This window comes from Lemur catta, chromosome 20 (genome assembly GCF_020740605.2).
Source record: "Lemur catta isolate mLemCat1 chromosome 20, mLemCat1.pri, whole genome shotgun sequence".
NCBI classification, from domain to species: Eukaryota; Metazoa; Chordata; class Mammalia; order Primates; family Lemuridae; genus Lemur; species Lemur catta.
In genome coordinates, this window is record NC_059147.1 from 31,535,175 (window position 1) to 31,642,516 (window position 107,342).

Here is a 107,342-nt window from a genome sequence, read left to right on the forward strand (position 1 = left end):
CGAACTCCTGACCTCGAGCGATCCACCCGCCTCGGCCTCCCAGAGTGCCAGGATTACAGGCGTGAGCCACCGCGCCCGGCCCCTCCTGTTCTCTTTTATTTTGTTTCACTTAAAATGCTGGTCGAGGCCGGACGCGATGGCTCACGCCTGTAATCCTGGCACTCTGGGAGGCTGAGACGGGAGGATCGCTTGAGGCCAGGAGTAGGAGGTGGCCGTGAGCTGTGATCGCACCACTGCACTCCAGCCTGGACAACTGAGGGAGACCCCATCTCAGAATAAAATAAAATAAAACGCTGGTCGGGCCCCCCTGGACTGGTCCCAGCTCTGAGCAGGTGTGCTCCTTGTCCCTGACATGCCTTCTCCGTCACAGGTGTACCGCTGGGCCGACCACTCGAGCACGGTGCTGCAGCGGCTCAACGAGCAGCGTCTCCGTGGCCTCTTCTGCGACATCGTCCTGGTGGCCGACGAGCAGCGGGTGCCGGCCCACCGCAACCTGCTGGCCGTGTGCAGCGACTACTTCAACTCCATGTTCACCATCGGCATGCGGGAGGCCTTCCAGAAGGAGGTGGAGCTGATCGGCGCCTCCTACATCGGGCTCAAGGCCGTGGTGGACTTCCTGTACGGCGGCGAGCTGGCGCTGGACGGCGGCAACATCGACTACGTGCTGGAGACGGCGCACCTGCTGCAGATCTGGACGGTGGTGGACTTCTGCTGCGACTACCTGGAGCAGGAGGTGAGCGAGGACAACTACCTGTACCTGCAGGAGCTGGCCTCCATCTACAGCCTCAAGCGGCTGGACGCCTTCATCGACGGCTTCGTCCTGAGCCACTTCGGCACGCTGTCCTTCACGCCCGACTTCCTGCAGAACATCTCCATGCAGAAGCTGTGCGTGTACCTGAGCAGCAGCCAGGTGCAGCGGGAGTGCGAGCACGACCTGCTGCAGGCCGCCCTGCAGTGGCTCACGCAGCAGCCCGAGCGCGAGGCCCACGCCCACCAGGTGCTGGAGAACATCCACTTCCCGCTCATCCCCAAGAACGACCTGCTGCACCGCGTCAAGCCGGCCGTGTGCTCGCTGCTGCCCAAGGAGGCGGGCTGCGAGGGCTTCATCGAGGAGGCCGTGCGCTACCACAACAGCCTGGCGGCCCAGCCTGTCATGCAGACCAAGCGCACGGCGCTGCGCACCAACGAGGAGCGCCTGCTGTTCGTGGGCGGCGAGGTCTCCGAGCGGTGTCTGGAGCTCAGTGACGACACCTGCTACCTGGACACCAAGAGCGAGCAGTGGGTCAAGGAGACGCCCCTGCCGGCCCGGCGAAGCCACCACTGCGTCGCCGTGCTGGGCGGCTTCATCTTCATCGCCGGCGGCAGCTTCTCACGGGACAACGGAGGGGATGCGGCCTCCAATCTTCTTTATAGGTATGACCCCCGCTGTAAACAGTGGATCAAGGTGAGATTAAAGCCGGATTATTTCTTTACTCTTGAGGCCTCTCTTGCTGTCCTGAACCTAGCCTTGACCTCCCCTTCCTGCCCTCGGGTCTTGACTATCCTTCTGAACGGGGTGTGACGATAAAGGGATGAGGACATTACTCCCGCCCTCCCCCGGGACACACCTGGTCGGGGTTGGGGGGCCAAGCGCCCACCCCCTGACAGGTCGGTCCCAGTGGAGCTTTCTGCACGGATGGGAGCGGTCTGCATCTGCTGTCTGGTGACGTAGCCACCAGCCACGTGTGGCCATGGAGCACATGAAGTGTGGCCAGTGCTACTGAAGAACTGACTTTTCAATTTTATTTCATTTTAACTGATTCACACGTAAATGGCCACACACAGTTCGTGACTACCACATTGGACAGCACCGATCCAAAGGTTTGATCCATTGTTCAAACAATGTCCCCTGTGTCTCGGAGTCTCTACCGGGCTCCTCTTCTGGAGAGGTTTTGGGAGCTAGAATAGTTTAAAGAGGCTGCAGAGGCTCACAGCTGGCCCGTGGGCAGGTTCGCGGCCTGATTCTGGGAAGAGTGGGGACCTTGCCCTCAGACCTGGGGTCGCATCGCAGCTTGACTGAGCCGGAGCCAGGGGATCCAGGTCCTTGCCCTCCAGATTTCAGACTCCTCCTCTGGGAATACGTGTGGGACCCTGGCCTTCTAGAGTCCGGGGTGGGTGTGGCTCACGCGCACTGGCAGGGCCCTGGCTGGGGAAGGCCTCTCCGTTCTCCAGGATGCCTCGGCCGACCGCCACCCTGAGAATCCGTCTCAGTCTTTATACTCACACCTCAGCAGTTTTTACTTAATCCGTGTTCTTGTGAGCTCAAAACTCAGTCGGAACGGACTCCAGGTGACCTTTCGATTTTATTCTCAAAATCTAAAACCTCCCTCTGAGGTCTGAGTCTCAGCACCAGAAAGAGCCTGTCCTCCCAGGCTCTGCAGCGGCGGCTGCCGCGTGCCGGGCCTCCCGCGGGACCGTGTTCATTGTGTGTTCTGCTTGGATTCATTTAAAAAAAAAAAAAAAAAAAAGCTGGGTCTGCTACTTTTTAATTTCTTGTGAGTGCCACTTTCTGCGCTGTTGACACGAGTAGCGATCAGCATTAACTTTCTAAAATATCTGGTGGGGGGAGGGGAAATATGAATTTTTATTTCAGCAAAACCACCAGGTCAGCAATTCTGAACCGCGTCGTATCCTGTGGAATTCTAGTCCACGGGGTCAGCCGTGTGGCCAAGCAAGTTCGGGGAGCCGTGTGTCTCCCTCCCCCTCCTGGGGGTTCACGGTGTCTCAGGGAAACCTCAGGGGCTCTGAGAAGTCCCGCCTGAAGGACCCCTGTTTCCTCCAGTGTCACTGCCGCCTCCCTCACTGGCTTGGCCACCGTCCCGCCCTCCTGGGCTGCGTGTTCAGCAGACACACGTGGAGAACGCGGTGCCAGGCGCTGCCTGGGTCGGGGAAGGGAAGGCACAGGTGTCTCGTCTCCGCAGGTGGCCTCCATGAACCAGCGCCGCGTGGATTTCTACCTCGCCTCCATCGAAGACATGCTGGTGGCCGTCGGGGGCCGGAATGAGAACGGAGCACTCTCGTCAGTAGAGACGTACAGTCCCAAGACCGACTCCTGGTCCTATGTGGCCGGCCTGCCAAGGTGACCAGGGGCTTTGTGACAGGCTGTTCAAACGGGACATTTTTATGGGATGTGGTTCAGTACACTGCACTCTCTGGGCATTTTGGCCTGCGATTCCAGGGAAAAAGTCTCCTGGCTCGTCGACAACAGAGGGTTGGCGGTGAGGGGCGAGGGTGGGGGGCGCGGTGGTGAAGAGCCGGCTCTGCCGCCAGGGCGCACCCACAGCTGCCCGGTCTGCTCCGTTCCCGAGTTCCAGAGGGCGCGTACTGAGCTCAGATGGGGGATCTCCCCGAGTTTGGGCAGGAGGCGTCCAAAGAGGTGGGGCGTGTCTGTCCTAGATCTAAGACATGGCGAGTGTCTTCACCCCCACACGCTTTGCTTCCTCCTCTGTAGAGTGGGGCAATAGGGATTCCCGCCCCAGAGCACCGCCGTGAAGCCCTGGTGTGGCACCTCGCACACAGGGCGTGCTCTGGGCTCAGTGGCTCTTGTTCTTCCCAGTCCTCCCAGTATCCCGGTGTACGTTTATTGAGCATTTATTACCAGCACGGGAGTAGCAGAAGGTGCACACCATTTATTTTATGGGTTCCCTGTTGCTGCACCCGAAAGCACACTTCCTAACCACTCATGCTGTGGAACACGTGCAGGTGTCTTGGGGACGTTGTCCCCAAGAGTTAAAAGAGTGTATGGGGTAAGCACCCATGTTTTAAAGTCATGGCTGAGGTGCAAATCCCAGCTCCTCCAATTCCCAGACGGCTACCTTCATGGAGAGGTTCCAGGAAGCCCGTGAATTGATACCACGATACCTGTTATTAGATGATTTGACAGTCTTCATAGTAGCCGTGGATTGCTGTGTGACCCCAGGCCAGGTGCTTTATGTACTATCCCTTGGTAGCCATGGTAACCTACTGGGGCAGAGGTGGGCCCCTGTGTAACTTCCTGTCTGACCCGGGAGGACATGGAGGGGGCGGGGCAGTGGTGTCAATTCTGGCCATGTCCCAGGCCACCCGGGACCCGTGATCTCCCTGCACTCAGGGGCTCTGTCATCCCGTCTCACAGATGGGAAGTGAAGCTTCATGATAGCAGTAAGGACGTCTGCTGTCGTCCCTTTCTCTGGGCCAGCCCTGTGATCCATGTGCCTTAAACACCACAACAACCCTGTTATTATTTTTTCTTTCTAAAAGGACTTTAGGAGTTGGAGTAAACACAATCCATGATGCCGTCATCCTTAGTGCGTGCATGTCCCACATTTGCTTAATTTACTTACTCGTATCTTTTTCCATTTATTGGCTTGTTTGTATAATGGGGCCTCCATGACCCCACAGCCCAGCCCCGGAGCCTGGACATTGAAGGGTCACTGTCTGCCCTGGGAATGTGCTTCTGTGACTATTGCTCCAAATGCTTTGCCCTCCTGTCCCCTGCCTCCCGGCTAAGGAACCACTATCCTGAATTCCATGACAATGTTCTATTGGCTTTTTTAAAGCCTTTGTTTGGACTTTTTTTCCCTTTTCAATAGACTTCAGTTTTTAGAGCAGTTTGGGGTTTGCAGAAAATTGAGCAGGAAGTACAGAGCGTTCCTGCACACCCTCTCCTGGCGCACACGCAGTTCAAGGCGTTGCCCTGCGTTGCTGCGCTGCAAGTGATGCTGCAGGTCGTTACAAGTGATGAACCAATATTGACACATTGTTATTAACTAAAGTCCCTGGTTTACATTGGGGTCCACTCTGCTGCATGGTTCTGTGGCTTTTGGCAAATGCATAATGACACGTGCCCACCGTTAACAGTATCATACAGAATAGTTTTGTGGCCCTAAAAAATCCCTCTTGCTGTCGCTGTTCATCCCGCATCCTCCGTCCACCAGCCCCTGGCATCCACTGATTTTGCTGTCTATGTAGTTTTCCCTTTTCCAGAACATCATCACAGTTAGAATTGCATTTTATGTTCTGTTCCCTCTTTGATATGTAATTTGATCGGGCCCACGTGTATGCCTAAAATAGCATATCTTTTTAGTTGTTTTCAGCCATTATGAGAAGGGTGACAGCCCTGTGATTATACCCATTTCCCAGATGGGACAGTGCAGATTCAGAGAAGGGCAGAGCTGGGATTCCAGCCCAGGTGGCCTGACTGCAAAGCTGCCCCTTTACTTGCCTGGCCACTTCTTGTCTAATGACACCTGCCATCTCCGAAGTGTTTGTGGGATGCCTGTTGCCTGTATTATCTCCTGAAACCCTACAACCCCCAAGAGGTCAGGTTGCTCCCATTTTGCAGAAGAGGCAACTGAGGCCCCGGCACAGCACTGAGCTCCCTCTGTGTCCGTCGGTCTCTCTGCAGGTTCACGTACGGCCACGCGGGCACCATCTACAAAGACTTTGTGTACATCTCGGGGGGCCACGACTACCAGATCGGCCCTTACCGCAAGAACCTGCTGTGCTACGACCACCGGACGGACGTGTGGGAGGAGCGGCGGCCCATGACCACGGCCCGCGGCTGGCACAGCATGTGCAGCCTGGGCGACAGCATCTACTCCATCGGGGGCAGCGACGACAACATCGAGTCCATGGAGCGCTTCGACGTGCTGGGCGTGGAGGCCTACAGCCCGCAGTGCAACCAGTGGACCCGCGTGGCGCCGCTGCTGCACGCCAACAGCGAGTCGGGCGTGGCCGTGTGGGAGGGCCGCATCTACATCCTGGGCGGGTACAGCTGGGAGAACACCGCCTTCTCCAAGACCGTGCAGGTGTACGACCGCGAGGCCAACAAGTGGAGCAAAGGCATCGACCTGCCCAAGGCCATTGCCGGCGTGTCGGCCTGCGTCTGTGCCCTGAAGCCGCGGCTGGAGGACAAGAAGAAGAAGGGCAAGGGCAAGAGGCACCAGGACCGGGGCCAGTGACCCGCCGGGGCCTCGGCCGCTGCCGGCTCCCGAGCGTCTGCAGACCAGCGGCGGCCGCTCCGATCCTGGCGACATCATGTGCTACTTAGCAGCTTTTTTTACTTTTCTGATTCCTGGTATTTCTATGATATCACAGTAACCGATTAAATATTGTATGTAACTTTACATAACTTGCTTGAATAATTAAACCTGGGCCCAGGCAGTGAAGAACTTTTATCTGTGCAGGTCTCCGTCCCCCTGGGTCCCCCTCACCGTCCCCCGACAGTCGCCAGCACACGGGTTACATAAAGATGTTTGTAATGAAACCCAGAGCCTTGACGCCTAGTCCAAGCCGCCCCAAACCTGGCTGAGCTTTTAAAAATACAGGTCCCTGGGCCCCACCTCAGAATTGTCACATCCAGAACTAGCAGGATAAGCGAGGGAGGCTGCTCGGAAACTGTGCTTTAGCCAGTTCTTGGGGTTCAGAGCATCAGCCACATTTGGGAATCGCTGGTGAGCTCAAGTGTGTTTACAAATGAGGGCACAGAGACCCCCCAAGAGGGTGAGTGAATGGCCGAGGGTCACGCCGCCCCCTACGCTGGCAGGTGAGACTTGGGGACTCCCTGCCAGGACGCTGTGCTGAGATTTTCGTGTCAGGTGAATGCTGTTTCTGAATAATCCCAGTTTTCCGGGTTGGTAATCTTCCTGAGTTCTAAAGGTGATAGGTAACCAAGAAAGAAAGGAAAAAGGCGTGAAGCTCGTTATAAACATTCTGTAATTTATGCTTTTTTTCCCCTTCTTTTTTTCTTTTTCTCAACACACTGTCTGTGTAGTGCGGACGTAGTGAGCTCCCAAATCTCCGTTTACTTCTCAGGAAAGGAGAAGTGAGCACCGTAGAATCTGCGGTGGTTTTCTGCCAGTCTTTCTCTGAGATGCCGTTGAAAGCTCCCACACAGATGAGGCCCTGCTGATCCCTAAGAAGGTCGCTGGCCGTCTCCCCCGACGCCAGCAATGGGTCCTGGTCCCAGTTACCTGCTACTAAGTAGTTTTGTGCTGCCAGGCAAATTCTTTAACAGGTCTCCATCTGTTGCCTCCACTCCTTGAGCAGCAGGGTGGGAGTGCGGTGAGACCATCTCTGGGCTCCTGTCAGGGGAGAAGTGCTCTTTATATAAGCTGTGAATACGTGTTAGGCGCCTCCTTTTGAGACGGTTAACTGCCCTGTACTGACTCCTGCAGGAGTTTCTAGAACAGGTATCGATAGTGCATGACCTTGGAGAGCTCTCAGGCGGCTGTCCGCACCGAGGTGCAATGCAGAGTCCCCCGGGAGGGTAGGATTGGGATCAGTTTCGATCTTGAGCCAAGGAAGGCGTTTATGGTCTGTACCTCAGCAAAGATCTGACTGCAGAGATGAGAAGGCGGCAGGATGTCTTGTTAACGCTGATACTGGAGTGAGAAAATCTTGGTTAACATTTATTTCCATTTCTTTTGTGTCTTTGCTGCACATCCTTTCTGTTTCTTTCAAGGCTGACTGTGATTTCCATGGGTCTGTGTTTGCCGTCATCCAGGAGAGGAGAGAGGCAGTGTGGGGGTTGAAAGCTTCAATGCCCAAGTTACTGCCTTCTTGTTGCTAGTTAGGTGCGCAGTCTACATATTTAGCTAGTTACTTGCATGTGGGAGCCTCTGGAGGCTTGCAGAATGTTGAGAGGTTCTGCAAAGCATACAAACAAACCAAAAAGCTGTAAACTGTTCTTGGAGCCCTGCAACACTCCAGCGTATTAAAGGCTCTGAGAAGTCCTGCATTCATTGTTAACCTTCCATCAACCTGGCATTTCCAAACTTCTTTGAGCCCGAAACTCTTCTTTTGTCTCATATCTAGTCCCAGACCTCCACAACACATGTTTTGCAGAACTTCTGGCAACTTGGGGATTGCTCACCCCCATCTTACTCCGGGAAAGGTTTTGTTACTTGAAGAGCCTTCAGAAGGCACAGCATGGTGTGGCACGTGTGGGCTGTTCTCCCTAACTCAGCCCAGATCATGGACAAACGGGTGGTTCTTCAACCAGCATCTAGGGGCAGGCTGGGGAGAGCAGATAAAGTCTGAATGATTTGGGGAGCAGAATGGCTTTGACCTTGGAGAGAGGAGACCCATTGGTTTCTAGCCTAAGCCAGCTCTTGTTATGTTCTGCTGCTGGGACTTGTCCCTAGATACACGTGAGGTGCTGGCCTCTATTCTGATTTTCTTGTACCTTGTGAGTTACATGCGATGCCCTGCACCTTATGTTTTGTGATCTTTCCTGACACTATTAATTTGCAGTTTGTAATTTACATGGCTTCGAATCTAATATTAATAAGGATGAAAACGTTCCTTTAAAGGGAAGATTGATGAGTAAGTTCTGTCTCGTGGACCAACTCCTAACAGTGGGTGGTAGCCACACAGAAAAGTGTTTGAGCTTGCTGGAGTCCCCGGACAGGCTCCAGAGAGCCTCGGGGTGGCACCTGGGCCAGGGTTTCGTGACCCGTGTTTTTAAGTTGAAAACGCACTCTGCTGTGCAGCCCAGCTAAAAATGGAAGAAAGTGGTTTTTATCTCAGATGGGCGGAGCCTGGGGCTGTGCTCACGCAGGTGGCTGTTCGCACTGCACACTCGCGGCCGTGCGGTTTCACGCGGGACCGAGTTCGTGCGCTCCCGTCGGAGATGAAAACGGCTACTTTGCCGTTGTGTTGTTAAACCATCAGAGCTCCAAGCTGTTCCCTTGAACTTCGAGAACACCTGGATTGTTTGTGTTAATCTTTCAGAATAAGTATGGCAGGCTTTTATTTAGGTTTGGATTTTTCTGATTTTTAAAGAATTAGAGTTTTAACTTCATAGTAGTTGTAGGTTTGGGGTTTGATCCTCACCCAAGTTGGAATCCTGTTTGCTTAAGACGTACGTGTGATGACAGCAGGGAAGGAGAGTAGAAAGCTGAATAATCCTTGTCACTTGTAGGGGTCTTTCTGCTATTTGAAATATACACGGATTTTCTTTTCAACTTACCTATACTTAGCAACTCAGCTGGTATTTTTAACATTCTGCCATTTTCGGAAGACGACCAGGTAGGACTTCTAGACCTTGATCTGAGCAGAGCCACATGTGAATTCTGAATGTCCCTCCCTCAACCCCTTCGTGATAAGCTGAGCACATGGTGACTTAGTAGAGACCCAGAAGCTAACCCTACGGGGTGTTCAGTTTGGGGGCGGGAACCCAAATGACAAGGCGAAGTGGAGTCCCCTTCTGGAGTCCAGGGTCCTACTCTATGAGTTTGGGTGTATTAACTTGAGGTTCAAAGTACTTCGTCCCCTAAGCCAAGAGTGACCTTTCAGTGATTTGTAGCAATGTGGAAAGTGAAAGAGGACCCCCTACGGCCCCCACAACCCCGTGTAGAATTACTGACCTTCATGCTTTGCCCTGGGCCTCCGCAGGGTAGCAGCACCCCACGGACCTGTGGCTCTCAGAGCTAGTGGGTAGACTCAGCCCACTGGTCCCCATCCTGGAGGGACAGCTGGAGCTGAGGTTTGGGCCTCCTGGTGTCCCCATGGATTCTGAGTGCCCCCCAAGGGGAGAAGAAGTGGGGGTGTCACCCCGGCCTCCAGGATAAACCCTAGCGTGTCGGGCAGCTCCCGCCCAGGCACCTGGAGACTGACCTGTGCATCTGCCGAGCCTGGCAGTTTTTAGAGTTTTTTGAAATGTTTTGATACTTTTTGATACAATTTGCTAATAGCCATTTTGTAGAATGCCTGCTCGGTTTTCCACCTTATCCCCTGCCTCCAGCACCTTGATCTGTGCTGGACAACAAACGTCCTGTGGTCAGCGTCAGGACCTCGGCTCACGTGGCTTTGTCTTGGATCTTGCCCTTCTCTGCGGCGGATCTGATAGAACTCTGGAATCGTGCAAGGTCACACGGCCCGTGAGTATGACCATCTTAGGCCCCCAACTGATTTGCCAAGAGGACACTTTAACTCCCCTAAGAGGTTCTGCGTTTCTTCCAAAGCTCCTACCTCAGCAGTGTGCGCAGACTTGGAGAGACACCTGAGGGCCGGTCCACATCCCACCTTTCTCATACGGGTCATTTCTCCATCAGATACACGGCTGGGGGCCCGGGGTCCTGGTCTACGCCCATCTGTTCTTTCTTTTAAATAAATCTTAACATGAAATCCTTAAAAGCAGAGACAGCAAACCATTCTTGCACTTTATAGAATCATTGTCTATAGACGTTGTTAATTTCTTCGTCTTTTTTTTTTTTTAACATGAACAGAATTTGTGGCTTCTGAGGTTGTCTGGGGGTCTTGAGAAATTGTGCATTGGTTGCCTTAGTTAAAAGAGTTGAGTGAATGTACAAATTTCAGTGGCGGAGGGGACAAACCCTTCCATGTGTCTGTTTTCTTTGAGAAAAGTGACTCCACCTTTTCAAAGCTGCTTGAAGCCATCTTGACAGGTTGCTTGTAACGTAAGGAAGAGTAACGTCCTTCGGGTCAGACGAGGGTGGCCCCTTTTCAAAATCAGTGAGATATTTGAGGATTAAGTAATTCACTGGGTACGTTCTGGCTACTAATGTTACTGAAATCTGTAATTGTGTTTCTTTTAATTTGTTGCTTTTGTATTTGTAATTTTATGACATTCAAAATTTTTCTGTCTTACCTCTTTTTAATTAATTTTCTGCATGTTGCTTTTTTTCCCCCTTTGTTTTTAATTCTATACAGAGTATTCAATTCTTAAAACACATTAAAATAATTTGCCTGCAAAGGTATGGTTTATAATTATATTCCTAGTCTGGTGTGGTTATTGTAACGATCTCTGGTCCAATTTTCTCTGCCCGTGCGAAAAAGAACCCCTTGCATGTCGAGGCCAAATATAATTTGGAAATTAACCAGGCTTCCTCTTAGGCAGGCTGCGACATTTTGACTCTGCTTTCGTCGTGCTTCTAATTACTATATTTTGCCAGGAAATTCATTCAGATCCTTGATGGCTACACTAAGTCCTCTTGACCTGAAATGAAACTGTTTGCTTAAATTTGTGTCAATTGGGGTAATTCGATTAGAAACGAAACATAGAAACCAAGGAAAACATAGCTTATAACAAGCAATGTGTTATCTTTTATCAGAAAACCGCTAATGGCATTTCCATGAGACCTGAGGAGAGGGGAGTGGCTCCCCTGCCTGGCTGGGGGTTTGCAAGGCCACCAGCCGACAGGAGCCCAGTCACAGTTGTGTACCTTTCCCCGATTCCTCTTTGGGAGGATAGAGGCAGGTACCTGTGCACCCCTCACACCTGGAACCTTGATTAGAAGTTGCCTCTGCACCAGTGAGCCCCCACACAGGACCCTGGCTGCTGGTCCTCGATTCCTCACCCGGGTCATTGCAGCTTCAGAAGACTCTTGGGTTAGAAATGACACTCTCCCATTTTCCAGATGAAGAATGCAAAGCTCAGGTTAATCATCACGGAATTACCTTGCCTGCCCAGCTAGTCCATCGTCTGGTCTGAGTTTTCCTGAATGCAGAACCTTAGACAAGGACTTGGATGCAGGTAGTTTTGGGGGGAGGTGGTCCCCAGGAAGCCAGAATGGGACAGAAGGGAGGAAATGCTGGTAAGAAGGTGCTTTACTGCTGAGTAACAAATCACCCCCCAGCAGTGGCTTAAAACAGTAATAATCATTTATTATGCTGATGAATCTGAGGGTTGACCTGGCTCAGGTAAGCAGCTGTCACCTGAGTCTCCCACTGTCTGTCACAGACGGGGGGGCGGGGAGGGGGTCTCCTATAGGCCTGAGTGGGAAACCCCAAGACAACTGGGCCTTGTCCCGCATCTCCGGTCCCCTCCCCTTCTCTTTCTCTCTCGCTCTTCCCGTCCCCTTCCTCCCCTCACCCCTTTGGTCTCTCCTGCTCTGGTCTCTCCACTTGGTGGCCTTGCCCAGACTTCCTACATGGCAGCCAGAGGCTCCCAAAGCAAATGTCCTCAGTGTCATTAGCAGAGGCCATGTGACTTTTTCCAGCCCAGCCCGGGAAGTCAGGGACCATTACTTTGCTGCCCCTTGAGGCTGCCACAGAAGCCCCCCCAGGGTCACAGGAGGGGATGCAGTGGGTGCCTCTTGCTGGGGGGAGAGTTCGTGAATTGGCAGCCCTGTCTCAAAACCGCAGCAGCAGCTGCCTGCCTGAGGCCCTGGGGCTTGCTGCTGCTGGGCGTGGCTGGCCCCGTGTCACCTGCTGCAGTTCCTCAGTGAGGGCTGCTCCCAGAGGCCTCAGTGCCCCTCCACGAGCTGGCCACACAGGGGCTGAGAGGCCGTGGGGCAAAAAGAAGTGCATTGTGTGACAGAGGGGATGCTGTCGGCCTGCAGCCGGCCAGAGCCCGCACTGGATGTCCACTGCCACTGCACTAGAATCAGAGGAGGGCCGAGGCCTGTGCTGGGACTCCAGGGACACCTGCTACAGGGGCAGAGGCAGACGCTAATCCAGCTCTGCCAGCTCAGACCACACTTTTCAACAACTCTAACACAGCCACCATTGGAAGTTACTATGTGGGTTTCAGTACTGTGTCCCCAAACAGGGGACAGAAATGGACCAAGAAATACGTAAGGTCAAGTCCGGGCGTGGTGGCTCATGCCTGTATTCCTAGCATACTGGGAGGCCGAGGCGGGAGGATCACTCAAGGTCAGGAGTTCGAGATCAGCCTGAGCAAGAGTGAGACCCTGTCTCTACTAAAAATAGAAAGAAATTATATGGACAACTAAAAATATATATAGAAAAATTAGCTGGGCATGGTGGCACATGCCTGTAGTCCCAGCTACTTGGGAGGCTGAGGAAGGAGGATCGCTTGAGCCCAGGAGTCTGAGGTTGCCGTGAGCTAGGCTGACGCCATGGCACTGTAGCCTGGGCAACAGAGTGAGACTCTGTCTCAAAAAAAAAAAAAAAAAAATTTTTGTTTTGTAGAGATGGGGTCTCACTATGTTGCCCAGCCTGACTTATTTTCAAAGGAAAAATTTGGCTGGGGTATGTGTGTGTGTGTGTACAGTTTTACGAATTTTAACAAATAACCAATCAATTGTTCACCGTAAAACCTAAAGCCCGGGAATGGATGCACAGATAAACAAAACTTGGTCTGTCCACGGAAAGGAGTATTATCCAGCCATAAAAAGGAATGAAATTCTGATCCATGCTACACACACGGATGAAGCTTGAAAACATGGTGCTCAGGGAAAGCAGCCAGACCCAGAAGGCCACATCATGTATGATTCCATTTCTATGACATGTCCAGGATTTGCCAGAACAGGCAACTTTATAGAGACAGAAAGTAGATCAGTGGTTGCTTAGGGCTGCGGTAGGGATGAGTGAGGATAAGGGAGCAATAGCTAAAAGGCACCGTGTTTGACCTCGTGACAAGGACAATGCTCTAAGATTGTGAGATGGTCGCACGTATCTGTGGCTATCCGAAAAATCATTGAATTGTACCCTCTGAATGGGCGAATTGTGTAGTAAGTGAATTATAACTTGATGAAGTTATTCAAAATGTTAAAGCAACATTTCCTTCTTTCTCTGAGGTTTTTTTTTCGTTTTTTCTTTGTTGGTTTTGGTTGTTTTGTTTTTTGAGCGCAGAGCCCAGGGCATCCTCCAGGCGGAGCACTGGAGCAGCATGGCTGGGAACTCAGAGATGCAAACTCTTGGGGCCACCCAGACCCCCTGAATCAACCACTCCCTGGGCGGGGTAGGGCCCAGAGGTGTGTTTAAAAAGCCCTCCCAGAGATTCTGCTGCACGCTGGAGTTTGAGAACCACCGCTCTCTGGAGCAATCTGCCTCCTTTCCCTGCCCACAGGCCTGCCTGGGCTGTGAGTGCCCACCAGTTGCCCCCAGCTGTGCCCAGGTTGCTCTGGAGGAAAGCTGAGCTGCGGGATTCTCTCAGGTCAAGCACAGCCTGGCTGGGGTAGCTGAAGGAAAGGAAGGCTAGGGAAGGCCCTGGAGCCAGCCTCTGCAGGGGCACGCATCGCTGCATCCCCGGGAAAGCATGCCTCCTCTGCACCCTTCCTGTTGACGGCAGCAGGGGGCCCCGGGCACGGCCCAGCCCCGTGACAGGTGTCCTGCCAGCTCTGTGCTCCACGCAGGCTCAGAGCGTGGTCTCCTGCTCTGCTCGGTGGGATCACCTTACCAAGCGCACTGCAGTCGTGATTCCTCCCCAGGGGCCACGGCCCCACTCTCGCAGGCGTCCAAAGGTGCTAAAAATACGTATAACTCCCAGATGCAGCTCTGTGTTTCTAAGCGCACCAGCGCTGCAGGCCTTTGTCGTTCCAGGTTAAAATTCAGGAGACTTGGATCCCAATCCAGTACGCATTGCAAAGTGGCCTCCAGCAAGCCTCTCTCGGCATGGCTTGTTTTTGGAATGAGGACTAGATCACGCCTCTGTGGACGGAACACAGGCCTGGGGGTCAGGGGACGCGGGTTTTAGCGTTGGCTCCGTCACAGGGCCCTGGGCAAGGCACTCCACCCTTCACATTTCAGTTCCTCACGTCATGGGAAGCGATGGCTGGAGATCAGGGCTCCTCGGGGCACGGTCCGCGGAGCCCTTGCCACTAAGGAGCTGCCTAAAGGAGATCGTGGTCAGAATATGTTTGGGGGACTCTTGGCAATGTCCCCCTCTTGGAGACTCACACTGGGGTGCACATCGATATTTTACAGCCTCCGAAAATCCCACAGGACACCTGTTTAACTTTGCTTAAACCAGGATTTCCCAAGCTTGCTTGGCTCTATTAATAAGTAGAGAGATTGTGTGTCGACACGACACACATTGGAAAACGAGATGCTAAGGGATTTCTGTGTCCCATCCACGCTGACGGTGAAAGATTCAGTGACTGTCCTGTCACCCGCATAGAAGAACGCCACAAAGATATCAAAGAGGATGGCCAGCTGGATTTCAGGATATACACCCCCCCAGAGGACAGCGGCTGGACATGGTTGCTACATTCCAAGTCTGGCTTTCAAGAGTTTGCAGACCTAGAATCTTGGTCTGGTTAATGTATCTGTGATGGTTCATTTTATGGGTCAACCTGGCTGGGCCACGGTGCTCAGCTTTGTGGTCAAACATTATTCTAGATCTTTCCGTGAAAGTGTTTTTGAATGAGATTAACATTTAAATTGGTGGACTTTGAATAAAGCAGATTGCCCTCCGTAACGTGGGTGGACCTCATCCAGCCAGCGGGAGGCCCTGAGAGAGCAAAGACTGGGCTTCCTGCACAGGAGGGAATGCTGCCAGCAGGCAGCTGTGTCACCAAACCGCAGCGCCCGCTCTTCCTGGTCCCCAGCCTGCCGGCCTCCCCTGCAGACTTTGGACTCACCAGCCTCCGTAATCACAGGAACAAATCACTTAAAGTCAGTTTCTCTCTCTCTCTCTCTCTCTCTCTCTATACACACACACACACACACACACACACACACACACACGCACGCACACACACACGCCCTGTTGGTTCTGTTTCTCTGGAGAACTCTGACTAGCGCATCTACGACATCCACAAGGGAACAGACCACTCAGGGAATGCACCATGCGAACTGAACCAAACCCTAGAAGACAGAGGTGAGGGGACTCCTTCTCGGGGCAGGGCTTTTCCTGGAGCACCTTCTCATCCACTGCATGTGGAAAGAGAAGTTGGCCGAGATAAGACTATACATATACACACACATGTATATGCACACGTACATATATGTACACGTAGATTCATGGGCAGTGGCAAATGGCTTATCAGGTTGGTCAGGAACCTGGAAGAAAAAGGTAGAAGCCTGGGGACAGGGAGGACTGGCGACGAGACACGGGAGGGGCTTGCACACGTGGGCCCAGGGAAGACGCCCGTGGTATCCCAGGGTAGTGTTCACTAGAGAGCGTGTGCCAGCTGCCTTTGGTTTCACTAACTGTCCTCTTGCAAGCTTCCCAGCCAGAATCCTGGAGGAACTGTGTATTCGTATGCTAGGGCTGCCATGACAAAGTCCCACCGACTGGGCAGCTTAAACAACAGAAATCCACTTCCTCACACCTCTGGAGGCTGGAAGTCTGGGGTCAAGGTTGACAGGGTTGGTTTCTCTCCGTGGCTTGCAGACGGCCACCTTCTCCCTGTGTCCTCACATGGTCCTCCCTCTGTGCATGTCCGTGTCCTAATCTCCTCTTCTTACAAGGATGTCAGTTCTACTGGATCAGGCTCATACGATCTCATTTAACTTTATCACCTCTTTAAAGACCCTATGTCCAAATACAGGCACATTCGAGGTCCTAAGGTCCTAGAACTTCAACATATGAAATTTGAGGTGGGGGGACATGATTAAGCCCAGATAGGGTGCACTTAGCACATAAACCCAGTGGATCTGACAGTGCGAGGCGTTGGTGGCAGCAGCAGCCATGGGACATCTCCCTCCCTTGAGGACTGCAGTGCTCATTCATCCTCCCGCTGCTGGGAATGTCGCCACTGACAGTGTGAGTCCCTCACTGGGCATTGCCCTCAGCCAAAGCAGCTGCCAAGAGGTACAGAGCCCGCCCCCTTCCTCCAATGTGGGACGTCTCTGGAGGGCACCCCAGGATCAGGGCTGCCCATAGCATCGGTCTCTGCCAAGACTGCGTCACAGTTCATGGTCTCCTTCTGCTCAGTCCTGTTCCCCACACCCCCAGCAGGTGTTTGTTCTCAGGGCACACCCCCAACAAACTCCTTGCATCATAATCTGTTTCTTGGGAGACCCAACTGCTAGGGTCTAAAAGTTCGTGTCCTCCCCCTGCTTCAAATTCGTATGTTGAAATCTTAACCCCCAAGGTGATGGTATTAGGAGGTAGGGCCTTCGAGAGGTGATTAAGTCACGAGAGTGGTGCCCTCATGAGTGGGATTAGTGCCCTTTGAAAAAAGGCCCAAGGGAGACCCCTTGCCCCTCCTACAACGTGACGTCATAGCCAGAAGGCGCCATCTATGCACCAGAAAGCCCTCCCCAGACAATGAACCTGCTGGCACCTTGACCTTGGACTGTCTTGGGTGTTTTCTATGCATCATTGAACTAAATGAAATTCTCACCATTATGTTAAAAATGTCAAGAAAAAAGACTTGGGGGTTACCTCCAGAAAAACCAAGAGTGTTTTTCTTTGGAGAGAAATGATTTTTTGTCTTCTTTCTACTTTGCTCCACCCTCTTCCCCACATTGAGCTTGCACTGCTTTTATATTTGGACAGAATTAAAACAAACTGGATTTTTAAACTAAGATGGAGCCTCAGTCCACTGCCTCTGACCCTTCATCCAATTTGCCCGAGATCATGATACTAATGGAGGTAGCCAATGACGGGTGGGGGGGGCGCCCCTCCCCTCCCAGGAGGCTGCCATGCCCAGAATCTGCCCACAAAGTTAAATTCAAAATTATTGTATAACTAATGTATCAATAGTGCTAACAGCAGCAACATTATCTTATGTGCAAATCAGCTTTATTTAATCGTGGAGCAAGTGCAGCATGGTAATTACCTATGAAATGGTAATTACACTTTTATTATTTTTTTTAACTTTCATTAAAAAAAAGCATTTTAAATTGGAAAGAAACAATCCATGTCACAAGCCAGTTAGTCAAAAAATGTTTGTCTGTTTGGAGGTCCCAGAACAACCAACACAACACCCGCCTCTGATTAAACACTTACCATGTACCAGGCATCCTGCAAAGCACTTTGCACTTGGTGCTGCGTGTGTATTCCTCACCACCAGGATAGGAGGTTCGACTTGTTATCACAAGATTACAGATGAAGAAACAGAGACTTGGAGAAATTAGTTTGTTGAGGGGGCAGAGCTAGAATTTAAGCCTACGAGTATTTAATGCAGAAGCCAGGGGATCCTACCCAGCTGGCTGCGTTGCCAGTGGAGGTGTATACATACCGCCCTGCTGTGTTCTTACAGAGGTGCAAGTTTGGGAAGGAAAGAGGACAAGTTTCACTCTGTTTCCACAGAAGAGCAGTCCTTCCCTTGCCTGGAGGTTGCTTACACATGTCTCTCTCTCCTGTCGGATTGAGAGCAATCAGAAACAACGCTCTCCGTGGAGTTAGGCACTTCCTCATGGACTGCCCCCACCTACCCATCCAACAAAGCAGGAATGTGCCATTGGGACAACATTTCCTATCTCTCACTGCTCACATCAGTTGGCAGATTCCATGACCTGAATATCTTTCAATTCCTTGCCCTGGTGTCCATGTCCACTGCAGTAGCCTATTCAGGATGCTTAATTGGGAAGTCTATGCTTTTCCTCTCGCTTCAGGTATGGCTGTATCCAGGAGTCACCAAGTGTCTCCAGCCTGGGATTCAGGTATAGACTCTCAACTGGCCATAAGCCTTCATCCCTTTGTGCTCCTCCCACCTCACCACCTTCCCACCCCTCCCCTCTAATTGTTCACAGACCAATGTCACAGAGGTCTTTCTGAAATGAAAATCTGATCACTATTCTTGTGCCCAAAGCTCTTGTTGGCAGGATAACAGCATAACTTCCTGCCTTGGCATGATCTGCCATCTATCTAGCTCCTCAATCTCACCTCCTGCTATTTTCCCCACGTGCCATATCACGAAAAATTATTCTGCAGTCAGGATGCTGAATGCCCCTTGAGTGTCATACCAGACTACTAGAGCATTGTCCCCAAGTAAGCCCTAAGGTCATCTGGCTCTACCTTGAGTGCACATGACCCCTTGGAGGGGGTGTTAAAACACAGGTTGCTGGCCTGCTCCTGGAGTTTCTGACTCAGTAGGTCTGGGGTTAGCCAGAGTATTTACATTTCTAACAAAGGGGCTGACGCTGCTACTCCAGAGACCACACTTTAACAATCACTGCTCTAGGTCAAGGGTCAGAACTCTTCCTGGAAAGGGCCGGATAGTAAAAATTTCAGACTTTGTGGTCCAGATGGTCTCTGTAGCCATTACTCCACTCTGCTGTTACAGTAGGAAAGCAGCCATAGACAATATGTAAACAAGTATGTATGGCTGTGTTCTAATAAAACTTTATTTACAAAAACAATTGGAGGGCCAGATTTGGCCCATAGGCCATAGTAGTCTGCTACTCTAGGAAAATGTAATTTTTTTCACTTCCTATTTACTATTAGGGCCTGAACTCTGCAAAGTTAAATGTTAATTTGTAGGATATTAGTAAGTTACAAATGACTTTTGTTCCATAGAGATGGAAATTATTTCTGTCTAGAAAAAAGATAAACCCACATGTTGCCATTTTATTGCTTTGTAGGACATTAACCTTCTTATATTGGACTTTATGATTTTATTCCAGCATTCTTTCTTTCATTAACTATACAGATGACCCCTGATTTACAATGGTTTGACTTATGATTTTCTACTTTATGATGGTTTATTAAGGTATTAAATGCATTTTCAACTTATGACATTTTTGACTTACCGTGGGCTTATTGAGATATAACCCCATCATGAGTCGAGGAGCATTTGTATATATTTCAGTCTCTTGTATCTTCCTTTGAAACGACTTGACTGCCCTGTTGGGTCCGTTATAAATAACTTAAGTGGATTTCTGTCTTGTGTTCACCATATATTTGTATGAGATCATGTTTTTAACTTTTTCAAGATGACATTGCACAACAACAAGAATGTATTTATGACACTCATTTGGTTACAAGTGACAAAACCCCAATTCAGAGTAGAATAAATCTAAAAGGGGGTGGTGGTGGTGGTGGTAGTGATGGTAATTGTCTCAGTTCAAGTGGAAGTTTACGTGACCCCACATGGCAGCAGGCACGCTCACATGACCACACGTGGCCCACTGGAAGCCCCTGCCATTTAGCGTGTGGTCCCATCACAGCAACCATCTTTCTCAATGGTTCTGGGACATCCTGGGTGTGACCTAACGTGGGTCAGGTGTCCTCCCTGAGCCATGCACTCAGCCCAGCTGACAAGCTTTACCCTCTGATTAGCTGCGTCCCGATCCCGGCCTGCCTCTGAAGGGAGAAGCAGGAGCAACCCCTCTGGGAAGAGCAAGATTATTCTGGAAGGGACTGGGGTGCAGGTGGATCAACATATGTCTTTTGCTAGCACAGGCTGTTGCCACGACCGCCACAGTAGTAGCCACTTCTGCTGTGACTGCAACAACTAATAATAACAACAGCGTCCTGTGCTCACTGGGCTCATGCTGCGAACCCAGCACTGTGCCTGAACGCTCAGCCATCGCAGACAGGGCGCAGGACACGCGCTGGCGTTAGGTCTATTTCACAGATGACATGGAGGCTCAGCAAAGCTAAGCACCTCGCCCCGGTTCACACAGCTAGGAAGTGGCAGAGAGGGGCTAGCGACCCAAGTCCCTCCAAATCCAAAGCTCGTGTTGTTTCCAAGAATGCTGCGCTCTGTTCTGAGGCAAGCGGGTCTATGTAGACCAGACCACCACGACCCAAGAAGGTGAGAGGCCAAAGAAAGAGGCTGACAAATCCACTGTGCCAGAAAGAAACATGTAATAGGGACTTTTTTTTTTTTTTTTGGAGACAGAGTCTTGCTCTGTCGCCCCAGGTAGAGTGAGTGCTGTGGCGTCAGCCTAGCTCACAGCAACCTCAAACTCCTGGGCTCAAGTGATCCTCCTGCCTCAGCCTCCCGAGTAGCTGGGACTACAGTCGTGGGCCACCATGCCTAGCAAATTTTTTTCTTTTTTTTTTGTAGAGACAAGGATTTGCTGTTGCTCAGGCTAGTCTCGAACTCCTGGCCTCAAGCGATTTCTCCCACCTTGGCCTCCCAGAGTGCTAGGATTTATAAGCGTGAGCCACCGTGCCTGGCCAGAAGGGACTACTGTTTTTAAAAAAAAAGGAATAAGGAAAACCATAAGAAGCACCACCGGTCTAGGTTTCATTTTTAATTCAGCCCCGGACTCACTCTAAGCCTTGGAGAAGTCGCTGATTTTCTGTGAGGAGGGAAGTCCAGTTTGCCTTGCCTGCCTCGTGGGGTAGATACTGAGAGCGACTGAGATGACGCATGTGACGGCACCTACAGTCACGCAAGACGGTACGGTAACTGCCCCGCGTCCGTGCTGTTAATGAGTTGAAGTGGCGACATTGCTATGTAATGCTCTTTCATTTTTCTTGATGCAGTCACCCCTACAAGCCCTTTTTTTCCCCATTCATCCAAGAATTTCTATTTTCCATCCATTTTGATCTGGCATAGGTTTTTTCTTTTCTGCCAGGCAGATAGCCCAGGGGAAAAAAGCTTTCTTTCAATCTCCTTGAGCCTACAAAAATACGTGTCTTTTTGTACTCTAAAGGCAAGATTGGGTATGACAACAAAATCATGAAATTCTGAAGCAAAAATAACCCATGACCCCAGCACTCTAGCACAAACCGAGTGCTTGATTTTTTTTCTTTTAAGCCTGTTGTTACGTGGATGCTGTGGGAATCTACAAAGGGGACCTTGGAGTCCGCGGGTCCAAGCTCAGTCCCCAGCTCTCCCACTTAGCAGCAGGTGGGCAAGTCCACTCCTGGAAGCCTCGGTTTCCTCATTTGCAACATGGGGGTAAGGATGCCTTGCTCACAAGGTCGTCATCAGGATTAAGCGAGATCTGGCTTAAGTGCCAGCTGAGGAGCACAGAGAAGCAGCAGCAGAGGCATCCTTACTCATGTATTTATTCGTTTGACAAACGCATAGCGAGCTCCTCTTGTGTGCAAGTATGGATCTAGATGCTGGAGATATAAGGGTAAGTAGAAGAGAACGTATCTGCAGAATGTATACAGTGGGCACACTCATACACAGACTGCAATGCACACGCGCACACACGTGCCCTCAGCACGTACTATCAGACATGTAGGCTACTGCTAACGTTGAACCGTCATTGTGAACACTGCCATGAAGTGTTTATTTCTGAACTCATCTTGTCCTGACTTTATTATTTTATCATTGAGTAAGTAAGCAAAGACTTGGTGGATGGCGAGCACATTTTAGCTGGGGCATCCCCCCCACCCCCACCAACAGTTTCCCAATAGCTCCAACTCCTCCTAAAGGAGGCCACTTAATGCTGGTGAAATTGAACAGGAGAAGGAATGATTTTTTTTGTCACACTGGTCAGTCAAAGCCACAAGGTTTCCTGGTCTTCCCTAACAATCATATTGCCCAGTCCCCGTATTTACTGAAAATAGAAAAAATTAGCCAGGGGTGGTGGTGTGTGCCTGTAGTCCCAGCTACTCAGGAGGCTGAGGCAGGAGGATCGCTTGAGCTCAGGAGTTTAAGGTTGCAGTGAGCTATGATGAAGCCACGGCACTCTAGCCTGGGCAACAGAGTGAGAAAAAAAAAAAAAGACTAATCCCTTTCTTTGGTAGATTTTCTCCTGGCCAAAGTTCTTTAAGACGTTGGTGTCCAAATTTGGTCTAAATTTGGTCCACTGTCCGGAGAGGGGCAGAGACAAGGGCAGTAAGCACAGCACGTAAGCAATGGCACCACATTATAGGAATCGCTTACTTAAAAAAGGACTTCAGCTACATGAGAGAGCAAGAGAAGGAGATTAAAAAATAACAGTAAGGGGTGCGCTGGTCTATTCAACCTGCCTGGGATGAGCGAATGGATGGAAGTGAGACGCAGCTGAGACTGTGTCCCCTCCACCTGTGCCCCTCCCTCCAGGGGCAGTTGCCAAGCTGGGTTGGGTGTGGACGTTTAAAGATACACACATTTCAGATAACACGTCCCTGCAGGGCGAGCCGTACTTTGGGGCTAACATGGACAACTTGGAAATCTGATTCACCTCCGGAGGGAAAATTGCCTGTGTTGATTTTATTAAGCAAGCGACACGGTGACAGAGCCAAACAGGGAAGAAGGCATGTGACAATGGTGGCAGAGGTTAGAGCAATGACGCTCCAAGCCGAGGAATGCCAAGGTCGCCAGCAGCGCCAAAAGCCGGGATGGCGGCCCAGAGCGCGTCTCCCTCAGAGCGTCCAAGGGAGCCCCGTGTGCCAACGCCTGCAGTTTGGACTTTGGCCTCCAGAACTGCGAGCAAATAAACTTTAGTTATTTGAAGCCACCCAGTCTGGGGTTATTTGTTACCGCAGCCACAGGAAACAGCTACTAGGCTGGTGCTTTTCTGAGACACATGGGACTTCTCTTAGGCACAATCGTGGCTCGAGGACTCCTTGGTGGCTTTGCTGAAATCTTTTGAAGAGTGCTCTGCTGCCCGAGCCTCCTCCCCCCCCCACAGGGGCCAGCCCTACACCTGTCCCATGCTCGCCCACCCCTGCCAGCTCCCTCCTCGCTTCCCTCAAGGGCAGTTTCCTTCTTGTACCTCGGCTTCTCAGAGGACCTGGACTAACACAGCATATCTCAGACTCAACAGCTACCAAAAGTTTGCCATATTTGCTCAGTCGATTCCTTTTTTCTTCTGTTTTGTCTTCAAGTGTTTTAAAGTAAATCCCCTACATCACATCATTTCATTCTCTGAATCTGTTTCTGCATTCGATCTGCTGCGATATGTTGTTTTGGCTCAAGTAGATGAAGAAAGTCCAGCCTTACACAGATAATGTGCTTGGGAAAGAGAGGAAGGAGTATTTTCCTAAAAAGTGTATTCCTAAAAGGGAATAGCCTTTTCAGATAATTGTGGATATTTTGTCATCATTGTTGCCAAAAGCAGACACATTTCTTACATGCAAATTGCAAAGTGGAATGTGAAATCACATCAATGAGCTTTTTTGTACTCTGTTACATTAAAACCCATTGGCCCATCTTGTTCTTAGAATGGATCTTTTACTCATACATGATTTTATAACATCACACATCAGTCACTTAGAAAATACTGTTATGTAGATCCCCCAAATGTTGAAACATTCTATTATTCTTTTTTAAAAGTCACATTTATTATTATCACCACCAATCTCATCAGAAAAGTCTTAAAGTATTGGGAAGCTTTCCAGCTTACAACGGTGGATACTAGTTTCCCCAAATTCTAACTTTTGTTTGCACTGAGCCCTTCCTCTGCAAATATCCCCTGCCTTTCTGAGGACTCTGGGAATAATGATGATAATCTCTTCCATTTATTAAGCTCATGCTGTGTGCTTACAATTTACATATGTTATCTTGTTACCACATTCATTTTCTTTTTCTTTTTTTTGAGACAGGGTCTCACTCTGTCACCTGGACTAGAGTGCAGTGGAGTCATCACAGCTCACTGCAACCTCAAACTCCCGGGCTCAAGTGATCCTCCTGCCTCAGCCTCCCGAGTAGTTGGGACTATAGGTGTGTGCCATGACGCCTGGCTAATTTTTTCTATTTTTAGTAGAGACAGGGTTTCGCTGTTGCTCAGGCTGGTCTCAAACTCCTGAGCTCAAGGGATCCTCCCGCCTGGGCCTCCCAGAGTGCTGGGATTACAGGCATGAGCCACCTCGCCCAGTGTTTAGGCCTGTCTTACTCCAAAGTCCTCCACTGCCCTAGACTCACTGGAGGTACCCTAGTTGAGAACTGCAGGGCCCCCTAAACATTGCAGGCCCCTGGTGTTTATCCCCATCTTCCTTATAACATTCATGTCCTTCTACTAAAGTCATGAGTTAATATCTCTATGGATTGTTTGAAAATTAAGACTGGGTCTTATTTGTTTATTATGACTTTTATTTTCTGTTCAAGCAACATTATGATAAAAATGTCGACTTGGACTACCATAAATCACCAACAAATTTTATATTCCTCCCAGTCTCTATCCATGTGCAGATATAATTTTTCTGTGGTTGTAATCATAGCATAGATACAATGATATATTTTGCTTTTCCCAATTTTTTGTTCTAAAAATTTTCTTTTTTTTCCCCCCACCAGGACAGTGAAAAAATGAAAAATTTTCAAACAGAGAGAAAAGTTGAAACATAGCACCACTTAGAGACAATTGTTAACATTTTGCTGTATTTGCTTTTTCTCTGTGTGTATGATTTTACTTTTTATTGAACGGTTAAAAAATAGTTTGCAGTCATTATGATCCTCTTCCCTAAATTCCTCAGAATGCATCTCCTAACAATAAGACATTCTGTCAATGAGCACAATGTCATTATTACACTATAAAAATTACCAACAATTCACTAAAATCATCTATATCCAATCCATATTCAAATTTTCTCCAACAGTTGAAAAATAAATAGTAAAACTAACATAAAAACAGACCAGGACCTAATCACGATTGACACATTGTGTTTGGTTATGTGTTTTTAGCTCTCTTATTTTGGAACGATTCCTCCCTGTCACTTATGTTTTTCATGACATCCTGGTTTTGGAGTGACCAGGCCTGCTGTTTTATGGGATATGGGAATGTATCGATTGTCCCTCTCTTTTGCTCAGCACAGGGGTCTGGCAATAGCAGGCTATTTGTTGAACAAGTGAAACCAAACGATAATGGTTACGAATAGTAATCACAGCAGCTAATTCTTATCGAGGGCTCTCTTGGCTGGTATTCGCACCATCATCTAGCTTGCTCCTCACAAGCATCTTACGGGTTAAGACTTTTTATTATCTCATTCACAGGTGAGGAAACCGAGGCTTAGCAAAGTGGAGTCAGGGGCCTGACATCACACAGGTAGAAAAGGGGCCAGACCGGACGGTCCACCCGCCGGCTGGCACACGGTGCGGCCAGGTACGACGCCCACTAGTTCCCGAATAAATGAATGAACCAGTGATGCGAAAGCTGGCCTGTGCACACGCACGCGTGTGACAGGTAGCACCTACCGAGGGCTCACCACTTGGCAGGCCCCACCTAGGGCACTTTCCCTGGACTTTCGTGCTTTACGTTTGTTTTTGCCGTTTCCAGCGCCTGGCAAAAGGGGTGGCGCGGAGTTGGCGCCCAGAGACGTTTGCGCAGCGAATGAAGAATGAATAAATACGAATGGAAGGACGGAAAGGTGATCTCCATAAACCAGGGATTCCTCGGGCATCTCAGGCGATCACTGGGGCGGCCCCAGCCCAGGGAGGCCCGGGACGTTCGCTCGCGGGCCCTGGGCCGACCTCGGCTGCGGCTCCCGCCCCGACGCGCGGGCTCCCGTCGCCTGGCACCAGGTGGGCCCCGGCCCTGCTCAGCAGGTGAGAAAGCCCGGGCCCGCCGGCGCTTCGGCGTTTTCCCTCCATCTGCAGCACTTTACCCTCCCGGCCCCGCAGCAGGCCCCGGGCCGGTGGTCCGCCGACCCGCCCGAGGGGCGCGGGGCCCGGAGCGCCCCCTCCCTGTCCCCGCGGCGGCCGAGAGGCTGGCGGCCCCGCGGCGCACGCCCACCTGCCGGGCGCGCAGGCGCAGCAGCGCGCCGGCCTCCCCGCGCCCCGCGGCGCGCGGCCAGTGCGCAGGCGCGGCGGCCGATGCGAGTGTGGATGTGCGGGCGAGAAGATGGCGGCGGCGGGGGAAGCGGCGTGAGGAGCCGGGGGAGCGCCGCCTCATTGAAACGGGCCGCCATGGCCCTCCACAGCCCGCAGGTAGCCGCCGGCCCGCGCCCTCGGCCGGAAGGGGCCCCGAGCCCTCGGCGGGCGGGCGGGCGGGCGCACCCTGCCCGGAGCGAGCGTGTGGGAGTGGGGGAGGGCGCCGGGACACGCCGCCCGGGCCTAGGCCGGAGCCGCCCGCCGCCTCCGCGCCCCCCGGGCCCCGGGCCCTCCATCCCGGGCGGGCCGAGGGCCGGGCGCGCCGGGCCCTGCCTTGGGGAGGGCGTGGGGGGCGCCGAAGGGGTTAACCGCCCTGGGCTGGACCGCAGGGCGGGCCGGGGCGTGGAAGTGGGGCCCTCCCCGCCGCGCCGGCCGGGACAGGCGGCCTGGGGGCCCCGAGCGTCCTTCGGGGCCGCAGATCCCCCGGAGCAGCTCAGGTTGCTGTCTCCGCCCGGAGCGTGCCTCAGAGATTTGGGGGCGCCTCGTTGCCCCCGGGCCCCCAAAGCTTGTCTTCTCAGCTTGATTGATGGCGCGGGGGTTGCTGATTTTCTGGTTTTAGACCCAAGTCACTGAGGAGCAGCCTTAGGCTACTGTTGGAAAGAAAGCTCGAAATAAGTCGCCAGGACCGTACTTTTACTTGCATTTGAGTGACATCTTTTGCACGAATCCATCCCAGCCAGTGTCACACTAACGCACCCTGTCAGAACAGTATTTAAAGCTTAGGGCCCTTTAAAATAATCCCACAGTGGAAAGAAAGAGTAAAATGAACCTTTCTCTTTGGGGGAGATGTGTGTGTAGAGTTAAGCTCTTGTTTCCTCTCTCCCACCCATTCTGTCCCCTCTCCCCCCAAATTGCAATTACTCTGAATAAAAATCGGCATGTGGTATTATTTGTCAAGGTTGCTTTAGACCGCTGATTCGTTGACATCTAATCCCTAGAAATTGTTGCACACTTTTATACCGTCTCAGTGTGCTTTTGTATTCAATGTGGGAAAGTGAAACAAAGTAGCTGTTCGGAAAATTGGTGGCCAGTAAAATCGTAATCCTTCATAAGCAATTGGTTTTTGTTGCCTTCTTGTAGATAAAGTCGATCTGATTAGAACTCTTTTTTAAAAATGATTTTAATAACTTGCAGTTAATGCGTGTTGGGGAATTTAAAACGTGAAAAGCCTTTTTTTTTTTAAAAAATAGATCTTACAGGAAGCTTCAATTTTGCTAAATTTGTAGTACTTTAGTTTGCATCAGAACTTCCCCCGTTTGTTCTCTCGTACGTTTACTTTTGTATTTAGTATAGTTCTTTGCACAAAAAAAGGGACGTAGTTGTTGAATGATTTTTACAAACCTGTAATTCAAAGATTTGTTATTTGCTTTTTTCAACTTAAGTGCTAATTAGCTTATTTTATTGTTAAAATTACTATGAACATGTATAAGGTTCATTACGAACTAATGTGTAATATGTTCATTATGATTTTGAATTGAAGAAAGCATGTTTAGACGTAATTCACACCTTTAGTTAATAAGCACCAATTGCTATGCAAAATTGATTGAAATGTTAATTAGTGGTGATAATATGTAAACCTAATTGCAATTTCATTTACATTCGTTATCACGGTATTTGTTTTATACCCCAATATTGCTTATATTCATCTTTAGAAAAATAGAATGGCAAAAGTTAGCTGAGCATAAATGTTAGCAACACTTTGAGTTTATTCTTTTAAAGTATGATTTAAATGCTTTTAAGTTCTAGCATGGAGAAGGTAGCAAAGGAAATAGTTTGATATTTCGTAATTTTCATTTAAAAAAATAGTAATGGAATCATATGTGACAGGATTTAATTACTGGATCCTGCTTGAGTCAGTCTGAGCATTTTAAGTTGTATTATTCCAGTTCTTCCTTTGCTATGGGTCTTGTAGCCTTAATGGTCATTCATTCATTAATTCAGAAAATATTGATCCTTTTCCGTGTGCTAAGCAACATGATATGCATATTACTTGTTTATTGTTGGGAATAACCACAAATTAATGGTAAAGTCTTATTTTAAAATTGAATTGTTAAGGTTACAATTAAAAGTTTTTATAGAGATTATAGCCTATTTTTGTGTTATTGGAAAGTATTGGTTGAACACAATCCTTTATTGAAGTGCAATAGTGAAAAACTTGGAAACATTTCGAATGCTAGTACTGTCAGCATTTTAACAAAAACAAGTGTTAGATTTTAATAGTTGAAGTGTAAGTTGAAGCAAATTTTGTTGTCACCAAGAGAACCAATTAAATGATTTGGGATCATTAATTTGAAGCTACCAGTTCTGCCTTATACCTGAAGAGATTTTTGTGATCATTGAAATTTCCACAGTAATGCTTCCTACACCCCATTTGGATGTCATGCAGTTGGTTCCTGTCCTCGTCCTCTGCATAGATGCACCCCAGTCTTTCTATTACTTTGTGGTAGTGGGGCTCCCACATTTAACATGATGGAATTTCTTGGATCCAACTACAGCATATGGCAAAGTGTTACTGTATTGCTGAATATTTGTTTATAACTGACAGCTGGATTAGTGTTAATTCTTGAAAGAGGTACATTTTTATTGGCGTCTCACATAGTGAGCAGCTGAAATAAATACAATTATTTGAAATGCTGACAGGATATTTGGAGATAACAATTTTCCTTTGCATAGTAGCAGCAAAATATTTGAACATGTCCCAAGACTAGATAGAATATTAAAAGTTTGTGAATTGAAGGTCACCTGAGTGGTTTCTACAGATGCACTGTGCAGATGCACTTTATCCAGGGCCTCACCTTCCTGCTCTGGAGCCCTTGTTAGGACCTCATTGTACGGGAGTTACCTTGCATAATAAGTGAGTAAGAAGTGGACCCACCACATTCTAAACTCCTCTTTAGAGCAAAAGTTAGGACATACATTCCAGTGTTCTGTTATGTGAAACTGACAGGATTTAAACAGTGGTTCACATAGGAAAACTTAAAGGAGAAAAGGATTACAGAACTTAATGATTGTTTTTTAATGATCGTGCCTAAGTAGCACATTTACTTTGTGCAACACTCAGAATATGATATTACATAATTGAGAAAAGTGGTATCATCTCCACTTGAATTAGTTAAATCAAAGTTTTTGTTTGGTTTTATGTGTGTATGTGTTTTAACAAATTTCAGACATATAAAGTACTTCCTATTAATTGATCTGGGTTTCCGAGTGGCACATTAAACGTGGTTGCTGAGGACACTTCTTACTGATAATATACTAAAGTATGAAAAATAGTAGGAAGAGCTTGCTTTTGAATTTGTAATTCGGCGGTTACATTTCTATATTTGCTGCCACACATGCAAGAATCACTGTTGTACAAAACAGATAAATCTGTTTGCAATGGAATTTGCTGGCCTTGGGCCATTGGATTACTGTCATTTGTCACTTTAGTGCTGCTTCAGCAGTGTAGGTGTTCATTTCCAAAGACTTACATGTGCTCGGACTGCAGTTTTACTGTGTATTGAAGTGATCTCCCTAAAGATCTTTTTGTGACCATTTCTGTCAGTACAGGCTAGATTAAGAACTAGTGTTGAAAACATAAAGGTAGCCCATGGGGTGTGTTTATAGTATTTGTTTCAAGGATCAGAAAATTTAGAATTTATCATAAACCTAGATGTGGAATCTTCAGATCATAGACTTTTCATGAGCAGGCTGTTTTCTGACCGAAAGCTCTCCGGCTATGACCCACCCCATTTTCGTCAGAAGACCTGAGAAACCAGATGGTTTACCCAATGCCTCCATTCTGTCCCTTTCATAAAACATGTCATGCTCTGGTTGTCCTCTCCTGGAATAGGGTAGGTAAAGTATTCAGATAGAAGTGAGGTTTGGGGCTGGGAGAGAAGGTAATGTCAGGATTAAATCCTGTCTTCCTTGAGTTTTCCTTTCTGGCTTACACGAGAATTGTTAGAGGAAAGTGTGTGTAGTGAGCCCCGTGCCCTGCACTGAGTATCTGCACAGCAGTCTCGGCTTCTCTTAGGATCCTCAGGCCACTCTTGGGCTTGTGTCTGCTGCCTTACTGGTTGTCATTCTTCAGATCATTTCTCAGTTTTTCTGGTATCAGCTTGAGGGCCGTCTCCTAAGCTTATACGCTGTGTGTGATTCAAGAGTCTCCAGCTAATGCATCTGAAACGAGTACTTCCTAATTAAAAGGCAGGTGTCCCTGCTGTTGTGTCTTCAGTACCTGATTTTTACATCTAGCTGCCTCCGTTCGTTCATTTGTTCCTTCCTTCTCTCTTTCTCTCTTTGATGGTGGTAGATTTTTGTTTCCCCATTTGTCCTTGTTTTAGGAAGAAATGCTCCTTTTCATCTGTGTGTATTGGGTATGGACATACTGGTATGCTCTTGACTTTTTTTTTTTTTCTGCATAGTCTTAAAAGTAGCAATAGTCACTGTGACAGCTCCAGACTTATATTCTCATTGGAGCTACTGTGAAAAAATATGTGTATGTATAAATGCTAATTGCATGATATTAGATGTATCAGGTGTGCCCTGTTGTAAGAAACTGAAGACAGAGAAAAACATACATTGAAACTGCACAAAATGGGGGGGGGGGGTTGTGTTACAGACTCGTTATTGTGGACATGCTGTCTGGGGTGGGAAAGGCATGGTCCAGTGAACAGGACACATCCTAAAAGTCCTTAGCTGAGATCTGCTGGCTGGGCGGGACGTGGTGGGGACAACTTTGTGTCCACAAAAATGGAAGTTTACCGTTATTGTATGTGTCAAAAATGCTTGTTTTGATGTTTTAAAATACATGAAATAAAGCCAAATTTCTTTATAAATTACATTTTGCAAGCCATGGACCTTATGAACTAGAACTACCCAAAACATTTAATATAAGATTCTATGTATTTAATGAGTTACAGTCTGCCTTGTTTAATTGTTTTCGAATAAACATGATAGTATCTTTTGCTGTGGATATAAGCAATACATTTTAATTTTATTACATTCATTTAAATTTCATCAGGACCAATTATGAATTTGTGAATTTATTTGATATTCTAATAACTGTCAAGAGGCTTCATGGCATTCCTTTTTTTCCCTTTTTCTTTTCTCCTATTTTAGACAGTTTTCAACTCAGAAGAGCAGTGAAGTAAGGCCTCTCTTGAGAGAGACTTTCATTTTATATCATTACAGTATCTACTCTCCCTATTCATTCTGCAATTATCAACCTTTTTCCTTTTGATAGGACATGTTGGGGTAAATAGAAGATAATATGAAAATGGAGTTTAATTCTAGAGTTTTTGGACATTCCTGCCCAGTGTAAAAAGCTTCTCTTGATATATTAAAAAAATTTTTTTTGACTTTTTTTTTTTTTAAAGAGCAGTTTTAGGTTCACAGCAAAATTGAGAGGAAGGCACAGAGATTTCCCATATACCCCTTTTCTTGATATTTTAAGTAATAATTTCCCTTAGGTGGCTGCTAAGACCTTCTGTATTTATTTAAGACTTGAAGTAGGCCTTCCGAGTAGATCTGGTCGTTGAACAAGGAGGAACGTGTTTGTTACAAAGCACTAAGCTTTGTGGTAGTCGCCGTTTGAAGACTGTTGTGCAGTGTGTAAACTGCATGATTCACGGAGTGTCTTAACTTACTTGCTCCTTGGGGCAACTCTGTCCTGTACTGTTATCACCACCATTTCACCTCCGTTTCACCGGTGAGTAAAGAAAGACCCAGAGAGGTGATGACTTGAGGTGACATGGCTGATGGTGATCAGGTTCTTAAAAGCAGGTCTTTTGACTTCTAAATCCTTTGCTTTTTCTACTTTGCCAAACTCCTTTTCTGGAAGAGACTGATGAAAGCATAATGTTTCACATCATGATTTCCCCCTAGTAGTTCCTCAGTGAAAGTTTGTTGAATGAATGAATAAGCAAAATAAATGTTTAAAGACTTAAATAGGTCACTGATTACTACGTATGTTACCAGTATGTTACTAAATTTTGTGTGGGGTGCATTTTGATAAAAGCCCTCATTGATTTTATTTTGAATTACAAAATAAAAACATGCTATTTTTAAAACATGCAAACAAAAGTATTTAAAGTATAAGTCATTTCTTTTCCCTCTGATCCTTAATCCTCAGTTTGATGTGTATTATGCTTTTTCCTGTTAGGGCTTTTTTTTCTTCCATAGTTTTCCTAATACAGTCTATTCTAACCAGGTAGTCCCTCACCTGAACTTTTTAGAGCAAATCTTGTTTTCAAAATTATTGAAAGCATCCACTCAAGTCAGGTTTCTTGTTTTTACCAGATTTTCCCAGAGAATGGAGCAAATATCCTGGAAGTTAAAGTGGCTCATCAGGAACTAGGATGCTGAGGATGTGGAAGTGTTGTAGAGATTCCTAGTAATGTTGTCCAAACAATTAAAAAAAAATACTTTGAAGACATTCAAACCCTTCATTTATAACAGCTATACTGTTTGGTTTTTATATTGTAAAAAGAGGTCTTTTTTTTTTGAGACAGAGTCTCACTCTGTTGCCCAGGTTAGAGTGCAATGGTATCAGCCTTGCTCACAGCAACCTCAGACTCCTGGGCTTAAGCGATCCTCCTGCCTCAGCCTCCCGCCTCAGCCTCCAAGTAGCTGGGACTACAGGCCAGGGGCCACCATGCCCAGCTGATTTTTTCGATTTTTAGTAGTGATGGGGTCTCACTCTTGCTCAGACTGATCTTGAACTCCTGAGCTGAAGTGATCCTCCCGCCTCAGCCTCTCTACTGCGCCAGGCCTAAAAAGAGGTCTGATTCAGATTCTCGTTGGTCTGTTGCCTTTGCACTAGAGATTACCAAGGGGACAAACATTTCATTAGCAGGAGAAATGGGTATGTCACCTGTGCTAGTGAATAATGAGGAATTGAGTGATGGACCTGAAGTTTTCTCCATCTTTTCCTCCTCTCACTTTGTTTTATCAAAGTACTGCAGTGGCAAAAAATAAAACAATCTCCCAGACACAACCACATTTGACTACTTCCTATTCTAATAAAATGCAAAATCAGGCCTTCCATGGGTAGTATACTATTTTGTTTGGAATTAATTTGTAGGATATTAGACACTTTTATTCAGAACCACATATGCAGGGCTGTGTGATTGTCTTTTGTGATTGTTCAGAGATTTTTGGTGGCTGGACATTAGGAATATAGAGCTGGAGAGAGAGTCCCTGTGCTCTAGCAGTTCACAGAGAAGTAGGCTAATTGGTTGGTGAATTCAGTTTTAGGGTGATAATTCCTGTACAGAAGTGTGAATGACTTAGGAACATTCATTCATTCATTCATTCATTTGTGTTCGTTCATTGAGTAAATAGTTACTGAGTGGCTGCTGTGCCCCAGGCGCTGAGGATGAGTGATTAGCAGAACAGGCACCACCAGGGAGCTTCCGGTTTAGTGAGGAGGACAGTTTGCTAATCAGATAATCACAAGAATGTGTGAGTTGTCCCAAAGGAAGGGAACAGTCTGGGGGTGTCAAAGAAGTCCCCAGACTGTCCCGGTGGCCATAAGGAGAGTTCTTCGACTTTCTGACTAGGAGAGTGCAGTAGAGGTGGACACAAGTCACATGATCCAAGAGATTGTTCGTTGTAAGATGGATTGAAAAAGGAATAGAGTGTGACTGAGTGTCAGGGGAGGCTGGGAAGATACTCTCCTAGAATAGTGACATTTGAGCTGGAGTTCCCAGCAGAGAAGCATGAGGACAAGGGCATGTGGAGGAGAAAGTGCAGAGGACCACAGTCTCAGAGTCTGTGGCATGTTTGGGGAACGTGGGTTTGTGGCTGAACTGATGTGCAGGGTAAAGTGTTTAGACAGGAGTCTGGGGAAGAGAGGGAAAGGACTTGAGAGCCCAAGCCAAAGACTGAGCTTTATCTTACAAGCAGGTGGGTATCTGGGAAAACACAGGTTTGGGGCGGTAAAGTTGGTAGCACCACTCTGTATTAGTATTGCTAGTTGAGGTGATTGTGCAGGGCTCTGATTTGGATCCATCAAGAGTTGTCAGAGCTTTGATTCTTGGGGCGCTCTTCCAGATCTGAATATCTGCTCTGCCCACCTTAGTATCCCGAGCGTCTTAATCCACAACTTTGAGGGGAAAAAAGCAGGACATTTCTTTTGGGGTCATCTGAGATAGACCAATGCAAGGCAAATAGCCTTTGAATGTCCTCAGAGATAATTGGATAGAGTAGTTAGGGAAGGTCATTTAGGGACATTATTCCCTTTATGGGGGGGGTGCGGCACCTTTAGAAACAAGCATTTGTCCCCTGATTATACTCCTAGAAAATAAAGAAAATATTAAGGAAAACATACCACTCATAATATTGCTTGACTCTGAGATAACTTCTATTAATATTTTTAAATGTTTCCTTTAGTATTTTTGGTATTAACTTTTCTTTTTTCTTTTTCTTTTTTTTTTTTTTTTTTTTGAGAGACAGTCTCACTCTGTTGCCCTGGCTAGAGTGCAGTGGCATCATCATAGCTCATGGCAACCTCAAACTCCTGAGCTCAAACGATCCGCCCGCCTCAGCCTCCCAGAGTGCTAGGATTCCAGGGTTGAGCCACCGAGCCTGGCCAAAATTTTAGAAATTTGGAATCATTATAATAGTATTTTGAAATTTGTGATCCTTGAGCACTCTCTTCTAATGTCAGAATCACCTGGCATCCCGAGCGCCATCTAGACATACTGAGAAACGATCCCTATGAGCAGGTCCTTGAATCTGTTGTAACAACTTCTCCAGGTTATCTCAGCCAGGCTGAAGTTTCCGAGCCTCTGTGTGCTTCTGGGTACAGTTTTCTTTTTTTCTTTCTATTTAACTTTTGAGCACTTTCCCCTGAATAGCAATAACTAAATCATGCTTTGGTCAGAATAAATGTTTTAACAACTCTGGTCTAGGTTAGATGTGACCAACAACAAAAATACGGGTTGTGCCACTCTGAGCGTGATGTTAACTTATTTTAGCACTGAGTGGAATTGTGGAACAGTTGTGAGTAAATAGACCCAACATGAGAAACCTGAAAATTTGCTGCTTGGAAGATCTGTTATGTTGGGTCTTAAGAGTTGAGATTTCAGGCTGGGCCAAGTGGCTCACACCTATAACTAGCATTGTGGGAGGCCGAGGCAGGAGGATCATTGAGGCCAGGAGTCTGAGACCAGCCTGAACAAGAGTGAGACCAGATCTCTACAAACTATAGAAAAATTAGCCCGGCATGGTGGTCTGCACCTGTAGTTCCGGCTACTTGGGAGGCTGAGGCAGGAGGATCGCTTGAGCCCAGTAGTTTGAGGTTGCTGTGCTGTGCTGACACCACAGCACTCTAGCCTGGGAAACAGAGCCAGACCCTGTCTCAAAAAAAAAAAAAAAAAAAGAAAAGAAAAATTCAGTTTCGTTTGAATTCATTAGTAACTGATTAATTCCTTTTCAACAAGCATTTATCTGGCACTAGCTGTGTGCCAAGTCCTGTGTTGGGGTTTATAAGTTGCAGAACACTTTTTAACATTTTTTAAAAAATGGAAGTACAAATGCATTCCCCCAAGCCATGAGAGGTGATCTGGCTGGTGACTGTCTGTACTCCATGTTTTGAAATAAGACCCTTGTGAACAGTAAGGGAGCAGCAGAGAGTCTGCCACAGCTCATTGTAACTGTGGCCATGCGATGTTCCGGAGAGTTGCAAGTAACTTTCTAATTCATCCCGAAGCCTTAGTTGATATCAAAATCTCTGAGGGTGCGTGTGCAGCATTAGGCCAGTTTGCCGCCAGAAATTTTGCTCCCTTGTTTTGTTGCTGGTTGTGGATTTATCAGCTAAGGAAATTCTTCTCTCCAGTTTTTCACAAACTGATGCTAAAATATTACTCTTGGTTCCATCTTGCTTCTTATCTAACACTTGGCTCTTCCATGCCACAACAGAGCACTGTAAGTTAGGTGCCAAGAGCACCAATTTCTCTCTTTCATATGTAACTACAGTTCCAGTCAGTGAGAAAGAGCTAGGCTTTTTTTTTTTTTTTAAATCTTAAACATTCTCTTCACTTTTGACTGGAAGCTTAGTTGAATATAATTTGAACTTTACACACAATGATACTGTAGCAATATCCTAGCAATGACTAGTTTTAGATACAGTTACCGGAGCTGTGTTTGTCTCTCATCCCATGGAACATGTTAAACAATTGTTTCTTCTTCTTTTTAAGGAGGATGGAAAGTAGAGTTCATTGCCATTATGTTTCTTTGCCCTTGCTGCTTTTTGGATGGAAACATAAATTTGAGTTAGCCCTGTTAATTGTCGATCACTTTTCTATGAAAAAGGAAACAAATCCCATGTATTTCGTGTGCACAGCAATCTTTGAGGGCCCTGTGGACTTTGATTTTCTAGATGCCCTTTCTTTCCTTCTGCTGGCAGGTAGGCAGCCATTTATGGAGGCCTGTGCGGGCCCTGTGCTGAGAGGAGGGGAAGGAAGAGACGGCCCTCCCTGGCGGAGGCTGTGCTATATGCAGAGGCCAACACTACACGTCTGAGCTGGGAGCAGTGACCCGCCTGACTGATCTGGTCGGGGGTCAGGAACACTTGCTTGAGTCCGGCGTGGTCTAGCTTTTCCACAGCCCCACTGTCCAGCACAGTGGCACTGAAGTGTTTGTTGGGTGGATGAGTTAATTGACAGAGGGACCAGTCGAAGAAAATAACAGAGAACAGCTGGTTGTCATTCACTGATTTAAAGATTGCATGTGGGTTTGTTTCGGTGTTTCTAGTTCTGGGAATGAAGCTCAGGACCACAGCCTGCAAAACCATGAGGGACAGATTTGCCTTCTATAGAAATACCTTTTTAATAATGAGAACTGATTAAGAAGAGATGGCTGCTTTAAAGCATTCAGATTGATTATAATTTTTGCATGAAGAATGTGTGAGTGACCTCTCAGCTGCTTTTAAGGTTTTTCAGTGCTCTATTTCTTTCTGTTGTGTAGTTTCTTGAATCTAGGTGACTGATGTGTGCATCACATACAGGTTATTTTGTTTCATTCCTTGGGCTGTTTCTCAACAAATGTAGTCCTGAGATCAAAGGATAGTTACCAATGCAAATATAATAAAACGCCTTCACCATAGTTACTAGTAAGTGCTCAGTGTGAGGGCCTGTGTACTAAGGAAAGTTCTTCCATGCTCAGTTAGTGGGCGTGCAGTGATCTTTGCAGGCCTGGTCAGAGCAAACGCAAGTGTGCCCCCAAATTTGGAACCCAATTGTGTGTCAGTGGTAATATGGAAAGAAAAGTTTTCAGGTGGCTTGTAGCAGTTGTTTTTTATTTCCCCCACCTTTGCCACCCTTTGTGCCCAGCCAAAGTCATCATTCATCCATTAGTTATTGAGCTTAGCTGGGTGCCAAGCATGGTGGGTGCAAAAATAAGGGAGAACAAGTCGTCTCTGCCCAAGACCCTTTGTTTGTATAGACTCACTCCTCCCCTCTGTCCTTGTGACCTGCTCCCTTGCTGGCAGTGAGTCTCTGTGCCCGTGCCGCCTTCTCAGAGGCCCATCTCACCACCCTTTTGAAATCATTCTCCTTCATGCTGGCCACCCTCTCTCCAAAGCATTTACCACCTTCTAATACCCTCTGTATCTAATACCCTAACACAGTTATTTCTTTCATTTTCTGTCTCCCTCCTATGTAAGTTCATTGAGGGCAGGGATTTTTGTTTTGTTCACGGCAATGTCCCCAGGTCCTAGAACATGATAAGTACTCAATAAATATTTATTGGTGAGTGATATAACACAGTTGATATATTTGGAAGTCCACAGTTAAGTGTGGGAAGTTGGCCAGATAAATGAGCTGTTCAGATCCAGGGTTAGGTTAGAAATGTTGTCACAGGAGATTCCCACTTTAACTCAGAAGATCTGTTAGGAAAATAGTTCACAAAGTTGAGCCTCTGGGACTGAATTCTACAATGTGCAAAGTTAGCCAGGCCAGTGTGGGCCCAAGAGAAGGGTACCCAAAGCAGAGCTACCCGGCACGTGCAGGGTGTGGAAGTGGAAGTGCATTTGAAGTGTGGAGTGTTGTGGGGGGCTTCGGTGTGGAGGTGGAGTGGGGGGACACGGATGTGTTAGATGAGCCTGGGAAGGTGGTTGAGTGCTAAGTTCTGTGAGCTCTTGTAGATGAGAATTACCATGAGATGGGAACAATGCTTTGACAGAAACAGTGTTTGGGAGCACTTCTGAGGAGGTGATGCCTGTGCTGCCTGTAAGTCAGAATCATGCAGGAGGCATATAACATGCCGAATGAGGCCTGGACTCAACCCCAGAGCACTGAACCCAGAATTGTTGCCTGTGTGGCCTGAGGATGCCATGATTGTAAGTTGTCACCAGGGTTGGGGACTGTTGTCTTAGGCCTTTGTCCTGCACTGTCTTGCATGGCTGATCCTGCTTCCCCTGCTAGGTAAGTATCACTAGGGGTTGGTTTTCTACTTCTGTATGGAAAATAGAGTATGAGGAGCTGATTGGGTGAAAACATTTCTCTTCTGGGATGCTGAAGTCCTGAGCTCCACATATTTACTGTAAGGGGGACTTTCTGAAGTCTGGAGTTAACATTTTTCTATTATGATAAAAGATTTAAACCATAAGAAACTTAAACACACAATTAAAGAGTGGAGTGCAAACTGTTACCATTTTGTCGGGTAAACTATACTTTGGAGGGCATTTTCCAACAGATCATCAGGTGAAAGTTAAGTTGAGAAAGTAAAAGTAAATTGCTTCCTTAGTGGACTTGGTCAGAATCTTTAGCTATCAGTACCCGTTTTTGCATTCCTTCATTTTTAGTAGATAGCAGTTTTTCAGCTTTTTACTACTTTGACCAATGCTTCTAAGTAACTTTGGTATTCATTAACAACCAAAGCAACTCATTAGGGGGGAAATTCTGTACTTAGGCTTAAAATTGGAAAGAGAGGAGTGTATTTCCAGCTAACATAAGTACTTCTCATTAGGCAGCTCTAGATTTTCCAGGGTATTTGAAGAGACCATTGGCAATGGCCATCAAATTAGAAGAAAATCATTTCTGTAGTCAGACTTCTTTTTTCGTGGCTGTCCTGTGGAATGAAGCTCCGGTTTAGTGATGTGCTTTCCTTCCTGGCAGGTGGTCTTCAGTAGCGGAGCTGTTGTTGGTCTGGTTCCAGCATATTTCATTAAGTGAAAAATCCTGTCGAACAGATGGCACTTAGAAGTTTCTGCCCATGTAGCACTCTGTTTAATGAAACACTATAGTTTTGCTTCATTGTTTTTGGCAATATTGTCTTTGTGTGTAGCGTGGAATTTGAGTACATGGTCAGAGGATCTTGGCAGTTATAAAGGTTGAGCTAGTCAGGAATTATCTGAGGTGATTGATGATGGGACAGAGGCTGACAGTTTGCACTGACAGTTACAGTGCAAACAGACAACAGAATAAAAAGGTGACACACAGTATTTTAGGTGTCATTGTGTACTACTAGTAACAGTCTTTGGACCAAGGACTGTGAAACTAAAAATCCCAGTGAGTGGATGTTTATAAATACAGTGTACTGAAGAATTCTACTTAGGTAAATGAAAGATTGAAACTGTGGTCCTTGGTCTTCAAGAGCCGTTATTATGGTATAACAGCTGCTTCTTCTACCTTATATAGATTGTGCATCAATTTTTAAAAAAAATTAACCTTATTGAAAATATACTTTAATATAATAAATGTGCACATTCTAAGTTTGCAGTTTGAGTTTTGACAAATGTGTCAAAGTAGTGACTACCACCACAATCAAGATACAGAACATTTCCATTGCCCAGTGTTCCCTCCTGCCCCTTTGCCATAAATACCCCCAAACTTCCTGTCCTTGTTCAGGCAACTGGTGATCTGCTTCTGTCACTGACAGGCTAAGTTTGTCTTTTCTAGAATTTCATTGACCCAGAGCTATGCAGAATGCACTCTTCTATTTGGTTTCTTTCACTTGGCATAACTTTTGAGATTCATCCATGTTGTGTGTTGAGTTCCTTTTCAGTGCTGAGTAGTACTTCCTTATATGGATGTCCTACACTTTGTCTCTTCACTTCTTGTTGGACATTTGTTTTGTTTGTTTGCTTGTTTGTGTGGTTTGTTTTTTTTTTGTTTTGAGACAGAGTCTCACTCTGTTGCCCAGGCTAGAGTGCCGTGGTGTCAGCCTAGCTCACAGCAACCTCAACCTCCTAGGCTCAGGTGATCCTCCTGCCTCAGCCTTCCAAGTTGCTGGTACTACAGACAGCGAGCCACCACGCCCGGCTGAGTTTTCCTGTTTTTTAAATAGAGATGGGGGTCTCACTTTTACTCAGGGCTCAGGCTGGTCTCGAACTCCTGAGATCCTCTTGCCTCAGCCTCCCAGAGTGCTAGGATTACAGGCATGAGCCACGGCATCTGGCCTGATAGTATTTTCACACCCATGTTTCTTAATCGCAAGAGATCCTTTTGGAGATGGAAAGAACTTTGGAGGTTATCTAGTCCAGTATACACTCATTTTATAGATGAAATCAAGGCTTTTATCACTCAGCACAGTCTATTACTTCTCAATGTTTCCTCCCATCTCCCAAATTCAGCTCATTTGGATCAGGAAATGAGGGAGGCGAGGACTGCGCTTTTCAGTGTCTTGTGTATTGGCTGGGACTTGGTTATGCCATTTGACGCTGTGAGGCTTAGTGTTTATTGATGATGTACTTACCTCAGAGGTTGATGTCCTATTCCCATCAGTCCTTTCGAAGGTGAATTTGGGGACGACCTACGTATTTATTTGCATTTCTAGAGAGGAAGCTTTTGGAGGTCAGAAGGCTGGGATGCTGCTCCAGCGCCCCAGTGCGGGCTGTCGCGCTGGTCCTCGCTTCCTCCTGCGGCACCAAGTGGTGCTGCCGCGGCTGCTTTAGATCCACAGAGCACTGCAGATTGTGCAGGGGAACAGGAGACAGCTTTCCAGAACGCGATTGAGGAATTTGTCTGTTTCTGAGTGTGCGTCTTGTTACCCTTTAGCACAAGCCCTGGCATTTCCAGTTCTGCCCCTCCCCAGGTGCCTGCGGCCTGGGGGGCACGTGTGGCCTTGTGCATCCTCCAGTGCAGCCTTTTGACTGAATCCAGATTTTACAGAACAGATTCTTTCAGTGAAGGGATTTGTTCTGTGAAGTTTGGATTCAGTCGAGGGGCTGTACTTGGGGATCTGGAGGGCCACAGCCCCCGCCCCTGCATGGGCTCCAGGAGCCTTCAGAAGGTAAAGCAAGTGCTGGGAGCCAGCAGGCTGTGCTTCAGGGAGATGACTTCTGTTCCCATCCCAGCTGTGTTATGGCTTGTCCCCCTTTTCCTGAAGTGTTTCCTGTATATATATTTTTTCATGTCCTCTTTAGAAACGACCAGAAAGTAAACCAGTGAACAGTGGGAGTTTGGAAAGCCTGGATGGGCCAGGTGGGCTATGAGGGGAAGTTCAGCTTTGTTCCTAATGGAGGGGGGAATAGTTGCTCTAGCCTCAGTCTTCCCTGCCCTAAAAGGGGAATGTAGATGCCTAAAGCCCTTGCAGGTAAACCCTGACCCCCCACCTCAGGCTTTTATGTTCTGACCACGGGCATGTCCTGTGAACTTCAGGACTTGGAAAAGGGGCATTTGATGTTGCTTTTTAGTTCCTCCTTTTGACTCCAATATTCATCTAATTCTGGCTGGAGTGGCTTAAAACAGGGGAACTCCCAGTGTTTACCTTGTAGCATTGATGTAGCTGTTAGACAGTGAAGTCACTGACAGCAGTGTAGTTGTCAGGAATGCAGTGTGGCTTCCAGACGATGTCAGGCGCCTGCTTTTACTCTTACCAGCATGCATCTGTGTGTCTCTTAGGCCCTGCACTGGGCTTTGAAAATACAAGAATGAACTTGTTTTATTCTCTTGTGTTAACTTTATTTTGCTATATTTTATCTTGCTCTATTATAGGACAAAACTAATTCATGTGGTCAGTGGCATTTCCTTCTCCACTAGATTATAAGTCTTGTGAAGTCAGGCACAGAATTATTTTTGTCTTTATTTTACCTAAGTGTCTACAATTTCTCCCCCTCATTTAGCAGATTTTAAAATATATTAATATGTACTTCACACATAAGGAGAGGGGTAAAGGTTTTCTTCTCAATCTCACAATTTTCACTATTAACTTTAAAAAAACCTCTTTATTTGGAAATAATTTCAAACTAACAAAAGTTATAAAAAGAATAATGGTACAGAGAACCCCCAGGTACTCCTTGACCTGGATGGACCTGCTGTTAAGGTTTAACCCCATTTGCTTAATCATTTGCATGTGCTTGAATTCTCTCTCTGCACTTGCGCAGGTATTACCGACCGAGACACATGCACGCATGGGTGTGCACACGTACACAGCAACGGTTTTTCCCCTGAACGCTTTGAGATTTGAGGGCAGTTTACATACACATGGCCCTTTACTCCTAAATTCTGGAATGTGTATTTCCTGAAAATAGGGATATTCTCTTATACAACTACAGTAAAACAGTTATCACTGTCATGAATTTACACGGGTGCAGTACTTTTTTCTAACCTTGTGTCCACACTCTACTTGTGAGTCGGCCGTGTGGTGTTCTTTGTAGCCTTCTCCTTCCAGTGCAGGGTCCACTCTGAGGTCAGTATTGAAGTTAGTTGTCACGTCTCTCGCTTTCTGTAATCTGGAGATTTTCCACAGCCTTTCATGACATCGATCTTTCCCCCTCCTTTGGTAACATTCCTCCTCATTTTGCCAAACACCTGGAATAACTTCTTATCGAAATTAGGAAGGCTTTTAGAGAAGGAGATGGTGAAACCAGAACATTTTAGTAGTCATTGGCTGTTCTGAATTTCTGTGATAAACTCTTTGGGGTCACAAAGCATATCTTGCTTCAGCCTTTGGTCAGAGATCATTTTAGTTAAGTAATCATCACTAAAGTGGCAGGGAAGTATAATTTATGTCTCCTCACTGGAATTTGCTATTGAATAAATATTTGGCCCATTCTTCCTTTTGTAGTTTTATCAGCATATCGAAAAATTACCTTTTTTCCCTCCCAGTAAAGTCATATTTTAATTTATTTTACAAGCAGCACTGCTATTTGTCTTTTTGGATTAGTGTTGGTAATAAGTGTTTCCTCATAGTACTGCCTCGAATGATGCATATGGTTTTGTTAAGCGCTGAAATGATGCCATAGCCTCCACTTTATGTTGGTTATTTTATTATATCATGCAAAATGAATGTTGGATGGTTACCAAACCGGGATTACTTACTTTTCTCAGAAAGAAATATTTTATCTTTTTTTAATAAGCACTAAAATTATAGGAAATTTTGTTTTATTCTTAGGATTCCCCTGGCCTGTGATCTCTGACTTGTTCTTCCGTGACATTTGAGAATGGGCTCCCCTAACATCAGGCATTCGTTTACATGCAGTTACTGTGTTACGTCAGAACTCCTGGCTTAGTGTAAGTGATGAGTGTGCAGACACGTAGGAAAAAGATGCATGTAGTTTATCTGCCGTGAACATACGAGGAGTGTTCTCTCTACAGGAAGTAGAAATTCTAACCAAAGCTCCTCGGGAGGGTGAACATCTTGCAGAGATGGTCATAACCCTTGGTATCAGCTTCTCTACAGTTCCCTTTGTTATTTTAGCTACACAATTGAAACGACTGTTTTTCGATATTGGTGAAGTGTAATTGCTCACTTTGAAAAACTCATACATTTTAAGGATTGGAAATAGGTTTGATTATGGCAGGAGGACTTGATTCATGTGTATTTTGATCGGGTTGTTTATTGATACATGTGAGCCAGTGTTAAGGAAATTAAGTTGGGAGTTCAAAACAGCTCTGGCTAGCCATTTGTCAAGTGTTAAACGATATTTTAGTGTTGCATAGTTGGTAGTTAGCAGTTGCTTACGGTGTCTTTTTTGGATTAAATGTTTTCATCAAGCCCTAATCTGTTGTTAGAGAGCTCTTGAAACTAACAGATTTGCAAAATTATAATGTTTGCAAAATGGGTGTATTTGAAGAGTTGTAAAGTGATTTCTGTTGTTTACATTGACATTTTATAATTAATGTTTTGAATAGATGTGATACTTATATGATTGAAAAATTAAAACTCCGAAAAGATACATACCAAGAAGTCCCCTCCACTCCTCTCTCCACTTGCTTTCCCCACTGCCCCCATATCAGTAAATTGTTATGTCCCTTCTCGTTTCTTCTCAGAATCTGTTTATGCAGACACAAATATATATTACTAATAAACACAAACATTATTATATTTAAACAAAATGTATTTTATATTGCTTCATGTTTTACACGAAGAATGTTTTCTTCATTGAACAGTTTCTTGGCGATCTTGCTCTTCCTCACTTTGCCCCAGCAGATTTTGTAATTAGATTGAAGGTGCCTGTCTGTGGAGGAAGTATTCACATGAACTTGTCATAAAAACACACTTAAAATCTATAACAAACTTTCTCAAAGAGTGAATTATTAAGTAACAATAATACAATTGAAAATAATTGAAAAAATATCATGGACTCCTTTGTGAGCATTGAGCTGTGTGGTCTTTTGCAGCTGACTGACTAGTGGTGAAGTGACTTGGGATCTACAGCTTAAACAGGAAGGAGTGTATGTGTGTGTGTGTGTGTGTGTGTGTGTGCGCGTGTGCGTGTGTGGGTGTGTGGTAGTGGGTTGGGATCCTGTTCTCCTCTCCCCTCCCCCTTTACTGCCAAGATCTTTATTAAATCATTTGGAATGTTCTGACTGGATTAACCAGCTTTCTCTTTTTAAAAGACTTTAGGTTGTGTATGAACTCAAATAAGAAAGTGTGCTTATAAAGTGTGATTTAAATAAACATGAAATGTTTATTTTCAGTTTTTCAGGAAGAAATCTTTCCTGAAGAAAATACCTCACAATCCTGTAGAATATGCCAGTTCTCATCTTTATATGTCTTCCCTACATTCTGAATTAAAATAGAGTCCTTTCTTATCATTTATAAGAGAAGTCAAAGTGGATATCTTTTAATATAGCATTTCTACTATTAAAACAACATAATTCTAGTTTAATAATTCTTAATATTTGCCTTAAACTTCACAGCTGCAATTTCAACAGTTTCTTGGATTTTACTACTTTATTAGTCTTGTAGCTCTTGAATGAAAATCATTTTTTGGAATTCTTTTTTTTTTTTTGAGGCAGAGTCTTCGCTCTGCCCGGGCTAGAGTGCTGTGGCATCAGCCTAGCTCACAGCAACCTCAAACTCCTGGGCTCTAGCGATCCTACTGCCTCAGCCTCCCGAGTAGCTGGAACTACAGGCATGCGCCACCATGCCCGGCTAATTTTTTCTATATATTTTTAGTTGTCCAGATAATTTCTTTCTATTTTTTAGTAGAGACGGGGTCTCGCTCTTGCTCAGGCTGGTCTCGAACGCCTGAGCTCAAATGAGCCATCCACCTCTACCTCCCAGAGTGCTAGGATTACAGGCGTGAGCCACCGTGCCCGGCCATCTTTTGAAATTCTAAAGCAACTCATCCCACCCTCCCCCCAACCCCAAAAGGGTATATGGGTGTCAGAGAATGTTATTTTTCTTTGTACTTGAGTAATAATAATTTATGGAATAGAATTCTATGAAAAAAAAAAACACACTAGAATTCTAGGAACAGAATACTTTTATTCTTGGAACTTTCAAAATGTTGCCCCATTTCTTTATTAGCCTTGTTGATTAAGACCTCCTGAGTTTTCAAATTTAGTCATCTAATCTCCACAAACACTTTCTTGTTCTCTGGTAGCTCCTTTTTCGTGGCAGTCTGTGCTTATTTTTTCTGCTTCCTTTTCACCTAAAAATACTTTACCCTTCCATGGCTTGATATGTGCCGTAGTGAAATTAATACAAGCTTTTCTCCAAAGCTGGAGACGAGAGAAAGGTCTAAGCTCACAGTGAAAGTATTTCAGAAGACCATTTCTGAATAATTTTGAGACCCTGTTTATTTTCACTATTACTGTCAATGCACAATTTCTTTGTGAAATTTTGCAAATATATGTAAATATTATATGAAGCCTTTTTTCCTTCAGTGTATTTTTACAGTTTGGGTAGATATTGCCAAAGAACCCTCCAGAAATGTTTTTCTTTGTGCATTCTTACCAACAGGATATGAGAATTAGTTGTCATTTATTCACATTTATAATAATGGACATTATTCATTAATATAATATTTAGTTACTGGTTATTTTTTGGGTCATGTGCTTGTAAATTTCCCTGTGAGCTGCTGGATTGTAGGTTCCATTAGAGTGGAGGAACCATGGCCCTGCTGACCGTTTTATCCCCAGTACCGATTGTGCATGGCATTTACTAGGTTCTAAATAATTATTGATTAATAAATGAACGATTCTCTATTGTGGAAGTCTCGTCATGTGGATTCTTGTCAATGACTTCTTGAAGCTCTAGAGAGAATATGAACTGGTAGGCACTTGCCAAACTCTCGTCTGTGCAGTTTAACCAGTTGTTTTTCCAGAAAGTCACATTCAGACTTCTGTGAAATCAGGGCCTACAGGGAGGGCTGTGTCTGTCTAATAGTATGTGTATGATATTCAAATGCATTTTAAAAATAAGTTACATATATTTTTAAAGATCATTATCAGGATTTTTAATATTTTCCTTTTTTGAATTTCTGCATCTTCCCATTTGAACCACATTTTCTGCTTTTCTTTAGTATGTTTGGCAGAGAAAACTGAAATGGAGGTAGTGACATGAGTCAGCAGAAAGGTAAATGGAACAACTGGAAATATTTGTGAACCAAAAAATTCTCCTGCAAGCAGGACTCTACAAGTTTACCATACAAAATTGACTTGTTTCAAGATAAGCTTTATCAATTTTATAATGTTCTTTGACAATTTATAGGAAAGGTTAAATCGTATTTTCTTTTTTGTAATTGGAAAGTACTCCACTTAGAAATCTCAGTTTGTAGATCCTTAGTTTATTTAATTGAGAAAGGATTTTGGGGATTCTGGCCCAAATGTTTCTTAAGATTGTTATATAGCATTTTTTTGGAAGTATTATTTGTATATTTTATGTGATCAGTGACTCTTATTTTTTTCAGTATATTTTTGGAGATTTTAGCCCTGATGAATTTAATCAGTTCTTTGTGACTCCTCGATCTTCAGTTGAGGTAAGATAAAACTGTGTTTTAGTAAGTAGATATGTTTTCCTTTTACGTTTTTAATTTGCTTTTTTAAAAAGAATGCCAATATAGATAAAAGTGCAGACTAATGTGAGAAATGCTTGAAAACACCAGCTAGATTTGACGATAGTAACATTTTGCTGTATTTGCTTTAGACTTTAAAAAATAAAGCATTGCAGAAACCGTTGATGCCTCCCTTGCACCTCTCCCCCACCTCCTTCCCCTCCTTCCCCAGAAATCACTGCTCTGTTGAAGCTGGTAAGTATTGGTTCCTCACTGTTGTTGTCACTACATGAGTGTGTTATCACCAGAGTTGTGTCTTATGTGCTTTAAAATGTCACATACATGGTATACTATATTCATCATTTTAAGCTGATGTTATATTCTTTAGATTTATCTACGCTGGTGTATTTGCTCTTGTTTTTGTTGTTGTTTTAATTGCTCAATACCGTTGATCAAACATACCACAGTTTATTTACTCATTTTCCTATTGAGGACCATTTCGGTTTTTAGTTCAGCTGTTTAAAATATGATAGTAAACATATGTTATCCTGTCTTCTGGTGCTCCTCTGTGAGTTTTTCTCAGACTGCGGTCCCCAACCCCCAGGCAGTGGCCTGGTACTGGTCTGTGGGCTGTTAGGAAAGGGGCCCTGCATCACCACCCAAGCTCATTCCCCCACCCCTGGTCCATGGAAAAATTGTCTTCCATGACACCAGTCCCTGGTGCCAAAAAGGTTGGGGACCGCTGCTCTAGGATATAGACCGAGGAGTGGAATTGCTGGGTTCTGCAGGGAATAAGTATCTTTACTTTTACTAGAGACTGCCAGTTAGCTCTCTAAGGGTTTTAACCATCTGCATTCCCATCAGCAGTGCATGACAGTTTTCTCGCACAAATTTTAAAAGATTCTTGCTAATTCTCAGTATTGCCATACTTAAGATTTTGTTAATCTGATGTGTAATAAATGAATTCTCATTGTTTTAATGTATATCTCCCAGATTACAAACAGTTGAACAGCATTTCATCACTTTCACGTCTACTGGCAGTATAGATTTCCTCTTTGACTTTCCTGATTCATAGCCCTTGTCCGTATTTTAAAATCAAGTAGCTTGTCTTTTATTTGTATTCGGATCAAAAGTCTTTGGTTTTGCATATTACAGGTATCTCTAGCATGAGGGCTTTTGAACTTTATACTTTATGCACCGTGTTGCTTTTTTGCTGGGTTAGGGGAGGATATTTTTAACTTTAATGTCAAATGAATTGAATTTTTTCTCATGGCTTGTGGACATTTACTTTTTAAAAATATCTTTAAGAAATTTTTCCTTTCCCTGAGGTAATAAAGATCTTTGTCTGTTTTCTAACAGTTTTAAGATTTTGTTTTCACCCTGAAGTGTGTAATACAACTGAAATCTAGGCATTGATTTTTGCATATGTGTGATGTTGGCGTCTGACTACCCTTTCTCGGGCACCGGCAGCTGTGTCGGCCCGTTCCCTGAGAACTCAGCCCTTGGTCCTGCCAGCCCTGTCGGGCAGCGCATCTCTGCGTGGGCCTGGTCTGCTTCTGGGTGCCCTGTTCCGTGTGCCTCTTGCTTGTCTCTGTCCGACATCACACGGGCTTGTTTGTTTGTTTGTTATTTATGCCAGTCAGATTTAGCAGTGAGGGGTTGTGTACCAACTTCAGTGACACTGATGTTAAATACCACACGTTTCAGTTGCTATGGCTTTATGATCAGTCCTCTGGCAGGGCAGACACCCTCTTCTGACCCTGATTTCACAAGTGTTTGGCTCTCTTTCATCCTTAATTCTTCGTTATGAATTTATGATCAGTATGTCAAGTTCCATGAAAAATCTTATTAAAATTTTGACTAGAATTGCATTAAAATTATGGATTAATTTGGAGGAAAATTAGCATCTTATTGATAGTATTAGAATTAAAACTTAGATTTTTATATGATATGAAAGTAAACCATGTACCATATTTCAAGTCTGAAGACCTGGGATTATTTTGACTTAAGCAGACTGAGTGGTCTTGGGCAGTTTCCTTTACTTCAGGCCCCTCTTTCTTTTCTCTCTCTTTCCTTTTTTAATTGGAAAAATGGAAAATGCTTATTTATTTCACAGAAATGTTGGAAAATCAGCTAATGTATGTTCTGATACCTAGTATGTCACAAATGTTAGTAGAAATAAAGGTTGTAGACAGTAAAGTTACGCCAGACTTTTTATTTGCAGAAGTGATGGCTGTGTCTCACAAAATGAGTTCTAGCTTTAGAAATCTTAGTGTGTCTGGGCTTATTTGGGGGTCTTCTGTTTTTCTTGTTTGTGAGCATGTATTCGTTTGGGAGGGTTTGACAGCTGTTGTCTATCAAAATCACGGTAGCCCGCAGAAGGGAAATACAGTCTAATTAGCATGGTTGGAGTGGGTTATCTTTCTCAGTATTACAATTCAGGAGTCTGAATTATATTTCTTCTTTTATATATATATATATATATATATATATATATATTTTTTTTTTTTTTTTTTGAGACAGAGTCTTACTCTGTTGCCTGCACTAAAGTGCCGTGACGTCAGACTAGCTCACTGCAACCTCAAACTCCTGGGCTCAAGCAATCCTCCTGCCTCAGCCTCCCAAGTATCTGGGACTACAGGTGCAAGCCACCACGCCCAGCTATTTTGTTCTATTTTTAGTAGAGATGGGATCTCACTCTTGCTCAGGCTGGTTTCAAACTCCAGAGTGCTGGGATTAAAGGTGTGAGCCACCTCGCCCAGCCCTGTGCTCTAGTTTATAAGTCAAGGTGATTTAAAAATGAATTTAATAAATAAAAATCGTCAACGTATTTAATGAGCGCATTTGAACCCTGGTCATAATCATGATACTGACGTTCAAAAGTAGGAAATGTTCGTTATTCTTCCAGATTTCCAGAATCTCAATATTGGAGGCAACACACACACCTCAACTATTACTGAATGAATAAGCCCACAGTAAGATAGTACAGGCTGTAGGCACGTGTGTGGGTACCAATGCAGAGTTAAGGCAGTTTTCAGTTTGGTGTCTTTTGGGATTTCGAAGAAGCCTTCATAGTTCATGAGGGTCTGTTATATAGAGCAGAACTCAGAGCAGCATCCTCAGAAGACAACTTCAGAATGTTACCTTTTTAGCTGAAGACCCAAGAATTGCCTTTACAAGACTGCAGTAGTGTTTGCAGACTTTGTATCTGATATAACTATTAATAGATTTCAGTTTTTTACCTTAGTTCAGTTTGCATATGTGTGGGGAATTTCATGTTTTTGCATTGATTTTTAAATATTTTATTTTTATAAATAGCTATATAGTTAGAGAGCCAAGTTTGAACCATTCTTACACTTCCATTCTGCTGTCTATTTATGTAGCTGATTACCTAAGAAGCTTCCTGTGTGTGGCAGACATTGTTGCATGAAAGGTGCTACATGCCTGAAGAGTGAAAAAGAAACACGCGTTTCTGCTGTGCCAGAATTTATTCCAGCATTCAGAATTCTTGGAATTGCACTGTTTTATCAGAGTATTAAATCAAAGCAAGTGTGTTAGGTACACTAATAGAAAGTGGCAGTGTCACCCCAGAGTTTGTTGGTGGTCCATTGTTGGATCCCTCCTGTAACACCAGTGCGACCTGGAACGCTCAGCCCTGGCTTCCTCATCTGTCAGATGTCCATGGTAACAGGACTTCCTGAAGTTGTTGAGAGGAGCAGGATGTGTACCTGGCGCATCTTGAGCACCCAGTGAGTGCTACCTGTATCACTGGTCCAGCCTCTCCACGCGTTTGTCCTCAGCCTCATATGCTTGTCCTTCTAGATTGATGGGCTTTTCTTCTGCGTGTTGCTAGGAGTGGCTGGGAGTTCAGGCAGGTATTCTCAATCCGTGGTGCAGTGTTTGGAGAGGAGGCTGGCTGAAGGATGGTCCTCAGGGTTCCAGCAGCCGTCTGTTTGGGCTGGGCTTTCAAGTGGGTGAGTGCTTAGGTCCCTCTCCACATTGTGAGTCTTCTCTCAGGTCCGAAGGTTTTCTTCACTGTCCTTCTCTTCCCAAAGCAAAACAGAATACAGTAGGTTTGAAGAGAACTTTGTTCTGATATGTGGGATTGTAAAACTTTGTTTTGACACAGAAAAAGACGATTGCTTGATGTTAGAGTGATTTTGTGTAAATACAGTGATTGAAAATGCTCTTTTTGCCTCAAAATAGCATAGCTTTCCATCACCAGGGGGCACCCTAGTGTCATTGACAGAGAGAAGGCGTTTCGTGTATCGTGTATCGGAGTTTCTAAACTGTGTTTTGTGACTACAGAGTCATGAATGGGATTCCCGGCTTCCTCAGACACTGGTGGCCACTGTGCACACTGCCCTTACAGACACACGTTTTTGCTCCGGTTGTCTGCCAGCGTAAATGCTGCTGTGTGCAGTGGTCTTTGCACTGCAGGGTCAGGGACGCTGTAGCCCATCTCAGCACACAGAACGCTTCTGCGGTGCCCCGGGTGGAGGGCGCGTGTGCAGCTCTCAAGCCCTGGAGGTGCTGGGCTCCTTTTGAGTCGCCCCGTGTTTTCTTAGCTTCCTATTTGTCGTTAATTCTGTGGAGAGAGAATGTACTGGGTTTCTTGGAGAGAGAAGCTTTTATCCCTGTGATTATTGAATTGTCATGCCAAGAGTTCATTGGAGAAATCGGCTGAGGAAGCCGCCTGAGCAGCAGTTCTCAGACGGTAGTGGGCGTGAGCGTCACCAGAGCCCCTGGACATGGCAGACCCCAGGAACCCACCCAGGCACCCGGGCCGTTGGACTGCAGTGAGCAGACTTGGAGAAATGCTGCACCAGTGTGCAAGTTCTGTTTTGTTCTTTTGTTCTGTCTTCAGGTAGCAATTGTCTGTCCACTTACCTTACCCCTTTCCTTCCCAAACCTTCTTATTCCAAACGTGTCCATTGGAAGCATGTCTAACTCTTAAATAAATATTATAGAATAGCTAGGAAGAACAGAAATTTGAAATATTCTTAATACTCTTTTACTTTTTACAAAGAGGTCACACACTTGACATTTTGCCTTTTCTCTCCAAGCAAGGAATGTGACTTCTAGCTGTTAACTCAGTTATTTAAGGCATTATGTTAAAAGGGAGCTGGGGTTCCTGGGTTTGTTTTTCTAGTGGGCTCTTCTCTGCTCTCTGCCCGTCCACCTGGTCCCAGCCTCTCCTGGCCGTGCTGCAGCGAGTGATCAGAGTCATCTTTACTAGGGGCAAACAAAAGTGTCTGTAGCCTTCAAGGCCAGTCACTAGCATCCTGTGAAAAGAAGGATGCATCGTAAGCATTTTATTGTAGCTGATTTACATGTCTCTTGGAGTTCATTTTGATTTTTTGGCCTCATTTCTAGACCTATTTAATAGTGATAAATAATTTGAAAGCATTCTTATATTGTGTTTTTCTTAAGTTAAATCATCTAGGTTTTAGTGACTCTTCACGTGTGTTATTCTGGTAAAGTAATGTCTTGAAAAGAAGTTGCATGGGTAAAGAGTTTTAATGAAATGTCACCTTAATGAAATAGCACGTGTTGGGCTTTAATATTTTGTTGAATTAAACTCTGTTTTCTGATTCCTCATGCAGCTTCCTCCGTACAGTGGGACAGTTCTGTGTGGCACACAGGCTGCGAATAAACTCCCTGAAGGTAAGCTACTTCTCTTCTCATTTCCCTGACATGAATTCTGGTCATACAGGCTGGGTGGGCAGGCTGCCTGCAAACATTGTTTACCCATTTGTTCAGACTTTCTGAATAAATGTTTCCTTATAGCTTGAAGTTTTTGCTGTAAACTGCAGCGTACCTAATCACTGAATCGCTTAGACTAATGAATTAGTTTTAAAGTTTATTCTGTACTTCAGAGTGCCAGACATTCAAGATTTAGTTTAGGAGTGGTTGTTTAGTTCCTTTTTTTTTTTGAGACAAGAGTCTTGCTCTGTTGCCCATGCTAGAGTGCCGTGGCATCAGCCTAGCTCACAGCAACCTCAAACTCCTGGGCTCAAGTGATCCTCCTGCCTCAGCCTCCCAAATAGCTGGGACTACAGGCCAGAGGGCACCATGCCCAGCTAATTTTTTCTATTTTTAGTAGTGATGAGGTCTCATTCTTGCTCAGGCTCAGTGATCCTCCTGCTTCTACCTCCTAGAGTGCTAGGATTACAGGTGTGAGCCACCAAGCCTGGCTTTAGTTCTTTGGTTTTGTTTTTTTTTTTTTTTTTTTTTTTTTTTTTACAGTTCTCAGTGCAACAGGTATGTTGTCATTCTTCAGAACCACATGCTGAAGTTCTGAAGCGGGCTTTCTTGTCTTGTTGCTAAGCAGCCTGGGTGTAGAGCTGGCTAGTTTCTGAGCATGTGTTCTTTGTAAAGCCAAGTGGCAGCTTGGATCCATTGTTCTTGCGGTTTACATTCATTCAGGTCCCAGTCTGTTGCTGACTCTCTTGGGAACTCAGGTAACCTCTTCACCTCCTGGTCTGTTACTTTTTTTGGCCTCAGATGCTGACACTGAGCGGTGCTTATTGAGATGCAGTGATTTTGTATTGTTTAAGAACTCAGTGTTGGAATCCAAGCAGGCTCATTTAGTTATTGCAGGCTGCCCTTGCACAGCTCAAACCTGCCTAGACAATATTTCAGTCTGGATCACTTTAAAGGCCCTTGCTGGCCTCTGAGAAGCTGAAGCCAAACGTTTTCTTTGAGAGCCAGGGATTTGGATTTGGATTTGGATTCTCTGTTTAGTTAGCATGGTTAGACTTATGAAAGGGGTTTTTATTAAAATTTAGGTTTAAATATAAACCTTGAAAAGACTAACCAAAACTTTTTATCCATAGTAACATCAGAAAGTGATTACATCCAAAATTATTAGCAGGTTTATAAGAAACAGTAATACAGTAGACCATTTGGGAAAGAGCAGATCTTATAATAGCTTGGGATGAGTAATAAAATAAGTGCAGCTCTGGGGACTCCAAAGCCAGGCTGCTTGGCCTCTTCAGCTGCCTTGTCATCCGCTGGTGTCTCAGACTTCCGGGCGCCTGAGTCGGTGGGATTACCCTCTGTCACGACATGCTTTGCAAATAGTGCACACGGGCAGATGTCTATCTGATTCTTACAAATGTTCCATCATTTTTCCTTCCACATCACTTCTTCCTTCTAGTTCAGTTAATGGCCCCACCCTCCTCCCGGTGGCCAGATGCCAACCCCTCCCCTGCCTGGCCTCTGGGGTTCTGCTGCCCCACCCTCTCTCACCCACTGCCTCCTCCCAGGCCCTCACCGCTTCTCCGTCACTGCTTCTTGGCTTTTTTCCCATTCTCTACTCCTCTTCCTTCAATGTCCATGTTTTCTTCTGCCAAAAACATAACTGGAATCCTGCCACCTGCTTGCATGGTTAGTGACAGGCCCGTGGAAAGGCCTCTTTTTCTCTGAAGCCTTTTTGTTTCTCTTGTTTTTCCATTACTTCTGTTTCTTGCAGTGCCTGTCCTGCGGCACAGTGCCTGTCGGTGCTGTCATGAGTCTGCCTCCCTTTTAGAATGCTCAGCTGCTGATGGGAGGGACTGCATTCATTTCTTTATGTCTGTCAGCCGCACGGTGTAGTGTCTGGAATGTTACAAACCCTCCGTGTGTTGAATGAATGATTTAGAATGCTTCACTCTGCTGCCTCCCACCATAGCCCGCTACAGCAAACCGCCTGCAGGGCCACTGCATCACAGCATTCTCTTTTATACCTCTGCCCTTTTTAGATAGTTCCTAAGTGGGTTGAGATATCCTGTTCCTATACCCCCTCCCCACTCCACCCAGGTTCAGTTGTCTTTTAAGTTCCACTGACCTCTCTATAGCTTCTGATTGAAATTGATCATAGTTTCCCTGTCCGGAAGCATTCTTTTTATAAAGCTATTCTTAACTGTATGTCACTTTTCCCCTGTGTTGTTGTCGTCCTTAGTCATTTATGTTTGTCTCCTTAGTAAATGTAAAACTTCCTGAGCAGGGAGCTCACGTTACTAATCTCTCTATCCCTGTAGAATGTCCCCTCTCAAACCCCCCGCACCCCAGGCCTCTGTGCTGCATGTACTGCAACAGGTAGACTTTGAGAAATGATGCGTTAGGTGTCATTTTTATTTGAGCTGACTCTCCTTCCACCAGCAAGCCCACTGCCTGCGTGATTGGGTGTTGAGTTTCTGTCTTCCCAATGTACTGATTGGCTGGTGTGAGCCAAGTTTGCAGGCCTCCCCTTGCTCCAGCCTGGCAGACTGTGCCGGGTCTGAGCTCTCTCCTGTGCGGTGCAGAGCAGCGTGTACGTAGTGCACCTTCCTCGATAAGAAGAGGAACTGTTCTGGCTAGGAATCTGCCTTCCAGGGATGCAGTCAAGCACAGTTTTGGGTAAATGTTGTGATAATAGCCGTAGCATATTAAAACGGTTCCATTCATGTCACATCACATTCTAGAATGTTTTATGTTCTGATAAGATTGAGAATTGCGATGTAAAAGGCACTGTGTCTGTTGGAAATAGTCTTGCGTAAGCTGCATGACACAGCACATACTGGTTTTTAATGTGATTTCACAACGTACACCACAGTCTTGATATGGGTCGCCTCTGTGTGGAGTGCTCTTTCCTAGTCACACCCATTTCAGTCCGCGTGGCACTGGCAGCCTCGGCATGCCTCGGAACAGGGGACGCCTGGAGGCAAAATGGACAGCCAACCCCTAAGTATAATGACAAATTTATTTCTCTTTGGTGATTCTTTTTAAAGTAAAGAAAAAGACAAAAAAAGGAATCAGATTGTCTGGCTTCATATGTGAACTTGCTGTTGTGTGTGAGCATGATCAGAGTTCTTTTCTGGAACTTTGTGTTGTTTTGGGCAGGATCCCACCCCCACCCCAGGGGCTGTGATACCAAAACAATTGAAGAGTCTGGAGGCCCCTGTCTTCCTCCTTCCTACCAACTGACGCATACCTGGCCCCTCTCTGGGCCTGTATTCTACAGAAAGACTTCTAAGGGTCCTTCCAGGATGTAAAATATATTCAGGTCTCTGCAGGAGAACACCATTCTTTGGGCATTATGATTTGTTTTCTTGAAATACATGCCTTGGGAAAAAAATTGGCCCCTTAACCTAGACTTGAAGAAATTGTCAATTTTGCATTAAAAATGAAATTTTTTCATCAAATATAAGATGACACTGATGCTCTGTGTCTGTTGAAAGACACAATTGATTCTAATACTCAACCTAATTGCAGAGATGAGAACTGTGAAAAAAATGTACATACATATATTATGGTTAACTGGGAGGAAGTGTTTATTGAAAGCTTCCAAAGTTTTTAGTTCTAGCTTTATCTTTCAATATTTTTGGAAGTATCTTCACCACCTGTGGAGTTAATTTAATATGAATTCATTTAGTGGACATTTACCTGTGTTAATATTAAGGTCAGTTTTCAGAGTTCAGTTAAAATTATCAATGGAGGGAGACCAAGAGTTGGATAATTTGCAAGAGTACTTTTATATACAAGATTCTTTGTGTAGTTCTTGTTTTTGTAATTACAAATCACACTAACTAGAGAAGCTGATAAAACAATGTTTTAAGTCCCTAAGTTAGTTATAATGGTTTTTAAAAATTAAGTTGTTCAGAATAGATATTCCTTTATCTTAGGCATAAAGGAAGCTTTGGATACCATTGAGGTTTGGTGTTTTTGTTTTTTTGTTTCATTTTATTTATGTATTTATCTTTGGAGACAGAGTGTTGCACTCTGTTGCCCAGGCTAGAGTGCCGTGGCGACAGCCTAGCTCACAGCAACCTCAAATTCCTGGGCTCAAGCAATCCTCCTGCCTCAGCCTCAGGAGTAGCTGGGACTATAGGCCTGTGCTACCACACCCAGCTAATTTTTTCTATTTTTCTAATTTTTTTCAATTGCCCAGCTGATTTCTATCTATTATTTAGTAGAGACGGGGTCTCGCTCTTGCTGAGGCTGGTCTCCAAAGAACTCCTGACCTCAAGCAGTCCTCCCACCTCTGCCTCCCAGAGTGCTAGGATCACAGGCATGAGCACGGTGCATGGCCTTGAGGGGTATTTTCAAACTGGCAAAAAAAATTTTTTTTTTTTTACACGCCACTCCTTCCTGACTAGCAAGATATTATTTGCTTTTTATTACAAGTTCATTTTAGTTCCTATCTTCTGAAAAATCTTCCTTAGTTAGATAAGTACAGGCTTCTACTTTTCATATTCCCAAATTAAATATAATTTTGTAGTTATTTATTTTCAGCAAATTCTCAGCACAGAAATAAAATATGTCATAGCTTTGTTAATTAGGAAAAGAATTTAAGGTTTTAGTTTTCAAAAAGGAAATGAGTAATTATTGGTACTTTTATAGTTTTCAGAATTGTGTTCTTAACTAATTGTTTTCTTTCTAAACAGAACAAGAATACCAGAGGATTGAATTTGGTGTTAATGAAGCGGTTGCACCCAGTGACACGTTGCAGAGAAACGCCAGCTACAGTGTTTCAAGCACACTGAACCCTCAGGCTCCTGAGTTTATTCTCGGTTGTACAGCTTCCCAGGCGAGCCCTGACGGCCTAGATAAGGAAGCCGGCCACGGCTCCGTGAGCTGCCAGCACCCAGGCTCTGCTCTTGCTGTGGTTAGCAGTTCCAGCGTGGAGGTGGAAGTTTTGGAAAACGATAGTGTCTCAGGTGGTCTTGGACAAAGGGAGCGTAAAAAGAAGAAAAAACGGCCACCTGGATATTATAGTTACTTGAAAGATGGTGGCGAAGATAGTATTTCCACAGAAGCCCTGGTCAATGGCCATGCCAATCCAGCAGTCCTGAACAGCGTCAGCACAGAGGATGCAGAATTCATGGGCGACATGCCTCCCTCGGTTACGCCTAGGACTTGTAACAGCCCTCAGAACTCCACAGACTCTGTCAGTGACAATGTCCCTGATGGTCCTTTCCCCGGAGCACTCAGCAGCGACACCAGGACTGCAGAGCAGCCTGAGGGGGTCCACGGGACTGATTTTGATCAGTCCTGCTTCCCTGCAGAGGCTGGTAGAGACAACCTGTTAAGGACAGCTGGGGCTCAGCCCTGTGTCGGTACCGATACTACTGAAAACTTTGGAGTTGCTAATGGACAAATACTTGAATCCTCCGGTGAGGGCACAGCTGCCAACGGGGTGGAGCTGCACACCACTGAAAGCATAGACTTGGACCCAGCCAAACCCGAGAGCGTGTCACCTCCTGCTGACGGCGCCGGCTCTGCCCCAGGCGCCCCTCCCATCAGCCAGCCCAAGTCCTGGGCCAGTCTCTTCCACGATTCTAAGCCTCCTTCCTCGTCACTCGTGGCGTATGTGGAAACCAAGTATTCCTCTCCTTCCACATCTCCCCTGGTCTCTGAAAAGCAGGTTGAAGTCAAAGAAGGGCTTGTTCCCGTTTCAGAGGATCCTGTAGCCATAAAGATTGCAGGTATAGTGAAAAAGATACAAATGGAGAGTGAAGATGGGAGCAAATCTCACTGACTGTTGAATGCGAAATTTAAGACGGTCTGGGCTTATGAACTGTGGTAGTAGATTGTTACCCATAGCAGTAGTAGATTACTCGTGTATTAGTAGGAATTTCTGAAGAATGTGTCTTGAATGTTGTCTAAAGGTAAGACAACATAGAAACAAAATGGGAGGAAGAATGTGTCAAACATACCTTTATGTTAAGTGAAAAATTCATGTCTATTAGCAGTCTTTTTCTATTGACAAATTACATTTCCGTTTCTTGTCTTTTGATCAAGTAATTCTGCTCCATGGTGTGAATGTATCATGAACTTGCCCTGTGTTAAAGCTGTATATACTTTTGGTGTGATAACCCCTGATTTGTACTCAGTTTGCACTGTTTCTTTTTTATAGTTCTTAAGACATAAGAAAGCATTTTGTGAATAACATTGGTTTATTTCTTTTTAATGTCTATTTTTGGATCCAGTTAGTGGATTTTACTGAGTTTTAACACACCAAGGTCAGCTCTCGATGGGAAAAGAAAAATGATAAGACCTCAGCCCAAAGTTAACATTTTATTTTAAAGTGCTAAGGCTGTAAAGTAGGAGCAGTTCGCAATAAAAATATAAAGTTGCATAATTGACAGGTTGTTTTTTAAGTTAAAGTGGGAAGTCAGAAATACAGAGGCGCATCCTGTGTGTTGATACAGTCGTGCGTTGCTTAAGGATGAGGGTGTGTTCTGAGGAATGTGTTGGGTGATTTTGTCACTGTGCAAGCATCGTAGCGTGTGCAGTACTTGAAGCGAGAAGGCACTGCCTGCTCCACACCCTGGCCGTGTAGTGCCGGCCGTCGCTCCCGGGCTGCAGCCTGTGCGGCAGGTTGCTGGGCTGAACACTGCAGGCAGTTGTAGCGCAGTAGTAAGCTGTGTAGCTAAACATACCCAGACATAGAAAAGGCACAGTAAAATATGGTGTAAAAGATAAAAATGGACATCTATCTAGGGCACTTTTCATGAATGGAGCTTACAGGACTGGCAGTTGCTCTGGGTGAGTCAGTGAGCGAGTGGCGAGTGAATGTGGGGGCCCAGGACATTGCTGTACACTTTATAAACACTGTACACTTAGGCTACACCGCATTTATAAAAAATATTTTTCTTGAATAATAAATTAATCGTAGCTTAACTTTTTACTTTATAAACTTTAAAAAACTTTAAAAAAATTTTTGGACTCTGGTAATAACACTTAGCTTAAAACACATTGTACAGTTAAACAAAAATATTTTCTTTCTTAATATCCTTAATAGCCTATAAGCCTTTTTTCTATTTTAAGAATTTTTTTCCTTTTTAAATTTTTTGTTAAACTAAGACACAAACACATACATTAGCCTAGGCCTACGGAGGGTCAGGATCATCACGATGTCATTAGGCAATAGGAAATTTTCAGCTCTGTTACAGTCTTAGGGGACCACCGTGGCGTATGTGGTCTGTCGTTGACCAAAACGTTGTTATGCAGCACAGGACTATGCGTATCTAAGAAACAAATATATATGTATTTGAGACAGAGTCTGACCCTGTTGCCCCAGCTCGAGTGCCATGGCATCAGCTTGGCTCACAGCAACCTCAAACTCCTGGGCTCAAGCAATCCTTCTGGCCTCAGCCTCCCGAGTAGCTGGGACTGCAGGCACACGCCACCATGCCCGACTAATTTTTTCTATATATTTTTAGTTGTCCACTTAATTTCTTTTTATTTTTAGTATAGACGGGGTCTCGCTCTTGCTCAGGCTGGTCTCTAACTTCTTAGCTCAAACGATCCACCTGCCTCGGCCTCCCAGAGTGCTAGGATTACAGGCATGAGCCACTATGCCCGGCCTTCGTATATATTTTTAAAAGCCAGATGATTTCTTTAATATAACTTTTAGAATGTATTCATTGCAAGGCCTGCTTTCATAAGATAGGATGGTGTAAGCCTTTGTATAGATTACTAAGTTAAAACTTTATTTTTAACCTATAATGAGAAAGGCATGGTGAGATGCTTTTAAAAATGTGCATTCTAAGTTCAAAGTCATGAGAGCATTATAATTATACTTTCCTTCCTGAACTTACTTCACAAAGGAAAACCTCCCATCCCTGGGAAATTTTCTCAATCTGTATTTAAAATAAGAAAGAAATGCTTCCTTTTAAGTGTTTTAAAACATTCTACTCATCCTACTCAGTCATATGACTTTAGATGTGATTTGGTAATTTAGTTTGCTATGTTCTACGTATGTTAAAGTCTAATTGTTAACCTGCTTTGTAAAACACTGAAGGTAGGGGCCTCAGAATTGCTGGTATTAGCAGAGGAAGGCATTACTTCATACAGTGCATGTAATTATTTTGAATGGATGTAGTGTAAACGCCCGCCCGTCCGGCAGATTTTGATTGGGCCAGTTATAAAGATGTTTTCATTATCTGTGCAGAAGTATAGTTCGTTTTAAAATAGGTCATTCTTTTGAGCCTATTTGTTGAGCCTTGGATATACATAGAATGTAATTGCTGACAATTTTCATTATTACTTCCTGTCAAATAATGCAGCAATAGTAGTCACTCTGGGGATCATATGGGCTTAGGGAAAGTGGTATTGTTGGAATTCTTTTTCCTTTTGTCATAGTTTCTTAGTTAAAGGTTTACTTTATAAAACTGATAAAATATATTCAATTGGTTATAAGTCAGATCCACTACCACAGATTCCCTTTAACAGGCATACTTTTAAGTGTAGGCCCACTTATTTTAAGCAACATTTTAACTGAGTGTAATTCTAGTTTTATTAAGAAATCTATTGATTTCTTATTTGACTTGTATTAGTATCAAACTGGTTCTACAGAGAAAGTGACTTTTATGTTTATCATTATATTCATTTATTAACTTTTGGGAAAAAGGGAGAAGGGAACAATTTAGACATCAAATCTATTCCTTTTTGTTGGGTGTGGTGGTACGTGCCTGTAGTCCCAGCTACTTGGGAGACTGAGGCAGGAGGATGGCTTGAGACCAGGAGTTCAAGGCCAGCCTGGGCAACATAGCCCTGTCTCTTTAAAAAAAAAAAAAAAAAAAAAAAATTCCTTCAAAAATTCTTAGAATAATATCCACAGTTGGTTTTTAACCTCAAGCTCATTTATTTTGAATGCCCACATTTCTGCTCCATCTTCCCTACTAAGTCTGCTTAATAAATACAACTAATTTTTATACAACCTAAAGTGAAACAAATTAGGAAGGCAAATCAACGGTAAAAGAAGAATGAGAATCCCACAGAAGGCACTTTGAAATGAAATACGTTCAACTCTTGGTTACTCGTAGACTGTTTATCCACGTCAGTGTGTTCTGCTGTCGCCTTCTCGGTGGTGAAGGCATCTTCGCGGCGTAGGTTATGTGTTAGTGTTTGTTCCATTGGCTGTTTCTTACATGTAACCTGCTAGGAGGAGCAGATGCGAGGGAAGAGCACTGACTGACTTCTCCCCCACAGCGGGACGAATCCAAACGAAAGGCCTGTGTGGGCTTGGAGAGGGACGTGTGTTTCGGTGACTGGTTTGTGTCAGTCTGAGGGCATATTTGTTGTTTATCTGTAGGAATAACTGAGCCAGGAAGCCACAAAAGGAAACTTGAAATCTTAAAAGTTCATGTTTGAAAGTAGGTGCGAAACATGACACACGCCCCTACTGAAGAGTAAGGTGACAAACACGGGGAACGAGGAGTCGTCTGTGCTGTTGCTGCCCTCTGTTAGCACAGACTCCAGAGTTCACGTGCGTGTAATGTTTGAAATTGAACATGTGCTTTTAATGAACACTAAACCTTTCCTGGGTTTTTACTAATGCACATCTGTCATATTCTAAACTAAATTGTATCAAATGCTTTTAAATCACAAATAGAGCTATTTTGTATTTGATGTTTTCCTTTTTAAATTATGCATCAATGTATTTTGTTGTAGAGGAATATAAATATTGCTGGGTAAGGAGAGAGACTAGGCCAAATGCCTAAGTTAAAATTCCAACGAAGGAGAACTAGGAAAACTGAGCTCTTTAACAGCTCTAAGAAAATTCTGTTGATGTCTCTGTCTAGCAATGTCATTTATTATGAATTGTTAGTCAAAACCTGTTTAGTATATGATTTTGCACTGTTGTTTTATGCCCAAAGATTGTTGCTGGAGAGAGAGCAACAAAGTTGTTTTAAGTTGGGTCTACTGAGAAGAATGAATTACCATGTCCATATTTATTTTAAGTGTAAATGAGAATACAGTCATGCAACACACAGTGACATTTTGGCCAATGATACGACGGTGGTCCCATAAGATGATAATGGAGCTGAAAAATTCCTGTTGCCTAATGATTTGTATTACAGTTGCCTACAGTATTCAGTACAGTAACATGCTGCACAAGTTTGTAGCCTAGGAGCACTGGGCCATCTAGGTTTGTGTTAGTACTGCACACCCTGTGATGTTCACACAGTGACAACATTGCCTAACAACCCATTTCTCAACATGTCTGTGTGGTTAAACGACACATGACTGTGTATCCTAAGACTGATCTTTTGGTTTATAAATCATGCATGTACTTCCCCCCTCTTTGGGAAATGATTTCTCAAATATTTTACATTTCCTCTTCAAACTCCCTAAAGTAGCAAAGGCTGTGTTAATGTAGCATGCCCTAAGTTAAAAAGGAATGGCACCTGTTTGCAGAAATCTGCCCTTGTGGATTGAGAGTTTAGTCCGTATCTGATTCGATATGCATATATCCTTGCTTATATTTATTATACATCTCTATTTTATAGAACTAAATTGAGACCCTTCCACTTACAAAACTTAAGTTGATCTATAGCTAATGGGTAGTGATACATTTTGGTCACTTTGCTATCCTCCACCTGATTAGGTAACCAGGATAGCGTGTGTTCTTCCAAAGTGATGGTAATGAGGAAAAGAAAAACACTTGGAGAATGTTCTGGACAGTTAGGAAGATGACAGAAAAGCAGGTCAACAACATCAGAATGTCGATTACGGGCCAGTTATTGAGCTTTAAGAATCAAAGTTCTGCACCTTGCATTTTCATGGATTTTAAATGGTAATATGACCCCTAAATTCTAATTTTAGGAAAACAAAATTTGGTGTATAAAATACATGTAAGAATAATCATAGCTTATATTGACATAAAAATTTACAGTACTGGCATTGCCATTGAATTTATAAGTCATTTCAATAGAATGATTGGTGGCAACCTGTGTGGGGTACCGTGTATGTCTTGAGATAAAAGAACCCAGCTCAGTTTTTCTGTGTATCAGCAGATTTCATAAGAAAGTGGAACTTTAATTCAGCCATTTAATGTTTGAGTTATTACAAAAGTGAAGACACGGGTTTCATTTTGCATCTTTCATGAGTCATGTTAGCATTTCTGGCCATTTGAGAAACATTGTTCTGGGCAGCCCCACCAACTGTTAAGGAAAAGATGGGCTGGGGAGGCCGTTTTCCTAAAGTGCTGTCTAAGCAGAAAATTACGCCAATGCCGAAGGATTGGAGAAGAAGGCTTCTGGGGGAAAAGTTTGTTATTACAGTCAACTTCCGATTATTTGCCCTAAAAGATGGTAAAATAGATAAACCACCTGTGATGACTTTGGAATGCAGGTCGGATTTAAAGTTTCAACCTCAGAAATACCCTGCCATGGCCACCTTTTCTCATTTTAATTATTTTGTCCTCCATAATTATAGTACTTTTTAGACTTTAGGCTAGGAATAAGATAGTAAATGGAAATGGTGATGTTAAAAGAGGAACTCAATTAAATAGAGCAGTGATATTAGAAAATTGAAGGCAGTCTTAATGCTGGCTTGTCTGCAGGTCCTACCTTTTGAATTATAGCAGCAGGATTCCTTCATTTTAACAGAATTCAGAACAATAGTGTTGACTCTGCGCCTGTGTCCTTTCGCTGTGTGGTGGAGGAGTGTGAGGATTATGGAGTGTAATGGGCGGCCCGTCATGCCAGGTGTTTGTACGTTTGTTTACGTTATGGCCCATCCTCACTGTAGCTTTGCCCAGTGCAGCTCGTTACCTCTGTTATAGGTGAGGAGTTACGTGATCTTCAGGTTGCAGAATGAGTGAAGTGGCAAACCCAGGTGTGACCCAGGTCTTTGCCCTCAGTGAGCTTCTCCGTGGAGGCTCTTCTTTAGACTTTTTGAACCGTGAGATAAATGACCTTTGAAGTCTGTGGAGCATTTCTAACAAACGGGAACGGAGTCAACAACGTTAATCTCCAGATGTTTAATCTATCCCGTATTGCTGTCTAATGAGTACTTACTGTATGCCGTGTACCATCTAGGTTGAGTAATGACTGGCCTTGCTTTGAGGGTAGTACTAAGTCGTAAGATAAGAAACGAACAGATGGCAGCGGTTATTAGCAGAATGAGACAAGTGATCATTTGCAGAGGGGCTGGGGGAAGGGGCCGGGAGGGGAGACCTCGGGCAGCCAACAGGATGGCAGTAGCAGGCTGAGGACAAAGAAGGCCATTATGTCCTGCCACCCTGAATGGGGCTGACTCTGTTGAGCAGTTGCAGTGTGAGGATATTGTTTTTAAGGAGCTTCCTGTCCAGGGAAGGAGATAGACATTTAACATGTGGTAGCTGGCGATGAGGTACTGGGTGCCTTTGGGCAGGAGACTGTTTGCAATCAATCTTACTCTGAGAGTAGGATTCGCGATCACTAGATACTAATAGCAGAATGATACTGTATCTTAGTTGATAGAAGACTTGGCACCACATACAATTTTTCTAAAATAATCATTAAGAAATATCTAGATTGTTCAGAGCCTTTTCTCTGTATTTTCCAAGTCTATGAAGATGTATTCTACATTTAAGAATATTTTACCAGAGGGCTCTCTCAAAGAATGTTAAAGGCTTTAAGAAGCTAGTTGAGTATGTTCTCTAGTAAATGTACTGAGGCTCGTTTTTGTTCTACTCTCTTGTGTGTTTCAGTTTTTGCTCTTTTGGTTTTGTAGGTATGTGTCTGCGAAACGTTGTTACTTGCAGTTACTGAACAAACCACTAGGTGATGCTAAAGGACTTCACTTTAATATTGTGGGAGGAAGACAGTGGGGCCTTCGATTTGCGTGAAGGGTTGGTGTAGAAACTAAAGGCTTCTGTCTGCCCAGTTCACACTGTTTCCCAAGTAACTGTTGGGAAGAAATCAGTTTATAGTTAATTTTAAGTTTGCCGTGCCCTCTGATCCATAGAGCTTGAGCGTGTAAGCCTCCAGCTGGTACAGATTGTTCCGGGCTTGTGGTCAGGTGAGAACGTGAGAGGACCTGCGCTGTCAGGTGGAGCTTAGAGCAGCGAGTTCTCGATGGTTGTGCACCTGCTCCCCCTTTGCGTGTGGCGTCAGCCTTGTCCTAAATGACTTCTGGTAACTTAAGCTGTGAACTGGAAGTACTGTCGACTGTCTATGAGCATGTTTTTGAGTCTGTTAGAACAGTTGACACGGAAGGGACATTTTAGGTAGGTCTTGCAGGCCTGGCCCTGGCAGTCCCCTTCCATTTCCCACTGATATCTGTGCCGAATAGGAACTCGTGTCCTCAAGCCCTGTCCCCACCTCCCTCTTGCATCCTCACCCCCACTCTGCCCTAGGAGACTTTGTCTTCCATATCATTGAGTAAGTTGAAGTTGCTATTTCATTTCTTCTCCCTCCCGGAAATTTTGGTTTATGTGCCCAGCTGCTTCCAGCCCATGACCCTGTCTCAGTCCTCAGCCAGGCTTCCGCTCTCGCGTGTTGACCCATTGCTCTTCTCGCTGTTTGTGCTATCGGAGTGTATACTTCCAGTCCTGAACTTCAGGGGCCTGTGTATATGTTTGTGCGCTTATAAAAACGTTATTTGCTGGTCTGTGAGTATAAATATGTTATTTCCTGGTGTCATCTGGGTACCTCTTACCAACGTGTCTGAAACTCGTTATTTCATCGCCACACAAAACAAACAATAACCTGCCCATCCTGTTGTTTTCCTCCTTTGGATGGAGAGTGCCACCACCCCAGCCGGTGATGACCCTCTGGTGTCTGTTCTTCCCCAGCTTCCATTTGCTGTCCCAGCCTCCTCAGTGTTTCTGCAGTCCTAAGATTGGGCTCAGCATCCTCCCGCCGCACCGCCTGCCAGCACCCCTTCAGCTTGGCTTGCGTGGTGCTGTGTTTGCAGCCAGCAGCATCACAGTCCCTCTCCTCACCGCGCTGCAAGCTCGCCGGGCACAGGGCCACCTCTTCTTCATTGCTGTGCCTCCGTTACCTGGTGCCCAGGCAGAGCTCAGCAAACGGTCATTCAGCTGTGAGGGAAAGGCAGTAGGTCCCTCTGTTAGGAAGACAACTGATTTTGAATCTTATGGTTATGTAAAGACAATATTATTTATTTGTTACTAGACACAAAAATACTATAGCAAAGATTCATTGGTGTAACACTGGAGTTTTTATTTGAGACATATGCCTTCCTACTGATGCTTATTTGCAAATGCACAGATTTTTGATAGAGTAAATTACTTGCTGTTCTGTGGCACACACTGGAAGCGATAGACTGTTGTGATAATATGGCTTAAAGACAAATGTAAAATTCCACTGTAAGTAGAAGACCTTAACCTGTGGGAAAAAGTAAGTATCTGAAACCTTGGAATAAACGGCATTTTTAAGAGGAGCCCATTACATATCGAGAGGAAAGAGCTCAGCCTCTGCAGTCAGGTAGACCCAGTTTGCAGGTCGGTTCAGCTGTGTGACCTCAGCTTTCTCATCTCACAATGAGAGTGATAGTGGGGCCTCTTTGACAGGGTTGTCATGATTGTGAATAACACAGGCAAAGCTTCTAGCACAGTGTTCCCCTCAGACAGACACTGTGCTGGGTGTCATCACCTGTGGGCCTGGGGTTCAGTTCTGTAACTGATCTGTTGGTCATTTCACTGCCCAGGTCTGTGTCCCGTATTGAGAGAGATGAGAGGAGCTTTGCAGGTTAGTCACATTGAACAGATAACATTGAATCTGTAATGTTTTACTTTCTATAGATGAAAGATGTGCAGAAATCATCCTATACTTCCTCAGTTGGAGTAAAGAGGACATTTGCTCTCACAGGAAGGAGGGAATGAGATGGGTGTATGTGTTGACATTTGAGTTTTGCAAATTGATTTCTTCGTTAGGTTAGTGCTTAACTCTAGAAGCCGCTAGTGAAACTATTTTGTAAAAGAAAGGCTTTTGTTTGAGCAATCCCTTAGGTGGGTGCTAATATCAAATGTATGCCCATTTTTCTTTTTCTTTCCTGGTATAAAATTTAAAAGTAAAGGAGACAGTGTGGTGTGACTACAGATCACGGAGCTTGGGCTCTGGTTTTAGTGCCTCGCTCCTGTGTAGTCACAGATAAGTTAGTCAACCTTTCTGAGCCTCAGTTTCCTTATGGATAAAAGGGGGATAGTTGTGGTACTACTGGATTACTAAGGATTAGGTGTAGCCAATTAACATTTATTTAGATCCCACAGTTTTGGGAAATAATAGCCAATTAACATATATAAATTGTAAAGCCCATGCTGAGTGTAGAAACGGTGTCCGTAAGTTGTAGCCATCACTATTATGAGATTCATAATGGGACAGGGGAGAAGTTTTCTTGTTTTAAAGCATTTCTGATGGTGAATTGTATTATAAAGGCGGCATTCACAGCTGTGAAAAAGAGTGATGTCAGAGGGTGAACCTGCGGCCAAGACACTTGTTTGTAAATGGAATAAGGGAATTACAGTGTATAAAACAGCTGCTAAATTAGACTTCTAATGGAAAACACAATTTCATTACTAGGAGACAGTTGTCTCCAGAAGGAGTGTCTTTACTCACTGAACAGCCATTGAGCACTCTCTGTCAGGTGTTGGGTACAGTGTTAGTTGCTGGGGATTTAGAAATGAACGAAAGTCAGGTTCTGCACAGACACCTTTGTATCTAGTGTCTGAGAGATCTTGCTATTAATGAGGCACGCCTGGCTAGCAGTGTTTCAGGAAAAAGGCTGTATCTTTTAAATCCATTCTCTAATACTGATACTGTTTTAAATTTTTTTCTGTTTGTCATTAAAATACATAGTTCTTGTGCTCCCTGGTTGTATTTCCATGGGAAGATAGACAGATGTTGCTGTTTGGGGGGGAAATATTAATTTGAAAAACATTTTAATCATTAAATAATGTGCTTGATGTTGAAATGAATGAAGCTTTAACAATTCATATTTTCTTTGGATATGTGCTCTGTTGAAGGGATTTCTAACGCTCTTGCAGAGTAGAGCGTATGAATTGATTTAAATATGTTATTCACTAGATGTCATTAATTTCTCAAATATGCTTCTTCACTCTTTCAGAGTTACTGGAGAATGTAACCTTAATACATAAACCAGTGTCATTGCAACCCCGTGGGCTGATCAATAAAGGAAACTGGTGCTACATTAATGCTGTATCCTTCTTGGACTCATATTGCAATTGTCTCTCCTTTGGGTGCATTTGACTTAGTTCAGCTTCCATGGGGCATGTAGCCCAAATTTTGCATCTAAAAACGTGATTTATTACTTGGTCTGCCTATCTTGCTTATAAACAGGATTATTCCTGACCCCGTCCCCTTCCCCTCCCCCCAAAAGAGGACTTATTGACCTGTGAATGACAGAATCAGAGAAGTTTTATTCTCGTTAGAATGGTCCCAAATAATAGGGCAGAGTGACCACTTAAAACTGGAAGTTTTGTTGTAACTGGTTTGATTATCTTGTTTGAATGAAGTTCTTGAATGTAAACTGCTGGCTACACGGGAGATGCTCCCATGGCTATTACAGGGCAAGTTATCTCAGTGATTATTTGGTTTAGTCTTTTTTGTGTTCATATATGTAAGTAGTTCAGTGTCCTTGGCTTACTTAGTTTTTATATGCTCCTGTTTGTTTAATGTATCTTTAGGAAATGTGTGTCTGTTCCATTTCCTTTACGCTTCCTTACCGCCGCCATTTAGACGCTGCAGGCACTGGTCGCATGCCCTCCAATGTATCACCTGATGAAGTTCATTCCTCTGTACTCGAAAGTGCAAAGGCCTTGTACGTCGACCCCCATGATAGATAGCTTGTAAGTAAGGTGCTGAAAAATATGTTAAGGGGGCGGGTTGGTTCCCTCAGATGATTAGAATATAAATAATTCAACAAAGTTCTTGATTTCTTGCAAATGAGTCCTATAATTCCGTTTCTTAAAAAAAAAATGTAGTGTTCATGATTTAATATAGAAGTTAACCAGAAGTGGAATTTGAGCATCGTTTTTCTGTGTACTTTAGATTCAGCAGAAAACATTTTAGTGCTTGCCAGTTTATATCATGTGAAATATACCAAAAACGTATACAGAAAAGATTTTGAGTTCACTAGCTATCATAGCATTGGTTACCTAAAATCTGCTATATTCGTACTAATTAATATTGTACTTAGCCATCAAAACTCTTTAGTAAAAGTATGTCTTTTTAAAAAATGCACTATTTAACATTTTTTCTCCCATGTTTAGTGTTCGGCTAATGAATGAGTTTACTAATATGCCAGTACCTCCAAAACCCCGGCAAGGTGAGTAAAAATGAAGTCCCTTGATGCCATTACCTGTTGGGAATTAAGGAGTCAGATGACTGAATTTGGTAAATTCAGTCTTATTGAAGGAAAATGCCTTTAAATACAGATTGCTACACCTGTGCCATCCTCAGCATTCAGCTGAGAGTGGGGTGGGGGAGGTTTGATGATTTTGCTTTTCATCATATCTGACTTCATTTTAGTTACAAAACTCTGCCTCATGTTTGCCTTGCAGCTCTTGGGGATAAAATCATGAGGGATATCCGCCCTGGAGCTGCCTTTGAACCCACGTATATCTACAGACTCCTGACTGTTAACAAGTCAAGCCTGTCTGAAAAGGTTTGAGACTGCTCTGATGTAGCTAGTATAAAGTGTTGTCTTTTGCTCGGGTTTGTCTGGTGACTTCTGCTTATTCAGTATTTGCCCCCCATCTGAAGTGCTGTAGTCTGGTGGGTGTTCAGTAGTAGCTCTAGGTTTATAATGGAGTTCATTGCTTGGATGAGTGTAAGGAGTATGTGAAAGCTCTCGTAACCAGACCTAGCTCACAGAACTTTCACTGTCCACCGAGTAATGTTCTCAGTACTTTACATAATTTGGTTAACCCTGTGAATGCAGCATAGTTACTGTCTCCTTGTTACAGTCGGAAGAACTAAAGTCATTGTCTAAGGCCAAATAGCTAGTAAATGGCAGAGCCCGACTTTGGGGGCAGCTCTCTTAACCACGGCACTGTCCTGCGGTTGGAGTGGAGTGCGTGCGGCCTGGAGTGACGGCCGTACTCAGAAGAGCTTGCGTCTTTGTCAAACTTATACACACTCGAACACTAAACATACTTCCTCATACAGGCCTTAGTAGCTATTCAATGTCCTTGACTCCTTTACCTGAATGTTTTTGTTATACATTTTGTTACTAAAGGCAAGGGGCCCAGGAGGCCGTATGAAGGACCCTCACGGCTGGAGAGAGTGAATCCGGGGCACCGTTAGCGCATTTAACTGGAGCATTTCTTTCTTCTCTGAGTTGGTGATGAATCAGCACGTGCAGTTGAAATGGCACTTAGGGAAACTCATGCAGAGGGAAACATAGTTAAGAAAAGGCCATTTAAACTAAGTAAGCTCCATTGCTTTGAAGAAGGGTGAATGCCGAGGGCAGGGTAGTAGGATCCTACAAGGGGCAGCATAGAGTTTCAAGCTTTTTAAATGCTAATAATGCAGCTTTGGGTATTTGTTTAGACTTTACTTTTCCCAAATAATGGGAATATACAGAGTGCTGGGGATGTGGAAATGCAATGAAACGTGCCTTCTGCCCTCAAAGTTCATCGCTCAATGAGGGAATTAGATGTATAATCTAAGTGAGCAGACCGCAAAGGAAGACAAAGAAAGACAGTTCGTTACCCAGTGCGTTAGCAGCCAGAGGAGGGCCACCCCGCTCGGCTGGAGCCAGAGGTCAAGCGGGCTCTGCGGGCCTCCTGAGGCTGAACCCCTCCTGGATCGTGCTCAGAAGTAATGCTGTGAACAAAAGTGTCTTTTCAAAGTTACTTTGATATTGGATGTATCAGGGTCCCTGAAACCACCCTTAGGTTTGGCGATTCACTGGAGGGACGCAGAGGACTCAGAAGCTGGTGTACTCCTAGTTATGGTTTATTACAAAAGGGACAAAGCCAAGTCAGTAAAGGGAAAGACTCACGAGGCCAGGTCTAGAGGAAACGCTCAGACCCTTCTTCCTCTGCAGCCACACAGTGTACACCAAGTTCCTCCAGCATCAGTTGTGACGACACTTGTGAAGTGTTGTCCACCAGGGAAGGTCGCCGGAGACTCAATGTCCAGGGTTTTTACTGGGGGCTGCTCAGATAGGCGCCCTCTGCCTAGCTTGAATCAAAATTCCAAACTCCCAGAAGGAAAACAGGTATTCAACATGAACCACATTGGTTGCACTGACAGGTTAGACACAGTCCCTTATCAGTTCTTGGAGTGGTAGGAACCCTTCTTAAATCTGAGTTCACAAACACTGGCCAAGAGCCAGCCTTGCAGGCCTTTCCAGGGAGGCCAGCCCCCGGCCTGCCGTGTGAGCTCTTTACTACACTTCAGGCTATGCCAGTTTTTGCCCTTTTTTACACACGTGTAGAGCATCCACTCATGCCAAACAGCTGTTCTCTGTGTAGTTGTATTTGGAGAGAGTGGCCTTCCCAGAGATTTCAAGCAGAATTTACAGATCCTTGGAACAGGCTGTTACACTGTGAAGAATGAGCTGTAAACTGATCATGATACATTATAGGATCAGACAATACCAGTGGGGATTACAGACTATCGTGTGACTCGCATCTGAATGACCTTGCTGATGTGTATGTGTATAAAACAGCTGAATCTTTAAGCTGGTAGAGTTGGTCATATAGCATTTGAGTTCTTTCCTCTGCAGTTGCCTTTCATCAAAAATAGGAGGCAGCACACAGGCGGTTAGTTTCACAGCCCCCAGAGAGAGTGATGAGTGTCGTGGTTGTGCAGTGGCTTGGCCGTAGACATCCAGTTCTTGGTCTTAACAAAAAACAACCTTTAAATAGGTTTTTTTGTCATAAAGGCAATATACATTTATTATAGAATATTTCAAAAGTACAGAAAAGTATAAAACATAAGTCTTCACTTTAGAGTTCTCTGTTTAATCTGTTCTTCCCTTTCCCTCCTGCCCCTGGGATCTCAGCTATCCAAAGAAAAACCCAAGTTATTTTCTGGAAATACTTTACATTAAATCTCCTTAAATTTTAGAGATGGCCTAGTTTGAATATGTAGGTACTGTATCCTGCAGGCCTTGGGCATTGCTCAGTTGAAATTAACGTGATCGTATTTGCCCCTTTCAGGGTCGGCAGGAAGATGCTGAGGAGTACTTAGGCTTCATTCTAAACGGCCTGCATGAGGAAATGCTGAACCTCAAGAAGCTTCTCTCACCAAACAATGAAAGTAGGTTCTGGTCTATTGGCTGCAAAATTTTGTGAGAATATTTTCTTAATAATTATTTTAAACAAATGTTGCGTGGTTGTATATAAGTTGCTACTCCTGCCCGCCAGTAGTCATTTGCCCTTTCAGATATCACTTATTCATTGGGATGACTTATATCATTAAGAGTGTTATAGTTCAATAAATCAGAACTTGCCCAAAACCTCTGCTGTTTTCCTTCATCTTTCAATTAGGAAAACGATCAAGCATACAGAAAGCTGAAAGAATAGTTTGATGAATACCTTTATAATTGCTGGAGTCTGTGATTGTTAACATATTATTTCTCTCTTCCTATATGCACACACTATGTATGTATACATTTTTCCTGAATGATTCAAAATCATGTTGCAGATAACAGTTGAGTTCTGCCCTCAGTGCTAACGCGCACGTCCCCTGAGGATTACGATCCTCTCCTGCGTAACCACAGGCCCTTATCTGCCTGTGGAAACCAGCTGTAATGGCAGAGCAGTATCAGCTTGCCAGCGCATCTTCAGATTTCTCCAGTTACCCCATGAACATGTTCTACAGCAGTTTCTACGGACGGGGATCCACGGAGTGGGACATGCGCCTGGTCACTGTGGCTCCTGCTGTGGGACACACCCGAGTGCATGTTTAAAACTGCAGTTGACCAATCTGGGCAGTTCGTGTAGAACCTTTGTTTATTTTTACTTTTTGCTGTTCTTGTAAACAGTAGCCTAAGCAGACGCTCTGCTTTTCAGAACTTGCGATTTCCAACGGGCCCAGGAGCCACCTGCTGGACGAGTACGAGCAGGAGGAGCCGGGCGAGGGCAGCGAGGACGAGTGGGAGCAAGTGGGCCCCAGGAACAAGACCTCAGTCACCCGCCAGGCGGACTTTGTTCAGACTCCAATCACCGGCATTTTTGGTGGACACATCAGGTTTATGCTTTTCTGGAATAACTTAGTATTTGCCCTTTTTGTGGTTTTGTCATTTTGCTAAAGGGGGAAGGTGCAAGACTTGTCCCGAGATCTCTTGGAACCAATGGGTCACTGCCTTGCTCCCCTCCCTGCTCTTCTCTTGCATGTCCTGATGCTTCCCTTGCCAGCCCTGCCACGCCCCCGCTGTCCCCAGAGCATTTCTGCAGGGGCACGGTTTCCAGGGGCCTGTGTGCCACAGTGAGCTCTTCACTGCTTATGCTCAGTCAAGTTCAGCTGCTCACTGCTGGGTAGAAAGAGAAAAGCAAGCTAATTAAACCTTTGTGCTTTGTTAAGAGAAGAAATTCATCATATATCTGACTAGAGGAATATTATTTATTGTAACAAATTTCATTTTGTGTATTTAAAGTTTACAACTCAGTGTTGGGAAATACAGACAGTAAAATGGTTACTGTACTGAAGCAAATTAACACATCCATCATCTCACTTAGTTGCCTTTTTGTGTGTGGCAAAAGCAGCTGTGATTTACTCATTTAGCAAAAATCATGACTACGATTCTCTATTATCCACTGTAGTCCTCACGCTGTTAGATCTCTGAACTTGCTTGTCCTAGTGTCTGCCACTCTGTGTCCTGTGACCGACGTCTCCGTTTCCACTCCCCACTCCCTGCCCCGCCTGCCTCTGGGGAACACTTTTCTCTATATTTGTATATTTGAGGTTTTTTTTAAGGGTCCACATGTAAATGGGTCATGCAATATTATTTTTCTTTCTTTGTCTGGCTTATTTCTCTTCGTGCTGTAGTTCACTCATGCTGTAGCACATGGCAGGGTCTTCTCCCCTTTTACAGCTGAGTAATACTCCACTGTGGACACAGTCTCTGTCCATTGGTCTGTCCGTGACACTTAGGTTGTTGCCATGTCTTGGCTATTGTGAATTGATGGGAGGATTTTAGACATCAGAACCAAGTGAGCTAGAAAATGAAGGGAGTGTTGAGGGAGGTACTTTCACACCTCCCTGGCATCCCTGGTCACTTGGCTCAGCGCCAATTCCCTTACCTGGCTTTTTGCTCATTGGCAAAGTCCTTCTGTAAGGTTTGTATTTATTTACGTGAGAACCTTTCAATACCACTGTGATGTGGAACTCAGTGAAACTTGTAGCATTTCCAGGGAGGTTTACTCGTCAAAAGTACTAAATGGGCCTCATCATAGCATGATTTCCTCTCCGAAGGGCTTGCAGTATAACCCCCAGGGGTGATGTTTTAGTGAGACTCTTAGTCTGTCATTGTCCCAAATGCCGTGTTTCTGAAAGAAATAACATCAAGGCATCAAGATGTGGTTTAGTCTTGCTATGCACTAAAATGACTGAGATTGAGCAACTTTCAACAGGCTAATAACAAAAACCTCGGAAAATCTGTACTGGCTCCCTCAGAAGCTAGTTTCTGATGTTGTGTAGAACTGGATTTAGAAGCCACTTGAGCAGCCATGTGTCCTTGAACAAGTCACTTGCGTGTTGTGTGCTGTAAGCTCAGCTGCACAGGCCCTTTCTGTTCTGGTGTTCTGGAGTCCCTCCATGCCAGCCCTGTGGTCTGGGAGATGCCCAGCCCCCAACCACTGCCGCTATGACTTCTTTAACCAGATCTGGTTCCTTGGGATGTGTCGTGTTGGCAGGGAAAGCAGAGACCGGGTTGGCAGGCAGCAGTGAGGGGAGGCTGGGCCCTTAGCGCCAGGAGCCCAGCGGCCTGCTGTTAGGATAGTTGGAACGCTCCCTCGAGGGTCGGGGAGAGGTGAGGGAACTGCTCAAACATAGGCAACAAGAGCACCATTTTTGTGCAGAGGTGGAGTGTCAAAATTTCAAGGCCACAGATGGCCAGCATACCCAAAGATCCCAAATTTGTCTAAGAATAACCAATGGCAAATACCAGAGTTCACTTAGGAGAAATTGCTACCTTGGCCTGAATGGCTCCCTCATGGCTGCTAACCTCAGCCTCTGTGGGGTCTTTGTGTGGAAATTGGTTGTCGATGTTTCCTTTGGAAAACTGATAAAGCAAAGATAAGGAATTCTTGCAATCTGGGAACTTCTTTTCAGCTATCATTAAGCATGATTATTCAAGCCATTTCAAAGATTTTCTTCTAAAATTCCTCTTCAGGTGTTTTTCAGTTTGCCCGGGAAGACCACCTTTCTCCACCTTTCTCCCCCGTGTTGCTTTTGGTAAAATGCAGGACCATTGAGTGAAGAGGGCCACTTCTTGATTTCTTCACCAACTGTTCTGTACTGGTTTTCCCACTGCTGAATTCCTTTTTGGAACCAAGGGAACCGCTGTCATTTAAGTCACTCCAAAGGAGCATGGAGATGCTCAGTGAAACCCTGGACAGAAAAGCTTTCAGCTAGTTCTTCACGGCATCTGTTCTGGAAAGCCCGAATACCTGTCCACACCCATTTCGTTCTGTTTATAAACTAGGTCACCCAGACTGCAGAAATAGAATCCCTCGTTGAACTCCTGGGATGTTTCCTTGCTGAGGCTAAGTGAGACATGGTCCGAACACACAATTTTTACTCAGAAAAACTTAGAAAAAGAAAAATGAAATGAAAAACCAGCTAAGAAAATAAGGTTGAGTTGGCACCCTTCTTGGAAGGGTGGTAGCCTTTTTTCCTGGAATGTTAACTTGTTTTTATACACACCCTACTCCCCTTCTTTTTGTAAGTCGTTTTTGTAGGGGAAAATGCCATTAATATTCTGTTTACCTTGGGATTTCCTCCGTTTTATTAGAACAGGCTATGGTACTCTGAGAAAATAAGAAGTATCGGCATTTCAAGGCCACGGCAAGATGGTTGCATTTACTAACTGGTACATTAAATAATAGTGTGGAGTGGAGGTAAAAGAATGAAGTATATTTTCTTCCAGAGCACTTGAGCTGGGAAAATTTATCAACTGGTAGGTTTAGTTGCTAGAAATACTAAGGAGGTGGTATTCAGCAGAATTATTTTAAAATTAATTATATTTTTGGCTTTTCTGTGTGGTCTTTTGAAAGTAATATTGAATGATCTCATTTTCAATGTTTATTCCTCTTCTGTTAGTTAATCTTAAGGGAAAGTGGCAAGGAGTGGTCTCTTACATTTTTTGTTTTTGCTTTCAATTCTTAGGTCTGTGGTTTACCAGCAGAGTTCAAAAGAATCTGCCACTTTGCAACCATTTTTCACGTTGCAGTTGGATATCCAGTCTGACAAGATACGTACAGTCCAGGATGCATTGGAAAGCTTGGTGGCAAGAGAATCTGTCCAAGGTTATACCACAAAAACCAAACAGGAGGTATATTCACAGTTGATCTTGAACCTTTATACGGAGGCACTCTGCTTTGGTGGACAGAACTCAGCATTAGGAATGAGGGGAAATGAATCTGAGTTCTGCCCGTTAAATCAGTTGCTTAACTTTTTTGGACTGAAAGTTTCCACGTTTTTACAATGATATAGTTGAAATAGATGATCCCAACCACCTCTTTTAGCTCTAGATCCTGTTACACAGGGAAGGTCTTTGGGATTGTTTGTCCCGAGCTGTGTTTAATTTTCTGGCAGTCTAATCATGGCAGCACAGAATCAGTAAAATCCTCTGACAGAGGCCAAACAGCTTGTTTATATTCATGATATTGTAGAACACAGCTTTTATTAGATCAGTTGGGAGATAAAAGATTCTAAACATACCTGTTTTGCATTTGATTGTAGATCTTCAAGGACATTCAGAAAATACAAAGTCATTGTTCTGATGCGTATTGCTCTTTGATCTAATCTGGAAAAGAAAATCTGAGTCTTTCAGTCTTCGCAAGTTAAGGGTAGCAGATGATAGCTTGCTGGTGTGCTTGTCGGCTCAGTTGGGAGAGACGGGTCATATTCTGCTCTGTGAGAGCGTGTGTTCCTGGCTGTCCAAAGGTGCCAATTGATGCCTGTTTTCTACTCTGCAGGAGAAAATGTCTTCTCGATTATATGCCTTAGATCGTGGCAGTGAATTCACAAAAGTGTGCTGGGGGATGAATGTCAGAAAGCAGGCTAATTATGGACAGGGCTTTTTTGAACTGTTGATAGTATTCCTATGACATTATATTTAAATAATAGGCAGTATATGGTGGCCCAACATAGAAAACCTGCCACCACATCGCAGGGCTGGAGTAGAGCTATCCTTGTCTTGTGGCAATGTTCTAAGAAGATCAAAGTAGGACATGGAGACCTTTAATACATCTGGGGGTCTCCTTTGGGCTGATCAAGCCAAACTCTTGGGGGATCTGCAGAAGTTATGCCTGATTCGCCATCATATTTTCTGACTTGTGTCTCACGGGTGATTTTGTTTAAAAATTAAAACTAGTAGGAGCCAGAGACAGTTGGCTTCAGTGAATCAGCTAATGAGAGCCTGGTGGAAGAGGGAGGGAGAGCAGTGGGTATTTGTGTGGGGAGGTTGGGCGGGTGGTTAAGCTGTGTGCTGGCTGTGGGTGGTGCCAGCTCTGGCATTACCGCCTCAGCTCCACCTCAGATCATTAGCCATTAGATTCTCATAAGGAGCTGCGACCTAGATCCCTGCATGCGCAGTTTCAGGAGGGTTCGCGCTCCTTTGAGAATCTACTGCCGCTGGTGATCTGACAGGAGGCGGAGCTTATGCAGTGATGCCAGTGATGGGGGGCAGCTGTAAATACAGGTGGAACTTCACTGTCAGTGAGCTGGGTCTCTTGAGTGGCCCAGTTCCTAACAGGCCTCAGACTATACTGGTGGAGTTGGGGTTGGGGACCCAAAGAATCCCCTGCAGGTTACAGGGAGGTGTGCATTTTTCCGAAGGGTGTCAGTGAGTTCTCCCGGGCGTCACAGGCAGGTGGTGAGGCTGCGCCGCAGGACTCTCAGGCATCAGCTCTCAAAGGAGCCTGCGCAGAGGATGGATATGATGTCTGCTGTTCCAAGTGACAGGGACAATGTGTCCTGGTGTGTTTTGTGTCTTAGGTTGAGATAAGTCGAAGAGTGACTCTGGAGAAACTCCCTCCTGTTCTCGTGCTACACCTGAAACGGTTTGTGTATGAGAAGACTGGCGGGTGTCAGAAGCTTATCAAAAACATCGAATATCCTGTGGACTTGGAAATTAGCAAAGGTAATACACAGGCACAGCGTCCCTGGTGACGCCCGCAGATCAGGAAGCGTTTCTGGATGACGTCTGGAGTGAGGACATTCTCTTGCTGACTTTGTTTTAAATTTCTTGACTTATAGTAAACCTTCATATTAAAATTCCCATGAAAATAGCCTTTTTAAAAGAGGCAAAAATGACTAAAACATATACTCTTACTCAGTTAGAAAATAAGAGCTTTTATCTGTCAAAAGAGCATAATTTTTCTATATTTTATGGATTAATGCTACGTAATTTTCCTTATACTGAGCATTAGCAAGCGTGTTGACCAGCCTGGTTGAACAGACTTCTTTAGTGAAGTGAGAATGTTTTCACATTTCCTTCTGACCTTGGGTTGCAGTGACACACAAGTAAGATCTGTGACATTTAATTAGCCACAAATATCTGTCAGGGAACCAGGGCAGTGTCGGCACATTTTGGAAGCATTCTTAAAGAGCCTGAAGGTAAATGTGGCTTGCTAAAATCGCAGCTTGAAGGAAAACTTTTCTTGAAAGCTTCAGAATTGGCGTAAAACGTATTTTACAATACTGAGGCTTGACTGGACTGTGACAAGCTAGAGGTGGTTCTCAGAATATCAAGGTGTCTGGGAAACAGAAGAGAGGATGTCTGGAGTTGTTCCTGCGTAGTGTAGAGGAAGGAACCTGAGCTGGGAGGCAGCACTCACCTCACACCTCCTTCCCTATGACTGAGGATGACTGAGGAACCGTCACTGTTAGCTGGCTCGTGTGCCCTCGGGGGCGTCATCGCACCTTCAGCTTCAGAGTCAGGCACCGACTCTTCCAGGCCTGCTCACACCTCCTTCCGGAGTGATGACTGAGGATGACTGAGGAACCGTCACTGTCCCATAGCTGGCTTGTGTGCCAGCATCATTGTACCTGCAGTCTCAGAGTCAGGCCTGGAGTCTTCCAGGCCTGCTCACACAGCCTTGCGCTCTCGGCTGGGGGTGTGGCTGGTGTGCCAGTTGTAGTGTCCTCCCTTCCCTCGCACTTGCTGCCACTTCCTCAGTCATCAGCAGACTGGCTTTTGATCCCATTTGAGGACCAAAAAGGGGAAGAAAGATGCCAGTGAGAATGACAGAGTGGATCGTCCTTCCTGTTTTATTTTGTCTGCAGGAAGCTCAGAGGCAGCCTTTGACCCACACGCCTGCATCTTACCTCCAGGTCAGCCGTCTGTGCAGACTGGGATGTCGCTCTGCGCTGATTTTATCGGCATAGCTTTTCTTGCTTGCTGTTGGTATTTTTGTATCAGCTGCCACCTCCGTTACTTGATAGGAAGAGAGATGACATAAATGGGGATGAGAGGACCTAGCTTAGGTCATGGGGTGGGACAGCAGAGACGGAACCACCAATGGCTGCCAAGAACGGTGCATCTTTTGGACTTTTCCTGCATTCAAGTGGCACTTCTGCGAAGATGGGGGCTGCATGGAAGAGGAAGGGGAGGGACCCCGGCCAGTAGCAGCGGATAGACCAGTACCTGGCGTTGCATCATCTGGTTGTTACGGACTCGACAATTTATGATGTGACTCACATGCAAAATATTTTAATTCTTGGTTTTTGTTTTTAAGTGGGTAGCTTTTTTTCTTTTCCAATTTTAAGAGAATCTGTGTTTAAGAGGTTTCCAGCATGAACTTCCTAGGTTCATTATGTTGCTCGTATGTCTTTAGGGGGTTGGTTGCTTGTTACGTATGTTACTGCACTGCGTGGGTGATGTTCCTCCTTAGTCAGTGTTTATGCAGCTGGAGGGATGGAGATTTGTTCTGTTCCTTCCCTGCCTGGCAGTTTACTTGAGGGGACTGTTGTTAGCCATGTGATGTTGTTACTCTGAGCCTTCTGTAAGTGCTTTTATAGACAGGAGCTGTTCATGTTTTGTTTTTCAGAACTTCTTTCTCCGGGGGTTAAAAATAAGAATTTTAAATGCCACAGAACCTATCGGCTGTTTGCAGGTAAGTAAATTTGTACAACATTACTTCCTTATTAAAGCAGTGATAAAGGGATTTATACCTAGGCACAACTGTGCTGTAATACCACTTAACATAGAGAATGAGGTATTCTATTCTGTTTAGTCATTTGAGAGTGTTTTACCTGAAATTTGCTGTAGAGGATTTAGTGGAATACCATCGAGGCCCTAAGCCGAGCCTAACATACGACCTGCCCAAACGCAGACATTTTTGTCTTTGAGTCAGAGGAGTGAGTTTTAGGATGTCAGGCTGGTCATGTGAGATTGGACGTCCTCTTCTGCAGCTCCAGTACCTATGGGGTGACAGTGCTGTGGAGTTGCCATGACATCCAGTCACCCAGCTAGGTTAGGAGAGTGTGTGTCAAGCTGGAGTCCCCTGCGTCCTCCTCACACAGTGCTGTCGGGTTTCTTGAGAAAGTGGCCCTTGTCACACCAGCTCCTCGGCTGCCAGACTCCCCACACTCGGGGGACATCTCCCACAGGGGCGAATGGCACCCCGTGCCCGGACAAGTGGCCCTGAGACCTCCTCTGTCTCCAGCCTGGGCCTTCCTGCAGTACCAGTTTCCCTTGCCCACTTTCCTCCCTCTTCCTCTGTCTTTCTGTCCATTTGTTCATCCTTTCTCCTTTGTAGGCTTAGCCTTTAGTGTCTGTGTCTTGATGTCTTTTTTCATTCTTTTTTTTTTTTTTTTTTAAATGAGACAGAGTCTCTGTCGCCCTGGGCAGAGGGTAGTGAGTGTCGTGATCATAGCTCACAGCAATCTCAGACCCCCAGACTTCAGTGATCCTCCTGCCTCAGCCTCCTGAGAAGCTGGGACTACAGGCACGTGCCACCACACCCAGCTAATTTTTTCTATTTTTGGTAGAGACAGGGTCTGGCCATGTTGTTCAGGCTAGTCTCAAACTCCTGAGCTCAAGCCATCCTCCTTCCCTGGCTCCCCAGAGTGCTGGGATCACAGGTGTGAGCCACTGCACCTAACCTTTGTCTCTTTTTGATTGTTGTCGTTTGCAGCAATTTTATTTGCTTTTCTGCCATTTTTATTAGAATTTTCTGGCTTCTCTATAGTCTCTCTTTTTGTGTTGCCTTTGGTGAGCCTGTTTGTGTTTTAAAATAACACTACCATTTATTGACCCGTACACATTTATTGACTCTTTCTACTAGATAGCTTTATCTCTTTTATTCCCTAAAACTGTCCTGAGAAATAAGAGGCGATATCACCATTTTATAAAAGAATAAACTGGAACTCAAACAGGAAAAGTCACTACTCTGGCCTGGACCAGCAGCAGGACTTCAAGCTCCTGTCTACCTGGGTCCACTTCTGAGGTTTAGGGACATTTGACTGGCCACTGGTCTGTGGGAGCGGGCCCAGGGCCACAGGCTTCTCTCCTTCCCAGGCCCCATCCTTTTGACTTTATGATCTCCCCAAAGGCAGCTGATGGCAGCCCCTCCTCGAGGTGCTGGGCCCCAGACGAGGCGGCAGTGGGCAGCTTGCTCTCACGGGTCTCCCCAGCCCTTTCCTCTCCCCCCTTGGGATGGCAGCGCCTGGCATGGCCTCAGTTGGCACTCAGGCTGTGCAGCCAGCCATGGCCAGCTGGCCCCCTGCAGAGTCTGGCACCAAGGGCTGGTGGGTGATGGACACTTTCTTTGCTTTGTCTCTGCCTCTCTCCCCCTCGGGCCCCCTGCAGGGGAAGGGTGACAGTCAAGGGCAGGGTTCAGGAGTCGCGTGTCTCCTGCTCAAGGCCACGGGGTGAGCGCTTGTCCCACCCACCGTGGCTTGGGGCTCAGGCCTAGGTTGCTCTCCCGCCCTCCTGGATCCCAACTTGAGTCATCTGATCCACTGTAGTCTTGGAAGTAAGGTCACTCACTTAGAATTTTCTGTAAAACAGGAGTAAAGAAACACTTTCTAAAAGTTGTTGTGATTGTGGGACCAAGGAGAACCGGTTACCAACATGCATGAGCTTTTCAAAACCTGCCTGCGTTTCAGTTCTCCTGTCAAGTGGACTTGAGGGTGTGACAAATGACCGTGCTAGCACCTGGGCTGCTGTGTAAGAACCTGGAATGTTCTCAGCGAGTTCCTTCCAGTGTTTAGGATGTACATGTCGATAGGGAAGACAAACTTGTCAAACCTGCAGGTCCTTCAAATTCCGCTGACTTGTTTAACTCAGTCCTTTGCTGAAAAAAAAATTCTACTGACTTGGTCACTTTGAAACAAAACTCTTACTCAAATCAGTTAGGTCTTTGAGGTGAAAATCCAGGACAAAAGTCTCAAAGTGAATTTAGGGTCCAAGGGACATGCTGGTGGCAAGCGTGCTTCCCTGCCCTTCAGTAGTCACTCGGACCGCTGTGACTCTGGCAGTACAAGGTGAAGCTGTGACCTTGTGTTAGCCACGTCCCTGGTTTCTACTCTATCGTCCTCACAGTCTTGCTGTCCCTGTGCTGACCAGTCAGTTTGTCCGTGAGGTCCCAGCACAGAGGGTTTCTTTGTGCAGAGCCCAGGAGTCTGACCAGTGGCTGAAGCCACCCCCTTGGCTTCATAAGCACTGTCCTCTGGCCAGCCCAGGGTGGGCTCAGGCCCCCACCTGTCGCTGAGCAGTCAGAGTGACTGCTGCGTGAATAAAAGGATTTCTTTTAAAGTAAATAACAAGTGATATTTTTTTCTATTAAAACATTGTAGAGAAATTGAAATTTTTTAAAAAGGGAAAAGTAATTACTGGGACTATATCTGCAGGGTCCCTCCACAGCTACACGCCTCGACGACCACGGTTAAGAGTCCTGGTGTCCCTCCCTCCCCTGGGTATACGCCTGCAGGTGGTGTCACTTGCGTAGGCGATGAGATTGTCCCCAGAAAAACTGAGGGTCTTTGTTTTCTCATGTAATATTTTATAGATATATTCCTGTATCACCAAACATTCTTAATCTGTTCTGTGAAAAAACTCATGTTATTATAATTCACTCATCAATCTCATTTTTTCTAATAGACATTAAAGTTTTCCATTCTTTCACTGTTGTAAGTGGTAGCATAATCTTTGTCCAAGACTCTGCTCATCTCGTGAGGACAGTCTGGAGGGGGAGTTGTCTGGCTCAAAGGGCTCAGACCAGGTCTCTGGTTGTGTATGTTCAGAAGCCGGTTAGTATGTCTGCTGGAGGCTCGGGAGGAAGTGTCTTGTGAGGTGCTCACGTTTTAAGTATGTTGTTAAGATAGATACAGACATATTATACATGTGTGTTACCATACCCTTTCTTTAAAGTTACATAAAAGTTTTTATTAATTGGGTGCATTTTTGAGTTTCAGTAGCATTGTTTTGTGTCATTGTATCTGTCTATCTCACCTACTTTGGTGAGATGTTTGCACAGTAAGACACGTCTGTGGAGGGAACTAGCCTTTAACCAGTCCGTGTGCTGTTCTCACTGGGTTCCCTGCGGGGCGCTCTCTTCCAGTGGTCTACCATCACGGCAACAGCGCCACGGGTGGCCACTACACTACCGACGTCTTCCAGATCGGCCTGAACGGCTGGCTGCGCATCGACGACCAGACGGTCAAGGTGATCACCCAGTACCAGGTGGTGAAGCCCGCCGCGGAGCGCACGGCCTACCTCCTGTACTACCGCCGCGTGGACCTGCTGTGAGCCGCCCGCCGGGTGCCCAGCCCGCCTGGTACCGCACCAGCTCTCACTAACTTCCTGCCTCTCTTTAGTGGCTCTGTAGAGAGAAACTCTTTCTCCCTTTGCAAACATGGGCTAGAATGAAAAGGACATGCCTTGGGCTTTGTGCACAACATAGTTTCTGTTTACTTCTAACTTCCAAATCAAAATCATTTGGTTGAAACAGACTGTCGCTTGATTTTAGAAAATACACAAAACCCCACATTTCTGAAATAATGCTGATTCCTCAGAGAAGAAAGTGGAACTTGCATTTGATTCCCCGTCTAATTGCTTAGTAGAATAAATCCTGCACCAGCAACACTTGTAAATTTGTGAAAATGAATTTTATCTTTCCTTAAAAAAGAAATTTTTTAATCCATCACACGTTCCTCCCCACCCTTTAGTTTTTGATAAACAATAAAAATGAGCCAGTTATCAAAGAAGAAATAGTTCTTACTTCAAAAGTAAAACACAAAAAAATAAGTTGCTGGTTCCTAACAGGAAAATACATTTTGATAATTGCGCTCTGAGAAACTGCTCACATACACTTTGCAGATCGGATACTTGGAGTTAAGATGTTAGTCTGCGTAGATGGGTGACTGTAACTTTATTGCCATTAAAAGATTTCCTGTTGAACCCATGCTTCTGTGGACACACGGTGGAAATGGGCACAATGTGAAGACTGGTGTTTCCTTGCGTCTGCTCTGTTCTCTCCCGCTGTCCGCTCTCCCACAACGCCGCGTCCCCAACTGCACACAGTTCAGTGATCTCTAGGAGTATAAAGTTGTCGCCCATCAATAAAAATCACTAAGTTGGTTTAAAAGTTGTGTGTGTTTCTTTGAACATGATGCCTTTTCCAGCGACTGGAATCTGTGGGGACAAGACTTCGCCTCAGGAATTAAATCAACCCGTTTGGTCAGCTCGATGTGTCTGTGGACGTTGAACCAAGACTCGGCTTGTGCTTGTTGAATAATTCCAAAGTTATTAACTGTAGTGATTTGGGTAAGTGAAGTTTTTGAATTTTCAGTTAGCAGAAAAGGAGCAGTTTCCCCCTGTTTTCCCTCCCTCCTTTTGTCCGTATCACAGCATTTTTCACTGTCACCAGTGGTGACTCATTAATCCTCTCTAACAACTGTTCCTCAGTATCCTCTGCTGTTTCATCAATTCATCTAGTTAGGGTGCTAGCCGAAGGAGGACCACATGCCACCTTTTGAACTGCAGCCTCTCCTAACAGTTCACGGCCAGTGTCCTTAGCAGCAGCAGAATCAGCTCTTCCCCAGTAGCGAGGGGCTCCTCAGCTTCAGCAGTGCGGGAGCCGCGAGGATGATGCTCTCAGTGCAGACGCAGCGGATGAAATTGTGGGCTTCGGTAATTGCTTCTGTTCTTCGTGTTCATGTTTTTTTCTTTTGAAAAACGCGGAAGGCTTGTCTTTCAATGCAGGGCGCTTGGTCTCCATGTGGTTAAGCAGTTTTGAAGGTCTCCTGGCTTCGTTGGGTAGCCAGTCGCCACATAATGTACAAAGCGGGCTTGGAGAATGTGAATCGTGTTGCAGTGAACCCATAATTTAAGTAGGGCTCTTGGTATTTTCTTTTAAATGCAGCTTTCGTTTTGTCGGCAGTCTTAGAGTCTTCTGCTGTCTCATCATTGGGTCTTTGCAGGGAAGCTCTCCAGCGACGTTTGTGTTTTACTCATTTTCCCTAGAGTTAGCCTGTGGGCTGAGCAACACTGCGACTGAGACGGTGTGTGGTGTGGGAAAGGGGTGGACGGAAGTGGTAAGTAGATAACGGGCAGGCCACACATGGACTAAAATCAGTCTCGGATTCTGACTTAAAGCTGCCACGAGACGCAGCTGTACAACAGAAGTACATCAACTCCCTTGCCACTATAAAGCTGCCACTGGATGCAGCTTAATTGTCACTTGCCACTCACTGATAGGGTTTTGATGAGTCTGCCAGCAGTTGATTTATCATGGTCTCTATGCAGTCAAACCTCTCTGCAAATGATAATCTGTATCTGCAGCCGTTCCCCAGCGCTAGCACCACCGCCCCCGCTCCACGTCAGATGGTCAGGCATCAGATTCTCATAAAGAGCCGCAACCTAGATCCCTCACATGCAAAGTTTCCAGCAGGGTTCATGCTCCTATGAGACTCTAATGCCACCGCTGTTCTGACAGGAGGCGGAGCTCAGGTGGTGATGCGAGCGATGGGGAGCAGCTGTGAACACAGATGAAGCTTTGCTCGCTCACCTGCCGCTCACCTCCTGCTGTGCAGCCGGGTTCCTAGCAGGCCGTGGCCTGGGTCTGGTCTGTGGCCCACCGGTTAGGGAACACGGCTTTGAAAAATAAACAGATGAATAAGTGACCACACACTTCATTCCCTTTTCTCATCTTTTCCTGTCTTTCCTTATCCCTACCCCAACAAGAAATGTTATGTCATTTTAATTACTAATAGCAAGCGTGAGTTTTTCTTGTGGAATCTAAAAGGTAGGTTTGCCTCTCGTTGTACTTGCATTTCGTTTCACAGACTTTGTCGTGTCCCGTTGTACACTGTGGTCATCAATCTCGATCGTTTGCTAAGCGCTGATGTGCTGAACATAACACTATTTTGTTGAGCGGCGTTTCCTTGGAAACAGCCAGCAAGTAAGCTTTTAAATCACTGTGCAGTATTTGCATTAAAGGAAATTTACCCAGTCCTAGCTGCTGTGGTATTTACAAAGTATTTTGATTTGACTCTAGAATTTCACGCTGAGTGATATTGTATAAGATATTTTTATTTAAAGACTTCTGTCAATTTCATTTTCTCAGAAACTCCCATTTAGACGCTTGCTCTGTGGTCTTGATCATTTTTGGGGAGAGTATCCTTTGGTTTTCTAACAAGGAAAACATTAGGATAGCTTCATGCTGTTGCAAACCAATACAGTGTTGTGTTTGTGCATTTGGACAGTTCCCTGATACAAACTTTCCAAGGAATGCCTGTGTTACTGTTGACACATCTGCAACTAGACAAAATCTAACCCTGTGTCTTGTTTGTTTGCTTTAGAGGTTTAATTTTTTTTTAAAACATCTTAACCCACGTGGCGTTGTGTTCTGTTTGGCATATGGTATTGGGTATATGCTGTGGTTTAAGGTGTTCACTGTAGCCTTGGGTTTCTGGGGTTGGGTCTGGTAAACTTGACCTTGGACTTCCCACTTGTCCTTCAAAGAAAGCAGCTCTGTTTTCACATGCTTTTTGGATATTCTGGTGTTCTCTATTTGATTTAAGAAAAAATTGTTCCTTTGCCTAATAAAAAAAAAAGATGGAGAGCCCCGTGTAAGATACAGATTTGCTTCAGATCTGAGAATCTGCTCTGCACCCTCATCTGTCCTGTTTTCATCAGAGGGGACTGGCCCTGGACTCAGCGCTGTCCGTCTGTCTCTCTGTGTACAAGGAACCACTTATTTTTTGCTACTGAAAACAGTTTCTGCTACCTGCGGGGCCGACACATGCCTTACGTTGTCACCTGCAGTGGCGAGTACTACTCCTGTGCTCTGCGGAGAAAACTCGCCAGCTCAGCGCCCAGGCAAGTGAACAGGGGCTCCTTGGGGCTGACGCAGTGACCTGAAAAGGTGTATGTTAGCTCTGCAATGAGTAAAATTAACTTTCTAGGAAGATATCCCTGTTTCCTGCGGCTTCAGATGTCCCTGCCACACTGAGGGGGCCACACCTCACCGTGCGGGAAGTGCAGACCCATGTGGAGCCTCTGCCAAGACCAAAATGAGGATGCAGCCCTGCCTGCTGCTGCCTGTGGGGTCTGGGACCCGCAGCGTGGCCGCGGCCACCAGGATGCTGGCCACAGGGTGCTGGCGACTTGCAGTAGCACCGCTGTGGCCACCTTAGGGTGTTCCTGCATCTTTCCTGCCTCCCCGCCCTGCCCGGGACACTGTTTCTCCTTTGGCTTAAGGCTTCGTGTGTTTTGTTTTAAAGATGCTAATAGGTAAGACTCAGGGCTCTCTGCAGGCTGCTCCTGAGCTCTTTCCCGGCATCTGGTCACCTGGCGGCCCGAGGAGGAGTTACTGTCTCCATCGTGCCGATGGGGAACTGGCCTGGCTGCCGAAGGCAGCTGCTCGCACCCGACATCCCAGCCCTGCAGCCTGCCCCGCTCACTGAGGGTGGCTGGGATGGCAGACAGAGGCTGCGGGTAGTACAGGCAAACAGGAGGAAAATCCGTGTGAACTCTCAACGCTTGTGGCATTAAAGCAAACAAAACCAGCAAAGTAGCATGATGATTAAAAACTAGGCTACGGAAGGCACACAGCCTGCCTTCCAGCCTCACCTGCCACCAAGTCACCCACGTGACCCTGGGCAGGTTGCCCGGTATCTCACCTGTGAAGTGTCTGGGAGTGGTACTGCCACCCAGGCCCTCTGGCAGGGGTCAGCAAGGTAGTCTGTGTGACCCATTAGCACAGCGGGTGCTCAGTCACCCGCGGCCACAGTCATCAGAGACTGCCTGCATCTGGGGTGCATCGTCCAGCTCATGCGGTGAGTCACCTGAGACTGCGGCGCGGGCCACTAGGCAGGGGTGGCGTGGCTCCTGGGAGAAGGGAGCCAGCACAGCGCCACATGCCACCACGTCACCTAAACGAGGTGCGAACCGCCTCCTAAACACCACTGTGCTCCAGGGTTTGTACTGGGGCCCTCAGCAGCGGGGCTGCCCCGGCAGGAAGCAGGCAGGGGAGGGGGCCTGACACAGACCCTTCCCCTTCCCCGCAGTGGGCACCTCACCGGGCCTAGGGCTCAGTCAGGGGTCAGTTGTCACCTGCTTGGGTCTTTGACCCCACTTGCCCTGCCCTCACTCGAACGAACCCCTGCCATGCAGTCAGCTGGGGACGCATCCGCGCAAGCCAGACAGCTCCAGTTCAGCATCGGGTGGTGTCTCCCGTCTGGGCTGGAACCCCCAGGGTAGAGAGACGGTCACCGCTGGCCAAATTTCCACTAAATACTTGTGCGAGGGCCTGGGTGTTGAGCAGCCCCATCAGGTTCCCTGCGGTGGCCGGCTAGGCAGGGCATGGCTCTCGCTGTCTGCCCTCCATTCCAACGCACGCGCAGCCTGGTGTTTTTCTGTCACTACACTGCTTTCCATCTGCAATGGGACTTTCTTGAAAATTAAAAGTCACCAGTGCACAAGAAAAACCACAGACTGCGTCCAGCCTAGTCCAACCTAAGCGCCATCGTTTGGCTGTTGGATCCTCCAAACCTCCTGTTGGGATTTGATCCCTGGTGTTGGAGGTGGGGCCGGATGGGAGGCGTTTGGCTCACGGGCCGACCCCTGATGACCGGCTTGCGGTAAGGAGCGAGTTCCAGCTCTGTCAGTTCCTGCCAGGGCTGGTTGTTAAAGGAGCCTGGCACCTCCCCACGCTGGTCCCCCCTTCTGCCACTCCGTGGTCTCTGCACGGCCGGCTCCCCTCGCTTCCGCCCTGAGTGGAGGAAGACCGCGGTCCTCACCAGGTGCAGGAGCTGGCGCAGTGCTTCTTGTACAGCTGCAGAACCGTGAGCCGCATAAACCTGTTTCCGTTATAAATTGCCCAGCCTCAAGCACTCCTGTATAGCAACACAGGCGGACTAAGACGCTAGGATTTGGAGCAACCTAAGATCCGTTTGCAGGGAATCAGAACTGTGAAACCTGCACTTGCCCACGTTTGTAACTGAGAAGGAAACACGCACTTCCGTAAGGACGGCAGACGAAGTGTGCTTTCCTCCCGTGCCGAGACCAGGCAGGGCTGGAAACGGCGAGGCTGCGGGCAGGTGAAGACGGGAGGGAGGAGAAGCGCCGAGAAGCAGGGGTGGCTTTGGCGCAGCCTGGTCTTCCCGCGAGGACCCTGTAACGTGGGCTGCGCCAGCCACTGTCATCAGCCTCCTTCACTCCAACCCTTTAGTCTCTGCTGGCGAACGCTGGTCACTGTTTCTCTCCTGGAGTTCTGAGGCCTCAGGTGCTGCGACATGGTTTGCCTTTTAGAAACCCACTTTGGACGTGAGCAGGCATCTGTCTGCGTGGCCTGAAAGTCCGCGTGGCGTCCCCGGCTGGAGGGTTGCCTTGTTTCTCTTCTCCGGGCTTGATGGCTCAAGTCCCCAGGGCCTGAAGGTGACACTGTAAAACCCACCTGGACTTTGACTTCTCAGTCTCTGCCTCCCGAAACTAAACCTTTTTCAGTGTTTTGCTGTCAGTTTTAGTGGCGACAGTATGTAACATGAACCGAAGAGGAAATAAAGTTCACTGACAAAAGTTAGACTTGGTGGCTGGACAGCTGTTCGCCTCTTGGGTCAGAGCTTCAGAGTTCACGCTCCATGGAGTGGCGGCCACAGCCTGAGGTCTGCGATCTAGAGTCTTCAAGCCATTTTGCCCTGGACTGGACTGAATGAAGTCGCGGTCACGCCCTGCACGCTGACCCACTGGCCCACGGCGCGGGCGGCCCCGGCTCTCTGGATGCCGACCAGTTCCTGAGTCCCTGTGACGGGCCTGTGGCTGATGAAGCAATTGGGGACGGGCCGCCGGCACCTTTTGCACAGAAATGATGAGCTCCCGAGGGCGGTGACGCCGGAGCAATAAAACCCAGGGACGCCCGTAAACGCCAGACCCCTGTGCGCTCGCTCACCGCAACAGCGGCGGTTTGGAAAATATTGTGAAAGCGATCGCAGGGCTACCGTGAGTCTGCATGTTCATATGGTTCCTATTTGCCTTGGAACACGCCAGAGCCAAGCCCTGTCATCTCGCTTCAGTGAGAGCGCTGCATTGACTCAGATGTTCTGTCCTACTTAGAGGGGGACGGCGGGGACGGTGTAGGGACATGAAACCATGGCCACTGCCTTGCTGGAGCACAGTCTGGATTTGGAGGTGCGGGAGGTGGCATGTATATGAGCGTGTGTGTGTGTGTAGCAGAGCATACATCATACATGTGCAGCTCAAAGGCTCTTGCCACATTTAGACACGCATGTACATATGTAGAGCATGTCCAGCGCCCCAGAGGCCCCAGGCTTGCTCCCAGCCACTGTCCCCATCCCTAACCATACCCGCCAACCATACCCGCCAACCCGACATCTGTTGTCATACGTCAGTTTCCCAACCTCGTGCTGTTGGCATTTGGGGCCAGTAATTTGTGGGGGGGGGGTGGGGAGCTGCCCTTTGCACTCTGGGTGCTTAGCAGCATCCCGGCTTCATCCTGCTACATGCCAGTTACCCTGCCCTCTCCAGCCGTGACAACCAGGTGTCTCCAGACATGGCCAAATACCTCCTGGGGGCGCAGTCACCCTGGTTGAGAACCACGGCCGTAGTTCATGTTGACTGTTTTGAACATCATGTCAAAGAGTCTGCAACGTAGGCGATCTCGTGTCTTCTCTCACCCGACAGTTTCTCCGAAATCCCTCCCGGCGGCGGTGGGTGCCGGAGCCGGTTCTCTCTCCCTGCAGAGTGACCTGCCATCGCTGGCGGATGTCTGTGCTGCGCGGTAGGGCTGTTAGGAGCGTCCTCGCTGGTGTCTGTTGGGGGCCTGGGCCCGGTTTCTCTTGGGTGCACACCTAGGGGTGGGGCTGTGGGGTCCTGGGTGCCACGTGCTCTGGGTGAGGGGACCCCGTCACGCAGGGCTCCCCGTTCCACTCCCACTGACCGCGGGAGAGACCGGCAGGCATGATGCGCTGCAGGATTGATGCAGACCTTTTGCTGTGCCTTAAAGTCGCTTTGTGCTGAAGTTCACATTGAGGGATTTAAACTCACAGAAATATACCCAGGGTTTACCAGTTTCAATAACAGTATCTCCACGAATCAATTATTCCCCAAATGGCAAGCTCTCCTGGTTCTGAACTCTGCAAAACCCTTTCTCCCTGGCTACTCGCTGAGTCATCGGGTGCCGGGCTGCACAACTACCATTGCGTCTTCCCACCGTGGGCGCCTGATCCTCACCGCAATCTCAGGAGGGCGCGGGCCCGGGCCCGTTTATAAACGAGGACACTGAAGCGCAGCTAGTGGCTGTTTTCAGGTCGCCACGCCTTGTCCCCATGGCCTGCCTGCTCTCCCCTAATTTGATCTGACTCAGTTTCCACAGCTTCTGTGAGACAAGCAGAAACTGGAGGCTGAGTTTCCCGAGTGGCAGGTGCGGTGAGCCTGGGGGCTGCCCAGCCTGTCTCCCGTGTCCCTCAAATTTACCAGAAGGGCCCCTGGCGGATTAACCACGAAACCCACTCTTCATTTCCGCCACCTTGAACGCCGGTTCCCCGAGTGCAGGGGAAGACAGGCCAGAAGGCAGGCCCTGGGCTGAAGCATCGCCGGGTCTCCACGGGCAGCATCGGTCTCGGCTGGCTTGCGCGCAGTGTCTGTGTGTGTCCAAGTTTCCTACAATGCTCATTTTTTACTTTTCAAATTTGAAAATCTTTTCTCCTTCGGTGGCTCCACGGCTGAGGGTTGCAAGCCCAGGGCAGCCGGCGCAACCTCCCTCTCCGGCCTCCACCGCTCCAATTCCCGAGGGTCCCGGGTTCTCTGGGTCCTGCGGTTTGGCCTTGTCACAGCCCAACAGGCTTATCTCAAGCCCAATAATTGAAGGGCACGTTTGCCAGCTTTATACCCTCGTGAAACTCAAGTACTGGTTTGAGGATTAATGTGAGATTCAGTTGCAAGCACTCGAAAGGCAAGTATCGAATTCCGCATTTACAATCCGGGGCACAGACTCGGGCATCGTGTGCCATTCCATTCAGATGAGTTAAGCACAAGTAAACCCTAAACCCAAGGCTTAAATTCTCTCTTAAACAGTTACGGGTTTCCAGCTTCAGGGGAAAATATGCCTGGGAAAAATGTCTTGGGGTTTCATCAAACACTTGGAAAATAATCTGAAAACATTTTTCCAAACCCTCCATGGTCCCAGACTGAATCCTAACTGACACTTAATAACTACATCTATAGGGGCTTTCTCAGTCTATTATTATTACTGTAAATGGCCGAGGAGGCTTCTGTCCTGAGAACTCACAGTGATGCAAGTGGGATCTGGGGATGTCCAGGGGTCTGGCTTGGCCAAGCTCTCTACCGCACAGACGGGCTCTGTCTTCCCCACCCCTGAGTCTGCCATCAGCCCTTGCCAGAAGCAGCTCTTGGCCAATTGCAAGTGTAATTGTTTATTCATTCATTAAACATCTACTGAACACCCACCCTGTGCCCTGTTTTGCATGCAGTTGCGGGGAGATAGAAAATGAAAGGAGGTGAGGATTCTGACAGCTCCCATCTTGGAAGAGTTCTCTGTCACTGGGAGAGAGCAAGACCTGGGTGGCTGGGACAATGCAGGAGGGGACGGCTCCGCGTCACAAAACACGAGCCTGGGGGCTGGCGGTGTGACTTCAGCTTTGTTCTTTTTCAGAATCATTTTATCTATTCTAGGTCCTTTGCTGTCCATCAAGTTTTAGTATCTACAAAAACTCAGGCTGGAATTTGGACTGGAGTTGCGTTAAACCTCTGTATCAGTTTGGGGAGATTTACAACTGAATTCTATTCGAGTCTTCCAATCCGTAACCGTGTTGTATCTCTCCATTTATTGAGGTCTTCTCTGATTTCTTTTATGAGCCTTTTGAGGAAACACACAGATCATGCACGCATTCTGTTAGATTTATACCAGAGTGTTTCATTTTTGGAAAGCTATTGTAAATGGGTCTTTTTAAATTCAATAACCTATTTTGTATTGCTCATGTGTAGAAGTAGGATTGACTTCCGTATGTTGGCCTTATGTCCTGGGATCTTGCTAAACTCGAGATCTCTATAAGCTTTTTTTATAGGTTCCTTCTGATTTTCTACACGGATAGTCCCGTTGTGTGCAAACAGGAACAGCTGTGTTCTCTCCTTCCCGGCCCACAGGCCTCTGATTTCTTTTTCTTGCTGCACTTCACGGGCGAGGCCTCCCGATACAATGTGGACTAGGAATGGCGGGAGTATGTACGTTGCCTTCGTCCTGGCTTTGCCCACGAAGGGCGATGCTAACTTTGTCAGGTTGAGCAAGTGCCCCTCCACCCTCCTCCTGCTCAGTTTTCTGAGAGCTTCTGTCATGAACGGATGCTGGAGTTTTGTCAAACACGTTTTGTGGTTTTTCTTTAGTCTGTTAATATGATGGATGACATTGATTGATTTTTTTAATGTGCTACCAGCCTTGTGTGGTGTATTAAATCCCACTGGGTCACGGGGTGTTATATTAATATATTGCTGGATCCAGTTGGCTGGTATGTTGTTGCAGCCTTCAGTGTCTGTGTCCCTGACGGGTGCTGGTCTATACACACTTTCTCCAACCGTCCTTGTATGGTTTTGGTATCGGGATAGCACTGTCCTCATATAAACTGGGAGGTGTCCCCTTCGCTTTTATTTTCTGGGTGACATTGTACAGCACTGGTGTTATTTCTTAAGTGTTCGGTAAGAATTCGCTAGAGAACAACCCCTCTGGGCCTGAACAGGGCCTGAACATCTCTAGTTCAGAAGGTTGTTGGCTGCCTTGGAGCCGGGGCCGGAAGACAGCGAAGGGATTAACGTGGACACTCTCGCTGGTCCTTGGCTCAAGTCCCCTTGCCTTGCCCTGAACTGCCAGATGCCAGTTCCTGCGGACAGTCCCCAGAGGGCGGCCGTCTGCGTTCTCTGCAGGGTGTTGGTTGCATTCGTTGTGAGCCACTTTGCTTTGTCAAGCCGAACCTTCACAGTTTACTCGTCATGACAGTCACTCGTGCGGGAGCCCCAGCACCCTGGCAGCCCAGGGCTCAGCCAGATTCACGGTTAGGAAACCGCCATCCTTCCGGCGTCGTCAGATTCCGCCCTCAGACTTCGGCTCTCCTGGGCACGTGTGCATCCTGGGCTTTCGTCCACGTCTTGCACGACACGTTGGATGCAGTTCTGTTCTTTGTGGGAAAAGTGGAAGTCCAAATACGAGGGTCTTGAAGCGCTTACCAGTCCTGGTCACGCCAGCACTGGGGACGCTGCCGTAGGAACAGCAAGAGTGTGGCGTTTGCTGCTGCAAGGCTGAGGGTAGCCCGGGATGCCCGGCCGGCCCAGCCCCCAGGCCAGCCCTGACGACACCGGGCGGGGTTCTTGGGGGTCTCAGTTACTGGGGGGTGAAGGTGCTTGGGTCAAGTGCACAGAGAAGAATCTATATGTAAGGTATCAATAATGATAAGCGCTCCCATGTATTAAACACTTGCACACTGACCCTTAAGCGCTCAGCACTTACTAAGCACGTCACATCCTCGCAGGGGGGTGGCGTTCATTATTCTCATTCACCAAGCAGGGAAGTGAGGCCCAGAGAAGGGACGTGGCCTTCCCAGGGGCACACAGCAGGGATTCGAACCCAGGTCCATTTTTATGGCACCTCCGGTCGTGATGGATGAACCACTGTGTCAGCAAACACGCTTCACGGAAGCCTCATAAAAAGGCTAGTGCTGCCGTCTCAGACGACTTTGATTTATTGGTGGGAAATGCTAATGAAGAACAGTTTCCTTTGAAAAGTTCATAGGTTTATAGTGTTTTGTTTTGATTAAGAATTCTGGGAAGCCAGAGACATCTTCCACGCAGAGAGCTGCCAGTCTCCTCCCGGCTGGCTCATGCCGGGGATGGAGCAAGATCCCGTCTCTCGTGGCTACTTTGCAACCTTGTCTTCGGCTGACCCTGTGGTCAGCGAGACTGACTCAGAGCCCCTCCCCACCTCTCCCTTCCTGCTACTCAGGAGGTGGAAACCCCCCACCTCCCTGCCCTGTTGATTGATCTCAGAAACAGGCCCCACGGGGGCTGCCCGCGGGCCCCACTCAGGCCATGGGGTGCATCGGTGCTTCACCCCTGCCAATGGCAGGCGTACCTGCAGATGCGTGAGCCGTCTGGTTGCTGTGCTCAGTGAATAAATGGGTGGTAACACTTCCATCTGTCCTCAATTCTGTTTATTTCTTTTTTTTTTTGAGACAGGGTCTTGTTCTGTCACCCCAGCTAGAGTGCGATGGCATCATCACAGCTCACAGCAACCTCCAACTTCTGGGCTCAAGCAATCCTCCTGCCTCAGCCTCCCGAGTAGCAGGGACTACAGGCTTGTGGCACCACGCCTGGCTAGTTTTTCTATTTTTTGTACAGAGATGGTCTCGCTCTTGCTCAGGCTGGTCCCAAACTCCTGACCGCAAGCGATCCTCCCACCTTGGCCTCCCAGAGGGCTAGGATTACAGGTGTGAGCCACTGCTCCTGGCTGTTAATTTGTTTTTAATTTCATGAATTTCTACTTTTATCTTTATTATTTCCTTCCTTTTTCTTACTCTAGATTTAATTTGATCTTTTTTTTTTCTGGTTTGTTAAGGTGGAAACCTAGATTATTGATTTGAGACTTCTTCCTTTCAAATATTAGCGTTTAATGCTATCAATCTCTAAGTGCTGCTTTAGTTGCATTCCATAGATTTTGAGGTGTCATGTTTCTATTTACATGCAGTTGAAATGCTTTCTATCTTCCCTTGTGATTTCTTCATTGACCTATTTAGAAGTGTGTTGTTTAATTTCCAACTGTTTGGAGATTTCTTCAGATTTTTTTTTTTTTGATTTTTTAATTTTAATTCCATTGTAGTCAGATAAGATTTCAGTCTTTCAAAATTTGTTAAGATATGTTTTTTGACTCAGATTATGGTCTATCTTAGTGAATATTTTATGCATTTGAAAAGAATGTATATTCTAGAATACTGGGTATTTTATAAACTCTAATTAGGTCAGTTAATTGGCAACTTTGTTTACGCTTTCTAGAACCTTTCTGGTTTTCTTTCTACATGTTCCGTTAATTAGTGAGAGAGCAGTATTGAAATTTCCAACTATGATTTGGATTTGTCTATTACTTCTTTCAATTCTATCAGTTTTTGCTTTGTATATTTTAAGGCTCTGTTATCAGGCTTATATACATTTAGGAATTTTATATATTCTTTACATATTCTTATTTTCCATCTCTTTTAACTCATCTATATTTTTATATTTAAAGTTGGTTTCTTGTAGACAGCATATAGTTGGGCCTTGTTTTTTTATACAGTCTGACAAACTGTACATTTTAATTGGAGTGTTTAGAACACTTGCATATAATGTAAATAAATATGGTTGGGTTAAAACCCATCATGCTATTTGTTTTCACTTTGTCTTATTTCTTCTTTGTTACTTTTCCCCCCGCTTGTCTTCTTTTAGATTAATTGCACGGCTTGTCTGATTCCAACTTACCTATATTATTTGCTTACAGATAATTAAAAAGCTGAAGTTTCATTAGGAATATGTAGAAAATAGATGCTTTCCCTAAAATAATGAGACCAAACATGAGATGATTAGTTAAGGAAAAGATCAATAATAAACATGTCTATATTTGGATGTACTTCTGGTTACCAGTAGGAAACAGAATAAAACCTAGAGTACATTTTATTCCCCAAGTTCACAGTTGTTTCTGTGATTTGAATCAGACGAGCAAAGCCGAGAGTCTGGAAAGTGGGAGACGGGAGGGTTAAAAACCCAGCCATCAGGAGCGGTGTGCTCACCTTCCTCATCTTCATGCTACCCCTCTCTCTAAAGCTGTGTATTCTGCTCCAAAGCATCCCTAGCCAAAGGACATTTTTCTTTAATCAGTGATTCCCAGTTCTTGCGCTGCTAAGTGCAATTCTTGAGTAGCGTGCATGTCTCTCGAATAACAATTTCAGCAAGTATTTTTGGGGAGCCGGCGAGGTGCCAGGCGCTGGGTGCGGAGCGTTGTCTACCCTAGTTCATTCAGTTCCCCCAGCAGCACTGCGAGGCTGGCACAATGATTAGCCCCAGCCATGGCTGAGGAAGTGGAGGCTCAGTGACGTAAAGGAAGTTGGTGGAATTCCAACCTGTGCTGTCCAACTATCAGGGCCATGCTTTCGGCCTCTATGCTGTCCCAAGGAGGGCCTGTCAGTGCTTGGGTTTCCTATTTCTGTCTTTTCCTCCCCCAGGGCTGACATTAACAATATTTCCCAGGACCTTCTGAGATTCCCTTCCCCTGCAAGGATCGGCCCTGCGCTGGTGCTGGGGACACCGAGGGAGTGGGTCATGGACTCCACCTACAGACCCTGCAGTAAAAGAGGAGGTGGGACCACTGTAGCAGTTAGCTATTGCCACAGTGATGCCGAGGTGGCTTTATCCTTGCTGCGGTGTCTGCTGACCATTTGAGGAGTGAGGGGGCAGGGCCACCCGGTCTATGCCGGGCCCTGCTGGTCTTGCCCCTGAGCTGCAGGTTGGATCCAGTTCTGTTCCACGCATCTCTGTTCTGTGACTGGCGGGCCACCTGGGGCATGTTCTCCTTGCAGCTGTGGCAGATGCCCACTGGTCAAAATAAGTCACGTGGCCAAGCTCACCTCCAAGGGGTGGGAGGTGCTCTCTGCCCACCAGGAGGCCATGGTACCCGCAAGGCTGTGGGGATTTAAACTCTTTCCTCGTTGGCCACGCTTGACTGGCTGGAAGCGCGGCCCTGCTCACCTGTAGGGGACGTTGACCGTCAGCGCGGCCGCTTGCGCCTGAGCCACAGAGGTTGCTGTTATCATGCCCACTCTCTGGATAAGGAAAACTGAGCCCTAGAGAGACCGAGCAAGTGCCCCGCTCACAGTGAGGAAGGAAAGGAAGTTGTCCAGAGCCCCTGAACATGCTATATGATTCCAGAACATTCTAGAGCAGGCAGATCAGTGGTTGCTGGGGGAGGTGGGAGGCAGATGGGAGGCGAGGACTAACTGGGGTGGGGTGTGAGGGCAATGGGAATATTCTGTGTCACAACCATGGTGGTAGTTAGGCCGGTGTAGACAGCTGCACACTTAAAATGGGCGCGCTTGGTGGTGCAGAAATCCCACCTCCTGAGAGGCTGGTGTTAAAGACGCCTCTGCGGCCTCCTGCTGGTGAGGTTCTGTCAGTGGTGATGCCCCCGTCAACGTCGGGGATCCTATATTTCAGAGCAGGGGATGTTTTCCTTTCGCGTATTTCTGCCGACCGTTTCCCTCCCCGGCGAGCCCCCGTCCGCCTGGGAACCAGGGATGCCCTGCGGGAGCTCGGGACGCAGGACCTGAGTTTCACGCTCAGAGTCCCGGAACCGATGTCGGTGAGACAGCGGGTTCGCAGGCGCCCTCAGCTCCCACTTCTGCGTCTGTCATCAGCCCGAGGGGAAGTAAAACCAGTGCTTCGTGGAAGGGGCGTCCTTGCAATGTAAGAAGGTGGAAACCCACCGCCCGCCCCCGGCTCCAGGGCTGGGAGGGGAGGGTGAACATGAGCTGCCACCGCTGGGTTGGACCCCTGGAGCTGAGGGGGGAGGAGCAGGGAGGAGGCTGGGAGCAAAAGGGTTAAGAGGCACCCCTGAAATGCAGTGTCGGGGGGGCCACAGGCCCCAATGTGGGGTGGCCTCGCACCCCTGGGCTGCTGGCGTGGGCTGGTGAGGCGACAGTGGCCCGAGGAGGAGTCCAGGCTTGTGGGGGTGGGTTACACGGTGGCCCCTAAGAAGCCACGTCCAAGCCCTAAGCCCAGAACCCGCGAACGTGACCTTATTGGGAAGGGGTCTTTGCAGAAGTGATCTCATCTCGAGAGACAGTCTCGAGCTGAGCACATCCTGGCCTGCCCGGTGGCCCTAGATGCAAAGACACACGTCCTCGTAAGGGGAGGACAACAGAGTGGAGCTTTGCAGCCACAAGCCAAGGACCGTCTGGGGCCACCCGAAGCTGGAACAGGCAGGACCGACCCTGACCCTCCCTCACAGCCCCCGGAAGGACGTGGCCCTGACAGGGCTCTGACTTGAGACCGCTGCCTCCACACAGGGATGGAATGCACCTCTGGTCTTGGCCACCAGTCTGCGGCAATTTGTTAGGGATCTGGGGGCGGGGTCCCCCTCCCCCTCCCTGCAAAACCATCAAGACCCTAAACTTCCTCCCCCTTACCCAGGTGTCGTCTCAAGATGGGGCAAGAAGGACACAGCCCTGAGTGGCTCTGAGCGGTGGCACGTTCAATGCCACGCCCCACCCCGCCTGCCCTGTTACAGAGAACTGCGTCTCCACACCCCCCACGATGGGAAGTGACAGGAGGCTCAGGCTGACACTTAGGATGCTTTGGGCTTTCTGTACATGCCTCAGCCACTGTCCAGTCCAACCCGGTCAGAGCCTCTGCAGGCCTCTCCGGGCTCCCCAGATGGAGGCATTGACACTGTAGCCACTCGGCTGCAGTGACAGCCACTCAGGCTGCAGAAGCCACAGCAGTCTCTTTCGTGGGTCCTCCCGGACCGTGCAAAGTCTCAGACTGGCCACTGTCCAATTTTTGCATCTGGAAAGTGTCAATTGATTGCTCGGAAGACGATCAGATGATCAGGGTGAACACAGGGCGTTTCTGGTAAAGAGGTTCTCGGGAGGCACCTTCAGGCCGGTGACTCAGGGCTCCAAGAGCCGCGTGTGGTCTGGAGCCGCCTCTGCCCCGCCTGCAAACGCGCTGCAGGCGGACTCACCGCAGCCGCCCCTGCACCGCCCGGGAACCTCGGGTCTGCGTGAGTCCCCTGTGGCTGCTGTCACCAGCGACCCACCGCAAACGCAGCCACTTCAGACAGCATGGACACAAAGGTGACAAGTCTGAGGTCAGCCTCACGGGGCTCCAACCAAGGTGTTGGCGGGGCCCGTCCCTTCTGGCGGCGCCAGGGGAGAATCTGTCTTCTTACCTTTCCAGCTTCCAGTGGCTGCCACGTTCCCCGACTCGCGGCTCCTTCCTCCGCGTTCAGAGCCCTCAGTCACGTCCCTGCAACCTCCACTTCCACCGCCACATCCCCTCCGACTCCGACCCTCCTGCCTCCTCTCGTGAGGACCCCCACGATGACACTGGGCCCACCTGGGGAACCCAGGACCTCCCAATCCCGACATCCTCAGCACGATGTCACCCGCAGAGGCCCCTCTGCCGCGCTGCTGTGGCCTGAAACCTCCGGGTGCGGCTCAGCTGGAACTGGGGCCTTCGCAGAAGGAACCAGGTTACGATGAGGTCACACTCGGTGAGGAAGGCCTCATCCAATGGCTGGTGTCTCTGTAAGAAGGACTTTGGACACAGACACGGGGAACATGGCCCCGTGGGGACGGGGTCAGAGACTGAGTGCCCAGAGACGTGGAACTCCGGGATCGCCGCGGCACCGGAAGCTGGGAAAGGCGTGGGTGCGTCCTCCCCCGGGGCCTTCAGGAACACGGGGCCCTGCGGACACCTCGACTTTGGACTCTGGGCCTGCAGGACTCAGAGAAGACAGTTCTGTTGTTCTAAGCTACCCTGTTTGCGGTGCTTTGTTACAACGGCCCTGGGAACAAGATGCACCTCGTAAGGTAACATTTGTAGGTGCTGAGAATTAGGATGTGTAGGTATCTGGGGCGCGTCTGGGGCGCCATCGTGCAGCCGAGCACAGCGTCAGCAGCGAGGAGAGACAGGCCACCCTCCCCCCACCCCCCAGGAGGAGCCTGAGCATGCGGAGCAGCTCTGCTGTCAGGCAGGCGTGGCTCTGTAGAAAGTGCCACCACATGGTGGTGACAGCCGCTCGGGCCTTTGGATAAATGGATGCATGAGTGTGGATACGCCGTGGGGACTGCCACGTGCCTCCAGGCATGTCGCGAGCCCTTCTTTCTGAATCTCAGCCTGCCACCTCTTGGCTGTGTGCACCGTGGAGGTTAGGCAGCCCCCCAGGGCCCTGGTCCTGCACCAGGGAAAGGGGAAGGAAAACCAGACCCCCTGCGTTTAGTGTGGAGAGTGCACAATAAGCGTACGTGGGCCTGGGGTGTCACAGTTCTTACCCCGCAGCTGTCCAGCGGGCACCTGTGAGTGTCAGGTGGGGCTGGAGGCCCAGAAAGTGCCCTCACGTCTGGGGGCTGTGAGAAAACCTCCCTGTCCGTCTGTTTTGGACTTCACTGTGACTTCCGTGTCCCAGCGCAGACAGGGGAATTGCTGCTATTTGCGAGGAGAACTAGGAAGCATTCAGACACAGCCGGGGACACCAGTGACCTCGGAGAAAGTTTGTATCTGGGATGCCTGGGGTTGGGCACGTCAGCTGGGCGCTCGAGTACTGGCTGAGCAAACCCAGGCTAAAGAACATGGGCCCTTGGCCGGGCGCAGTGGCTCACGCCTGTCATCCTAGCACCTTAATTGTTTTATTTTTTTAAAAATCTATTTCTGTTTTCTGCCTGTATTACTTCTTGTGGGGTAACTCGAGTTGGATAAATTTGCTATTCACTGTTGGATGAAGAATTTCCTCTAATTTGCCCTAAACTATCTACCTCTGACACTTTAAGGGGGTCCCCGTGATATTCTGGGATTTTGTATTCACTATTCCTACGCGAGTCATAGTTTCTATGTAGTTAAATAACACCACAGCTCAGCCTGCGGCTTCCCAAGCTCCTTGTAAAAAGTGCTCTTCTCTTTATGTTGCTATTTAGCCTTTCTGAGTTCTTTCGCTCTCTCCTGTGTTTGTCAGTCCATTGACGGGCACATAGTAGCTGCTCAACAAATGTTCAATGAATGCATGAATGAATGCACGCTATCCTAACAGCAGTGACTCCTGGGTCCCTCTTCCCAAACTTTGGGGTTCTTGTCTTCGTTGGGTTCCCAGAGGCAGACCCTGAGGTGAGGATTTCAAGGGAGGCAGTTTATTAGAGAAGTGCCAGAAATGCAGGAAATGTAGGAAAGAGACAGGTGAGTTACACAGGAAAAAAGCTGCTAACAGTGTATCACTAAGCCAGCTACCACGTGGCCAAGTGGAGCATCCTTCTGGGAAACTGGCCAACAGCTCCGAATGATCCCAGCCAAGGAAGGGAATCTGGGGTGTTTATACCCTCAGCACTGTTAGCCGTTGCTATCGGGCGTCCCAGGGGATATTAAGTCGTGGGCAGTTTGGGCCACCACGCTCACGAGCTGTGGGTTCTGGTAGCGCAGGGGCAACCGTCCGACCCAGATGCAGGCGTGGCTGTTGGGAGCCAGGTTGGCATGCACAGAAAAGGCTGGGATCTGCGAGGACAGGCGCGGAACCCGGACACGGCTTGCTTCCCTCCCGGATGTAGATTACTCACCCAAGCTGTTGTCCCACTGAATTTGGGGTGTTTTTCTGACTGTGCCCACAGACTCTCTGCTGTGATCTTCCCCACAGTTTGGCCTTTGGGGGTTCCGCCAGCTCACAGAGCCTGACCTGCCAACATCCCCTTGGTCTCACTTGGTTGAACCGTGGGTGGATATCTGCTCCCAACAATCTGATTATGTCTGCAGGAAGTTAGAGCAGGGAGATGATGACATGTGGCTGACCTGGGCCCGGGGCCAAAGGGGACGCAACCCCCCAGGCGGGTGGGATGGCCATGTCCATAGGGCGTAGGTGAGGCCTGGCTGCAGAGGGAGAAGGGGGGGCCCTGTACAGGAGGTGAGAGGCAGAAGCACCGCCGGGTTCCCCAACACCTGTCCAGCACTGACGCTAGTTCTTTGGGGGTCTTGGCTACCTTGGCTTCTGCAATAACCCAGTACCCTCCCAAGGAGCCCCCTTCTCTGCTTCAGCTAACCTGGGTGGGTTTCTGTAACATGCAACTTCAAGTGCCCCAGATGTCCCCACCGGCAGTACCTCCACTGCCCCCAAAGAGTGTCTGGCCAGTGTACCATGCCCAGCCCTCCCAAGCTCCCCTTCTCTCCAAAAAGCCAGACAAGACAGTCCCACACTGCCTTGGGGCATCACGTTGGCACCCGTCGATACAGAGCTGTGGCCGTCTTTCCAGTCCTTTTGGTTCATACGTCACACATCATGAAATGGCACCCTCATGCCTCCTTGACTCAGATTGTTAGTGGCCTTTGACGCCAAGTTGAGGCCTGGTGACGTCCTGCAGCTGCCGGATGGCAGGAACAAATGAGAAGCTGGAACTCCCCGGCCCTGGCTCTCGACGTCCAGTTCAAGAGCCTCCAATAAAAATAACTGGTGAATAAGAAATTGGTGTGAGGACAAGAGCCGTCAGCCCTACAGCAGTCACATCAAGGCAGGAAAGAAAGACCTTGATCTTTGCATCGAATGATTAAACGTTCATGACCGCTGGTCCCACGGTCCCACCCACCATTCTGCAGACACGTGTGTGGTCTTTCCGGCAGCCACTTTGGTCCAGAGAGAGTGGGCAGAGGGCTGGGAGCCTCCCAGATGTCCCTCCCAGGACTGCCTATTGCTGTTGCCAGGTTGGGCTTCACTGTGACCCGATGTTTTCCTTTGTCTCGAACTGTCCGTAACTTAACTCCCTGCCTGGAGAGCAAACGGACCCTTTGCCGGGATTTCCAAGGATAGGAGTGGCCAGTCCCTTCCCAGGGGACACTTCGGTACATCTTGGTCCTTTCCAGTCCAGGACTTCCCAGGAGTCCCCGCTGCCCATGACACACCATTTTATTCAAGTTCAAATGTTATTTTTGGAAATTAGATTCTGAGATTGCAAAACGGCAGAAAAGTTGATCAAAACAAAACTCCTCTCTCTCTTTTTGCTTTGCCGGCCCTAACAACAATGATATTAACTAAGACTTGCTGCGTGTCAGGTCCTGCATTATGTTCCATATATTAACCCTTTAATGTTCAGAGAGAGAGAGCTGCTATCGTCGTCACCCTCATTTTACAGATCGGAGCTGAACACAGATATTAACACTAAGTGACTTGCTCAAGGCCAACAGCTTGGAAGTGGAGGAGCTGGGATTTGAACTGGGCCTGGTTGGTTCCAGATGCTGGCACCAAGCAGCTGGCTAAGGACTCAGCTGCCCCTTGGGTGATCCAGCCTGGGAAGCAATTGTAGCTCAGAGAGGTCCAGTGACTTGAGCAAAGTCACACGGCTGGGGCATGGTGGAGTCAGGATTCAAATTTGAATCTGTGTAGTTGCAAAGATGGTGCTCATTCCACGGGGCTCCCTGGCTAAGGAGTGTGGGTTATCGTTTATCTGGTGTCTGCTTGCTGTCAGGCGCTGTGTTATGTATCTTCTGGAGAGGCTTGCGGGGCCAGGTACCTAGAAGCACCTGTTAATACACATCTCTTCTCCCCCTGGTTTGTCCTTTGTCAAACCAAGGACTGTTCTAGAACAGTCATATTCACTGATGAATCCTTCAGTGCTTAAAACAGGGCCCAGCACATAGTAGGTGCTTACTAAGTGTTGGATGAATGAAAGTTGATCTGAAAATGATGCTTCAAAATTTGAGAGGAGAAAGAAAAGTAAAAGAAATGGGGGGAAAAGATAAAAGAGAACATCTGCGTTTTTCTTTATCTGCATTTGAGCTGCACCAGGGTCCTGGGCAAGGGTTTCCAGCTGAATCTGTGTCACACATGCGGGCTTCTGTCATCCTTGTCCTGCGGTTCCCGTCCTGCTTCCCCCCACATGCTCCGACCAGTCTGGGATCCCCAGGGGGGTCTGGTCCCGCACAGAGTGACTCCTTGGGCATTTGGGGAAGGAGTTCATGACGAATGAGCTGATGCCGGTGTCTCCAGGAGGGATAAGCAACCTGGACATGCTCCCTCCAGCCCTGCGCCCAGCGCCCAGCCTGCGGCCAGGGGTCCACTTTGTGTGACCACGAGGGGGGCACGGAGGAGTCCCTTAGCTCTTCTAGCCTGTTTCTTCACCTGCCTACAAGGGTCTTGGATTTACACATTTCAAAGGCGATTTTTTTCTGGCTCTATATTGATTTATGTACATACCTGCACAGGTTAAGGATGCTACGTGCCTCTGGGCAAAATGTAGTCGGAGCGAGGCGTGAAGCTGATCTGTGAAATGGGTAATTCCCACCTGGGGGATTCTGCGGACAGGCGCTGGGACCCTGCGTGAGAGCCCCACCAGGAACACCAGGAGGGCTTGTTTCTGCAAACGGGCAGGTGCGTGTGAGATGCGTGACACTTCCCGTCCGCGTGGAGAGGGTGGTGATGAACTCAGCACACGTGTATTCTGCAGTCCACAGAGCCCGGCCCTGGCCGATCTCAGGTGCTGCGGTCCTGCGAGGTCCCCCAGCCCCCGCTTTCCCGCTGAGCCGCAGAGCTGGGGTTGGGTAAATCCGCAAACCTCGGGTGCAGGGTGCTTGACGCTGCGCGGGGCGCACAGTGAGCGCTCAGCGAAGCTATTCGTGTAGGGTCCCGGCGAGGAGACCGACGCGGCCGCCTCTCAAGCCGGCTCGGGGCCCAGCGGGCGACCCCAGCGCCACCACCGCGCCCACTTCCGCTCACGGAGCCCGAGGGG

General features: G+C 46.7%; 2 protein-coding genes across 4 annotated transcripts in view; both read left to right on the forward strand.

Annotated features, from left to right (window-relative positions):
• Positions 1 to 6,146, forward strand: part of KLHL36 (kelch like family member 36) — a 13,248-nt gene extending 7,102 nt beyond the window's left edge. For both annotated transcript variants that reach the window (XM_045533711.1, XM_045533710.1), the window contains exons 3-5: positions 371 to 1,444; positions 2,961 to 3,118; positions 5,426 to 6,146. In XM_045533711.1, coding sequence (XP_045389667.1) covers positions 371 to 1,444; positions 2,961 to 3,118; positions 5,426 to 5,981 — 1,788 coding nt within the window. In that variant the 3' untranslated portion in view covers positions 5,982 to 6,146. The remainder of the gene's footprint in view (positions 1 to 370; positions 1,445 to 2,960; positions 3,119 to 5,425) is intronic.
• A 20,077-nt stretch (positions 6,147 to 26,223) lies between these two features.
• Positions 26,224 to 85,966, forward strand: USP10 (ubiquitin specific peptidase 10). Of its 2 annotated transcripts, XM_045533712.1 has the most exons (14): positions 26,224 to 26,378; positions 47,392 to 47,460; positions 53,082 to 53,142; positions 57,885 to 58,925; positions 69,301 to 69,392; positions 69,933 to 70,042; positions 70,466 to 70,521; positions 70,757 to 70,860; positions 73,367 to 73,466; positions 74,222 to 74,399; positions 77,538 to 77,703; positions 79,371 to 79,515; positions 81,425 to 81,490; positions 84,941 to 85,966. In XM_045533712.1, exons 1-14 carry the CDS (start codon positions 26,265 to 26,267, stop codon positions 85,126 to 85,128), a joined length of 2,490 nt encoding a protein of 829 aa, XP_045389668.1. In that variant the 5' UTR covers positions 26,224 to 26,264; the 3' UTR covers positions 85,129 to 85,966. The 2 variants fall into 2 exon arrangements, with proteins under 2 accessions (XP_045389668.1, XP_045389669.1); XM_045533713.1 differs by lacking the exons at positions 26,224 to 26,378; positions 47,392 to 47,460; positions 53,082 to 53,142 and adding an exon at positions 53,908 to 53,939.
• The last annotated feature ends 21,376 nt before the right edge of the window (positions 85,967 to 107,342 follow it).

What these genes read in the sequence shown, in the direction of transcription:
- USP10 (XM_045533712.1), top strand. Translation starts at nt 26,265, where the DNA reads ATGCGAGTGTGGATGTGCGGGCGAGAAGATGGCGGCGGCGGGGGAAGC. An exon ending in CTCCTCGATCTTCAGTTGAG is followed by an intron (nt 47,461 to 53,081) that starts GTAAGATAAAAC and finishes TTCCTCATGCAG; the next exon opens with CTTCCTCCGTACAGTGGGAC. An exon ending in CCACAAAAACCAAACAGGAG is followed by an intron (nt 77,704 to 79,370) that starts GTATATTCACAG and finishes TTTGTGTCTTAG; the next exon opens with GTTGAGATAAGTCGAAGAGT.